Source organism: Dermacentor albipictus, chromosome 4 (assembly GCF_038994185.2).
Source record: "Dermacentor albipictus isolate Rhodes 1998 colony chromosome 4, USDA_Dalb.pri_finalv2, whole genome shotgun sequence".
NCBI classification, from domain to species: Eukaryota; Metazoa; Arthropoda; class Arachnida; order Ixodida; family Ixodidae; genus Dermacentor; species Dermacentor albipictus.
Window position 1 is genome coordinate 48273574 of NC_091824.1, and position 120807 is coordinate 48394380.

At 46.8% G+C, this 120807-nt stretch overlaps 4 protein-coding genes across 13 annotated transcripts; all 4 read right to left on the bottom strand.

Moving 5' to 3' along the window:
* Positions 1-8072: 8072 nt before the first annotated feature.
* LOC139059526 (uncharacterized) lies at positions 8073-10667 on the bottom strand. Its single transcript, XM_070537946.1, has one exon. It carries the CDS (start codon positions 10665-10667, stop codon positions 8073-8075), a length of 2595 nt encoding a protein of 864 aa, XP_070394047.1.
* A 16588-nt stretch (positions 10668-27255) lies between these two features.
* On the bottom strand, positions 27256-45551 carry LOC135915405 (uncharacterized). Of its 2 annotated transcripts, none has more exons than XM_065448459.2 (5): positions 45293-45551; positions 38354-38519; positions 35879-36074; positions 34365-34632; positions 27256-27373 (listed from the first exon to the last, which is right to left on the bottom strand). In XM_065448459.2, the coding sequence occupies exons 1-5, from the start codon at positions 45548-45550 to the stop codon at positions 27320-27322; spliced, it is 942 nt and encodes a 313-aa protein (XP_065304531.2). In that variant the 5' UTR covers position 45551; the 3' UTR covers positions 27256-27319. The 2 variants fall into 2 exon arrangements, with proteins under 2 accessions (XP_065304531.2, XP_065304529.2); XM_065448457.2 differs by having other exon boundaries at positions 38300-38519.
* A 3812-nt stretch (positions 45552-49363) lies between these two features.
* On the bottom strand, positions 49364-85151 carry LOC135915393 (uncharacterized). Of its 3 annotated transcripts, none has more exons than XM_070536926.1 (6): positions 83429-85151; positions 81203-81368; positions 77530-77737; positions 75787-76078; positions 53610-53889; positions 49364-49702 (listed from the first exon to the last, which is right to left on the bottom strand). In XM_070536926.1, exons 1-5 carry the CDS (start codon positions 83654-83656, stop codon positions 53614-53616), a joined length of 1170 nt encoding a protein of 389 aa, XP_070393027.1. In that variant the 5' UTR covers positions 83657-85151; the 3' UTR covers positions 49364-49702; positions 53610-53613. The 3 variants fall into 3 exon arrangements, with proteins under 3 accessions (XP_070393027.1, XP_065304502.2, XP_065304501.2); XM_065448429.2 differs by lacking the exons at positions 49364-49702; positions 53610-53889 and adding exons at positions 63997-64625; positions 68777-69056 and having other exon boundaries at positions 83429-84981; XM_065448430.2 differs by lacking the exons at positions 49364-49702; positions 53610-53889; positions 81203-81368; positions 83429-85151 and adding exons at positions 63989-64625; positions 68777-69056; positions 78653-78884.
* Positions 85152-90247: 5096 nt separating this feature from the next.
* Positions 90248-116152, bottom strand: LOC135915402 (uncharacterized). Of its 7 annotated transcripts, none has more exons than XM_065448433.2 (5): positions 98771-99033; positions 96722-96887; positions 94239-94446; positions 93031-93248; positions 90248-90453 (listed from the first exon to the last, which is right to left on the bottom strand). In XM_065448433.2, exons 1-4 carry the CDS (start codon positions 98996-98998, stop codon positions 93035-93037), a joined length of 816 nt encoding a protein of 271 aa, XP_065304505.2. In that variant the 5' UTR covers positions 98999-99033; the 3' UTR covers positions 90248-90453; positions 93031-93034. The 7 variants fall into 7 exon arrangements, with proteins under 7 accessions (XP_065304505.2, XP_070394159.1, XP_070394157.1 ...); XM_070538056.1 differs by lacking the exons at positions 90248-90453; positions 93031-93248; positions 94239-94446; positions 98771-99033 and adding exons at positions 109385-109641; positions 110157-110450; positions 113250-113415; positions 115880-116152 and having other exon boundaries at positions 96811-96887; XM_065448455.2 differs by lacking the exons at positions 90248-90453; positions 93031-93248; positions 94239-94446; positions 96722-96887; positions 98771-99033 and adding exons at positions 103000-103224; positions 109385-109602; positions 110157-110450; positions 113250-113415; positions 115880-116152.
* Between the last annotated feature and the right edge of the window lie 4655 nt (positions 116153-120807).

The following is a 120807-nucleotide window of genomic DNA, read 5'->3' on the forward strand; positions in this document are numbered from 1 at the left end:
CCGTGTACGATGTGGGTTGGGTGAGGGCCCTCGATATGAACTTGCAGTGACATTGCAATAACACAGAAACTAACACAGGTTTCAGCATTCTTTGTGGATTCAAACACAGCTTCACTCTACATATATTCCAATAAGGTGCGTTTGGATCTTCAGCATTTTTTTTTTCAGGTGGGAGCACCTGCACCTACATAGTCCTGCATCTACATATTTCATAAGCCAGCGCAGCTGGTGAGGCTTGGTATGCCTATCCATTATAAGAAGCGATTGAAAACCACGAACAAGTTGCACACTTTTACGACATAATCGTGAAGTTCTGACACAGGGAGGAACATTGTTGAAAATTAAGAAATAGAAACCGTGATAGATGACGTTGACAGCGGGAGCTATGCGCAGCGGTTGTTTTGACAATGTAGGTTGGAGATTTTCTTTTGTCTTGTATGAGGGTACTTCAGTCTAAACTTTGACACCTTCAAGAAGTACCAGGTCGCTACCATACACTTTGATGTATTTTGGTTAATTGAGATTTGTTTAATTGATCTGTGTATGAGACATGCTCCGAGATATGGCCTTCGACATCAGACTTCGTCGTCTATACCTCTTTTAACCTAAGCCCCCACGCATCTGCATCCTGCATTCACATGTCTCGTCATGAGGCTCACATAGTTCCGTGACTGTCTTTTTTTTTTCACAGACTAGAACGTCGCTAAGAAATTATATTGCTGCGAGAACGAAATGCGAGGAAAGCGTATACATATAGAATTCGCGCCTTCAAAGCAACATGAAGCTTCAAATTTTCGTTTCTTATTCTTTCGTCTTATTGACTTAATTGACAAGCTCTAGACTGTTTACATTAAAATCACCACCTTTGTCTCACTTGTACATACTATGATCATATATATTCTAGCCCTTTCTTAGTATCGTTTCGATTGATTAAATTGAGAAACAAGCTATATGCGCATTATTCCTGTTTTCATAGACCCTATTCCACGGAATAAACGTTAAAGGAAAGTAACAAGGTTATCTTAACGACATTGAAAAATTCATTTCGCGAGCATTCAGTCAGGTTTGCATAAATATCAGGGACTCGCACTGCGAATTCAAGCTATGCGATATATTTCTATTTTGAACATTATACCCCATGAATCAATCAAACTTAATACTGGAAGCTGAGCTAGTTGAAACTACAGACATTTGAAGCACTTGGAGCACTCACGGGAATCAAATTATGCGGGGCACATCCATGATATCGGTCCAAGTAAGCGGGCCTTTCTTAGTTCTGGAGAACGGTGCATTGAAACACAACACATGGTATCTACAACGTGCAGGTCTCTTTATTTACAGATTGCAACGGGTCCGTGGTTTTGGTACATGTTCCAAAGCGGTCTGGCTCTTCCGAGTGGGCACCATTCAGAACTGAGAGAAAGGGTCTTCTGCAGTCTCTCTTATTTACGTCTGATAACGTCAATTTCCTCTTATTGATTGGCTAGTTTATTCATAGTACCTTTCTACAGTTATTTTCGAAGCTCAACAACTACTGCCGAAAGGCTCCGCACTGCCCATTTTTGCGCGTTTAAACCACTTGCTGATATGCGCTCGTGTTGTGAATCACGTGAGTCAATTAAGAACACGTGTGGCGCACAACCTTTAATAAAACACCACAGTCGACCGGGGCTGACTGATGTTCGCGAGAGTTATGGGCGCATTAAGGGTGCGAAATGTGTTGTCCGAATTAGGCGCTATATACGTGGATACGAGACTCTTCAGACGTCAGTGTGCACCTGTGCAGTCGATAGGGAAGGTGCGATAAGGACGAAAAAAAAAAACATCGCTTCAAAAATTATACAATCTCGTGCACTGTGAGAATGGGTGTCATGCGAAGCATTTCGCAGGTAGCTGCCTATGCAATGCCGTTTTGGAAGTCTATAACGCGTTACCTTTTTATCCACGCGTTTGTCTAAGGCGCCAGGCCAATTGCGTGTGCGGTGGGAACGTCTGTGTGTGACGACAGCAGCAAGATGACGGTGGTGACGATTATCGTATGAGGGTGACGGCATGACGCTCGTTGCTTTATATACATAGTTGCTGGTATTGAAAGGATGCAAGCGAGAAAGACATATTGTGAAACCATGTGCCATGTGCGAAGCCATGTGCCACGTGTTATACAATCGCATGTACCTATGCCTATGGTCTATTGTCTATATGGCCTATATGGTCTATGTTGCAGCGACGATGGAAGTCGGACGCCGGCAAGGCAATGTTAAAACCTATTTGAACAAAGCCAGTCATGAAGGTGGTAAAATGTCACACAGCTTCTACTTAGCGCTGTGTGCTATAAGGAAAGGAATGGGGGCCTACATCGCGAGCCAGATGCAGTCTAACACAGCGTCTCAACACGGTAGCTGTATGGACGGAAATAGCGAAATTTGAACCGTGTAGCACAATGTGGGACGGCCTGGATAGAAAAAATTAGCATAAGTCTGTGGTCATTCACCTGCAATCATAAGGTTCTAGATCCTTAAATGTATCTCATCTACTTAGACGCGTGGATAAGGAGAGTTCTACAGTCTGCACGCATATTTCGAATTGCACAACACGCATTACTCTATAGAGAAAGGACGTTGGGCACATCACAAAGATTATCGATAAAGTCGAGAGACTTATTTATCTAAACAACTATTATCAAATAATTTATCATCTACATAATATTTCAATTATTGTATTGTCATAATTTTTAATTCATATAAAAACATTATTATTCTTCAACGGCCACTACGGAAACAACCCTTTGGAAGCTGACTTCTTGGCTATTCTCCTGTGGTATGTGAGCGCATTTATTTGAGGAAAGATCAGGCAACCAAACAAGATGATGGTCTTCGATGTGGGAAAATGATGCTGTCGCAGTAAGCCAGTTCAGAGGGAAAGGACTCGTTGAAGCATGCTATCTTTATTTATTGAAGAGGCCCAGAACAGAAACCTATGTACCTACATTCATACCTATCTGCCATGTAGAGTGCTTGGGATTAGCCACAGAATGCATTACATTAAAGAAACACTTAAGAAGCAGAAGGGGCAACGGGACAGGAAGGAACACTCGACCAGCCTACTGTGTGTCCATTTACATTTTCTTATAAAAACGTGCCTTTAAAACAAATTGGAATAAGACGGACCCGCACAAAAGCACAATATGAAGCACAACGGTCATTAGCATAGCTTTACTTTATGCGTAAGTTATGACATCTGCCATGCTCTTCCTATCATTTCCCAACACCCACAATGAGCCTATTAGCCCCGCGTCACAATTCACCGGTTCCGTATAACAAATTTCCGCAACACCCTATGGCCAGACGGGACGCGCGGACTAGATGCATTTCTCGCCGCGGAGACCCATTCAACACTACCATACACAACACTTACGTTAGATTAAAACACGCGTCAGATTGAGCCGCGTTTGTTACCAGACTCAAAATGTACTCCGTTCGCATTTTTTTCTTTCGCGACAGTAGAGGTACCCGTGATCGCAGAAGTGGTTATGCTATCTACACACAGTAGCCACAACGCGCGCAGTCCATTCGGCAAATACGTGAACTTTCTGATCTTTTTTTAAAATCTTGCAGTTTTGTCAGATCGGGCGAAGGCTATTCACGGTTCTTCTAACGAAGAAAGAGTTTCCGCAACCTTCCAAGCACTCGGCAATAATATTACTATAGGTGTCGATTATAGGCCCCAGAAGACACTGAAGTGGTCGGACAAGGATGCAAGTGCCCTAAGTATGTTCTTGACAGTCGCACTAGCACAAATGTGAGTAGACAATCGTGACGTTTCTGACGACGATTCTGTTTCTGGGTGAAAGTGAGCCAGCGATTATGGAATGTGGCTGACATGACTGACATGGAAGAAGAAAGTTTAACTGCGGTTAGTTTGGCGTAAACATGTCTGTCGGCATTCCATCAACGAAGTTTGGGTTGCCGTGAAATACATTATTGATGCTACGCCGTTTCGGAGTTGTTTCACATCCCACGAGGCAAATTTTGAACACGAAGTCGTCGCTGACTTCCCACTGGCTTCGTGTATCTGGGATCTGGGTATCTTGTAACCACTTCCAAAATAAACGGTTAAGCTAAGTCGAAAGAAGTATCACAATGTGGGGTCTCAACGAGAAGACAGGATAATTAGTTGCAGAGGAAATAAAATTAACGGGACGTGCGTAATTACCGTCAATATATTAGGTAGAACATGCATAACATTATACGGCTGTAAATGGTGCACTGCTGTAGATGTAGACGCTGAGACAGCCGCCGCATGGCGCACTTTTCGCAAATCGAGTGAGTTCGCTTGGGCTAAACAAGGCTCACATGAAACAGAGATGCCTGGAAGCTGGTTTCGGCGGTAACCGAAGAAGCTAAACTTAGTCGCATAGTAAGTGAAATTAACGGTACTACTGTAATACCGAATTATCTGTACTGTACTGTACTACCGAAATGAACATCACGCTACCCCCCTGTAAAGCGTGCACCGCAGTAGGTATAGACATGCTGAGGCTAAGCCACCGTATGACGCACTTTTGGAAAATTGAGAGAGTTCGCTTGGGCGAGGCAATGGTGTCTGGAAGGCGGCTTCGCCGCTGCCCGCGAGCAGCGTGAATTAATCGTACAATAGGTAAATTTGCCGCATAAATAGGACCAGTATAACTGAAAATTAACCACATTACACCATAAACTTCACTATTTCCGCGACATCGGCTCCTGGTGAAAAAAAAGAAGCATAAAAGAAATGTCGATGCTAAAGAAGACAAGGTTGACGCAATTGCTCGTGAAATACGACACTAATGAGGTACGGAATTAATGAATAATGAACGTTCAAAAGAGACACTATAAAGGTATATAATCAACATCTAATCATCGAATCTGTGGAAGCACCATGTACGTCGGCCTTGTTTTTTAAGTGTCGACACTTAATTGCTTGACGTAGCCGGTGACGGGCTAGTCGGAGAGCTATCGAGGTTGAAGTTTATTTGGACAACACAAGAAAAAAGCAGTTGCAGAGAGATTTCACATAAAACGAAATGAATGCTTGGCAATGAGTGAAGGCCCTTTGATACAAAATGACACAAGAATCACAGGGTGGCAACAAAAAGAAGAAAAATAATACATTTTTTAAAAACTAGGTGCAGGAGTACTTGCAGTAATAAATTGCCTTATAGTTAATTATCTACATATGGAACATACAAGCATAAGGTAATCGTGAAACATTCACTCAAACAAACAGTCCAGTAAAATGCAGTCGACAGGATGGCAAGTTTCGCAAAGATTCGCACGTCATGCTGTGGCGTATCCAGAAATTTCGTTCAGGAGGGGCTCACGTCACAGCTCGGCCTTCTCCTCATAAAATTTCTCGAGGTATCAAATAGATGAATAATAACTGCACTGCCATTGCCCAAAAATGCTACAAACGAGTTATCGAACGCTGCGCACTGTAAAGACCAGTAAAATATGTATTTTCTCATAAAAGAATATACCAGTATGTCGTTAAGGCTGTGCCCGAAATAAGTGATATCAATGCTTCCATGTTTTTTGTCTATATAGTAAGTAAAGAAAATATGACACGAACTTTAGAAATATGAAAGTTCGAAACCAGCAGAGGAGTGCATGCCGCTGATATGAAAAATGTGAAGGCCATCAAATGAACAAACTGAGGAGGAATATTTTATTGAAACATTCCGTCATTCAAGAACTTCGTTTACATTTTTGTACATAAGCAGCGGCCAGGGAAAAACCTCAATGACGCTGTTCTTCGTTCCAGTGTATTGCGCAGAAGAAGCTGTCACCGGTGGCGTATTGGGAGTAATTGCACCGAAATTATAGTCGGAACAGAGAGCACATATAAAAAGCAAGAGTTCTGCAAAATATACACTAGAAATGTGAAGATACATTGAAATATACAAATGCGAAGATACAACTCCTAAAGAGCAAAAAAGTGTCACTAGAAACAAAGTTCACTGCACATACACACAAAACCTCGCAGCAGGATATGTGAATATACGTATCAGTATCCAATAAATCTACGTATCTAAGAAAAAGTAATGGTATACGATGCGTCAAACAAGGCAAATAAACATGTTGCGCAACCACAGGTTCACAGGTCACAGCCCCCGCCCCTCCCTCCGCTCCCCCGATGTATCGTGTTCAACGGAAGGCTGCGCGATTTCTCAAAGCTTTTCTTCTCCCTTGCGAAAACAAGACTGAGCCACCATCGTCGGCTCACCCATGGACCCCGCACCCCTCTACACTGTCACGTGCACATACAGCCTGAGGCGCCCGTTCATGATGTTATCGCCCTTCGACTTTATACGGGACATGACGGCGATGGCGACGGCATGAATGCGCCTGGAGTGTCCATATAATTGCTATAGAAATAATATAATAGGAGTATCCGGCAACTGAAGCGTTGAGTGGCCCATTACTTTCCGCAAAAGAAGAAGTAACAAAATCGAACTTTCACCATGCGACAATTCGCTGCACAGCGACAACGTCTTTTATTCTTTTGTGGGGCGGGGGCACCGAAATGAAAAAAACGCGAAGGAGAACATGTTGGCCACAATCGAATGCTCACTTTGGGCACATAATGTGACTTTGGCACATAATGTGACTTTGGACCATACGCATACTGATCAGCCTCCTACACCGGGGATACAAGACTTTCCGGAGAGGTAACGCTTGCAACCGTCGAGTCCCCACAGTGATGGCGGCGATCGACCATTGTTTCTTTTTTATCGTCTGCTAGCCAGAAAGTGTTCAAAAATCTGCCAGGCCAAAATCCACTAGGTCAGAGAAAGACGAATGCTCACCAAAGTGCGCCGCGCGGTGATTGGGGCAACACGAGAAAAGCGCATGCGCTCTAGCTGGCTCTGGCAGCCCTCGGGTAGCGAGAAGAAAACTGAAGAGGCTCAATGTGTCCTCACGAATAAGAGTCAAAATATAAAAAATAAATAAGAACGTAGTTACCTTTGCTGGCATTAGTGTCTTGACATGGATGCTTTGGCGCAGGTGAAAGAAATCTTGGTATTCTTTCTGTTACATGACAGCACAAATGAAATGAATCACTACAATGCTTCGTCTCATCGGACCTCGCTGAGTGCTTTCACAACTTTTCTGATAATGTGTCGATTTGGCTTGTCTCGTTGTATGGTCCGACGTACGACGTTAGAACAACATTACACGACGCTACAACATTACGATGATGACAACATAAACCCACGAACTCCCGGAATAGAAAATCTAAATCACGACTTTGAAAATGTCAGTACACGTTTCGCATCAAAACTTTATGAGAACTTTATACCCACAAAGATTCTGAATTTAAATCCGTGCGCTCCGTAAATTCCGCGGCCTCCGCGAGATGCTGTTGTAAATGAATGCTCGCGCCTTTGGGCTAACTCTAATTGCTGTCGCTCTTGGACGACTCCGCTAACTTCTGCTGCGTGTTAACTAAGGTGGACGGCGTCGGCCGTGCACGCAGGAGCCTCGAAGGAAGGAACTTCACTCGTTGGGATCCGTTTCGAGACTGGTTTATTTACAAAAGATATTGAAGAAAGGAGAAGGGAAAGGGAGAAGAAACGCAAAGTCCACGTTCTCTTTTGGCCGCGCCGAGGCCTTCGTCCTTGTCGGGGTCGCCCGCGCCTCGCACTGAGAGGGCGGTTCGCCGAAAAGGCGGTGGAACGGATCAGGTTGTTGGTAGATGCGCCGGCCGGCACGTGCTGCAGTGGGGCGCCTCTCGTCCGTTCGCCGGCTCCCTCTTTCTCTTGTGTCGTCGGTCTCCCAACCACAGGTGCAACAATGTCAGCTGCTCGTTTGCGACTTTCAACATCCTCCCCCGCAATGAGCGCCGGCTCATTCCCGGCCACCATTGTTAGCACAGGCTGGCGCCTCACTGAGCTCGAGTGGGTACAAGGCTTGTACGGGTCGTCGAAGTTCGCTTTGGTTCGGGAGAAGGATCTTGCAAGCACGTATTCGGCCATCTCTTCCAGGAAAGGTCTCAAAACATGACACATTTTCCACATCTGGCGTGAAGCCCGATCATCCCCGAGAACTATGTCTCCCTCGCCGATGCCTCTCCCTCTGCCTGGCTTTGTGATAAGTGCTAAATGAAGCTGCAGTAGGTATTCGCGTCTCCAGCGTTGCCAGAATGTGTGAAGAAGCCCGGCGCGTCACCTCCATTGGCGTGTCTCTGCTGCCGATTTGACTTCGGTGGTTTCTCGGAAGGGAGGCAATCTCGTTAGCTGGCGACCGACGAGGAGATGGGCTGGAATCAAGGGCATAAGCTCCCCCGCGTCCGAAGAAACGAAAGTCAACGGGCGAAAATTTACGGTGGTCTCGGCTTGGGTTAGTGCTTGAATTTAGATCAGTTCGCAGTTCGTTCGCTTCCTCGGTGTGTCTAGCTTGCAGGTAGTTCCTGATTGCCTGATCGTAGTCTAGAATGGCTTCTTCATGTCGCAGAGGCTTCGCCGTTAGTGAGTGAAGTCTGTGCGATGCTGCGTTCTGATTGTCCGTCAAGTCTGATCCGTTCTCTTTACATGGGAGAGCTACTTGGTATCTACCGTTCTTGTGGGTGATGGTTTCTTCAAAGGCCCGCAGAACGCTGTCGTCTTTGGCGGTCAGCTGTGCATCGTCGACGATACCAAGGTGCTCCATCTCCCAGAATGATTCTAGTTGACGAGAAATTTCGTCGGGTGCTGTGGTCACACCTACCCGCATCACTCCGGTGTTCTTTAGGAAGGTTGCGACGGGCGATGTAGAATCTGTGCCCTGCAATGTCCACCCAAACGCAGTCTCCATGGCCACGAGCTTCTTACCGAGGCGCTTGACATTTCCCGTTAATATATCCCAGAAGTGATCGGCCCCGATAAGCAGCTCAACTCCAACACCAGGGCGGTAGCCGTCAGGTAAGGTGTCAGCAAGCTGGAGGCCTTGCTCACGAGCGATGCTAGCCGTGGAGTCGTCAGGTGGTGGGAGGAGGTCTCCACAGATCTCGGGCACCTCTAATGCTTCGATCCGGACTCTGGTGTTGTTGCGCCAGTTTCGCAGCCAGCATTCCACGCGACGACACCTTCTTTCTTCAGATGGTCTCTCGCTTCCGAAGGTGTAAATAGCCAGCTTCTCCCCTCCTATGACGCGAAGATTGAGGCGCCGGGAAACCTCCTGTCGTATAAATGTTCTCTGGCTGCCACCATCAAGCAGCATTCTCACCAGAGCACTCTTGTGCTGGCCTTCCGCATACGCTCGTGCAGTCTGTAGAAGCACGCGGGTCTTTCCCAGTACTGGTCCCACCTGAAGCGATGATTGTAGTGCTGTCTCTGCTGGTGCAGCATCTCCGATTGAAGGAGGGCGTGTCGGTCTTTGATTGAGCTCGCAAACGCCAGTTGCGTGTCGTCCAGAGCATTTGGCACACTTCAGCCACCTTGCAGTTCTACACTCAGCGGCACGGTGCTTCTTTTTCGCACACTTGTAACAGCGCCTCTCTCTTGACATCACCTCCTTTTTCTTGGCCATGGGCACGGGGGCGACGCAGTTCGCTGGCTGATGTCCCTCTGCACCACAAAATGCGCATTGCGCTTCGCCGTCGGTTACGCTGAGGACAGACGCCGATGGGTTTTGAGGACGAGCGTCCCCTTTGATAGGTGCTTTCTGTCTGATAGCGGCGTCCTGGTGCCCATGGCGTAGTGCACTCTGGGCTCTCTCTTTGCTCTCGACCTCCTCTCTTATGAAATCGAGGAAACTGAGAAGCTCGTCTTGGGGCGTTTCAGGTGAGGCGGCCTTCCGTCGGAAGTACGCCAAGCAAAGCTCACTTGGGATGCTTTTGCGAAGGACGGTGAGAAGCAGCGCGCCGTAGGTGTTCGACGACACTCCCAGCGCCTCTAGACTTCGGACTCCGGAGCGGATTTCGTCGTAGAGGGTCCTCAGCCTTTCGATGTCCCGCAGATCGTGCACTGGGCGGACGTCAAGCAAGCGCGACATGTGGTCCTCAATTATTACGTCCTCCTTCCCAAATCTTTCAATGAGGGTCTTCACTGCGATGTCATAATTTCTATCGCTGATCGGCAACCCCTCTATGGCAGCGGCGGCTTTTCCAGTTAAGTAACTTGTTAGGTACTGGAACTTGGCTATTGCAGGCAGGGTGCTGTTCTTGTGTATAGTCGATTCAAATTGGTTCCAAAATTTCTGCCACGAGCGCAGGTCCCCGCTGAATTTTGCGATTTCCAACTTGGGTAACTTGGTGGTTGATGATAGTGGCTGGGATGTCGCAGGTGGGACGGAACCAATGTGGTATACTTGCTGCTCTGATGCGTCGCCTGTCACTGACGGAGTTGTTGACCGGCTCTCGTTGGCTGTCTGACTCCTGAGAGCTCTCTTGATCTTTGTTTTTATGGAGCAGATCTTCTCCGTGTATGCAGCGCATGCTTCTAATTCTGCATCTAATTCTTGAAGATCTATCTTCTTTTCGATGCTCTCGTTAACAGATTTCAATTCATCTGCTTGTTCAAGGAGAAGGTCGAGGCGTTCCTCAAGCTCACCGACTTTGATGGTTGGCGATTGCAGTAGGTCGCTGGCCGCTGCGATGATTTTCTCGATTGCTTGTCGCAGGGCAGCTTGCTTCTTCTGTAGTCGTTCCATGGCGCTTTCGATGTCAGCAGGCAAAGTATTCCCGGATTTCGGCACCAAAAAATGTAAATGAATGCTCGCGCCTTTGGGCTAACTCTAATTGCTGTCGCTCTTGGACGACTCCGCTAACTCCTGCTGCGTGTTAACTAAGGTGGACGGCGTCGGCCGTGCACGCAGGAGCCTCGAAGGAAGGAACTTCACTCGTTGGGATCCGTTTCGAGACTGGTTTATTTACAAAAGATATTGAAGAAAGGAGAAGGGAAAGGGAGAAGAAACGCAAAGTCCACGTTCTCTTTTGGCCGCGCCGAGGCCTTCGTCCTTGTCGGGGTCGCCCGCGCCTCGCACTGAGAGGGCGGTTCGCCGAAAAGGCGGTGGAACGGATCAGGTTGTTGGTAGATGCGCCGGCCGGCACGTGCTGCAGTGGGGCGCCTCTCGTCCATTCGCCGGCTCCCTCTTTCTCTTGTGTCGTCGGTCTCCCAACCACAGGTGCAACAATGTTAGCTGCTCGTTTGCGACTTTCAACAGCTGTGACGTGCCCGCTCGTCTACAAAACGCCCTTGAAATTTTGTGCTTGGATGGGGCTCCGCGTGTTATGTGGCTCCAGGTGCATGGGAGTTGCTACGAACTTCAGCCCGAGTTTGCAATGTTCGCACTGAAATGTCTTTTCGATCATGAAAAAGACATTCTAGAATAGATCCAGAATGATTTCCGGCGCCTGGGGTAGTTTTGGTCGACGGTGCATGACCGCATGAAAAAATGTCAAGGGTGGTTGGGGCTGATGCCCTATAAGCGCCCCCCTGGCTAGGCCCCTGACGTCATGGAATTTATCCAAAGGTCTACATGGGCTATAGGTGCTATAATTCTGACATCACTGTGAACGTCCGCCTCCAAAAGCTTTCCCTGTTCCGCCTTCCCTGCTCTCATGAGAGGTGAGACAACTGTACTAAGGCCAGGACCACAAACGATAGTCCTCGGCTCAACCACTGTTCATACGAGAAGTAATTACAGGAGCCCAGATACTACAATGTCGGACTCCGCAACGCTTTAATGCGAAGCGTGCTTCTCCGAGTGCGGCCACTTTTTTAATGTGAAAGCATTATGTAACTCAAGAGGCAGAAAATTGGGCGTAGTTGTAGGCATTGGCGTGACCGTTGGTGGTCCAGAAAGTAATCGAATCTTCGACCTGTGGTGGGAGTCGAATTCATGACCATTGGGGGAAAGCGAGCCCATGACAGTTGGTCTTAATGAAAGTCAAATTAATTAAGACACAGTTAAGGAAGATAGAGTAAATTAAGGCACTCGAACTCATTACAATTGGTGGAGATTGAACCCACAATCTTTGGCGTTAATAAAGTGAAGACGCAGTTAATTAAGATAGAATTAAGGTACTCGAACCCACGACCTTTGGTGGGAGTCTAGCCCACGACCTTTGGCGTTAATTAAGGTCAAGGTAATTATAGCACCGTTAATCAAGATGTAGTTAATTACGGCACTAGAATCCTAGACGTTTGGTGGGCGACAAACACATGACCTTCGGTATTAATTAAGGCCAAAGTAATCGCGGCGCAGTCAGTTAAGTTAGAATTGATTAAGGCACTCGAACCCAAGAACTTCGTTGGAAATCGAACCCTCGACAGTTGGTGGGAGTCGAATCTACCAACTTGAGTTGTGGCATAATGTCTAAGCATCGGGCGGGGGTCGCAATGCTCTCGCATTCATCCACATAAGGATAACAAGGTGTCCCTTGAATTCCTTAGAGCTGACAGGTGGGCGTGGTATATTTCGACATTTTGGTGGAGTGATATCGGTAATAGTAAAGACTAAAATAATCGGCTTAGAATGATAAATTATGGGCTCACTAAAATTGGGAACCTTATGTGAACTGGGTATGTTGCACATAGCCAGTTTGGTTTTCGTTTTCTCTCAATCATATATATTGCCAATAAAAACATTCCGTCTGACTTACTATAAATATAAGCACTGCAGCATATAAGCTCTGCGTAACTGTTTGCTACACAGCAGTTACATAATTCATACAGCCGTTCTCTACAATTCACGAATGCTTTGCATTACGGATACGTCAACTACTGTTGAGTCTGCCATATTTATTTATTTTATTTATTTAAAAATACTGCAGGCCCGTTTCAGGCCCATGCAGGAGTGTTTACAAGGATTATTGTGTTCAAGACGAAAATGCAGAAAATAAAGTCAATGTTTGCACATCTAAAAAAAAGTCAGATGACTAAACAGAAAAGTCCATTTTCTGGGTGAAATTAACAAACGAATCTATGGACATACACGCTACCGCATCTTCTGGCAATTTATTGCACAAGGAAATAACACTTGGAAACAGCGAGTACTTGTGGATATTTACACGGCTGATTAATTGACGAAATATTTTACTATGGTTAGTTCTTGATGAATGATGATGAGCGAGGGTGTCAGTATCATGAATTTCTGATTTTGAAATTACCTTGAAACAGTAGGTACAAAAGCTTTAATCTTTATTGGTTCGGCGTTGTGACAGCTTTTGTAAATTAGCTCGGTTGATTAGGTTAGTAGCGCTAGTTTTCTTTACCTATCTATATCTTTACCTAACCTTGATGATGGGGATCGTACGTGACGACACACATCGGCAATACTGCATGTCCTCAACGCTGGACGAAGGGTTGCCTCCAGGCTTAGCGAATACCATTTTTGAAGCAGTGTTGGCGCTGGAATCCATCCTACTCGTCTCTTCAATGAGAAATCCGCCGGTGTTATATGGCATTCACGAAGAAATAATTTCGAGCGAATCGACCAAAAGTGCCATTTGTAATGCAGTGGAACATTTGTTGCTTTGTAGCCCGGCTACATTTATAGCCCGGCTAAACCTCTTGCCGAGAGACTCATCGATACAGCTTCGTGGCTCCCCCAGAACCCGCGTCACGAGACAAAAATCATTATCCGGATACGACGCTCGTATAAGCCCTACCACTTGACCTTTTTCCGGATGAAAGAGTCACCTAAAAGTTCCTCGAGAAATTTTTCATTTCGCGATCGAAGTCCGCATTTTGAGTTCTAATGTTCAAAAGCGGCGGGCATTAAAATACAATGTGGATCGAAAAACGACATTGTTGCTCTGTGTACGTGCTCCAGAAGAAAAAAGAGAAGGTTCCAACTTGAGTTAGATTTTAAAAATCTATGTTATCATACTCAGAGACATGTATCATTTGCGAAAGCTTAAATGCGGGTCACGCCATGTGGGAGGGCCAAGATGGTCGCGGGAAAGAGATGGCGACAATGATTGGCCAATTATTCTTATGTGTCGCGATTTATGGCAATGCAACATTTTATCGAACACCTGCCTCCAAGAGCGTAGTTGACCTCACTATGCATTTCATGGTGTTAAGACTACCCGCCGTGGTTGCTCAGTGGCTATGGTGTTGGGCTGCTGAGCACGAGGTCGTGGGATCGAATCCCAGCCACGGCGGCCGCATTTCGATGGGGGCGGAATGCAAAAACACCCGTGTACTTAGATTTAGGTGCACGTTAAAGAACCCCAGGCGGTCAAAATTTCCGGAGTCCTCCACTACGGCGTGCCTCATAATCATAAAGTGGTTTTGGCACGTAAAACCCCAAATATTATTGTTATTATTATTATTATTATTAAGACAGCATCGGTCCCAGCAAAACATGAGTAGGCAGTGATGAATTCTCGGTCTTTGTAAGCGCCACTAAATTACTCAGAAGGCAACGTAGCCTTGGCCAAGTGGATTACTGGGACACCTGCAGAGGGTACCTCGTGTTGACTACTGGTAATATATTCAAGGCAATGTTAACAAGGAAGGCAACAGAACACATTTTTTCGCCCTTAAACCCACGTAACTGGGGCGCTGCACGAAGAACAGAGAAACAACTTGCACAAGAAGAAGCACCCTTCTTTGAATATTGTCCAAAGGACCTAACGCTGCCCTACAGTGACACACCAAAAAGGCTCCGGAGAGCTCAATGATTAGCTTTTTGTGCGTCTTTAAGTAGGTCTACGCCGAAGCTTAGAATATGGCTTGTGGTAAACAATCTTTTTAAATTTCTTTTCTCTCCCCTCACCTATTGCATCCCTTTGCCCCTCCCCCGGTACAGGGTAGCCAACCGGAGATGATCCCTGGTTAACCTCCCTGTCCTTTTCTTTGCCTTTCTCTCTCTATCTCTTAGGCAGCACGCCTCAGCCACTGAATGACTGTCCGTTTCCTGCATAAAGTCAAGTCCTTGTCCTCACTGGTTGAGGACCTTGCGGAGGTTTACGAACTTGGAAAATCCATGGCGATGTATGTCTCTCTCTCTCTCTCTCTCCCACCTACTGCGTGATTTAATGTGGGTTCCTCGATGACGCCTAGGGAATTCGCACCCATTCATCAACTTTGTACGCAACTTCGATGCTCCAGGACTTATGGGCATCACAAATCAGATGATTTCCGACCTGCCCGGCGAACAAAAAGAAATGATATCCTGATGCTCCTCAATCCCGCCTGGGGAACTAGGCATGTACCAGCGTCATAGAAGCTGATTTGTCTAGTAACTGTGCCTAAGCCCACCAAGCACACAGCAGCCTTGACTTCATACCAGCAGGTTTCTCTTACTTTCAACATGGCGCAAAACGTGGAAATACTTATGCGTGTCAGATTAACATGGTGGCTTGAACACAACAGCATTGCTTGAACCCTTTTACTTTAACATGTATGACCGGGTTCGGACCATTTTGAGGACTGAAGGATACATGCTCGATTTGTTATCGTACTCGACCTGTTTGATAGACCAACGTGCTTACACTTTTCACTCGCCATCTCTCATGATGTATCAAAAGCCTACAATTGCGTTATACAGGGCTCACTTATTGGTCGCATAGAAAACGTGGACGTCAGGGAAGTTCTTTTACGTACCGTAAATTTAGATATGTTCATTAGTTACAAGCAAATGGAATTGAAATTAGCGATGGCACTGAGTGCCGCGGGAGCAATCTCCTGAGACGTCGCACAGGGAACTGTATTTTCTTCCATGGTATATATCGTTCTGGCGTAGCATATGTGCTGAAGAGTTCATGCAACAGTGCACGTGTCAATACATACAGATGTTGCCTGGATACCAGCACAAGCGCATTGCAGTGATCTCTGAACGAAGTGCTCTTTTGGAGATCTACTTTGCATTGGTAGGTTTACCCAGTTCAAGCCTCGTTTTGCGCTGCTCTTCGGGCTGCAGCGAAGAGTAATGTGGACGAAGATCCTTATCGGATTAATATCACTTCTTCAAACCAGTCGTGCGTGATTCCTTGACATTGTATACTTCACTCCTGGATGTACTGGAGACACGATGCAGACTGCCGTTTCATGCACGTCTCTACTCATGCCTGAATGCGGTGCGAAGAATAGCTGGTGCAGGCTAGGGAAGTGTGTTTTCTGACGTTAAAGCTGCACACTGCACTAGATGGGAAACACGCGCATTTCCACCGGCCATTAACATCATCGTCCGCGTCCCACTTCGATTGCCCGGGGCGCCTGCATAGTAAAGACCTCAGTGCAGCCATCGGCGTGGACCTCTGAATGATTCTGGCAATGACAAAATTCTTCAGGAGCCTCCGTCGTTCTCCTTCAGCATCCTTGATCTCGCAGATGTGCCGTCTCAGTGAGATTCTCACCATACCACTCGCATAATTGCTTCCCCAACTTCCTAGTTTTTTCCTCCATTGTGGATCAATATTTTCCTGTAGAAATATATGAACACTTTCCGACCACATTTATTTTCTATATTTATCAGTCACTCTTCATAACAAATTTTACTCTGAGCTTCCCTCACTTCAAGACTTGTTCAACCCGTATCACCTTGCACAGCTTCATTTGTAGTCTTCCCGTGAGCGCCCAATGCGAAGCGTCTCACTGACCTTTCGCTGCCATCAAATCCTGATTGTAAGTACATCTGACTTCAAGCAAATAACCCCCATTTCCATATATAGATCCTGAAACCATTAAACATTTCCACATACCCCGGAGCACTTCATACCTATTGTATCCGCATAGCTCTCTGTGTTTCATTACGACCGCATTTCTCTTCCCCTTTGCTGTTATTGTTTTTCTGTGTTTGCATATATATAAGTTGCCCTCGTTTATCCATACACCAGAGTACTTATAGTCTTTTACCCGAGGTATTTTCTTGTCCTGTATTGACACTGTCTGTTTACTTTTTTTTATTCAATACCATAACACCTGTTTTTTAACGCTAAATTTCAGACCTCGATTCTCGCCTTCCTGTCCAACGATATTAACCAGACGATGCATATCCCTTTGCTTGTTAGCTAGCAACACAATCTCGCCCGCATAAAACGAGCCTTGACGCTGCTGTTTTAGTACTATAGCCGCCTGTTTGTAAGAACGATTAAACCCAATATTACTTCCCTGAAGTAGCAGTTCCATCCTTACCATGTACATCATAAACAGCAGTGGATAGAGGGCACCCTTGTCTCAGTCCGTTGTTCATATCAACTTGCTCATCGCTGCTCACCCTCTCCCATCCAACGCAAACTCTATTTTCTAGGTAAATCTCTCTCAGAAGCTGTATACAGTCATTGCCTATGCCTTCCCCTTCCAGAATATCACACAGTATGTTGTGGTTTGCGTTGTAATATGCTCTGGTAATGTCTAATACCGCAACATTTAGCAGTTTCCTTTTATCTATGAATATATCAATACACTGAGTAAGGACAAATAATTTATCATTCAGACATCTAATGATCCTGAAGCCATTCTGAAGTTCTCCCAACATTTCACAATTTTCTGCCCAAATTTGTAGCTTGAACCTAATCGCCTGCATTGATAACCTGTATATTACTGATGTAAGGGTCAACGGTCTATATGAGTGAATTCTATCTTTTTCCCCTTACCTTTATAAATTAAATTCGTCATAGTTTGTCGCCAACTGTCTGGTATATGGCACACCTCTGGTATTCTTGAAGCACTTAGATTCAGCGAGAGCAGAGGGAAAGTCAACATGTCAGCACTATAGATTAGTGAGAGGCGTTTGGAAGATTGGTGGAAGTGGTTAAACGACAAACAGCGGAGCGGTACAAAAACAATGTTCCCAATAATGGTTCAGAAAGTTTTGTGATAGGAATTCTTCGCGTTTTTTTTTTCTCTTTTCTTTTGACACAGGTAGGACATTCGGCAATATAATAACAAGAGCTTGGTGGCGCACCCCACCACCCCTTTCCAGAGGGGATGCTTATATCGTCCATTCATCCCATACGTCTAAAACCCTTTCATTCAGGAAAGTAGCGAAACTCAAATCTTTGCCGCCGCTCACTCGCTCTCTCCACTTGTGCTCCTCTCCTTTCTCCTCGCTGTCGCCATGCCTGCGCTTCCCGCACGTTGATTGGCTGCGACGCGTGAAACCGCCCTGCTTGCTGACCCCCGCGTCAAGAAGATGTCGTGAAACTTATTTTAGATATTTCTTACTTTTTTCCGGTCGCCATTTGCGGGCCACGTGTTGATCGCGCTACCATGGCGCAAGCGCGTTTTGCAAGTTAGGTGGGCTTCGTATGCCGGTAGAATGCCTGGCTGCTGCGCTTTTCAATGCAGCAGCAGGTGGGAAAAAAGGACTAGCGCTGTTTGCGATCCCTGAGGAAAAAGCTACGTCGCGCGGCGAAAGCAATGGCTGCACAGCTGCAACTGAAACAACCGGAAGTACGCATTTCCTCGCCAGGCGAGTAGCGTACTTCTCTGAATGTAGGCAATGTTGGATGAATATTTTTTAGATTTTAGCAACAGCATTGGCATGCACGCCGCTGTTGCAACGACCTTTAGATGCTTGCACTAATGAACGTTAATGGAAACATTTATTTTGTCATTGCGTTTTTAGTTTGATGAACACGATACTCGTGACATGTATAGCTTTTCTTACTCACACGTGTTCTATGCTGTTTACTGTATGCAAACCATGTTTCGTTTTCTTGTATAGCCGATATTAGTACCACTTAGTCGTAAAGAAAAGTCGTTTTTTTGTGAAAAGAGAGCTAAAGTTCTGGACAAAAATTTGTTGGAGGGTTGTGTTAACTAGTGCAGCGCACGGTGTGAGTTCATTGGACATAGTAAATTGCACACATATTCAGTGCAAGTGAAATTTCGTGTCCATTAGAATCTTACCGGCATGCCCTTGGGAGCTGCATTTATCTGACAAGAATTTGTTCTCGAATAAGAAAAATAAAGCATTCAGGTAACAATAACTGCTCCGAGGGCAAAAACTACTCCGAAAAAGAATGCCCGAGGGCATTCATTTTCTTCTTGTGGATCGTCTACCAGTCGCCAACGCTTAATCATGCTTGCAAATCTCTGAACCATTTTTTCATTCAATAATTGGCACTCGCATCCTTACAAGATGCACAGTTCCGTATTGTTAAGTGTCGGAAATCCTGGAACACCAGCGGCGAATGGTCTGAAGAAAAAATAATTGCACAAAAGAAATGTTTTCCTGCCAAACGAAGTAATGTTAAGTTCTTATGCATGAATTGGAGAATGAGGCTTGATTTTTCAAACGCATGCTGTGCATTGGGGGCACGTAAAATAATACGGAGTCCCCCCAATACGGCGCGCCTCATAATCGAACCACAGTTTTAGTGCGTAAAAACCAAGAATTCAATTCAACTCATGCTGCAGGCGCTCACCCTTCAGTTTGTGACATTCGGAATGAAAAAGCCGCAGTTTCGCCCGAAAGGCGAAGCCTCGCTTGCGATAACAAATTAGTGAACAGCTACACGAAGTAAGGATGGTACTTCTGTCGGACGCATCAACTTTTAAACATAGGAATACTAACTAAATTAACAAGCACAGGGTCACAAGCAAATATGAACACATCTCTCACTTGCACATACACGCTTATTAACCCGCTTATTATTTAAACATTTACGCTTACTGCACCCTACTTCATACATTACATGCAACAGCTTCTGAGAAAGCACAGATGTGCCTACTGACATGTACATCCTTCCACCATTCACACTTTACATTTTCCAGACGCGCACGAAAAATCTTAGAGAACGGTCACGAGTGTCGGACACAAATGTTTTAAGTGATAGCTATGGTTAGGGTGGACCAGAATGGAAGAGTGGGTCCAGCGGACGCCTTGACAAGCGCTGAGGGTGATGGGAAAAAAATATGGAGGACGCTTAAGCTTCGCCTTTAAGAGTGGAATGTGATAGCATTCAAAGATCACTAGCTGCTTCTCATGCTTCCCGGCAAGTGCAGCTTATGTAACCTTGATGTATGCTGGAAAACACTGGCGGCGAACGCTATACACGAAGGCGAGCTTTCTCGTAGAAGTGCGGCCTCTTGCGTGGGCCGGTCCCGGAGGTTGTCCATAGCCATGCCCCATAATTACATAATTTTCAGGTGTCTCTTATTGTTTCACACTTTTAATATTTCAGTCCGTGAAGATGTAACCTAAACGGCATGCGCTGTCGGTGTTTTGCTTCATGACATTTTTTTGTGGGCTGTCATTCTCAAAATTTCGAGGAAGGACTTTGTCAAGAATGTAAGAAAGGGATGGGCAGCTTTAGTGATGGAATGGTGTGGCAATTTAACACGCATATAGTGCATGTGGAATATTAATATGCAGAAGGCAAAGATAATGCTCAATAGCCATGCGAGGGAACAGGAGTTTAAGATCGCCAGTCAGCCTCTACAGTGTGTGAAGGAGCACGTTTACCTAGGTGAATTATTCACAGGGGCCTCTGACCATGAGAAAAAAATATACAGAAGAATAAAAATGGTTTGGAGTGCATAAAGCAGACATTTTCGATCCTGACAGGGAGCTTACCGCTATCATTGAAAAGAAAGGTGTGCAGTCAGTGGGTTCTACCGGCGGTTATATATGGGGCAGGAGCTTTGCGGTTGACAAAGGAGCTAGCTCGAGAAGACACTGCAAGATCACCTACTTACCGATCGGCGGAAACAAGTTTTTAGCCGCAGCATACGTCAGATCGCCTGACGATACCATGAAGGGAGTCATACACAACGTCCCTTCGTACGATACCGCTGACGCCGCTCCGAGCAGCCTAGTCAACAAGCCAAACCCAACAATTATCCAGGTCCACCGATTGGGCACCACTAACTCGGTGTTCATTGGCTTTGATGGCTAACAATTTTAATACCATGTCTACTATCGAGACACTAAAATAAATGGTACTTGCACAAGAAGAAAGCTGAATTTGGACCCCCTGTAGCTTGATTCGTCACCGAGCAGATGTATGCCCAGCCCCACCATGCAACAGGTGCGCAACCTGCTACAAGTATGGTCTGCAACCTGACCGTAGGCGTCAGTCGTGCTGCTCTCTCTGCGACCTAGGTGACTCCACGGCAGACAAGATCTGTACAAGGCGCTATCTCACCCCATGGCTGCTTCTACAAAGACGCAGGGAACAGGCCAGCGACGTATTCTTCAAGACGCCTCGCCCGCACTCTCACAAAAGTAGCCCCAAAAATATTCTCAACATATATACACGCAGGAGATGTTCCAAGAGCCGCACTCGGAACCGCTGGAGGATCCGTTCAAGAAACAAAGCGCGAAGCCCCTCACAACCCACGAACAGCCGGGACGAGACGGCCTACGGCAGCCCTTCAGAGTGAGTCATCCCTCGCAGGTAATTAACTACAGCCTCCCATCCCTATCCGCAACCGCGTACAACACCGCAATTGCACAACCCCACAGCACCCGTGCTCACCCAAAGACCCAGTAGCGTGGAGGGACAGGCCCTTCACATGGTCATGAAAAAGTTTACGTGCACTACGACTATAGAGCTTCAGCAACTTCGGGCAAAGAATACACTACTTAAGCAGAAGCTTCAAATGCAGCATCCTCCCAAGCCCGAGGCGGAGCGGCCGATCGGGCGAGGCAGTAGGAACGACACTGCCCCCAACCCACCGAAACGTACGGCATATGCACCAGATCCCGCGATGGATGCCGTCATGCCGGCAACAAACGCGGACATTACACGAACCACGGTAGAAGAATGCTGGCAAGGGGCCATTGCCAAGGCGCCGGAAATGGCAGTTACCACAATGGTCCTATAGTTTAAAGAACAGGATAAGCAACATTCGGAAGTAGCGCATAAAGCTCTTATGGCGCTCAAGAAACTAGAGCGCCGCATGGCAGATGCACAGGAACAGTTCTTTACGCTCAAGGAAAACATAGCAAAAAAAGCAAACCCTCGCCTTGATGATACCGCCGTCTACCAACACTAGCCCTACCACTTACTGCATCTGGCAGTGGAACTGCCGAGGTTTCTCATGGAAACGCGGAATACATCAGCAAAGCTTACAAAATTTCACACCACAGAGCCCACCAGACGTCACTGCACTTCAGGAGCCCTTGACCGAGGCAAAACTAACAGGGTTTGCGGCCTATAAGCCGCACACAAACACGGCTCAGAGTATGACGGTGGTCACAGTATAGCCACAATATAATGGTAATACAACGTTACTTGCTCTCGGACAAACCCCAGCCCATTTTCATCGAAATAATTCCACGCACGCGGAAAAAGCATTGCAGACTCTTCATGTTGAATATATACAGCAGCCCCAAGCTCCAACACCAATTTTGCCGCAGCGGATAACGCTGCGAAAGGCTTCTGTCTAGTGGTCGTGTGTGACTTCACGCCTGACATCATCATGGGAGTATTCCTACGACAGAAAAAAAAGGCTGCCAATTGTGCGCGGACATCTAACAATTATAATAACCAGTGGTCACGCACCCTACCCATCCCACGCTCATTGGTAACAGCGTCAACAGCGACACCACACCGGAATCTCACACTGCTCATGCTAGCCTCTATAACAGAATGGCATAATACCGGCCAAACCTTCGGCAGCGTTCACTGCCGTTCTGCAAATGCTTCTCACAGGTGGTCCACGTAAACGGGTAGGGCGAACGCTCAGCGTCACGGACTCATGTGCTTTCCGGGCCCGCAGGGTAGCACAGACCTCCCCCCCCCCTCCACCCCTCTGAAGGGCCAGTGTCCGACCTCGAGACGTGGACCAGCGACCTCCTTTCTGACGCGGAGGCGGTGACCAAATGTGTGTCGGAAGGTGAAAGCGCCCAGCGGCTCATCAGTAAACGGATCGGGATCCCTAACAGGGACATCACGAAGTACGAGCTGCAGCTAATGAGTCAACAATGACATGCAGTATGCAGTGGCATGCAACGGCAACCCAATCTCCCCCATACCTGGAACATTCCGAGGCACCTCCTAGACGCTAAGCTAGAAAAACAGTACAATGACAAAACCTACAGAAGCCCCTACATAAAACGCGGGCTACCGACCAACAACTACTGAGGAACGGCCATATACCTCGGCGAGCGGGTGACTCAACCGCAGATGCACTACACAGGTCTGCATAACACCTCCCTGGGCTCCCCTATTACCCCGGCGGAAGTGCAAACAGTGGTACGCAACCTGCGTACTCCGCGCCGGTGGACGATTGAATCGCCAATCGGCTGCTTCTAAACGTGGACACCAACTCCCTAGCTGCCCTGCTGCAACATATCAATATCGTGTAGAAGCCGGGCCCCCTTGCCTGCGCCGTGGAAGCACACCAAGATAGGGCTCATCCCCAAACAGGGCGAACCTTTACATTTCGACAACCTCCGCCACATATCTTTATCCTCATGAGTATGTAAGGTCACGGGGCATGTCGTTCTTGCTTTGCTTACTGAATACATGAATGCTTACTGAATACGCCACAATCGGCTTCCGTCCGGCTATCCGGCTGTCCACACAGGATGTCATGCTTCAACCTCAGAATCAAGTAGTTGACGCCCTGCAGGGACCTAAACTGAACACATGGGCTATACTCAGCCTAGATAGAGCTTACTAAAGCGTTTGATAACGTCAAGTACTTTGCTATTCTCGAGGCGCTCTCGCAAGGAATCACGGATACAAAATCCTATCGCTACTATAAATACTTCCCCTCGAACCGCACTACCAGATTGACAATAGCGAGGATCCGGTCGGAGGTCATCCAACTAGGAATCAAGGGCACACCACAAGGGTCTGCCCTCTCTCTCATGCTTTTTCATATCACCCTCCTGTGGCTCCTAGCACTATTGCCAGCCATCTCACGCCTACATCACTGCCTATACACGGATGACATCACCCTCTGGACTGCTGGAGGCTGTGATGGCGAAATCCAAAAGACCCTGAAAGAAGCAATCGACACGGTGATAGGGTACGTCGAACCACGAGGACTTTCGTGTTCGCAGGCTAAATCCGAGTTACTCATCCCTGGTCCCGCTGCACCGCCAAACGACTCAAGAGAACATGCATACCGTCAAGCTGGTGGTCATGGGACATCCTATACCCAGCGTGCCTAGCCTGCGAGGCCTGGGGCTCCGTATAGAACACAACCGTAAAAACAAAGCTACTGCCCAACTCCTCATCAACCAAACTACTCAAATAGGAAGGCTCATCTCACGCATCGCCACCAAACACACGGGAATGAAAGAAGACAACCTCACACGATCCCTGCAAGCATTTTTTATCAGCCGCATCATCAACGCGGAGAAACTCAAAATTAACCTAAAAAAGGTATAGAAGCAAGCCCTGCACGTCCCTCAATCAACGGCGAATCAAACGCAGAGTTGGGCCTACATAACACCATTGAAGAGTTAATGAGTTAACTGAGGTTCAGCGCATTGCAGAATACAAGCGGCTCTGACAAAGAAATATTGGGCGGCATATTGTAACGTGGTACTGATGGTGCAGAAAGCAGCAAGAGTGTGAATAGCAAAACTAGCAGTTTATTCGGAGAACCTGTGCCCTCAAAAACAGGCTATACTGAAAGCACAACGATAGCGGCGAACATGGTCGGCGATCGTAGAAAATCTGATCTGCCGGTCAAGCGCGTTGGCTTTTATACATGAGCCATCGAACGTTCCAAACTTATCCCAGGTGCCCGCGTGTCTTCCAGAAAGTTCTACACCATTCGCGTCACGCGTGCATGCAATCAGATTACACAAGGTTCGGTGACAACGGACAGCGAACGCCTTAACAATAGAAGTGAAGAGTGCCAGTAACTTGTTATTTTCCATAAAAAGATTATATCTCTCAAAAATGAGTTAAGAATGTTGCTTTGTCTTTGTGGTGATATTTTTTCAGTAATACTATTCTATTGTTGCACTTATGTATGTTTTCTTTTTTTCGTCTTGTTTCTCATCCTGTACAATTATGTATAATCAATACGCATTTGTTCATCACTGTCCTGATCGCCGCAGCACAAACGCATGTATACCACATGGGCCCACACTAGCCTTGGCTATGGGCGCGACAGTTGTTTGCTTATGTTGATGTACAAATTTATGATGAAATAAATAATGTCTAATGTTTAAAAAAAAAGAACTTCCGATAAATACAGGCGCGTCCCGCGCAGAGTGATAACAGTTCTTAGACGGTGAAAAGGGCTCACGCCAAAAAGATAAACAAGTACAAGTGTCAATATTCTCCGCGCCCTGGACATCCAATGCCTTTTGCAGACCGGAGTCAAGGTTCCCATGCCCTCGGGCCTACGAGACACGTTCCTCATCTCTCGTACAATGCAGAACGGCGCGCTGACCACACGAGATAACTCAACAAGTGTTAGGAGGGGGCCACACATGCAGCTTACGCAGCCGCAGAGGAGCACACGCAACTACAGCCATGGCCTTAGCTGTGGTGGGGCTGAACCATACCACTACCACCACCAGCTTCATACGTAGCACACAACCCAAAGAGCACGAAGAAGCTTCCATCGCTTTAGACTACTCATTGACAACGGCCTCCTGCATCACTAGTGACTCCAAGGCAGCTGTCCGCAACTTCACTGGTGGCATCATCTCACCGCACGCAAACCGCATACTCTCAAACACATCCCCATCCGGTCGCCGCCGCGTTCAGTTAATCTAGGCCCCGGGCTACTCGGACCTCGCCGGGATGGAAGCTGCTCACGACGCTGCCCGAGGAATCGTCCACCAGGCGCGTAACCAGTCATCGGCGCAGCGAACTCCCCCTCTCTCCCCCTCCGACCCGCAGCCCAGCAGGCTGAAGACGAAGGCGAGGCGTTGGCGAAAGACACCTGCTCAGCGCCCGCCTGGAGGACCAACCCCGGGCAGTCCAGCTGGCTGACGACTCCGCCAAGACTCAAGAGCTGGCCGCCGCTTGAGGAAGGGGGCTCGGGGAGGGGGGGGGGGCTAGTCTGTCCCACTCACTCCCACCTCCTTTGACTCCAGCAAAGACATTTCATAAGCTTGTCTCTCTCTCTCTCTCTCTCTCTCTCTGCGTAATGCCTAGGTGTAATGCTAGTTCTTTCGATTCGCACTACGCAACAACCGGCGCTTAACTTCCGTCTTGTCAAACAGCGCAAAACTGGACGAAGAACGGCAAACGAAAAATTGGGACGAAGACAGCGCTTGCCTTCTTCCCGCCTTTTTCTTTTTGATCAGATTGAACACCAGGTAGCCTAGTCTTATACCATACTGCAGCCTGACTTCCATCCAATGGGGATTACAGCGGCCGATAGAGTCCGTAATGGCGATGCAGACAGTGCAACCAATTCGCAGTAATAACGTTGTCATTATTCATTGGCCCGGCAATGGCCCGACATAGCTTTTATGTCGCAGATCGCGATAACACTTCGAGGATAGTTCATCATTCCCGCCTATAAGCAAGGCCACAGAATGCGTTCGCTGCAAGAGAAAAGCTTTCAAGCGCTTTTGGATGAATTTTTTCGCGTTTTATTTCCATATGTTATGCATTGCATCCAGTTTGTATAAGTCATCTTGAGAAATGCCAGAATCTCTGGTACTAGTTGGTTCTTGATACGAGCACGGTATTACACACTGCTAATCAACTAGTCAAACTGAACAATTTATATTCCCTGAAAGTTCGCTCGTACGAATTAAGAGCAGCTTGCTGAATACTAACTCTAAGAAGTGCCTGATACTACGGAAAAAAATTAGGGGTAGAATTCACAAAACTTCTCACACTTAAGTTTTCTTTGTCGTTGGCCTATCGCCTTCGCTAGTATTATGTCCAGCCTCTGTATTGGCGGCCATTCGCTTGCAAACAATTTTGGCGCGAGAACTTTCTTGTGAATAGGTGCCCAGGCGCGTAATCCCAGTATATTTTATATCCGCTCCTTTACGTGTCGGCTGCCACTAGTGGAGGTGATGGAATGAACAATGCTGTGACAACCAGATGCGTGTTGGCCTAGGTGGGTGAAAATTTATTCACCTAGAGGAATGTCTGTGAGGGGAATCATTATAAATAAGACTACACTGCTGTTTGCAACAACTAATGCATTCTGTAGATAAAGAACACGCGGGGAAACGTAGATGTGCTAATATTAAAAATGAATAATTAGCAAATATTAAAGTACGATATTCTGAACATAGATCACAGACTTCTTGGTCACGCTTATCTTGTTTCTTCGTTTCTCGAAATAAACATATGTACATGACCCGGCCGTCGTCTGGCGGTGTACCTCGCCGACAAGTTCAAGTCCTTTGCTCGAACTTGCTCGGGAAAGGAGAGGAAAGACAAAAACAAACATTGTACACTTTCAAACGAAACAAAGATTAATTTATCACGTTATTTATTCACACTTAAACTACTATTAGTGGACCCACAATGGCGTCGTATGCAGCGTAGACCTGGACGCATTCTCCTCCTGCAAAGGAAATTTATTCGCGTTATACTTAATATACTGTCTAAACGAATAACCTTCCATTGCATTAATGAAAGTGGAATTATTAACGCCTCTTGCTTGTGTGATCGTAAATATATATATGTAAACATAAATTAGGGTAAGTAATACAATACGTAATTTGACCGAGGTACGGGAAAAAGAACATCATGTTTAACGAAGTGTGGTGAACCGTGATAAACACCCACTCCCTGTTTATAAATAGACAAATTACGGTTACAGCACACACATTCATCAATGCGGAACATGTACGAAAAAGGTTCACTTCGTCCTGTTTACCCGCACATGCCATGAAGTTTGCAGAAGGATATAAAATTAGTACAGAAATTGTTTTGAAACTATGCACTAGTACTGTAAAGTCGGGGAAATGTCTGAGATCAAAGTGCCAGGTGAGCGGCGAAAATTTCGATTATTCCTTTGCAATCTGGAATCTTCTCAAAACATTACGTTGATCGAACAGGCGCACGTAAGCTGTAGCACTTGATTTCAGCACTTGTATGCCTGTGAAGAAAAAAAAATGTTTCTCTGCACATGTGGTGTCTAGACTTTGGTCGTGACTGCACATCTTCCCTACACCGCGCGCAACTGCGCACGAATTCGGAACTTTAGTGCTTATAATTATTTTATGAAAAGTTACTGTAAACTGCAGTCCCGACCACTTGACGAAATTTCAAGTTTGCATATTTTCTCGAAAATCGCTGCCAGTACTCTTTCTTTTCACAGGCGAAGTATAATTGTTTTTGCATACTCTCTCTTTCTCTTTACTTTTGTTTGTTTTTTGGGGGGAGGGGAGGTTTAAAAGCGAATTTCGGCAAATATTGTAATGATGTTTATCGACATATTATACGAAAAGGCTGAAACGCACATGAGTGCTATTCAACCAATCGCTTCGCTGTTATGTTCCGTGAGCTACTCCTTATCGTTAGACTCGATAAAATTGCGCACGCAAAGAGAACACGACAGTAAGTAGGCGAAAAAAAAAACGCTATTTATGAGTAATGTTCCCAGCCAAAAGTTGACAGACTAGTTATGCTGCGCACCAGTAATGTACTGCGGAAAAGCAAAGAGAAAGGCGACAGATAGACAAAACAGAATAAGAGATCGGTTCTGCGCCTGTCCTGTGCACTTTCTCCGCCTTGTGTTGCCGTTCCTATCGCGCAGCTCTTAACATGAAGATCAATCAACTCGGACATTTTATTGCACATAAAACAGAGCGTGCGTTTTTTATGGCGAATCTTCCCTTCCCTCTTCCCTCTCCCCCCCCCCCCCAAGTTTTCATATTGTTGGCGTTACCCGTTAGATGCTGTCTTGCTGAGTACACTACAACTCGAGGCCTCAGGGTATGTTCTCAAATAGACCGCTTGTACCACTGAGTTTGCGGATATACCTCTAAACGCTCCAGGCTGAACGCTCTAAAATAGAGGAGGAGGAGGAGGAGAAAAGAGCGAAGGTATGGATGTAGACCAGAAATGCATCTGGTTGTCCACCCCTCTAAAACGGATGCGTGCCTCTTGGAAGGCGCCCAGATATACAAGTAGAACAAGAGAAAAGAACTGAAGTAGTCGTCAGCAGAAGCAGCCGAGGATGAAGAAGGAAATGGGATCATAACGTGCATTGAACGATGCCTAAGCGCGGAGCAACATTTCGTTTTTTATCTTGGGCCCTGCGTTCTGTTGTAGCTTTTTCTCGCCTTCCTTGTTGCATTTCGCACCGTACGTACCCCCTATGAATAAACTGGCCCACAACAGGGCATCTTCTAATACTACCGCCTTTGTTTTACAGGACCTATATAACTAGCATAAACAAAGGGCCAGGGAACACTTAAAAATCTCTGCCCGCCGTGGTGCCTTAGTTGCTATGGCATTGCGCCGTTAAGCCCGAGGTCGCGCGGTCAAATTCTAGCCGTGGCGGCCGTATTTCGATGGGGGAGAAATGCAAAAAAATAAAAAATAAAACGACCATGTGCCGTGTACCAGTCGCACGTTAAAGAACCCCAGGGGGTTGAAATTAATCCAGAGTCCCTCCTCTACGGGCATCATAGTCAGATCGTGGTTTCGGCACGTAAAATGCCAGCATGAAATGAAATGAAATTCAGACGGGAGAGAACACAGAGTACACTAACTAGTATGTTCTTTTCCCCAGTCTGATATTGTATCGATTCCTTGCTACGTGACAGTAAATGAAACAGTATTGCGTTCTTTTCTTTTTTTTTGTTTCTTTTCTTTCTGACTGGTGCAGCCAACGCTACGCAATATGGAGCCCAGGGGCTATATAGTCAAGCTGCGCCTTTCTTTTCTTTCCTGGAGTCCGCTGCTGCATGGAGCGGACGATTAAACTTGGCCTAGGTTATTGAGCTGTTCCACGGAAGGCAAATGTGTTTCGGGCGGAAATATAAGTCCGAAATGAAGATTAGGCCCAGCGTGTTTACACTAAACTATACGTATTAAAATGAAAAGGTCGTTTAACTTATGCTATTGGTTATAGTTGAGAAAACGGCGCAGCTTCTCTTCTTATTCTTTTTTTTTTATTTTGCTATTTCTCCGTGGCTTCTCGAAAGCGTGTTTTACAGCAGTGCTTCCGGAACTATCCAACCGTGCAGCCCGCTATACTAGGTGCATCTTTTGTTGTTTTCTCTTTTTAGCTGCGCCAAATTCCTTAATATTGCCTGTGGGAGATAACACAATTTTAATCCTTGAGGTCAACTACTCGATGAGGCGACCATTACTTCCATGAGAGTTAAAAATGCTTAATTGAACAATTAGTATAATTAACCCAATTACTTTTTATTTATTTTCACAGGTCCGACAAAATGCATTGGCGTTCCAGTTACTTGTGCTTCCATGCATAAAGCAGGGTTTTAAAGAGTAAGTGCAACAACAATGCATTTTTAACGCAGCTTTGAGGCATCCTCTGAATACGTTTCAAGTGGCTATGCCTTGCAACTCATTAGCTACAATACATAGATTGGTATACGTGTCGTAATGCAACTAATTAAAATGTTAATTATATATTGACATTATTTATTTATTTAAACATTTCGGATTCTCGTAGTAGTAATGGCCGCCTCATCGAGTTATTTAGCTCAAGGGTTAAAATTGTGCTACATGACAACGCAATCTTTATATTTGGTGCAGCTTAAAAAAAGAACCCTATACATGACATACAAAGGTCGCGGCAACAGACTCATTTCTTACAGCATTTGTCTGTCACAAGCTAACCACTTTCAGTACGTAGATAACGAGACACAAGACCTCATCGAATTCGCTACATAAGTTACATGCTATTAAAGGTAATGCATGCCTCCATCAGACACTGCCTAGTTAACTGTTCCTTGTAGCCTCTTTGCTGGAGAACAATTTGTCGAAATGAGAGCGCAGTTTGGACACCTCAAATCCATCTTGGGGCCCGCTATGTCCTACTAAGATTTGTATATGCAGCTAGATTCTTCGCATGAGCCACTTATTGCATGCAGGGTGATTCATTTTTAAGTTTTACAGAATTCTTAAAGATGGCCTGCGGCAGGGCTCCAGTAACTCTTGTCGCTGAGCTGCTATATTCGAAGAGACGGACATTACTAGCATGAGAAATCGGAAACATTTTCAACTAATTAACGAAAATGCACTAATTAAAATAATAAAATAACTATATCGAATAATGATTTCCCAAAGAGTGGCCAAATACATGTGTGTTCCAGTTAATTTTGCGCAATAACGCATAAAAGAGTGTCTTGTTAAAAAAGTAAACGGACCAACAGCGCATTATTTAGGCGAGTCTGATGGTACATATCTCAGTACTGGTGTCATTCTGCAAATTCATTCCAATTATATGCTTCTTCAGAACTTACCGGATACAATTCGTACATTGTAATATGTGCCGCAAATTCTCTAATCAAAAGATTAATTTGTGGATTTTTGTTAATTGAATATATTTCTGGTGCAAGTAATGTCCGCCTCTATGAATATTCCAGCTCAAGGACTGGAATTGTGTTATTTGGAGCAGGCGGGCTATCAAAATAACGTATAACTTAAGATTCATCATCCTGTACAGCACTTAGCATCCAATGTTCGCACTTCGGCAGACAAGTTCCCCATTGTGATCGCGATCCTGACTCCCCCACACCACAGTGTAGCTTCCAAGCCTCACTTCTCGTTTGAGAAACACTGCTCTGCGGAGGACATGTGATGATGGCCTGCGCATACTTCTTCAGTCGTGCAGCTCGATAAGCAACAATATGAGCTTCGAGTCGCCAGATGTCGGTCCAGTGCAGACTTCCATGACAAGTTCTCAGGATATGAAGGGCCCTGAATCAGCCTCTCACATTAGTGGAAGTGAAGTTCAGCGATCTCTGAATTCTGTTTCATCATTGCACTTATTTCGTGGTGAAACTGTCGGCACGACAGAAGACTGCGAGATGAAACAGTCTGGTGTGAACGAGACATCGTCAATTGCTTGTCTCAAAACACTGATGTAGCAGCTGAAACCCTGTGGTTGGCTGGTTAGCCCAAATCACCAAGTGATATGCTCCCCATGAAAAGAGCCGATGCGATCCTGACTCCCCCACACCACAGTGTAGCTTCCAAGCCTCACTTCTCGTTTGAGAAACACTGCTCTGCGGAGAAGGACATATGATGATGGCCTGCGCATACTTCTTCAGTCGTGCAGCTCGATAAGCAACAATATGAGCTTCGAGTGGCCAATGGGCGCGAACTGATCTTGCACGTTGAATTCCGTGGCTTGATTGGCCAGGGCCGGCACTGTCGGAAAGCTGCGCTCGAAGGCCTCGAGCTCGAGTCGCGCCTCGTCCGGGTTGCGCGGGAATGCCACCGCGATCGCGTCGGTCGTGGTGGCGAAACTCTCGCCTAGGCTGCGCATGAACGGATCCAGCCGGCTGATCTGCATGGTGCTGAAGGTTGCCACCGACGTCAGCTGTAGCGCGAGGACCCTCCGGAGCTCTTGAGCATGCCGCCCATAAAGCATTCCCCCTTCAATTTTGAACCTATAACTTTGCGCATAAATTTTTTCCCCAACTTCGCACGCCGGACGTGTCTTTCCTGGGTTTCGAGTGGAGAGGAGACGGAGAATGAAATAAAGTTGGGCACAGCCAGGCATGTAGGAGAGCCCAGATTTGTTGATGCAAGCAAGGTACGGCATGGTAAAACTTTATTCTGTTCCTTCGGAACGCGCGTCAGCACGTAGCGGGCTGCTCCCAAGTCGGTACAGAAAGGCCGAGCCTCTCTGCTGCGTCGCGGGCCCGATGGAATGCCCATAGCTGTGCTTCAAGATCGGGGCTGCTTAGGGCCGCCTCCCATTTGGACGACGTGACGCCATCGCCGTCGCGTATTGGTGGGCACTGCCGGAGTATGCGTTCTAAGAACGCAGGGTGTCGGAACGAAATGTGTCTAGCTCTGGTTTTAGTTTCCTCCCACAGAAAAAAATTCCGCCCCGGTTCTACTCCGGAACAATGAAAAAAAAAATATGCGTAAGGGTTAACGTCAGGGTCTTGGTTCCCATGTATACTTTTCTAAGCACTGTCACGATTGGAACATAATATTTCCTTTTTTCAAGAAGTGAATTATGAATTCTGAGATCATGCTAGTGCCTTCAGTCAAGGCACTGAGCATGATCTCGGAAGCCGCACGTCATAGACTGTACTCGCCGAAATGCAAGGACGCTGTTGCGATAAAACAAAATTAAACAAGCATAAACGTATCACAAGACTACGATAACAACGCGTTGTACATGTAGGAAAGAATACGATAAGCTTTCCAGCGCGCAAGGCCGGCAGGTTTCTCTACGCTGCCGATCGGCTAATTCGCCGAGCGGCCAGCTTAGATTAGTGGAGCACTCGACCGGCTATCGCTCGCACTATCCCTGCCTGAGATACGCGCTCATGCTGACGTTGCCTGACGTCGGTTGTTTCGGATTGCCGACTTTATCCTTGAACCGCAAAACGATGAGTATTCCGGCTTCACTCCGGCACCGAGTTCCGGTCAAAAATATAGCTTTTCTTGGTTTGTTTTCGTTCCGTTTCAACACATTCGGTGCAAGGGCTAAACTCACGCTCTGTCTAGGCGACAAGTATAGTGTACTAGATTAGGGGTAGTGGACCGTGAGAAGGCTGCGCGGTGAAGCAGTTTTCCCAGAAACGCACAGGTGGCGCTGCTGCGCCTTTCACCTCGGCCCTTCACGCACGCATGCATATGCGTCGGATGTCGGCTCGCCCGGCTAGAAAAACGCGTTTGGATACTCTCCACCGTGTTCTCTAATATACAGGAAAGAGTTAGAGGGGAAAGAAACCGAGTTGCCCGGTTTTGTTTCCTTTTTCTTTTTTTCTTGCGAGGACACAAGTGCAAAAAGTTTCATTGTTACATGCCAGCCCAAGCACGCACCGGCGGAGACTGCTTATCTGAACCTGCACTGAAAACATTAAGCGTACACGCAGGCTTAGTTCTACAGAGAGCGCTTTATTTACACATAAAAAAAATGGGCTCCAATGCATGCTTTAAAAGTGGTTGGACAACGAAGCTGTAAACGACCACTAGAACTAGTAATCATTTTGCGGCGTACGTTGAAATTATTCACGTGGCGACATTCGCATGCACTTTACCTAGCTATTCGGTGAGACCTATGACTGCCACTCTGTGGACCGGAATTCCCATTGACGCTGAACACCGCGTATTTTTTCTGCTTTTCTTCTTCATTTTTTATAAACATATCGAAAAGCTGTTTGGAAGAACTGCAGCGAATACCGGTGGTCATCAAAACTACTAGAAGATAAAGCCCATAAATGCCATTGTTGCAAAAAGGTGGCCGTACTAGATGAGGTCAAGAAGATCGGACACCAAAGCGGCGGCAGCCAACAATCTAGCCGAGTAAAGAGACGTAACGCGGTCTAAGGGCACTGTTCTTCGGTTATAGAAGGCTGTCTCCTAAGCATGTGGCACACATTTAGCACCTGTATGATCCTGCCGGTGGCCTCTTCCGGGAAGTAGGAGTTGGCGACGTCCTCCTCCAGGCTGCCTTCAGTCACGTGCAAACCCTGGTACAGGAGCCCGCCGGGCAGCACGTTGTGGAAGACGGCGCCGCGGCCTCGGACCGTCGATGGAACGCGGGGACGTGGCTGGACCGCAGGCAACGCCGGCAGCGATCCACCGGCTGGGGCAGCGGCCGCAGCAACCGGAACGGCTGGCGGCTCGCCTTCGGAACGACGCCCCAGCGCCTGGCTAGACCGAGAGGACGATTGCTATGTCAGTTGTAATTAAGGATAGATGTACAGGGCACGCATGGAAGCTCGCGAAGGTTTCTTACAGGCGACATGCGGTGACTTGTACCACAGTGCTGTCCCCGTCATCACCCATCTGCTTCCTGTCCACAAAAAGATGTCGTTTGGCAGCCGCAAATCGATACCTTCACTACACGCCTCTTCTCTACTTCTTCCTCTAGGGTATCCTCCTCTAAGTCCTGCTAGCGAGGCACTGTGGGCCTCGACATTCAACCCACTTTTTGCTCCAGCTAAGCGTTTTCTCCCTTTCTCTCTCTCTCTTGAGTGACCACACTATCCTTCCCTCTTGCATGTGTTCTGACAAAGCAAGATGATTCCATCTTATCTACAGACTAAAGTACTAGTTCAGAGATATCAGACCTTAAGGGGACACTAAAGTGAAAAAGGATTTCTTCTGCATCAGTAAATTACCGTCCTGCAGCACCAAAAACACCACTCTTACAACGATAAGACGTTTGGTAAGCCAGAAAAAGTGCAAGAACGAAATACGGGTGGCGACGCCTACTTAAAGTTCCCGCACTTGGGGACTGTGACGTCTTGGATTTTGATGGCATCTTCTAGAGCCTACTAACTATACGTAGCGGTACAGATTGACTACATTGTGCTCTAAATGAACGAAATATTAAACATGGCAAGTTTCGGGAACCTTTATTCAGCCAACGCGGCCCAACTGCGAAAGCATACTTTGGAGTCCCTGACGTCACGCTGACGTACGGGCGCTGGGATTTCAGCGCGAAATTCGAATACCGATACTTGGACCTTCATTTTCTCATCTAATAATCAAACTATCTTTTTTAAAATGACCGCCTGCAGGGTTCTCAAACAATGCTTCATTAGTCTAAACTGATTTATTGTTTTGCTTTAGTGCCCCTTTAAAGACATAGTGGTCACACATATATGAATACTTAATGTGGCCTATTGCATCCGAACACTGGGGGCCAGCTTCCAACAAGGGGATTTGCCTTTGTCCCCAGTTGAGACGACTACAAATACCCTTTAAACCATGTTCTTGGGCTAAACTCAACCTTAGCATTTGTTGCACCGTTCTAGCGATGCAAAAGTGCAGTGCATTAGTGTGACACCGTGGGACCCAGAGAGCCGGATGGAGCGCTGTCGGAGCAGCACGTCATTCGTCCCAGTGGCTAGTATCGCGCTCTCCGCAGCAGCCAGAATGGTCGGATGCTTACCCTGGGACAGAGCTGTCCAGCTGCAGGTCGTCGTCGGTAGGCGCAGGTCGCACGGCTGGCTCGGCGTGGAAAAGAAACTCGCCGAAGATGCCTTCGTGCGTGCTGTCATCGGAGCCGTTGGCCGGTCGGATGAACTCCAGCTGGAAACGCACGATGACAGAGTCCGGGGGCAGCAGCTCACGCACGCAGTCCAACCCTGGGCGCGTGGAGACATGCGCACACGCATAATGTGGTTGCAAGCGCTGAATCGTAACTTACAGCGTCATAATATAATCGGTACACCGACCCACCACTCCCACCGGATGGGACACAATACATGCATTCACCAATGTTAACGTTTGTGCTCGCAGAGGGAATATGCAGGAACACTACACTGTTCTGAAAAGCGTCAGTATTCCCTACAGCATGCAGGCCATTGTGCAACAAAAGGCCCATTAAAGAGACAAAGTGCCATCAGCTCTTACTGCGCACGAGCAGTCGCATATACGTGCCTTCGTAGTTCCTTCTTTTAAATTTAGGTCTTTAAATATTACTTACAGAAAATTTCAAACCCAAAATCTTCCCGTTCGATTTCCCTGCGTACTTAGGTACTTCTGATAACGTAGGCACCCCATGGATGACGACGCCATTAACATATTTCAATATGGTTTCACTGTCAGCGCGGATGGCTGATATAAAAGTGCAGCACGTCAAGACATCATCATCAATATGAAGTGTTGAGTGGCTCCTCCGGCTCTCGGCAAAGTTTTGCCCAGTCCGCGTGTATTTTTGACGTCATACATCTGGATGCGGGGGTACCGGCGACACTTGCTCGAAGCATGAAGGGATAAATGTTGCTTCCTCTTTTCCATGTCGTACTGGCTTTCAGAATGTGTCTGAACAGACAAACGGCACAACCTGTCTCCCTACTTGTACCAACTACCGTGCGAAACTGATTTCCATGGAGTTCAGGCAGGATGTGGCATTGGATGGGGCACAGTAAGGACAACCACCCCACGCAGATTGTGCCAGGGCCAGCAAAGGCAGCGGCAGTGTTCTTTCTTGGCCGGTTCCATGGCCACAGCCGAGGCGCTCGCGTATATCGCCGCTCACGGGCGCCAATGCGCACGTTTTCATATCCGCCTTCGTGGGTGCTGGCCGCGCTGTTAATTTCTGAACCACTCCTCTGTAGGGAATAAACTGAAAATGGTTCGCTATATCCGCTATGGCAGCTACTGCGACTTGCACAGCCACCGACTTCACTTGGGGATGATGACAACGACGATTCTGACCCCAACTACGCAGCGTAACAAGTTCACGCATAGCAGACGAATTCTGCAACAGGAACCTCAACAAGCTCGTTCCACAACGTCTCCGGTTTGTGAGCACACGTGATCGCGTCTCTGGGCAGTTTCTGGACCGCTGTGTTTGGGCCGGTGCACGTTTAGCATCGGTTCTTGACGTAGGTTTTGGAAGTTGCTTGAGAAATGATAATAATTTACCTTGTTATCATTCAACATTCGTCACATATTTAGATTTACATCACTTTCATTTCGTGATTAATAGGAACATATCAACCCATGAAAGCATAAAAGTCCAAAACAAATATGTTGCTGCCAGTAGTCCTTTAAACATGACGTTTGAGACACAGAACAAATTATTATTGAGAGGGTGTCATAGTTGGGCTAAAGGGCAGCCACTCACTTTCGGATCCACCTTAAAGGGACACTTAAGAGGTATATTTAGTTAAGCTGTTTAGTACATTAGGTTTCTGGGATAGCAATGTGGTCACTCTTTCCCTAAGCTGATGCATGGTAATAAACAGAAATAATTATGACAGGTGTCAACGCCGGCTTTAAATTCTCGCATCATCCCACCCTGACTTGGATTTTGAAAGCGTCTGTTCTCTGGTTTTGTTCTTGTTTATAGGATAAGGAGGATCACGTTAGTACATTGTAAAGATGGCCCAAAGCCATTCCCTCATATGCTGGAACGTCCGACTTTTTGCTTTCACCTTGGCTAAAGAAAGTGGAAGGAAGCGTGAAATCCCTCGACAGAAGTTGTCATTGCTCTTCTGTCAGAGACCGCAGCAATTCCTAAAATGCGTAGCGTCTTCTTTAGTCTAGGCACGGCATTGTCCTAAACTCTCGGTAGAATGGAGGAGCGTCCAGTCAAGGATCATTTGAAAATGCGCACGTTAACCTAGCAAGTTGATACAACTTCTACTGTGCCATAAAACGTCCGAAACATACGAGCATAGATTGAATTTTTGAAATACGTAACATTGACTTAGCGGTGCTCAGGTTCGAGCGCGAAATTCAAGGAAGAAGGTGTCATTCGATTCATAAACGTGATTGATAAACAATACTTTAGGAGTTTGTAAAATAATTCATTGATCCTTTAATGTCCCTTCAGTAAGCCATGAACGAGATGCTGCGTTACTTTCATGTTGGCTTTTCCCGGAGACCTCCTGGCCTGTGCACAGCCCGAGTTTACCCCTCCCGTCCTCGTTCAGGTCGGCGTGATAGGACAGGAACACAAGGGATGGACGCATGCCGGCCAAGCGCGCGATGTTGCGGTAGCGAGCGAGCTTCGGACGCAGGATCTCTGCGCATGCGTGATGCCTGTCCAGCAGTGGCTGCGGACTCGGCTGCTCCGACTCCTGCGCGCGCGAATGCACACTCAAAGAAATGGCGGGCCCTGCAGCAACGAGTGACTCCTGAGAGTCGGTGCAAAGTGGTAGAGGGACAAGTTTTAAAGGCAACAGTTTTTGTCGTAAATGCAACGGTTTTCCGCAACCTATCGCGATGACAAATAGGCGAGGAAGCCGTCGGTCAGCAGGCTCACTTGTCGTGTCGCTGCGTTTGGGTAAAAGGAAAAGAAAAACGTCGGCGCAGAGAACGCTTTCGCGTCTCATAATGCAGCCCTTGGTCTTGTCTCTGCTGCCTTTCTTTTTGCTAGCGTTCAAAGAAGTCTTGCTGTTATACCTTTAGTCAGGCATAAAGGGCGCCCACTGACCAAGGCTTCAATTTTGCAATCTAAAAACGTGCGTTCAAGGGAACAGTTACAGCAAAATTAACTTCTGAATATTTTAAATGGTGCCAGATGAAGAAACTTCGATTTTCTGTGGCGGCAAGCTGTCTTTTCATGATTTTGGGGGCAGATAATGTCAGCCCTGCCGGGTAATCCACCTGAAAAGCCTGAATAGGTCTGCATAGGTTGCATGCGATATTTTTTTCAATCTCTTCGAAATACAAAAGAGAACACCTGACATACATGCAAATACGCTATATAGGCTTCACTAAAGCAGTGAAATTAGTACCAAATAGTCAAATTCGGACTGCGCTAACGCATTTCAGCCCCTAGTGCCTACGCAAGTGCATGCCCTTAACAGTCCAGCGGTGAAAGTCACGCCAGTCACAGCTTTTTTCTTGTTTTGTTCTTTCCTTATAAGACTTGTACAAAATGCAACAGTAAGAAAATATAACAATGACCATCGTTATAAATTACTTGCCTTTGGGTTCTATTCCATAGTCGTTTTTTTTTTATACTCCCACTCGTCTGGACCGTATTGCTACCACTTTTGACGCACGAAATCCCTTCGCTCGGTATTAAATCAGGGATAATGCACATTCAATTCAGAGAGCTTCCCTATATGCGAATGCTCATCGTTCGCTCATTTCTTTTTCCCTTTACACCTATCGAAGATATTAGAACACTTTCAGAGCAAAACTGCCGGTGCCTGGAGCACCTGTAGTCATAATAATCTTGGCAAAATATTGTTACGCCCACGAAAGGCATTTTTTTTCTACAAGCCGGGTAGAATTAGACGCGAGGGCCTTGATCAGCTGAGCGCCTATCGAGATTCAGCTAACCAGCCACACGTCGTCTTTTTCCTTCACCTGTCTTCGATGCCCCACATGCTGTTGAGGCGTAAACCCACTACGCACGTAAGAGTGCCACGTTTCCCCGAGGCCCGCCGGATAAGTCAAACAGGCTGTCGAGAAATACAGGGCTTTAGACGGGCGACATGCGAAAGTTCAGTCTTTGCTGACCGTCGGCCAGTTTGATGTGAGGCGTGCTATGCGGTATGTTACTTTGCTTATACGGTCAGTAACAACATAGGGCCCACCATAGTGGGCCAGCAGTTTTTTACACAATCCACGTTTTGTTGTTGGTTTCCAGAGCCACACTAAGTCACCAGGGATCATATATCATGTGTCGGTGTCGGCGGCCATAGCGTGCCTTCGATAATTGTGGAATATTCGCGAAATTTGAGGGAAAAAGCACCGGTGTCTGGATCACCTGCAGTCATAATCATCTTCGCAAAATATCGTTACGCCCACGAAAGACGTTTACTGACAAGCCAAGTAAAGTTAGACGTGATGGCACAAATAAGCAAGTCGTCGGGCCTCTTCAACAAGAGAGACGGTCTCGGAAATACCAAAGTTATTATGGCTTGAAAACAGGAAGATAGTCTCTAGTGTATAACGAGGCGGACGAGCATAAAGGAGAAAGAAGGGACTGTTAGCCCATGATTTCCTGCTGTGAGGCGTTAAATGTGTAAGTATTCAAAGGTAGCACGCTGTCCCAGTTCTTATGAACTGACGCGACATACATGGACAGCGTGTTAGTAACCGTTCTGTTCGTTCGTTACGTAAGATCATTTGTTTGTGGATGATACGAGGTGGAATGAAGAAAACTAGAAGCACATAGACGAAGCATCTCTTCCACCATGTCTGCTGAGAACTGCCGCCCACGATCGCTGATGATAACTTTGGGAGGTTCATGTCGGTGAATGACAAAACTAAGCAGGCAAATAGACACTTCGGTTGCAGTAGCCGATGTCATCGTAACTGTCTCACAGTAGCATGTCAAGTGATCGGCACACACGACAATCCAGCGATACTCATCAGATGACCGTGGGAAAGGACCGAGAAGATCGGTGCGGACTGGCTCAGGCGGAGTGCTGGGGGGTGGCACTTGATGTAGGCGACCAGGAGGAGCACTCGTCGGACGCTTGTGACGTTGACACACGCTGCAGCTGGACACGTACTGGTTGGTCGTCTGGCGCATTTTAGGCCAGTAGAGCCTTTCTTGAATGCTGTAGAGCGTTCGTGCAGATATCAAATCACCAGATGTTGGATCGTCATGCGTAGTGCGCAAGATGGAGAGATCAAGACTCTCCTGGACCACCATGATATCGTGGGCCTGTAGCAGAATAGTGGTTTTTGCACAGAACCCCATCAAGAACGCAGAAACGAGTGAATGGTGCTGACTTGCTCGCAGTAATGAGCAGTGGCTCTAAAGTTGTGTCTTTCTGCTGCTCGACCTTGAAGGTATCTATATCAAGAGATACTGGCTCCAGTCATGCGATATAGCGGCCGAAGTTGTCCGCGTCGAAGTCCGTAGTTCGAAAAGGCATGCGCGAGAGGCAGCCAGTGTCGGCGTGCTGTCGGCCTCTTTTATAAGAAGCGGTAAAATCATATTCTTGTAAACGAAGTGTCCAACGTGCAAGCCGGCCTGACGGATCACGCAGATTAAACAACCAGCAGAGAGAATGACGGTCTGTCACAGTGAAGGGGCGCCCATACAGGTATGACCGGAAGCGCCATACTGCGAAAATCACTGCAAAAGATTCTTGCTCTGTGACCATGTAATTGCGCTCGGACTTACTTAAAGAGTGACCCGCATAGGCGACGTGTAATTTGGTGCCAACGCGTTGAATGAGGACCACGCCGATGCCAATACTGCTAGCGTCCGTGTGAACTTCTGTGGGAGCCGCATGGCCGAAGTGTCGGAGAATGGGATAGGACGTCAGAAGAAACTTCAGCTTACTAAAAATAGCCTCACCTTCAGGAGTTCATTCAAGGGGAACGCCCTTCTGGAAAAGGTATTTCAGCGGATACGCGATGTTGGCAAATACACGAATAAACCGGCGGAAGTATGAGCAAAGCCCCAGGAAACTACCTAGCTCTGTTACACGGCGATGTTGCTTGAAGGCTTCCACGGTAGCAGTCTTCGCTGTATCGGGTCATATGCCGTCCTTATCCACTAGATATCTCAGAATCACTGTTTAGCGGTCTCCAAAATGACATTTGTTCGAGTTGAGCACGAATACCGCTATTCCCAAACAGTCTAGCACAAGATCGAGACGCGCGTTGTGCTCACTGAACGTACGCCCGAAAATCACTACATCGTCGAGATAGCACATGCATACTACCCACTCAAACCACGTAGGATGTTGTTCATAAAGCGCTCGAAAGTTGCAGGCGCATTACGGAGCCCGAACCGGATCACATTAAATTAAAAAAAGTCCATATGGGTTTAGAAATGATGTTTTAACCTTGTGCGTGCCTTGTGCAAAAGAATTTGCCAGTACCCCGACCTCAAGTCAACAGACGAAAAGTAAGACGCTGATGAAAGGCAGTCGATAGCATCATCAATACACGGAAAAAGATATACGTCCTTTTTAGCGATGGTGTTGAGGTGATGGTAGTCAACACAAAATCGTCATGTACCATCTTTCTTTTTAACCAGAATCACTGGCGCTGCCAATGAACTACAGCATTCTTGGATTACATTCTTATTTAGCATTTCGCGGACTTGGTCTTTGATCAACTTGCGTTCCGATATTGAAACTATGTGCGGCTTCTGTCGCAAAGGTTGGGCAGATCCCGTATCAATGCGATGCTGTGTACGAGAAAGGAGGAAGCGATGGTGGCCCCTCATGCTGCGAAGAGTCTAACAGTCCGGAATGTTTTAGCAGAATATTCGCCACTTCATGACACTGGTTAGTGGTGAGTGATTTGTTTACGACAGTTAGAATGGAGGAGTGCGCAGCAAGGTCATGCATTAACGAAACATCGCTCATCCGCAGAATCAGGGGCCTCTAAGAACGGCAAGCGGCAGCATTTGATCTTCATGGTAGGCGGCAACTTTCAGACCCTGTGGTAGTATTGCAGCTTCACGTGAACAGTTTACGGCCCATAAGCTAGAGCGTCCATGAACAACTGACAGTGTGCACTAGGGTATCCACACATTCTTCTTGGTGCAACTTAGATAAACGGGCTGAACGGTAGCGCCAAACGTTGCGTTGGTGGTAGGGAAACAGGTGACAAACACACGTTGCGGATAACGGAGGCACAACTGTATCCCGGGATACACAAAGCACATTTTCGTGATACGGCGGGCCTTCCATAAACGCACCAGAAAAGCTCGTACCTACACTGATTTCTCCCGTTCTGCAGTCGACAGTGGCACCGCACAGTTTCGAAAAGCCAAGTCATGGGATTACGTCATGTGTAGAATGAGGTAGAACAGAGAACACTGCGTTAAATATTTCACGACCTAGGATAACGACTATATTGTACGCCACGACAACCTGCAACAACTCCCCACTCACTCCGCGAAACGTATCGACATGGTCCCAGCGAAAATAGTTTTTCGTCCTAGGAGGCTTTTAAACACAAAACTCTTCAATGAAACGGTTGTTCCCGTTTCCATTAAGGTCATTGATGAAACTCCGTCAATAGGCACAGGCACCTTATTCTTAAACACACAAATTGATGGAGGAATTTCTGCGACATCGAAGATTGTCCAGCGACCTCCCCTCCAGCGGCCGCGCTGACTAGTTTTCCGGAGGTGGCGACGGGTAGCGACGCCGCGGAGACGGTGACCGGTTTGCGCGAGCAGCGGGTAGTAGTGTCAAGCTGAGACCGGACGCTGTAGAACGGTTTTGCAGCGACTCCGGTTGCTGGTGAGGCAAGCTTCCTGGATATGCCAAGTGGAGCGCGGTACCGCCTAGACATCGTCGATCGGTCGAACCTCGGTGATCGGCGGCGATTGCAGCACCTGGCAATTTGACCCAAGTCGCCACGGCTATAGCTGACAGGAAAACGACGATCAATGAACTGCTCCTCGAAGCGCTCAGATGTGGAGGTCGCGCAGCAGAGTGAAGTTGCTGAGCCTCCTGAACATGAGGAACGATCGGTCTGCGTGCAAACCTCCTGGGGCGAGGTGTTCTGCAAGTCGGTGCTCGGGTGTACACGTGCCCTCACGTGGCCATGGAGCTCATCTGTGGTTGACGTCTGTGACACATATCGACGGTTCCCATGGCGCTCCTCTGGTGTTGGTGTCCGTGAAACATACCTTCGGTAGCCACGAAGCGCAGGGTGCTGCAGGCGCTATGTGTTGCGGAGCATAAGCATCAGGTTGTTGCACAAAGTTGCGCGCTAGTATCTGGTGTCGCAGCAGTTCTTCACGCATGATCTGCCGTATAGCAGACGAAAGATCGGCGGGCGGGCTCCCATCGTCGCTGGCAACGGTTGTCGCATTCATCGGGCATGTCTCCTACAGGCGCTGACCTTTGAGCAGGTACAACTAGAGCTGGCTTTTGTCCGCCTCCATCCTCAGCCATGGGCAATGTCGTTGGCAAGAGACCGGAAACACGACGGCGCCGGCGAAGTTCTAGGTATCGCGACTCCGTGGTACGTTGTGTCGTACCCAGCACGCTCCACCTCTCTTTCACGCCCACGAAAGGCATTTATTGACAAACTAGGTACAGTTTGCCGTGACAGCCTTGATCAGCTGCGCGCCTATCGAGATTCAGCTAGCCAGCTTCACGTCGTCTTCCTCCTTGACCTCTCTTGGATGCCCCACATGCTGTTGAGGCGTAAACCCACTACGCACGTAAGAATGTCACAATATTGTTATTTACTGCACAAAATTCAACCCAAAACCAACAGTCTGCCTTCAGCCACCAGAGAGCGGACACTCCAACCACCAATTGATAAAATATTACTGTTCAGGTCACCAAGTCTGCAGCTAAGAAGCGTCCTACCATTTTTCGCATCAACCCAAGCGCTAGCCGGCTCTATGCCGACGGAAAAGCAGAGCGTGAAAATGCGCGTGCGTGCGCTCAATGCGTGCTTGCGTGCATGCGTGCTGGGCAATGCTGTTGCGATTGCACCTCATTGAAGAGTCTTCACAGACTAACGCTCCACAGCAATTTTCTTTGAAATGCTTAGTCAGAACAGACATTTTCGCCTGCGCGTCTTTTATGGTCTAAGCATGTCCAAAGCTTCGAAACCATGGCCCTCATATGCACTTCTCGGTCCCTGCACAACTTTTGCCGCTTCATAGGCCAAGAGGTTGCACGGGACCGGCGCGTTTCTCATTCACATATGCTTTCGATCATCACACGTTCCACGGGAACCCAGAAACGCGGCATCGTGACAAAGCTTGTTTCGAGAACTACTGTAGCCTCGAAACGTTTGACAACGACTATATGCGTAACCGAAGCGTCATCTTATCTGTACTGCTCCAAGATTATCGAGTAAAGCTTTAGGCAGGAATTTATCTTAAGCAGTCTGGCCATCGTTGCTACTCTAAATGAGTTAGCGGCCCAAAGTAGAACAGCATGCATTAACTGACCGGTGAACAGCAGAACGAGATGGAGATCAGTTTCTTCCTCAGCAGAGCCAGTGCGACCAACTGCCACAGCCGGTTCACCTCGGCGCACGCGAAGAGCTCCTCGATGCCAAGGTAGTCGAACACGCTCTCCACCGCGAACTCGTTGCCGAAAAAGTCGCTCACGTCCACCACAGAATCAGGCTGTTGGTCGCAAGCGGACATCGCTTTGATGGCTGGGGACGCAGTCATCCGCGGAGCACGGGAAGGATGCGCGCACATTCGGCACGTTCTTCTTCTCTTCTTATTCTTCTTCGAGAGTGCAGCCCCACGAGACGCACAGCGGAAGCTTCGATCAAATGTTTCTCTTGGATTGGATTTTCTTCTACGATAGCGCTTGCCCACTGCACAGGATTGACCATGATTTGACTGATATTCAGAACACGATAGAAAAAATAAAATGGGTTCTAGAAAAAAGAACTGTTGGTACTTCGTCGTTCACGCCGATGTCGGCGATAATAGGTGCGGGACTTGGTAGGTACCGCTGTTCGATAAAAAACCTTGACGCCGACATGGAGCACTATGTATGTGTCACTCCGTCTGTGCAGGTCGTCAATGAACCTCTTTGACATAATGTCTAACCGTTTTTAACTCGTTAAGATGCTTATATAGGGTACTCTGCGCACTTTCCCGGGGCTATATCTACGCTTGTATTAATCTAGGTGTGTATCTAACCGTGTTCCAGTCTATTTGGGTCACTCGGCATGCCATGGTCGAATGGGTAGCGCATCGTGCTGAGGGACCAACCAACCAACCAACCAACCAACCAACCATCGGACCAACTTTGTTCATTGAGTATATGGCAATATGTACATACGTGCCGCTCCTCAACGAAACTCTTTCACGACAACATAGGTCACTGTATGCGGCAGTGGGTAGGCACCACTGTTCGATGAAACTCTTTGACGTCGACTTGGATTATTGAGCATGTGGCGCTGTGTTTTTGCTGGTCTTTAGTCGACCTCTTCAATGCCAACTTAGGTCACTGGGTATGGACCAGTCGAGTGCCCCTCTTCATTGAATGTCTTTGACGCTAACTTGGACAGCTAAGTATGTACCACTGGGAATATCCCGCTCTACAATGACGAAAAAGATCCTTGAAAAGAATAAGTATTTTAATGATTGGAAAATGTAGAGAGGTCGTCCGGATAATGGAGCATCTGGCCTACTACTCTACGTAAGGTAAGAGGGGAGGATAAAGGGTCACAATGGGGGATGATAATGGGAGGAACGAGGTGAAGGACACATCACACAACTGGTATCCAGGCGTGAGTCCAGACCCGTGTCACCTAGGAAACGTGAAAGTGCCCACATTGTCTCTGTCGTCTGCCAACTCTGTGGTCATGCGCCTAGCAAGAGGTCCTCCGACAGTGGTCCATTGTGTTAATGTCTCAATGTATCTGTCAATGTCAGTCTTTCGCGCGCATACTCAGGGCACACCACGAGCACATGTTCTATAGTCTCTACAGCGCCACACACTGAACATTCCGGGGAGTCTGTCCGTCCAATAATGTGCAAATATTTCGCGTGAAGGCGACGCCTAATCGCAGTCTGTGTATCAGGCATGTATGAGGGCGTGGAATTCCACGCAGAATAGGAAATTTTATATCGGGATCCAGCCTTTTAAAGCAGACGTGACGAGTGTCTGGCTGGGCCCAGTATCTTCTCGTCGCACTCCTCATTAATTCCGACAGGAGGCATGTGATGTCCGGTCTGGAGAATGGCACTACAGTTCGCAGGCCATTGCTGAGGGCGCGCCTTGCTGCAGCATCGGCCATCTCATTACCGTTGAGCCCACAGTGTCCCGGGATCCATTGGAACACTATGCGGTGGTGTTTTTCTTGAGCGCATGAAAGTAGCTCGGTGATCTGCCGTGCCAGAACCTGATATGCGGTGTGGCGCAGGAAGCATCCCAAAATTTGCAGCGCGGGTTTTGAGCCCATAAAAATTCACCACTCTTGAGGTCTTTCCCCGCAGATGTGGCGAATCGCTTCCCGAATAGCCACAAGCTCTGCAGCGGTTGATGTAGAATTATGGTCTAGTATGAAACCTCGAGTCATCTGTCGGGCTGGTATCACCACAGCTTCTGTTGATGCCTTTCGTGACGCGGAGCCGTCCTTGTAAACATGAACATATGCCTGGTATTCTGACCAGAAGAAGATCCTTGAAATTCCTTCAGTGCTCAACGGAATCGAATTTACATGACAAGGGTTGCTGAAGGACAGCGACCCGACGCTCTAGCAGGCTTTGCACAAATGCACTGTGTATGCACTGTGTCCGACATAGTGCGGCAAGCGATGGAACGATTCCCAGCGTTCGCAGGCACTGCCGTGCTACGCTCGGAATTCTCGACAGAGCCACTAGCCGTGACAGCGTAGGAGTTTGTGCGTGCATAGAGTTTCCTACTGTGTACTATAGGGAACTCTGGCGCTGCAATCGTTGAGCCACCTCTGGATTGATGGGAAGTACATGGATTTGTCTTATCTTCGTGGGTGGGGCTTGAGACGACCTTGTGGATTCGTTTATTACACTTTGTATGCCTCCATTGTTGTAAATTTTGGTGCAATATATGCTTTTAGAAGTAGAGAAGACGCTGCGAACACGCACAATCGCTATTATTTGCAACGGTTCAGCCTGTCGAAGTGGCCAAACGTAAACGCACCAGGCGTCTCAAGGCACTGGCTTGCCCGCGATAACTACGCAAGGGCGTTAGATGTCGCTTGCCGATGCATGGGTTCGTGGCGTAATAGCTTCAATATCGGTCGTCCGTGCTAGAGGTCCTGTGCTCGAATCCTGCTGTCGGACAACTTTAGTACTGGTTATTTAAACATTTGCTACGCAGTACATTGTTTGAAATGACGAGTTTACAAAGTCACGAAGCCGTTTGGAGGACGAAGTTTAGGCAAATCCATGTACTTCCCATAACTCCCAAGCTAGCCCAACTGTTCCCATTGCAGCTCCCGTAGACACTGACGCCAAAGTTCCCTCTACTAATCATTGTATGAAACTCTCTAGGTGGGTGGCAGCTCGTGGCTGCCTTGGCTTCTGGCATGGTGAGGTATTTCTGTCCATCTTGCACTCTCACCCTTTCAAGATGCAATTGGTGGGCTGCACGCGCTGTTTTGTTTCGCATTCGTATTCTCGTTAATTCAAACACGGAATTGGCTGCACTATTTCTGCTTGTCGGAGGCACTGGTACGTAATAAAATAGTTGTTCCTTCATTCATCGCATAATTCTTTGACCACATAATTCTGAATGCCTCGAATCATAAGGCTCATCATCATCTTGCGATCTTCTATGAATTGCCACAGTCGGCTTACTGCCGAGCAGAAACAATTCGTATGGTGTGAGGCCGATCACCTTCGCCAATTATATCCATCCTCGGGATTGACGGACATTCGCTTGCACAAATAATTTTCGCCCAATATCTCGCGTGGAATACGCGCCCAGGCGCGTAATACCGATATATTTTATACCCACTCCTTTGCGTGTCGTTTGCCGTTGGTGAAGGAGATGTATTAAACATTGTAGACAACCAGATGCCTGCTGCCCTAGGTGGGTGAAAATGTATTCACCTAGAGGGATGAGTGTGAGGGCAATACTTGTAAATAGGAGCACAACGAAGTTTCCAACAGCTAACGCATTCTGTAAATAAGGAACACCTACGGAAGCGTAGATGCTTTAACCACCCCGCACGAAATGCTACAAGAAGGCGCAGTTTCGGCCGAACGGCGAAGCATTGATCGCGATAGCGAAAGTATTACACAACTACCTTGAATAACGTTCGTAGTTTTAGTCACTGTTTAAATCACTGTAATCATTTGCTTGCTAGTAGAATTATCAAGCATGGCGTCACTCGTAGAAAGACAAACACGACGGTGCATGCTTGCGGAACCCTATGAAATTGTTTTAATCCCATACTTGCCGTCAGCTTCCCGAGCGAACTGATGCTGATTTCGTCTCAATGGTTGTGCCGTCAACAACGAAAACTAATTGCGAAGTATCTTTCGATTAATGTGAGATGACATGGGGTGGATGTCGTGTCACCATGGCAATTAATCATAGAATATTACGCAGTTCACCCTTAAAAAATAGCCCGGCAGCACGTTGCATACGGTCATCTCTGTGTCTATCTATACGTGTAGCGCTGTATACGTGCTGTAATGGAATCGTGTATTTGTGCGTCGAAATTACCCAGTAGCTCTAACACTAAAAAAAAGAAAAGAATAATTAGGAAATATTCAAGCACGATATCCTGAATATATATCACAGACTTCTTGGTCACGCTTTCCATTTTTTCTTGTTTCTCGACATAAACGTGGCCGTTGTCAAACGGTGTGTCTCGCCGCCAAGCTCAAAGCCGTTGCTCGCACCTTGGGGAGAGGAGGAAAGGCAGAAAGAAGCAAATGTTGTACGCCTTCAAAGCAAACGAATTTTACTTTATCGCGTTATTTATTCACACTACTACCAATAGTGTGCACAACGGTGTCGTATGCAGTTGCGTCCCGGATGCACTCACCTCCTAGACATGAAAGTTATTCGTTGTATTTAATTTAGTATTCAAGCCAATAACTTTCTAATTCTTCAATTAAATTCGAATTATTAACGTCCATAGCTTTTGCGACACGAAACATCGCCGTATAAACCTAAAAGAATGTAAGTAACACACCACGTAATCTGACCAAGGCACGGGAAAAGAACATAATGTTTAACAAAGTTTGGCGAACCGTTATAAACAGCTGTTCCCCATTTAAATACAGGCATAAATAACGGTTACAACACACACATTCACCAATTAAGAATATGCACGAAAAAAGTTCGCTTTGATCTATTTACCAGGACATACCATGAAATTCGCAGAAGCATGTAAAATTACTCCAGAAATTATTGTTTTGTGAGCATACAGTAATACTGTGCTGTAAAGTCGGCAAAATGTCCGGAGACCATGGCATCAGCTTAGCGAAAATTTAGATTACGTCAGTGCAATCTGGAGTATTCAAAATAAATAACATTTCAGCTATCATGCCTAGGTTGTGAAGAAAAAAATTGTGGCAACTGTGGTCTTCAGACTTTTGTCGTGACTGTACATTTTAACTTGACCAAGCGCAACTGTGCCCGAGTATGGAACTTAGATGCCTATAATGCTTTAATTCAAAGCTATTCTAAACTGAAGTCCTTCCCGCTTGCTGAAATTTCAAATTTGAATAATCTCGTGAAAATCATTGCCAGTTCTTCTGTTTGTCCATGCTATGTATTGCGCTTGCATACTCTCCCTTTTTCCCTCATTTTGGGGGGAGAGGGGCCGAGAATCGATGGAAAGAACAAAATAAGGTTTATCTAAATTTTACATGAAAATACCGATCATACAGGAGCGCTGTTCAACCAATCGTTTCCCTGTTTCGTTCTGTCTGCTAATGCACAGTGTGTTCGTCCTTAGACTTGATAAAATAATAAAGAGAACATAACATCAAGTGTACGGGGAAAAATTTATTTATTTGCAGTGTTCAAAGATAAAGGTTGACAGACTAGTTATACTACGAACTAGCAACGTACGGTGGAAATTCAATAAAAAGAAGACAAAATTACTAAACAGATTAGTTCAGCGCCTGTCGTGAGTATTTCTCTGCATTGTGTTGCCATTCTTCTTGCGCGGATTTTACGCGAAGATCAACCAACTTGCCCAGTTATTTTGCAGATAAAACAAAGCGTGCCTTTTGTATGGCGAATCCTTCCTTGCCTCTAATTCCGGAGTACCCCACTATGGCGTGCCTCATAATTCATCGTGGTTTCGGCACGTGAAACCCCAGAATGAAGCGAAATGACATCTCCGAAATGACGTCTTATCTTGTACCGATTTCCGGCTTCGTGCCATTACAATGAAATAGTGTTGCTTTCCTCTTTTTCTCCCTGATGCAGCCCATTCTACACATTATGTGGCTCAAGAGCTAGTCTAGTTGCGGCTTTCTTTTCTTTCTTGTAGCCCGCTGCTTGATGGAGTGGATGATTAAATTTTGCGCAAGTTATAGCAGTTCCACAGAACGCAAATGTGTTTCGAACGGAAATATTTGTGTAAACTGAAGATAAGGCCCTGTGAGTTTACATTAAACTGTGACCCTTAAAATGAAAAGTTCATTTAACGTATGCTGTTAGCTATAGTTAAACAAACTGCAGAAGAAAAAAAAGGTGGTATTCTTTCCTTGGCTAATTCTCCGTGATCTCACGAAAGCATGTTTCAAGGCAGTGGTTGTCAAACTTTACAACCGGGAAACCCCGCTATTCTGATTGCGTTTTTTGTTGATTTCTATTTTTTTAGCTGCACTCGAATTTTTTAGAGTTACCTGTGGCGAATAGCATAATTTTACCCCTTGAGCTAACTTACTCGATGATGGGCCATTTCCTCCAAAAGAGATCAAAATACTTATTTAGCAGTTAGTATACATGAACTAATTACCTTTTATTTATTATCTTATTCCCCTAATTTGCGATATGTAGCCGGTGACTTCGCAAGGCTTATCCACTCAGAACGAATTCTAAAAACTGCAACAGGTTCAAGATATTAAGTTTCAATGTGTCCGATGAAATGCAGTTGCGTTCCAGTTACCTTTGTGCTTCAGTGCATAAAACAGCGTTTTCTTTAGAAAGTGCAACAACAGTGCATTTTTAACGCAACTTTGACTGCGCATATGTTGAAAACGATGCCATTGCCCGAATACGTTTCAAGTGTCCATGCCTTGCAAGCTTATACGCTACAGTACATAGATTGGAATATCTTCCGTAAGGTATTTAATTGAAACGTTAATTAGTGCATTTGCATTACTTATTCAATTAAACATTCTTATTTCCCGTAGAAGTAATGGCCGCCTCATCGAGTAATTTACCTCAATGGTTAGAATTGTGCTATATGCCACAAGTGATACATAAATTTGGTGCAGCCTAAAAGAAAACCCTTTTACCTGACATACGATGCAGCGACTCCCCTTTCCTTTTCCTGAGCTCTTGTTTATCACAGGATAACCACTTTCAAACGTAAGGAACGAGGCACAAGCGCTCATCAAATTCGCTGCATACACTCTAAGAACAGTTTACGCCCTTTGGCTTGCCCCTTCTGCCACACAAAAATAATCGCCATCTGCCTTGATGCGTTTCCTTTCTTTATCGCTGCGAGCCCGGAACTTTCCAGTAACGAACGGCACGCGCGTTATCAGCATAGAACAGTTTACACCCTTTGGAGTGCCTCTTCTGATAACGCGCGTGCCGTTCGTCACCGGAAAGTTCCGGGCTTGCAGCGATAAAGAAAGGAAACGCATCAAGGCAGATGACGATTATTTTTGTGTGGCAGAAGGGGCAAGCCAAAGGGTGTAAACTGTTCTTAGAGTGTAGGTTATAGGATAAAGTTGCCTCTTTGCTAGAGCAAAGTTTGTCCAAACAAGAGTGCAGTTCGGACACCTCAAATCTAAGTTCGGGCCCACTATTTCCTAGAGAGACCTGTAGGATGCAGCTTAATTCTTGGCGCCAGGCACTCACGGCATACGGTGCGATTCCTTTTGAACTTTTGCAGAATTTTTAAAAATCGCCTGTGGCTGTTAGCATAAAGCTTGTCACTGAGCTGGCTTATGCACATTACTGGCACGAGAAATCGAAACCCATATTCGGCTAATTAAGAAAATTCACTAATTAAATTTTTATTTACAATTCCGAGATTTCATTTCGCAAGAGCTCGATGAAATGCATGGGTATTCTGTTACCCTTGCGCTTCAATGCATAAAAGAGCGTTTTGGTAAAAACAAGAAAGTGGAACACCAGTGAATCATTTACGGTGAGTTTGATGGTTCATATCTCCGAACTGCTGTCCTTCTGGAAGTTCATTTCTATTGGATATGCCTTGCGAACTCACCAACTACAATTCGCAAATTGCAATATGTGCCGTAATGTTATAAGCAAGAAGTCGATTTCTGGAATTTTGGTACTTGGTTACATGTGTTTCAATTTCTCGTGGAAGTAATCTCCGCCTCTGAATAATCCAGCTCAAGGACTAGAATTACTTGACCTGCAGCAGGCGGTATTTAAGAGAAGTAAATTTAAAACTGATCGTCCCGTACAAATCTCAGCATCGAATGTTCGCACTTGCATTCTGAGCGCTTAGTCATGGCGGCGGGAATGCTCCCCATTCTAATTGCGACACTGATTCCTCCACCCCCAAGTACAGCTTCCAAGCCCCACTACCCGTTTGAGAAACGCTTGCTCTACGGCGAAAGAAATGCGATGATGGCCTGCGCATACCTCTTCAATCGAGCAGCTTGATAAGCAGCAATATGAGCTTCAGGCGGCCAATAGGCACGAACTGATCGTGCACGTTGAATACCGTGGCTTGATTGGCCAGCACCGGCACTCCCGGAAAGTTGTGCTCGAAGGCCTCGAGCTCGCGTCGCGCCTCGTCCTGGTTGCGCGGAAATGCCACCGCGATGGTGTCGGTCGTGGAACCAAAGCTCTCGCCTAGGCTGAGCATGAACGGGTCGAGCCCGCTGCTCTGCATCGCGCTGAAGATGGCCACCGAAGTCACCTGCAGAGCGAGAATCCACCGAGACCCTTCAGCATGCCGCCCACAAAGCATCCTCCTTTCAATATTAGCTTCGATAGCTTTGACTACGTTCCCACCAACTTCGCACGCAGGACGTGTCTGCCCTGAGTTTCGAGCGGGGAGGAGACGGAGTACGAAAGACGCGTTGGATGGCCAAGTGCATGGGAGCGCCCATATTGGCTGGTGCAAGCAGGGTGTCGGAACGAATTTTTTTTCGTTTTGGTTTTAGTTTAGTCCCACACAAAAAAGTTCCATTCCGTTTCTAATCCGGAACGAGAAAAAACAAGATGATCAGTAAGGGTTAACGCCAGGTATTGGTTCGCATGCAAAATTTTTGAAGCAATGTTATAATTAGAACATAATATTTCTTTTTCTCAAGAAGTGAATCATGAATTATGAGATCATGCTCAGTGCCTTGACTAAAGGCCGCATGTAATCAGAAGCCGCACGTCATTGACTGTACTCGCCGAAATTCGAGGCAGCTGTTCGGATAAAACGAGATTAAACCAACGTAAAGGAACGATAAAATTTCCGTAACAAAGCGTTATACCCGCAGAAAACAAAACGATAAGCTCTTCAGCGCGCAAGTCAGGTAGATTTTGTTACGCTGCCCATCTGCTAATTCACTGAGCGGCCGGCTTAGATTAGGGGAGCACACGACCGGCTATCGCTCGCACTATCCCTGCCTGACATACGCGATAATGCTCACATTGTCTGACGTCGGTTGTTTAGGATTTCCGAACCGAACCACTGGTCCACTGAACCGAAAAACGATTAAGAAATATTTCTGTTTCACTCCGAAACAACAAATAATAAATAACGTTTCGGTTCCGTTTACATTCTGGTCAAAAAATATAGTATTTTTTCGTTTTTGTTTTCGTTGCGTTTCGACACATAGGTGCAAGGGCTGAAGTCACGCTCTGTCTGGGTGACGAGGCATGGACGTTGTATGGAGCGCGAGTGCCACCAGTGGAAGCACTTGTGCTGCTTTCGTTTTTGTGTCGATTGTTGGATCACGTGACACTGCTTCGCTTTAATGGAGGAAAGAAAAAAGACAGGGGGGAGCATCGCGCAATGCGATTGAAGCCAAGAAGATCGTCCCAGCTCGTGACCAAAGATACAGGCAAAATAAGACCAGGTATACAGGTTCAGCAGCCGAGCAGCTAACGGCAGAACGCGCATCGGTTAAAAACTACCCATAGAATAAAGAAGCAACTATGGGGCACCAAACGCCTCGGCAAATCTCGATTCTTGTTCCGTGATCTCGACGCAAGAGGTCACGTGTTGTGCAGACACAAAGCAATAGACTGAGCAAAAGGACTGGCGCCACGTAGCGTTCGCTTGTCAAGGCTGGCTGCGCGACGTAATATTCTCCCCATCTTTTTCCTTCCTCCATATTCGTCTGGGTAGCGCATGCAGAGCTTGCAGCGAGCCGTCTTTTCTCGCAGTTTGGAGGCGTTATTTTGTATTTCTGTCCAGGTACGTTGTTCCTTGTCGTCGACAATTACTGATCACTTCAGCAGCGAAAATAGTGGTTCGGTATCCTCCAAACGCTACACTTTAGAATATTTAATGGCTCATATATACAGGAACTTCTGGAGTACGCAGTCGATCCCGAGATACGCGCTTGTTTCAGTCGGTATTTGCGTACTTATTACGAAAATACACTGCGCTGTGCTAATGATAACTGGCCCAATTTCTATAATTGCCATCCTGGATGTACAATGCTATATCCGTAACCGCGGATTTTAGTTTGACATCTGCGCGCCGACGGCAGGGCATAGTCGCGGCGTCACACGTTTTTTTTTCTATAAGAGTTTTATAAGGATAGCAACTCTTATATTTCTTAATTTTATTATTGGCGAATCTAATAATGAATGCTCACGATGGCATGGTACAATTACTACATAAAATTAGGACATTTCTGTGGAATTGTGCAAAAAAAAGAATTACCACTGCATAACCATCGCAGTTCCGTCATATTTTACTTCGGTTGTTAACGTTCGGCGCACTAGAAGCCGAAAACTACATTGAATCTTGTCATCTGTGTCATTCAGTGCTCATAAACAGCAGCGCATGATTTCCCGGCGCTGTCCATTTACAAGAAATTAATGAGACACTCACGCTGAAGCTAAGAGAAGTTCGCACTGTGAGACCTGACCAAAGAGTTTTAAAAAATATGAGCACTATTGCCCGTTACGATAGTTTCCGACTAACCACGTTCCGGCTAAGGGTCAAATAGGAAGATGCTAGATGCTTACATCGAAGGGTTTAGAATATATGCAACAGCATGCGAAAATAAACGGGTGGTAGTGTGCTGAACTGGGCTGACTCCTGCATGTCCAACGAGGGCAAACAGCGCAAAAGACGGGAAGAAAGGGGAGATGATAGACTCTGCCTATTGTCTCACCCTGTGGTACGTCCCACCCCGTCTTTGGCGCCCTTTCATCTCCTTCGAGTAAATGGGCAAATACGATGACCTGAATAGACAAACGGAGTAACATTTCTGTGACCATGTGGCCAAAGAAGAAAATCACACCGGCAAGGAGCTATTGAACATCGTCGGGAGGATTATCTTTCGCGGTTCAAACAAGCAAAGCATTGAATATTTAAACGATGCGTCGCGGTAGTGCGCGAAGTACTTGGCGCACGTGACAGTTGCGTGACTGCTTCCCATAGGGCAGAAAGTGAAACTATCCGCGCCTGTCCTGTGTGTTCCTTCTTTGTCCCTTGTTTTTGTGCGGTTACATGATGCATTCCAATAGTGAAACTATAGTTGGAAGGGGCTCATACTTTAATTCTGCAAAGAAAACTATGGCTACACGAGAAGGGCACAAATAGCACTGTGTTCACATCACAGCACTCGTTGTGCAGCCTCTCCGTGTGGCTGTCGTTTTCAATGCAACTCTCTTAAGTCTCAATTCATTCCAGAATCCGAATTCGCCATTTCTAGGAACCATGCCACGTGGTTGCACAGGCCACCAGGTTTCTTAATGAGCACTCGCGTTCCGGAGGAGCTGTCGCGTCCGTCAATTTCCGCAGAGCATGTGGGGCCAATATAAACATTTCCATTTGTTGGGCGTGTTGGTAAATTGAAAGCATATTTAGCGCCAGCAAACAAGGACGGAAGGGAGACGACAACGCAATGCGCTAACTTCAACAACTTGATTTTCAGGAAATGCACCTATATAAACCATGCACAGTGGCGCCACCTTATCCAAATCTTATCCATCATTGAATCATTGAAGCGCAGGCTATCTGGCGGAATAGAGACACGTGTGTCAGTGCCCCTTCAATCGACCTGTTAGATAAGGAGACGGCTTTTTTGGATGGATAAGATTTGGATAAGGTGGCGCCACTGTGCATGGTTTATATAGGTGTACTTCCCGAAAATCAAGTTGAAGTTAGCGCATTGTGTTGTTGTCTCCCTTCCGTCCTTGTTTGCTGGCACTAAATAAGCTTTCAATATAAACAGCACGTTTTGGCAAAATGACTCAGAAAAGCAAGGATTTCCTCATACACTCTACAACACAAATGAATCAAAACAAAATGTCCTCTTGCACAAGAATGTTCGCTAAAGTTGGCCAAAATTTTGCGCCCATACGACGCGAAACGTAGCTGCTGGCTTCTAGAAGCCCAAGCTCCATACGTGGTCACACTTTCACGTCACAGCGGATTGGAGACAGCACCCGCTGAACGCGCGCGCATGCACAAAGGAGAAAAGTGGTTAAGTCACAGAGTGTAATTACTATATCGCAAGATGCAGAGCAAACAGAAATGATACAATGCACAAAAAAAATAGAATTTCGCGATACCTATGGATATACCTACACGTTTACTCCAGGAAGCTATCGCTTGATTTTAGACAATCATTCCTTGATCGTTCGTGCCGTCCACCCCCTTTTTTTCTCTCTCTCTTTCACTGCCGCTTGTCTTAGATACATTTAGACAAAGTTTCGTGATAGTTGTGCCACCTGCCCGGTCCGAAACTGGTGTAGGCAGGTTCTAAGAATTCTTTTTTTTGCCAAGAACCCTTTTCAGCCAAACGAGATTTCTAAAGAATACCTTACGGGTTTGTGAAAGGATTTATTGGTGTTTTTAATGCCCCTTTAGTAAGGCATGAACGAGATGCTGCGTTGCTTCCTAGTGGCTTTTCGCGGAAACCTGCTGGCCTCTACATAACGCGCGCTTACCGCTCCCGTCCTCGTTCAGGTCGGCGTGATAGGACAGGAACACAAGTGAGTGACATAGGCCGGCCAGGCGCGCGATGTTGCGGCAGCGAGCGAACTTCGAGCGCAGGATCTCCGCGCATGCGTGAGGCCTGTCCGGCACTGGCTCGGGGGTCGGCTGCTCCAATTTCTGCGCGCGGGAATGCACACTCAAGGCGGGCCCTGAAGAAACGAATGACTCCTTAGGCACCCTGTGAAGTGGTAAAGGCAACAGTCTTAAAGACAACTGTTTTCGTCGTAAAGACATCAGTTTTCGGCAACGCTTCTCGGTAACATCTATAATCGATGAAGCCATCGGTGAGCAGGTTCACTTGTCGCGTCGCTGCGTTTAGGTAAAAGGCAAACAGAAACGCCGGCGCACAGAACGCTTGTGTGACTCAGAAGGCAACCTTCTGCTCTTTCTTTGTTTTTTTTTCTCGTTCAAAGAAGTCACGCAGTTATACCTTTGTTAAGGCATAGAGGGGCGCTCACCAATCAAGGCTTCAATTTCGCAATCTCAACACGTGCATTAAAGGGAGCAGAGACAGAAACGTAATTTGTGAATATTTTGAGTTGTTCCAGATGAGGAAATTGCGATTTTCGGTGGCGGCAAGCTGCCTTTTCATGATTTTTGGGGCAGGTAATGTCTGCCTTGTCGGGTAATCAACCTGAAAAAGGTAAATAGCCGTGCATAGGTCGCATGCAATATTTTTTTAACATCTCTTTGGAATACAAAAAAAGGACACCTGACATACGTGCAAATACGTTATATAGACTTCACTAAGCAGGTTATTCAGTACGAAGCAGTCAATTTTGGGCTACACCAACGCACTTGAGTCCCTGGTACCTACAGAAGTGCACGCCGTTAACATTTTGGTCGCTAGCGTGGTGACAGTCACCCCTTTCCTTTTTTTTCTTTTATTATAAGATCGGTATGAAAGGCATCAGTAAGAAAATATAATGATGACCATCGTTATGAATTACTTGCCTTTGGGTTCTCCTCCATAGGTTTCTATTCGTACGCCCGCTCATCTGGACAGAATTGCGACCACTGCTTTGAGACGCTAAATTGCTCCGCTCGGTATTAACTCACTGATAATAGGTATTCGATTCAGCGAGCTTCTCTACATATGAATGCTCATCGTTCACTCATTTCTTTTTCCCTTCACGCAAATCCAAAATATTCGCATAATTTTACTCAGTGAGCGCCTGTGCGCGGACTAGCTGCAGTCACGATCATCTTGGCAAAATATTGTTAATTACTACAGAAAATTCAGCCACAAGCCAGCGCTCGGTCTTTAGCCACCATAGAGCCTGCACTCCAACCGCCAATTGACAAAACATCGCCGGTGACGTCACCAAGTCTGCATTGGAGAAGCGCCCTACTATTTTTCGCACGAAGCCAAGTGCGAGCCAACTATTTTGTCGGCGGAGAGGCAGATCGCGAACATTGCTGCCGGTTGTGTCAAAAAAAGAAAAAGAAAAGAAACTAAAAGATCGCGAATATGATGCTAAACTCAGACGAAGGCCTTATTCAAAGGCCTTATGTCAAGGTGCGCATTGGTGCGGTAGATCACGTGGGAGAAGGACCAGTGCACGCATGCGCGTGCGCGTCTGCCCGTGTGCATGTGTGCGTGTGTGGGTGCGTACGTGCTTGCGCGTGTGCTGTGCAATTGTGCTGCGATTGCAACTTTTTTTCAAAAAGCCTTAGAGAGCAAACTTCCTCAGCGATCTTCTTTGCACTGCTTAGACAAAACAGAAGTTTTCGCCTGCGCGTCTTTTCTGGTCTAAGACTGTCTAAAGCTCTTTACCCATATTGTCCTTCCCTGCATAATTTTCGCCGCTTTTAAGGATTAAAGAATAAGAGGGGCCGGCGCGTTTCTCATTCACGTGAGCTTTTGATCAACACACGTTCTACGGCAACCCCGCCGCACGGCACCATGCCAAAGCTCGTTTCGAGGACTACTATAGCCTGGAAACGTTTGACAAAGACCATATAAGCGTCACTGAAGCGTCATCTTATCTGTACAGCTCTAAGATCATCGATGGATGGATGGATGCGAAACTTTAATAAGGTCCTGAGGTACGCGACTCAGCGCGCTGCGGGCCGCTCCCACGTTGGGACAGCCAGGCCTTGCCCGACCGCCGCATCGTGGGCCCTCTGGACAGCCCATAGTTGCACCCCGGCATCAGGGCTCTTGATAGCGGAGAGCCACTTGCCTTCATTGATTTCTTCTATGCCTCGTAACGAGGGGCAACGCCAGAGCATATGATCTAGGCTAGCGATGTCATTGCAATGCCTGCAAGAACTAGTGGCATAGGTGTCGCGATAAATTTTGTGGAATAAAGCCGGGCTGGGATATGAGCCTGTTTGCAGTAATCTGAGGGTCAATGCCTGCGCTCTATTTAACTTCTTGTGTGGAAGGGGAAACTCTCTCCTGCCGAGATAAAAGTGCTGCGCAATTTCGTTATATGTGGTCGGTTGATCTCTATTCTCCACCGCTGCGGGCCGGCGTTGGAGTTCTCCATGGTCGCGGAAAGTGAGACCTCGCGCCTTGGAGTGGGCCAGCTCGTTGAGGTTTCTGGGGCCTCCCGTGATGGATCCCATGTGAGCGGGGAACCACGTGAGAATGTGGGTAGTGATGGTTTTGCCGTCGAGGATGCGACAGGCTTCCTTACACACGGCGCCAACGATGAAGGCGCGGATGGCTGCCCTGGAGTCGCTGAAGATATTGGCATGTCTCAGATCATCGAGCAATATTTTTTGGCAGGAATTTACATAAAGAAGCCTGGCCATGGTTGCAGCTCTGAATAATGAGTTAGGGGTCTCAAGCACAAGAACGATGACTCACCGGTGAACAACAGATGGAGACGGAGATCAGTTTCTTCCTCAGCAGAGCCAGGGCAGCCGGCTGCCACAGCCGGTTCACCTCGGCGCACGCGAAGAGCTCCTCGATGCCCATGTAGTCGAGCACGCTCTCCACCACGAACTCATCGCCAAACATGTCGCTCAGGTCCACCACGGAACCCGGCTGTTGGTACCAAGAGGACATCGCTTTCCCGGCTGGAGACGTAGTCATCCACGGAGCCCCTGAAAGGATGCCCGCCCCTTCGGCACCTTCTTCTTCTCTTCTTCTTATTCTTCTTCGAGAGTGCAACTCCACGAGACGCAAAGCGGAAGCTTCGACTGAGCGTTTCTCTTGGATTGGATTGGATTTCCTTCTAAGATGGCGCATGCCCACTGCGGATGAATGGGCATGGTTTGGACGATGTTACTTGTATCAATGTAGGCTTGTATCTAACCGTTTTCCCTCCTGTTTGGGTCATTCGGCCTGTCATGGTCGAATGGGCAGTGCATCGCGTTGCTGTGCTGAGGTAACAGGGTTTGAAACCGACCATCACGCCAACTTTGGCCATTGAGTGTGTGGCAGTGTGTACATACGTGCCACTCGTCAATGAACCTCTTTTACGACAACATAGGTCACTGTATATAAAACTGGGTAGGCACCAATGTTCGATGAAACTCTTTGACGTTGACATGGAGCATTGGGCATGTGCCGCTCTGTCTGTGCTGGTCTTCAGTGAACCTCTTTGATGCCAACTTGTGTCACTGGGTCAATAAAAGTCTTTGGCGTCAACTTGGGTAACTAGGTGTGTACTAACTGGAATGTGCCAGTCTGCAATGACCAAAAAAGATCCTTGAAATTCCTCTAATGCTCAGGGGAATCGAGCCCATGGCACGAGGGACAGCGACCCCACGCATTAGCAAACTGTGCCACAAATGCAAATGCCACCGTTCAATGGAACTCTTTCCAACTCGGGTCACTGCTTACGTGCCAAAGAGTGCGCCAAGCCAGGGAACCGTACCCAGCGTTGGCAGGCACCGGCGCGCCATGCGCGGAATTTCCGACAGAGCCACTAGTGCTTCAGCGTGGGAGTTGTTGCGTGGGAGCTCGTGGCTGCTATGGCTTCTAACATGTTGACGCATTTCCGGCCTCCTCGCACTTGTACCACTTCACGGTGTAGCTGGCAGGGTGCACGCGCTGTCTCGTTGCCCATTCGCACTCGTGTTCAATTCAAACAGGGAAATGACGGCACTATTTGTGCTCGTCAGATCGCACTGGTACGTAATCAAATAGTCGTTCTCTGGTTCGCCACATAATTCTTTGACCACATAATTCTGAATGCCTCGAATGAATAGGCTTTCTGTGTTCCTACAATCTGCTACGGATTATTGCAGCGGGCTTACCTCGGAGGTGAAATAATTCATGTGGTGCGAGGCCGATCACCTTCGGAAATATTATATCTAGCCTCGGGATCGGCGGGAATTCGCTTGTATTAACAAGTTTGGCCTAAGAGCCTTCTTGTAGTACACGCCTGGACGCGTGATATCGATGGATTTTATACTCACTGCTTTACGCGTCGGCCACCATGGGTAGAGGTGATGGAATAAACATCATTGTAAGAAATACAAGCGTGTTTCCCCATTACTGCGGGAAAACGTATTCATTTATAGCGAGGAGTGCGAGCTGAATACCTGTATATAGGACCACAACGTGCTTTCGCATTCTGTAACGCATTCTATATATAAAATATGCAAAGAAGCGTAGATATTTTAATCCCCCCCCAAGGAAATTAAAAATAAGTTATGCAGACCGCACGCACTGTGGAAATCGATGTAAGCGAAGCTTTCTGTGGTCTTTGCTTTGACAATTACGGCGAATGCTTAATTTCTTCAACGTTTGGTCCAACACGAGATTGGTGAGTTGAGGTTAAGCACTGCGTGCACCACTACTGTTTGTCTGCGTAGTACTCAAAACACATAGAGGCAGGTGTTTGCTTGAGGTGGTGTTGTGCACCATACTTCATAACCTCTGAGAGGCTTGAGCATATTCATTGCCTCACTTGGCACATCACATCAGGGCACAAGTATTAAACTTGAATTGTGGGTATGTATGTGCCGAAACCACAATCAGATTATGAGGCACGCCGTAGTGGTGGGCTGCAGATTAATTTTGCCACCATAACGTTTTCTTTTTTCGTCCCTGTCAGAATGCGGCTGCCACGGTCGGGATCAAACCCAAAACATCGAGCAATACCATAGCCGCAAAGCTACCACGCAGGGCACAGAAGTGTTGATTTGACATGTGACCACTTCCGCAATGTCCCCTAGATACTACGGTGCGCTTCAATGCGGCTTTGCTTCTGCATGCAATGCGCAAGTTGTCCGCTTGACAAATATGCATGCTGGGTATTTTGCTGAAATAGAAGAAACGTACCGTGCCGTATCGCAACCACTGTCGGGTCTATTCCATTAGCGTTTCCTAGTCTTCTCATGTCACCTTTTTCCTGTCCCTAACCCCCTCCCCCCCCCCCTTGTATGGGAAGTGGGAAAAAATAGTGGCAAGGTTTCTATAAATTCGTTTCATGACTGTGTCGATTCTACCTATTTCCTGGCTCCTCTCTGCCCATCCCTCTTCGATTCTATCTAGCTTCCCTCTGCACTTGCACGTTTATAGAAAAGTGTTTGCAAGGAGTCACTGATAACTACAGCTGTCATAGAGCTAATGCAGCGACTCCAGGCGAACTCCAGAGGGCACTGTGCTCATTCGGCGCGGTGCGCTCCAAAGGAGTTTCTCGCGTCGCCTTTCCTCCCCGACTCGCTCCTATTATGTATACACATGTTCTGAATCACCTCCCGACATGGTGTGCCAGACATCATCAGCAGCAGCAGTGGAAAAGTCGAAGGAAGAGGCAAAGGAAAGCTTCGTTTTGAAAGGAGCAGTTTCGGCCAAAAGGCGAAGCATTGACAGCTATAGCAAATTATTCGACAACTATATGGAGAAATGTTCGCAGTTTTATTCGCAGTTTAAATTACAGTAGTCATCCACTTTGTAATAAAATTATCGAACGTGGTGTCACGCGTAAAAAGAAAACCACAAATTTGGATGCTCGCGGAACTCTGTGAAAGTGATTTCATCGTACACTTGCCATCAGCTTCCCGAAAGGTTGAGGCTGACTTCACCTAGAGAGTTGCGCCGTCAACAAAGAAAATTAACTGCCAAGTGTCCTAAGAATAATGCGACATGACATGAGAACTAAGGATGTCGCATCACCATGGCAATGAATCACAAAATACTATGCAGTTCATGCTGAAAGAATAGCCCGGCAGCACGTTTGATACGTTCATCTCTGTGTTTAACAAATAAAAGTGCTCGCTTGTGATCTTCGGGTCTCGGGATTGTCTATACGTGTAGCGCTGAATTCTTGTCACGCGCTGCATACATGCTGTGATGGGACCGTGTAATTGTGCGGCGAGACTACGCAGTAGCTCTCATATTAAAAAAAGAATAATGAGAAAACATTAAAGTACGATATGCCAAAAATAGATCACAGACTTTCTGGTCGCGTTTTTCCGTTTTTCTTGCTTCTCTACATAAACGTCTATACATGAGCCGGCTGTCATCTGACGGTCTTCCTCTCCGCCAAGCTCAAATCCCTTGCTCGAACCTTGGAGAAAGGAGGATGAAAGAGAAAAAAGCAAGAACTGTACACTTTCAACAGAAACAAAGTTTAACTTATAGCGCTATTTATTTGCTCTTAAACTACTAGTAGTGTGCACAGCGCCGTCGTATGCAGTGGACTACTGGACACATTCACCTCGTAAACATCAAATTTATTCAATTAATGCACTTTCCAAACTACTAACTTTTGAATTCTTCAGTAAAAGTAGAATTTTGAACGTCCATAGCTTGTACAATGGAAAATATCAATACATAAACCTAAAATAACGTTGCACAATACATAATTTGACCGAGGTATGGGAGAAAGAACATTATGTTTAATAAGGCGTGGTGAACCATGATAAATACCGCTTCCCCGTATAAGTAGAGGCAAATAACGGTTACAACAGACACATTCGTCAATGCTGAATATGTACGAAAAAAGGTGACTTTGGCCAATTCAAGAGAAGCTTGTATTTGCCTCCCTTGTGTCGGCGTCGGTGTTGGTGTTGCTGTAGCAAGCAGCGCGAAAATAAGAATTTCTTGTCGGGCTGCGGATTCGAACTACCCGACTTCCGCATTGCAAGCCCACTATAGGCTAACCGATTCAGCCACTGTCGGCTCAGTGCAGGTGCCCTTAAAAGCGGGGCTTTAAATGCATGAAGAAGTAGACGCAGCACATGGCGGGAGCTTATCACAGGCGTCTCCTCCCTCCGGAAAAGGAGGAGGAGGAGGAGGAGGAGGAGGAGGAGGAGGAGGAGGAGGGGGGGGGGGAAAGGGTGTGATCGCGCGTTATCTGGCCTCGCGTCCCTCGTTTCACGTTTGTTCAGGCTCCGCAGTCAGATGGGGAGGCAGCGTTTGGTTTGTTCTGCCGAAGAGCAGGTTGCGTTGAAGGAACAGCAGCGGACCACGTGCCTTGCGTTCGGCCGAAGGACAGACAGCCTTTTATGAAAGCCGCCGGGAACTCGCTCGAGAGAGGGCTCGCCGTCGACGTGCCGACCTCGCCGTGAGGGAGCGCGAAGCCGGGGCATTACAACGAAGGGCGACGGACCCCGAGCTTCGCTTGCGCCCCTCTTCACGGTAATAGAATACATTATCATGTTTCCGTACTATACAGTAGCACTGTACTGTAATGTCGAAAAAAATGGCTAGAGAACATGGCACCAGCATAGCGAAAACTTAAATTACTTTTGGGCAAGGTGGAATATTCACAATAGATTGCATTGGCTGAACAGGCACGTGTATGCTATACAACTTGATTTCAACCAGCACGCCCAGGCTGCGAAGGAGAATAATGTTTCGTGGCACCTGTGGTCTCTCGACTTTGGTTGAGACTGTACATTTTTTCTAGACGGAGCGTAAGTCTGCACGAGTATTGAACTTTGATGCTGCTAAAGCTTTCATGCAAAACTATCGTAAACTGCAGTCCTCCGCGCTTATTGAAGTTTCAAATTTGAACAATTCGTCTGAAATCGTTGCCAGTTGTCTTTTTTTTTTTCATGCGACGTAATGCTTTTGTATACTGTCCTTTCGTTCTTTAATGGGGAAGGGAGGGGGAGGTGAGAGGCGGCAAAAGCGAATTGGCTAAAACAATAAAGCAATGTTTATCTAAATTTTACACGAATACACCGAACGCGCGTGAGCGCTGTTCAACCAGGCGCTCCCTGTTTCGTTGTGTATCGTTACGTTCACAAAATAATGAATAGAATGCGAGAGCAAGTAGACGGAAAAAGTATAATTTTTTGCAGTGTTCCAAGCTAAAGTAATTATACTACGAACAAGCAACGTACGGTGGAAATTAAAAAAAAAGACAAACGGACTAAACAGGTAAACAGGTTAGTTCAGCGCCTGTCGTGAGTATTTCTCTGCATTGTGTTGCCGTTCTTCTTATGCTAATTATGCTGATCTTCTTACGCGAAGATCAACCAACTTGCCCAGTTATTTTGCAGATAAAACAAAGGGAACCTTTTTTATAGTGAATCTTTCCTTGCCTCTTAATCCGAAGTCCCTCACTACGGCGTGCCTCATAATCAGATCGTGCTTTCGGCACGTAAAACCCCAGCATGAAGTTAGATGAAATTCAGAAAAAAAAAGCGCGAGGTTCATATAACTGGTGTGTTCATTTGCCCCGTCTGATCTTGTATCGATTGCCGACGTCGTGCCATTAAAATTAAATAGTATTGCTTTCTTTTCTCACTGATGCAGACAATGCAACACAACATGTCACTCGGAGGCCCAGTCTAAATGCGGCTTTCTTTTTTTCCAGCAGCCCGCTGCAGAATGGATCGGACTATTAAATTTGGTGCAGGTTAATAAGCTGTTCCACAGAAGGGAAATATCATAAGAAGCAAACAAACCCTGACACCAAGGACAACATAGGGGAAGTTACTTGTGCTTAATAAATGAAATAAAGAAACAATATCGTTTCTATATTTCATTCATTAAGCACAAGTAATTTACCCTTTGTTGTCCTTGGTGTCAGTGTTTGTTGGCTTCTTATGATATGACTAATAAAAATCGGGCCTCTCGGATAAACCCCTTTCTTCTCGTTTATTGAAGAATGGAGATGTGTTTCGAGCGGAAATATTTGTCTAAAAGGATGATTAGGCCCAGCGTGTTTACACTAACTACACGCATTAAAATGAAAAGTTCGTTCAACGTTGTTATCGGTTATAGCTAAACCAAACGAAGCAGAAAAATATGGTGTAATTCACGAAAGCGTGTTTCACGGCAGTGCTTCTTAATGCATCCAACCCCGCTATACCAGGTGCGATTTCTGTTTATATTTTTTTAGCTGCACCACATTTTCAAAAACTGCCTCAGGCAGATAGCACAATTTCACCCCTTATTTAAATTACTCGATGAGGGGCCCATAACTTCCAGGACAGACGAAAAGGCTTAATTGAACAATGAATACGTTCGCACTAATTACCTTTTATTTATTTACCTTTATCCAGTTGCTTCAATTTACGAACTGTAGCCGGCGAGTCGGCAAGGTGTATCAATTTAGAACAAATTCTCAGGACTGCCCCGTTTTCAAGATATTAATTTTCGAAGTGTCCGACAAAGTGCATTGGCGTTCCGGTTGACTTTGTGCTTGAATGCATAAAACAGCGTTTTCTTCAACAAAAAAAACATCACCGCCCAATCACTCCGTACAAATGGCTAGCCAGCGAAGATGAAACGTACGGCCCCGTCGTTTATCACTGGGTTAATCCCAACGGTTCATTAAACGACGGCTTGGAAGGCTGCCGGATCCTCGGTATTCAGTTGCTGCTTGCGCTCGGCTGCACGAGCCTGTTTTTGTGCCCGGCCTGCAGAATCGGCATGGTGTAGACTAACTCATCCTCGCTTCTGCTCACGGCGTTGCTGATCGAAAGCTGCCTGCTCCTCAGGAGTGCGTATGAATCGTGTCCTACCCATTTCGGAGTGGGAGAGAAACTGCTGTGCGCGCGCTTGGCTGCGACGGAGAGTAACGCCGTCACCACTGGCGCAGCCAAACGAGCGCCTCTCCTCTTTCTTTCGCGCATGCGCATGGGGTTGTGTCGGAGGAATTTCCCGTGTACAGGCGACCGACAGGCGGGTGGACGGACGAATCGGCTAGCCATATACACCTTCGCTGTAAAAGTGCAACCACAGTGCATTACTTACAGAGAGTTTGATCGTGTATATCTCCGAACTGGTGTCATTCCGGAAATTAATTCCAATTACACAGTCTTGCGAACTTATAGACTACAGTTCTTTTATTCCAATATGTGTCGTAAAGTCGTTAATGAAGAAGTTGATGTGTGGATTTTTGTTATTCGGTTATTTATTTTGATTTCCTTTTATTATTCTTGTATTTTTTATTTATTTTTTATTATTCGTGCAGTAATGTCCGCCTCTCTGAGTCATCCAACACAGAGACTAGAAATCTGTTTTCATCCGCAAGAGGCGATTTCTAAAAATGGCGTAAAATGAAAAACTGATCACCCTGTACAGCTATCAGCATCGAATGGTCGCACTAACGCTCTGAGCGTTAGTGCGAAGCCTTGGCTGACCAGCTCCCCATTATCATCGCGACACTGACTCCACCGCCCCGCAGTACAGCTTCCAAGCCTCACTTCCCGTTGAAAAACACTGCGCTACGGAGGACATGGGATGAAGGCCTGTGCATACCTTTTCAGTCGAGCAGCTTGATAAGCAGCAGTATGAGCTTCAGGCGGCCAATGGGCGCGAACTGATCTTGCACGTTGAATTCCGTGGCTTGATTGGCCAGGGCCGGCACTGTCGGAAAGCTCCGCTCGAAGGCCTCGAGCTCGAGTCGCGCCTCGTCCTGGTTGCGCGGGAATGCCACCGCGATGGTGTCGGTCGTGGGGCCGAAACTCTCGCATAGGCTGCGCATGAACGGATCCAGCCGGCTGCTCTGCATCGCACTGAAGATGGCCACCGAAGTCACCTGCAGCGCGAGACCCAGCCGGGCCTTTTAAGCATACCGCCCACATAGCATCTTGCTTTAAATTTTTTAGCTTCGATCATCATCATCATCATCATTATCAACAACAACCTATTTTTATGTCCGCTGCAGGACGAAGGCCTCTCGATGCGATCGCCAATTACCCTTGTACTTTGGCTGATCTGCAGGTTTGGAGTGACGCCTCACACCGGCGAAAGATGCCGAGAGCGACTGGGGCTATACTAATCCAGGTACAACCAAATTACGAAGGCCCACTAAGCTTGAACAAAGACACTCCCTCACCAGAACAGAAATTGGCCTCCCTGGTGTAGTATTCGGTCGCAACCTCCCTGATGATATCTACAATTAACCCGCGGCAGTCCCCAGCAGTTTCGGAGCACCTCACCAAGGCGGCTTTGATAGCTTTGCCTAACATCCCCCGAACTTCACACGCAGGACCTGTCTGTCATAGGTTTCTAGCTGAGAGGAGACACAATACGAAAGATGCGGGATTTAGCGCCCAGACTTGTTGCTGGAAGTGCTGAAGTCGCGCATTCTAAGGCAAGGCATATGTACACATGCTAGCGAAGGTGCAATAGAAGCCCGTACATGCTGCAATGGCGGCTGGTGGAGGCATGGCAGTGCCATCTACATTTCGTAGGGCCAACTTCTTAGTAAAAAAAAAAATCTGCTTGCCGTTCAAGGCTCGTCGCGCCAAGTTGTCTAGTGTGCCTTTTGGCAGTATCAGAGAACTAGTCGTCTACTGCGACCTCCTTTCAGTATAAACCAACTAGCCCTCGCGAATGTCGTAATTTCGTATTTCTGTCCAGGAACGTTGTCACTTGTAGAAAATTACTGATAATCGCTATAGTAGTGAAAATATTGCCATAGGATCCTCCAAACGCTACCTTTTATGATACTCCGAGGCTCAGCCAGGAACTTCTGGAGTACGCAGATGATCCCGAGATGCAACCTTGTTTTAAAAGACAGTTTTAAAAAGACACTTCGGTGCGGTACTGTTAAGTCGCCTAATTTCTGCATTTGTCCTCCTGAATTTCCTATGTTATCTGCACAGTCGCGGCTTTTTGTTGTTTAATAACTGCACATCGACGGGAGGGCGTAGTCCCGGAGTCGCACGTTAACTTCCTGTGAAAGATGCGCGTTCACGACACGTGGGTTGCGATGTCCTTGGTGGTGGTTGCCGTTTTAAATGATTAACAACCTGCAACAAGCCTTATATCTTTTAATTTTATTGGTGAATCTGATAAAAAATTCTTACGATGGCACGGTACCAGCACTAAATAAAATTAGGGCATTTCTAAGGCATTATCAGAAAACATGAACATTTCCTAACCATTCCAGTTCAGCGATATTTTACTTCCATTCTTGACGTTCGCTGTACTAGAAGCCCATAGCTGCATTGAGTGTTGTCCTCTGTGTCACTGAGTGCTCAGAACCAGCCACGCACGATTGTCCGAAGTGGTACATTTACAAGAATTGAATGAGACACTCACGCTGAAGCTAAAAGAATTTTGCACTGCGTAGACCTAACCAAAGATTGTAAAAACTGTTTACACTATTGCCCGTTACAATATCTCCCGATTAACCATGTTCCGGCTAAGGGTTAAATAGGAAGACGCTAGATGCTTACATCGTAGACTTATACAGATATGAAACAGCATGCACAAGTAATCGGGCGGAAGTGTGCTGAATTGGGCTGATTTGTTCATATCCAAGGAGGTCAACCAGCGCGAAAAACAGGGTGAAAGAGGAGCCGACAGAATGTGCCTATTGTCTCTCCTTGTGGCCCCGCTCCATTTCTGACGCTGTTTCATCCCCTTCGAGTAAACGGGCAAATAAGATGACCTGACTAGACGAACAGAGTAACATATGTGTTCTCATGTGGACGAAGAAATATAGCGGCAAACAGCAATTGAACATCGGCGGGAGGATTATATTTTGTGTTCAAGCAAATAAAGCACTGAAGATTTGTGCGATACGTTGCAATAGCGCAAGCAGTACTTGGCGCACGTGACACTTGCGTGGCTGCTTTCTACAAGGCAGAAAGTGAAACAATAATTGGAAGGGAAATGTACTTTAAATGTTCGCAGAAAACCGATGGCTAAAGGAGAACGGCACAAACTGAGCTGTGTTCATACACCGTAACTCGTTCCGCGTCATCTTCGTGTTGTCGTTGTTTTAAATGCGTATGCCTCAAGTATTAATCCATTCCGGAATACGAATTCGCCACATCTAGGGACCATGTCTCGTGGTCGCGCAAGCCACCCATGTTTCTTAACGAACACTAGCGTTGCGGAGAAGCTACCGCGTCTATCGATTTCCGCAGATTCGATGGGGCTAATATGCATAGCAACATTTGGCAAAAATAGTCGGAAGAGCCACACGATTTCCGCATACACGGTACAATACAACCGAATCAAAACAAAATACATTCTAGCGTAAAAATAATCGCTACAGTCGGCACAAATTCTGCGCCCATACGACACGAAACATAGCGACTGGCGTCTAGAAGAGCACGCTTCGAACATGGTCCGGCTTTCCACGTCACAGCTGAGTAAAGACAGCGCCCTCTCAATGAGTGCGCCTCTGCGCTTATATGTTCAAACGAGAACAGCGATCAAAGGTACACTAAAGACAAATGCAAACGACATGGGCTGTTAAAATGCCTTTCTGGAAACCTTGCAGTACTTGTTTTGTGACAAGGAAATGCTTAGATTATGATACAAATTGAGCTTCAAGGGTACGCATACCTTTAGAGCAATTCAAATCGCCTGCGCCTGAGCGGGGGAGTGGTGACGTTGCATAAGCCATCACCACCATTTACTTCCGTCGGTGAGTGAAACGCCATCCGAAAGACAGTGGATTTCTGCGCAAAACTCGAACGCGCGACCATGGAAAAATCGAGCCAAGAAACAACGTTGGGTTCGCCGCTGTAGCTGCTCTGGATCATGTGGCGTAGACCGTTCGGAATCCCGAAACATACCATGGACGTGGAATTCTCTTGTACCTGCGTTGTGAGTTTGTACCTGTGGTTTGTGAGTTTCGCGAGCCAGCAAAACCAGTGCAACACTACGTGATAACGAAACTACTGAGACGTGAAAGCACGGACGGCGGATAGTGGAGAAAAAGAAACTTTTCGTCCGTCCGCGTCGTTGTGAAGGGTATCGTCGACGAGATCTTTTTTTCTAATAATTGGAGAAGTAACATTTTCTTTCGCGTCCTAATGCAAAACGATTACGTTTTTATTACAAGTCGTTGAGTACTGGTGAGAGAAGTATAATGAGGGCTGCCTTCGCCATCGGACTAGTACTTCAATATCCAGGGAGAGTCTGTATATATAACGTTGAATTCCAATGGCGGAGCCGGAGAAGCCGACGGACTCCGCGAGCTAGCACTCGACTCTGGCGTAGAGCAACGCCTCCAAATCCTCGACTGGAACACAACCTGCGCCGCCGGAGCAACGTGGAAGCGGAACATCTATCTCCGAGTTACCCAGGATGTCTTGCGTGTTGTCATTTCCTTCCGCTGTTTGCCCCCAGCACCGCCGCACCGGTCACTTGTCTCTTCAGCACCGTTCACCTGTTGTTTCTTTAAAAGTGCGGAATGGATATCTCGCCAAGCGTGCAGCAGCTTTTGCTTCCTCGCGAGTCGGGACCGGCGGCGCCTCCCAGCAGACAAACGTGGTAAACGATTATGGCGGAGCATCTTTTTCTGCTCCATGGACTGACTCCCGCTCTGAATCCCCTCTGACTCTCTCATTGAAACACCTTACTCCCGCCCTCACTCTGTCATTTGAACAAACTTGCTGCGAAACGAGCAGAAAAACTTGCTCCGACTCCGCCATCGGAATTCCACATAATCGTGTCCTGCATTTACCTCAATTTCTCGATAACTAACGCTCTCTCCGCGATAATATTGACGCCTTAGACGTTGTCGAGCACTAATCACTTCATCTTGACTTGATACTCGACTTTAGTGCACATTTAAGTCACAGGTTGTAATTACTACACCGCAAGATACAGAGCAAACAAATGGCACCTTGCACAAAACAAAACAGTATTTCCCGGTACCCATGGACATCTCGATATGTTTATTACAGAAGGCTGTCGCTTGACGTGAGGCAATCATCCTCAGATCCTTCGTGTCTGGTTTTTCTCTCTGTGTAGCTGTGTATAGATACAGTTGGATAAAGTTTCGAGAGAGCTGTGCAACCTGCCCGGTCGGAAACCGGTGGAAGCAGGGTCTAAGAATTCTGCACTCACTCCTCGCAAAGCTTGTAAAACGTCGACATCAGAGAAATGGACCGAAGGTTGTTGATTGTGTTGGGCTTGAAGTAGTGCCCGTTTCTCCGACTCGTGGAGGTCGCGACTCACCTATTCATACCACCCTTGCCTGGAGCGCTTCGCGTATTGACAGCTTCCGATGAAAGGGTGAGCCCATTGATTGTGAATCGCTATTCTTGGCCATTGACGCTTAGAGGGAGCATGGATGTGTAGAGATTCGGATTTGCCGGAGTTGTTAGCTGAGCAAAGAATTCCGCAGCCGACAGAGTCTTCGAACTGACATTGGGTTAGGTCAGCGCCAAGCTGTATGGTGGCTGCGGTACAAGCAGCTTTAATTTGCCGCCGGGTGATTTGTCAGCCTGCCAAAGCTTGCTAAAGCCGGAATGTCAGTCGAAGACCCGCAGTGTTCAAAACGAATGTAAACGGTCAGGTTGATTCGCATGTCGCGGCAAGTTTGCGTGGTTTGTTGCGCATCCCGGAAAGTCCTGTATCGGCGGTCGCGTTGTGTTACAGCCTCACGTTTTTTTTTTCTTTTGCCTCTAGTCGATGTTTTAACCACAGCGCATTAGGTTGAGATAAATTGGCTATTGTATTACAATATTAAAGTCTGACTTAGAGCTTGCCGTCACACTTGAGAATAGATACAGTTGGATGAAGTTTCGAGAGAGCTGTGCAACCTGCCCGGTCGGAAACCGGTGGGAGCAGGGTCTAAGTGTTCTGTTTCTCAGCTCCTGTTCCAGCTCGAAAAGTTAAAGCGTTGACAGCTAAAATATACAAGGGCCCACTGCAGCTTCTTATAAGGGAGAGGAGGGCAAGAACGAAGCCGTTGCAGCCATACTGCGAAGCAATGGCATTATAGCTGGCGCCGTATGATGCACAGCAAGCCTTGCACAGTTCTGTTTTATGCAAGATCAGTGTTTGTCGTTAGCACCTACGACGAATGGTAAATACTCGCAGATGCTTCCAAGCAATCAGCTTACGGGAGAATAAAACTTTTTTCACCGTGGACTCTGCTCCAAGTCGTCATAGTTTGTGGAGGTAGAGTTCCATGGCGATGAGAAAGTGGAATGACACGTGCGGTTTGTTCTTCCTGATTTTTTTCTATCCTACCTTTCAATTTTTACCGCTGGCTTCGTCATTTCGCTGCTGGTTTATAGATTAGCTGCAGAGCGTAGCGTCCGCCGCTCATAGTTCTCCAGGTGCGTATTCGTTTCTGCTAAATCATGGGCAGTAGCCGCACTATTAGGCGTAGTGCTGTACTCTTTCCAGCGGTATCGGTCAGAGCAAATGTTCGCATGTGCGCCGGAGCAATGCACTGTCCAGATGAAGTAAACTTCGTTCTTGATGAAATGAGCGCTACGAAGACGCGGACGAAAGAACAAGTACGACAAACAAGGCGCTACTTCCAACTAAATGTTTTTTGAAGAAACAGAACTTTAAATAGATGCAACCAAGAATGGCCCATCGTGACATCACGACCTCCCTATCGCTTCAGAAAAGCTATCTCTTTTTTCAGTAAGCGTCACTGAAGGGCAACTAATGCACGTGCCCTCGTGCATTAGTTCGTTCAACTTCGTTCATTGTAGAGGTAGCGCTAACCGATGGTGACGCTGGGAACTACTTCGTCCTTCCTCTCTCATGCAGTGTTTCAGCCTTTACTCTTAGCTTTATTGAGATCATTTCATCTAGTTGATGGTCCAGGAATAAGCTGCAGAAAACGGCATCAGGCAATCAGAGTAGATAGCCCCGCGTCTGCTGTAGCAACGGCAGAGTGGTTGAAAGGCTTTTTGCCAGTCTAAAATGAATGTGGTATTTAATCTCGCCGAATTATGCTCCTGGGCTTCCAAGTTTTCTGGTGATCTAAGATGGCAGATCGGAACGCTGACATAGACTTGAAGCCGATACGGATATATTTTTTTTGCCAAGAATAAGTAGATATGTGGCAGTGTACCAGTTGCAAAACCCCGATCCCGAATGACTTCCTAGAGCGGAGGTATTATTTAGCGTATGCTAATTTCTAGTGGTTTTGAGGATAACGTTCATAGAGGTTGGTGCCCCAGAAAGCGCGTTTTCGGGAGCTCGAATTTTTCACTTTGGTAAGAAGAAAGTGACTCAAAGGTAAAAGCTATGAATCCCAATCTGCAGACCACATTTGTCATCGACTTTTTTTCATTTGCCTATAAACGTCTCCCAAAGCAATTGGAAAATACTGTAACCCGCACCGGTCGACATCCAAATGACTAGCAAAGTGAGCCCATAATTGGCATCGCTGTAAAGAAATGGCCTTCCCAGATGAGATAGAAAACGTGGGGTGGAAATATCGGCGGAAACTAACCAGCTAGCCCCGTAAAAAGACGCAAACTGGTCTAAGGGCACTGTTATTCGGTGATGGAAGGCTGTTTCCTGTGCACGCGGCACACATTTAGCACCTGGATGATCCTGCCGGTGGCCTCCTCCGTGAAGCGGGAGTTGGCGACATCGGCTTCCAGGGTACCTTCGGTCACGTGCAGTGCTTCGAACACGAGCACGCCGGGCAGCGCATTGCGGAAGACTGCGCCGCTACCTCGGACCGTCGATGGAACGTGCTGACGTCGCTGGACGGCAGGCAACGCCAGCAGCGATCCACCGGCTGGGGCAGCAGCCGCAGCAACCGGATGGGCTTGCGACTCGCCTTCGGCACGATGCGTCTGCGCCTGGCTCGGTCCTGAGGACGACGATGGGCTGTGCCGATTGTAATTGAGTATAGGTATGTACAGGGCACGCACGGAAGGTCGCGAAAGTTTTTTTTTACTGGCGACAGCCGGTGACTTGCACCACGGCGCTGTCCGCGTCCTCACCCATCTGCTTCTCGCCGACAAGCAGCTGTCTTTCGGCAGATATACAACCGACACCTTTACTACTCGTCTCTTTTCTATTCTTACCTCCAGGCCTCCTCCTCTCTTTCTTGCACGTGGTCTAACAATGCAGGCTCATTCCCTCCAATCTACAGACTATAGAATTACTTTAGAGATGTCAGTCCTTAAAGACATCGTGGTAACAGAAATCTGGACACTTTATGCGATCTATCGTGGTCGAACACCAGGGAAGCATCAGCACGGGACCAACTTTCCACAAGGGGACTTGCCTTTGTTCCCAACTGAGACGACTACGAATGTCTTTAAGCCATGGTCTTCGCAACCTTCGCATTCGTGGCACAGTTCTACATATGCGAATATGCTGTGCAGTACTGTATACAGGGTGACCCAGAGACTGGGATACATAGCGCAAAAAAATTACACAGGGACAAGCAGAACACAGGACGAGCGCTGCTTGTCCCTGTGTAATTTTTTGCGCTATGTATCCCAGTCTGAATGCATCCCACCAACACGCCCAAAGTTCTTCCCTGCTAAAGTGCTGACCCAGAGAGTACGATGAAATGAGAACCATCTTGAAATAACGCGCCACGGGAAGGCACAGCAGATAGGAAGACGAACACAACCGCAAACTAACGAGTGATCTTATTGAAGACAGACCCACAGATATATATATCCACAAGCTGCGCAGTCGCACCGTTACAAGGTAAAATGCCAACAACGTCGTGTACGAGATCCCCGATCCCCGTAGACGGGGCGATGTATCAATGACCGACTCCGGGATAGGGCAAGAAATCTAGCTGATAAGGAAAATATGCACCTTGCTGACCATTGCAGTAGCTGCCCCACTTGGCAACCACGCTTCCGTCACGTGAAAATCCTAGGCAAGAGAAAGCAAAAAACCGCTAGTGAAACATTCGAAGCGTTTTTTATCACAAAAGGAGGCCAGAATTGTGTAAGCGAAACATCGATTGTACTGCACAATGCAGAAATGCAATTCCTTTCGTGCCTGGTTTAATCAGTTCCTGTTTGACGGGTTCCATTTTTCCTTGTATCCGTGCACCTGCTCAGCTTGCGAATACATGTACTTGTGGCGCTGGATTCTATAAAATCGATTGTTAGTTTGCGGCTGTGTTCTTCTCCCTTTCTGTTGTGCCGTCCCCTTGCGCGCTATATCAAGAGGGTCGTCATGTCAAAATACCAACTATCCCTACGTCCAACTCGTTTAAAACACGATGGATCTCTGTCGGGGTAACGCGTCATTCGTCCCACTGGCTAATATCGCTCTCTCTACAGCAGCCAAGCTGGCAGGATGCTCACCCGGCGACAGAGCTGTCCAGCGGCGGTGGTTGCTGCTGGTCGTCGTACGTTGGCGCAGGTCGCAGGGCTGGCTCGGCGTGGAATAGAAACTCGCCGAAGACACCCTCGTGTGACCTGTCATTGGAGTCGTCACCCGGTCGGATGAGCTCCAGCTTGAAGTACACAATGACAGAGTCCGGGGGCAGCAGGTCGCGCACACAGTCCACCACTGGGCAGGCAGAGACAGACACGCACGCATAGTGTGATTGCACGCGCTTCTTCGTAACTTACAGCCTCATAATATAATTGGTAGGCCGACCAAGTGCCCCCACCGGGTGGGACACAATACCTGCATGCACCCATGTTCCCGTGTGTACTCGCAGACATCATGTGCAGGAACACTATCTAGTTCTGAAAAGCATCAGTATAACCTACAGCACGTAGTTCATTGTGCAACAAGAGACCCTTTAAAGAGCTAAAGCGCCATCAACTGTTACTGCGCGGGAGCAGTCACCAATACGTGTCGTCATTTTTTTTTAAATTTTTGGTCTGAAAAGATCGCTTACACAAAATTTCAAACTCGAGATGTTTACGTTCAACGCCCATGCATGCATAGGTTGCTCTGATAGAATACTAATGGATAACGTTGCCATGAACGTATTTCGATATAGTTTTACTGTCAGCGCGGGTGGCTGATCTAAACCTGCAGCACTTGAAGAAATCGTCATCAAAAATAACGTGTTCAGTGGTTCCTCAGGCTCACGGCAATGCTCTGCCCACTCCACGAGTATTGCTAACCTCATACATCTGGATACTAGGGATGACAGTGATACCTGCGCGAAGTACGACGGGCTAGACGCTGCTTGCTGGCTTCCATGTCCTAATGGCCGTCTGCAGGCGTCTGGACAAACGGCACGCTCTTACGCCCTTTGTTTACGAACTACCATATCAAGCTGATTTCCGAGAAGTTGAGATAGGATGTGGCATTTGCTCGAGCGCAATACCGAGAACAAGCTCAAGCCGTTCGTGCCAGAGCCGGTGAAGTCAGCGGCAAGGTTCTTTCTTTGCAGGTGCCATGGCCACAGCCGATGCGCTCGCGTCTATCGCCGTTCACGGACAGCAATGCGCACGTTTTCATATTCACCTTCATGGCTGCTTCCAGCGTTGTCAATTTCCGACCCGCTGCTCTCCAGGGAATAAAGTGAAAATGGTTTGCTATGTACACTATGGCAGCTGCTGCGAATTGTACATCCGTCGACCTCACTTAGCGATGACGACGACCACGATTCTGACGGGGAACGACGTATACAGTGCATCACGTTCGCGAAAAGCAGACGAATTCTGCGACTGGAACTTCAACAAGCTCGCTCCTCAACGCCACTGGATTGTGAGAGCATGTGATCGCGTTTCCGCCTAGTTTTTGGAGTGCAGTGGTGCGGTCGGCGCTAGGCTGGCTATGGTTCTTGGCGCGCGTGCTGAATTTGCGTGGAAAATCATCATAATTAGTGCTGTTATCACTCAATATTTGTCACGAATTTACATTCACCGCTCTTTCATATTGTGGTTAATAGAAACATATCAATGCATCAACCCATAAAAACCAGAAGAGTCTTTCGTGCTGCCAAATGTCTTTTGAACAAGACCTAAGAGATAGAAAACAAATTACTATTGCCGGGGGGGGGGGGGGGGGGGACACACCCTACTCGGGCTTGATGGTACCAGCTCGCTTTCAGCATCGATTTAAAGGGACGCTTCAGCGATATCTTTAGTTAAGCTTTATTAGTACATTTGATTTGAAAATTGTTACAGCGCTAACACATGCATCCACAAAGTAACAAGGACGAGACACAGGCGCTGACTGTCAACTGAATTTTATTAACAGAAGACGAATACCTTATATAAGGGGAAAGGCAGAAACGAAGTGGAAGGGAGTGATACAATCGGGAAAAAAATGACATTGCAAATCGATGAACGTACGTGCCAATAATCAATGGAAACAGACACAGAAAGAACAAAAAACTGGAAGAAAGGCAAAAGATACAAACAGATAATCAAATCAGTAAGTGGTCGCTTCCAAAAATTAAAGCTCTGCAGCAAAAAGCGATACAGAGGGGGTGATTACGCACTTGCCGCCATATTTCTTTATGTGGAACGCTTCCAAACTGACACGCGCCGTCATGTCGGTAATCTTACCGAGAATCTTAGTCTCTCCCAATCGAGCCTCGCAGCCTCTGCATTTAATTACCTGCGCGACCAAATGTGCGTACTGGTCCTTTAAATCACCTAAAAAATTTCGGGCATGTTCGCCGAAGCGTTCATTAAAGCAGCGGCCGGTTTGGCCGACATAACCTTTCCACACTTCAAGGTAATGGCGTAGACCACTCCTGTGGAACACGTGATGAACGGCTTGTCATGTATCATCATCATCATCATCATCATCATCATCATCAGCCTGGTCACACCCACTGCAGGGCAAAGGCCTCTCCCATATTTCTCCAACAACCCCGGTCACGTACTAATTGTGGCCATGCCGTCCCTGCAAACTTCTTAATCTCATCCGCCCACCTAACTTTCTGCCGCCCCCTGCTACGCTTCCCTTCCCTTGGAATCCAGTCCGTAACCCTTAATGACCATCGGTTATCTTCCCTCCTCATTACATGCCCTGCCCATGCCCATTTCTTCTTCTTGATTTCAACTAAGATGTCATTAACTCGCGTTTGTTCTCTCACCCAATCTGCTCTTTTCTTATCCCTTAACGTTACACCTAACATTCTTCTTTCCATAGCTCGTTGCGTCGTCCTCAATTTGAGTAGAACCCTTTTCGTAAGCCTCCAGGTTTCTGCCCCGTAGGTGAGTACTGGTAAGACACAGCTATACAGCTTGTCATGTATGCACCAAATCAAGTATGCACCAACTCGCCCAGAAAGAAGTTGTAATGAATTAGCACATTAGTTTTCTGCGATAGCAATACGGCCAGCCTTTCTCCAAGATGACGTGCGGTAAGAACAGAAACAGCGCAACAACAATAACGACACGTGGCAACGCAGGCCTTAACATTGTCGCATCATCCCACCGTGACTCGCATTTTGAAAGCGTCTGCTCTCCGGTTTAGCCTCTTGTTTATTGAAAATGGATGATCACGTTAATGCATCGAAAAAACGACCCACATCCCTACACACACAGGCTAGACTGTTCCTCGACTCTGCGCATCCACCTCGGCTAAAGAAACTGAAGACAGCACCACCCCTCGACACTAGTGCTGCTGCTCACTGCTCTTCTGTCAAAGTCCACAGCAATTCTTACAAACCATAGTGTAATCTTTAGTAGAAGCGCGGAATTCTGCTAAACTGCTTGTGGAATGGAAGAGCGTCCAGTCAAGGACCGTTTGAGAGGTTAGCCTAGCAAGCTGGTATAACTTTTACTGTGCCATCAAACGGCCTAAAGACGTGAAGATACATTGAAATCCGTACCGCTGACTTAGTGGCGCTCAAGTTTCAGCGCGACGTTCGAGAAAGGATTGTTTAACTTCCAACCCTTCTCAGCCAAACGAGATTTGTAAAGAGTAGCTCACGAGTTTATAAATTATGTATTGTTGCTTTTTGATGACCCTTCAGTAAGGCATCAACGAGATGCTGTGTGGCTTTCTTATGGCTATCCGCGGGAACCTGCTGGCCTGTTCACTGTGCACGCTTACCACTCCCATCCTCATCCAGGTCGGAGTGATAGGACAGGAACACAAGCGACGGACGCATGCCGGCCAGGCGCGCGATGTTGCGGTAGCGGGCGAACTTTGAGCGCAGGATCTCCGCGCATGCGTGGGGCCTGTCCAGCACTGGCTCCGGCCTCGGCTGATCCGATTCCTGCGCGCGCGAATGCACACTCGCAGAAATGGCGGACCCTGCAGCAACGAGTCACTTCACAGGAGAGTCTGTGTAAAGTGATAAAGGCCGCAGTCTTAATGACAACAGTTTTCGCCGTAAAGGCAACAGTTTCCCGCGAACTTTCGCGATGACATCTAAGCTCAATGAAGCCATCGTTGAGCAGGTTCACTTGTCGCATCGCAGTTAAAGAACCCCAGGTGGTCAAAATTTCCGGAGTCCTCCACTACGGCGTGCCTCATAATCAGAAAGTGGTTTTGGCACGTAAAACTCCAAATATTATTACTTGTCGCATCGCTGCGGTTGGGTAACAGGCAAACAGACACGCCGGCGCCGAGAACGCGCGTGCGACTCAAAAAGCAACCGTTGACCTTATGTCAGCTCCTCTTTTTTTCTTGTCCTTGTTCAAAAAAAGTCACGTTGTTAAACCTCTAGTCAGGCACAGAAGGGTGTTGACTGACCAAGGATTCAATTTCGCAACGTCAGCATGTGCGTTAATGTCAACTGTTAAAGAAAAGAATCTGTGAATATTTTAAATGGTGCCAGCTCAGAAAAAAAGCTATTTTCGGTGGCGGAAATATCCGTCTTTTCATGATTTTTGGGGCAGAGAAGGCCTGTCTTGTCGGGTAATAACCTGAAAAGGCTTAACTGCTCTGCTTATGTAGCATACCTGACATGCGTGCAAATATGTTACACAGGCTTCATTAATGCAGTGAAATTAGTACTAAATGGTGAATTTTGGATTGCGCCAACGCGCTTAATTCCCTGGTACCTGCAGAAGTGCATGCCATTAACATTCTAGTAGAAAGCGTGGTGGCAGTCACAGCTTTTCTTTCTTTTTCTTCTCTTAAAAGAGCTGTATAAAAGGCAACAGTAATAAAATATAACAATGACCATCGTCATGAATTACTTGTATTTGCGTTCTCCTCCATACGCTTCTATTCATGCGCGTGCTCATCTGGACACAATTGCTGCCACTGATTTGACACATTAGATTGTTTAGCTCGGTATTAAATCACGGATAATGGACATTCAATTCAGAGAGCTTCGCTACAGAAGAATGCGCATCGTTCACTCATTTATCACTTCACGCCTATACAAAATATTCGCACAATTTGAGCGAAAAGTGGCTGTGCGTGGGCAAACTGTAGTCATGAACATCTTGGCAAAATATTGTTAGTTACTACGGAAAATTCAACCAAAAGCCGGCGCTCAGTCTTTAGCCACAATAGAGCCTGCAGTCTAACCACTAACTGATAAAACATTACTGGTGACGTCGCAAAGTCTGCAGTGAGGAAGTGCCCTGCTATTTTTCGCACGAAGCCAAGCGTGAGCCGGCTATATGTCGGCGCAGAGGCACTGCGCAAACATTGTGGCGGGTAGTGTGAAAAAAGAAAAAAAGAACGCTAATGTAATGCGAAACTCACACAAAGGCAATATTCTCCATTGAAAACGGTAGGTCAAGATGCTCATTGGTGCCGAAGAGCACGTGGGAGACGGATCAGTGCGCGCATGCGCGTGCGCGTCGGCACTTGTGCGCGTGCGTGCGTGTGTGCTGTGAAATTCTGTTGCGACTGCACCTTTTTCAAGAATCCTTAGACTAACGTTCCTCAGCGATCTTCTTCGAACTGTTTAAACCAAACAAATTTTCGCCTGCGCGTCATTTCTGGTCTAAGCATGTCCAAAGCTTCGAAGCCACTGCCCTTATTTACCGTACTTGTCCATCCCCGCACAACTTTCGCCGCTTTCAAGGCCCACAGAATGAAAGGGACCGGCAAGTTTCTCGTGGACATGAGCGTTTGACCACTACACGCTCTACGAGAACCCCGTAACACGGCATCGTGCAAAAGCTCGTTACAAGAACCACTATAGCTTCGAAACGTTTGGCAAAGACTACATGCTTCACTGAAACGTCATCTTTTCTGTACGGCTCCAAGATGGTCGAGTAAAGCTTTTGGCAGGAATGTATCTTATGCACCCTCACCATGGTTGATACGCTAAAGAATGAGTTAGCCACCGCAAGTACAAAAGCATTAACTGACCGGTGAACAGCAGATGGAAACGGAGATCAGTTTCCTCCTCAGCAGAGCGAGTGCGACCGACTGCCACAGCCGGTTCACCTCGGCGCACGCGAAGAGCTCCTCGATTTCCAGGTAGTCGAACACGCTCTCCACCACGAAGTCGTTGCCGAAGAAGTCGCTTCCGTCCACCGCAGAATCAGGCTGTTGGTCGCAAGCGGACATTGCTTTGCTGGCTGGGGACACAGCCATCCACGGTGCCCAGGAAAGGATGCGCGCGCCTTCGGCACGTTCTTCTTCTCTTCTTCTTCTTCTTCTTCGAGAGAGAGAGAGAGAGAGTGCAACTACACGAGAAGCACAGATATGGTGGCTAGCCACCACAGCACAGAGGAAGCTTCGATCAAGCGCTTTTCTTGGATTCAGTTGGATCTCGTTGTACGATGGCCCAAGCCCAGTGCGGGGGATTGGCTTTGATTTGAGGGATATTAGGAAGACGCTGGTAATATTTAAATTGGTTTTAGAAAAAAAATTGCTACTTCGTCGTTACCGCCGACATGGGCGATTGTAGATGCGGGACTTGGTAGGTGCCGCTGTTCGATGAAGCACGTTGACTCCGAGATGGAGCACTATCTACGTATCACTTCGTCGGTGCACGTCTTCAATGAACCTCTCTGACATAATGTCTAACCATCTTTAGCACGTTAACATGCTTATACAGGGTACTCCGCGCACTTTCCGGATGCTACCTACACTTTTATCAAGCGGATTTGTATCGAACCGTTTTCCCACCTATTTGGGTCCCTCGACAGGCAGTGGTCGAATGGTGGGCTCATTGTGCTTCTGTGCTCAGGGAGCAGGATTCGAAACCAACCATCAGGCCAACTTGGGTGATTGAGTACGTGGCAATGTGTGCGTACGTGAGGCTCTTCAACGAAGTTCTTTTCCGACAACATAGGTCGCCGTATACGAGGCTGGGTAGTTACCGCTCTTCGATAAAACTCCTTGAGGCCGATTAGGAGCATTGGGCATGTGCGACTTTGTGCTGGCCTTCAGTGAACCTCTTTGATGCCAACTTGTGTCCCTGGGCATGTGCCAGGCGTGTGCCGCAGTTCAATGAATGTCTTTGACGCTCACTTGAGTCGCTAGGTATGTACCACTGGGAATGTCCCACTCCACAATGGCGACAAATGTGATTTAACCTAATTCAATGCTCAGTGGACTCGAGCCCGCGTCACAAATGTTCTTCAAGGACAGCGACTCGACGCATTAGCGGGCAGCGCTATGAATGCATTGGGCACATGCCGCTCATTATTGGAATTCTTGCCAAGTTGGGTAACGGGGTATGTGTCACCGAGTGAGGCAAATGAGGGAGCAGTTATCATCATTATCCTCAAAATATTTATTGGTCTCTGCACGATCTTTTGTTGTAGTCCGTCAGGGTCCTCTATGACGCCCTGGGCTAGGTTTAGCAAGGGACCTTTGTCCAGGGCTCCAACGGCCTTAGCTGCCCTGCGTGCTCGCTGCACGAGACCAAGTTGGCCCTCGGAGCGGTCGCTGCCCAGCAGCGCCTCGCATTGCTCCGCACTTGTATTTATTATTTTTGTGGACTGCTATCGCTCGCAGGCACCGGTGCGCCACGATCGGAATTCTCGACAGAGCCACTGGCGCTCCAGCCTGGGAGTTTGTGCGTGGAATCTCGTGTGTGCTATGGTTTTTGACATGGTGTCGCTATTTTGTTTCGCATACTCACACTTCTTCAATTGAACCCGCCGTGGTTGCTCTGTGGCTATGGTGTTTGGCTGCTGAGCACGAGGTCGCGGGATCGAATCCCGGCCACGGCGGCCGCATTTCGATGGGGGCGAAATGCAAGAACACCCGTGTACTTCGATTTAGGAGCACGTTAAAGAACCCCAGGTGGTCAAAATTTCCGGAGTCCTCCACTACGGCGTGCCTCATAATCAGAAAGTGGTTTTGGCACGCAAAACCCCATAATTTTTTTCTTCAATTGAAATAGGGAAATGACTGCACTACTTCTGCTTCTCAGACGCGTTGATGAGTTATCAAGTAATCGTTGTTTGATTGGTCACATAATTATTTGACCACACAATGCTGAATGCATCGAATCGTAAGCCTCTCTTTCCTCCTACGATCTGCTATAAATTACTAAAAAAGACAAACATACCATGGCTCAAGACAAACATGCCGCGGAGCTGAAACAATTCGTGTGCTGTGAGACCGGTTGCATTCGGCTATATTGTAACGTAGTAGTGACGGTGAATAATACAGCGGGAACACTGTGAATTACGAAACTAACTTTTTGTTGGGCGAACTTGCACCCACAAAAGCAAGTTACACTCAAAGCACAGCGATAGCGGTGAACACGTTCAGCGATGGTCGAAATCTGATGTGCCAGTCAAGCAATTCGGCTTTTGTACATGAGCCATCGAAGGTTCCAGAGTAATAAATAGCTGGTGTCCATGTGTCTTTCAGAAAGTTCTACACAGTTCGCGTCGCACATGCAGTCAGATTACGCAAGCTTCGGTCACAACATATAGCAGAAAGAACCATCGATAAACTTCGAGGAACTTAAATTATGAGGTTTTACGTGTCAAAACCACTTTCTGATTATGAGGCACGCCGTAGTGGAGGACTCCGGAAATTTCGACCACCTGGGTTTCTTTAATGTGCACCTAAATCTAAGTACACGGGTGTTTTCGCATTTCGCGCCCATCGAAATGTGGCCGCCGTGGCAGGGATTCAATCCCGCGACATCGTGCACAGCAGCCCAACACCATAGCCACTGAGCAACCACGGCGGGTCATCGAGGAACTTCTGATACATACGCGCGCGTTCGGCATTGAACGAGAACATTTGTTAGACAGTGAAAAGCGGTCACCCGAAAAAGATAAACAAGTACACGTGTCAGTACTATATCCAGCCTCAGGATTGGCGGGCATTCGCTTAGGCAAACACTTTTGGCTTAAGAGCTTTGCTGCAATATGCGCACAGACGCCGTAATACCTACATATTTTATACCCATTCTTTTTCGTGTCGGTTGCCATTGGTGGAGGTGATGGAATAAACATCCTTGCGACAAACAGATGCGTGCTGCTCTAGGTGTGTGGAAACGTATTCATCTAGAGGGATCAGGGTAAGAGGAATACTTGTATATAGTACCAAAACGTTGTTTGTACCAGCTTATGCTCGTGCACGTAGACTTACGGACACGTTGAAGAACACCACAGTGTCAAAATTAATCCAGAGTCCACCACTATAGCGTGCCTCATAATTCGATTGTGGTTTTGGCACATACAGTCCGATAATTTAATTCAAGTTCAATACTTCTGCCAGGATGCGATGTGCCTTGTGAAACAAACGCATACGCTCAACTCTCACCGAGGTTATGAAGTATGACGGAAAACTCTACCTTAAACAAACCCCCTGTGCGTTGTGTACTATACGCAGAGAAGCAGCAGTGGTGCACGCAAGATAACGTTTAACATCGACTCACCGCTCTCGTGTTAGTCTAAACGCTCAAAAAATCCAACATTTGAGGAGGGTTTTTTTTTTCGAAATGAGTCAAATCTACAAGCCAAAACTAAGTAAGATAAAACTCTAGTGACAAGGAAAGCTCAGAACTTGCCTCTAGAAAAGCGGTTGCAACTAAATAGGTCAGATAACGCCCGGCGAACATGTACTCAGATCGTATTTCGCATCGAAAATGAGCCAGATTCTGTTGAGGCACGGATCAAAATGAGCCAAATCGATTTGCCCAATCGGAGTGGGCTTTTGGCGTGACGTCCTATTCCCAACATGATAACCTCCTCGCGAGTTCCCGCCTGACAGCTCGGCCTGTTTCGTGGGTGTTTTCGCAAGTTTTTTTTTTCCTTTTCGGAACTGGCTTATGTATTCGGACGGCAATGAACAGATCGACGAAAGATTTGTCCCTAGACGTTGACGCCACCGTGAACAGAAGCAAAGTCGCCACCCGAAAAGCAAAAATACGCCACTGCCTAAATGTAAACGCGGGAAAGAGACTCAGGTGCGTGCTTGTGAGAGAAGCATCCGTTAAACTTTTCAAGGAGTTCAACGAATTGTGGAGGGCGGAACAAAAGGCGTTCGTTTTGTTTTACTGCACACCAGGAGAAGTAAAACGTAGGAGAGGAAAAGAAGAGGAACTTCGTCGGAGCCTTGCTGCTGCTGTTTACAATGTACAACTGGAAAACAAATATTCGTGTTTGTCGCGACATGTTTTGCGCGGTGCTTGCTGTTAGTCACAACACAGTTACTCGCTATGTAAAGCACAAGCATGAAAATGGCGAATTGAAACGCAACAGCCGGGGAGATGACCAGAAGCTCAAGCACTACGCTCGAAAGCGATCAGCTGTTGTGAGGGTTTCTTAAGCGACTTCTCGCAAGAGAGTCGCACTACAACTGAAAGAAGACAAAATATTATACTTTACTGTTGAGTTGAAGAGCATCCAAAACCGGTGACAGCTTTATAACCAACAAGCACTAGAAGATCTGCTGGTTACTATGGCTTTTTTCACCGCATTTTTCGAACGAAATTCAATCTTTCGTTCAGAACACCGAGGACAGACGTTTGCTCTGCGCGCCTGAAAAATGCCTATGGAATGATAACTTGTCAAGATGCTTCACAGAAGCAGCGTGTCGTTACAGAGCAACGTATGCAGAGGTTGAAGTATAAGGCTTTTTATTCCCTGCTGCGTGAGAAGAGGACAGACTTGAAAACTTTTTCGTTTGACTGCCAACGAAATCCAGTGCTCCCCAAATTTCCCAACCAGGAAGCGTACTACAGCTGCCAGCTTAACCAATACTACCTCTGCGTGGTGGAAAACCAGACGAATTGAACAATGCTCAAAGAATCCGTCGGTTCCTACACGTAGGGCGAAGATGAAAGCTCCAAAGGATGCAACAAAGTTGCCAGTGTGGTGCATAATAAACTTCAGAGCGCTCAATTCGAAGGAATGAAAGAGGTGCGGGTAATAACGGATGGCTGTGGTGGACAAAACAAGAACAGTACTGTGCTTTGCATGCTACTTTGACGACTCCAGAATGAGGCTCCATCAGAAGTCTCAGTAGTTTCTCTTGTGTTTCCTGTATCAGGGCACAGTTTCTACCCCCCTACAGGGTATTTGGCCAAATTGGAAAAGATGTCAGATGACACGAAGAAATCCTGAATCTGCAAAACTACCATTCTTTTCCAAATCACGGCATTGTGTTAGAGCTTGGTAAAATGTTGGAATGTGTATGACTAGAAGTCCTACGATACGACAGTGATGAAGTCGACGTCAAGCTTCCCGTTTAAGATAACAAAAACGAACGTCTTCTACATTCAAAGAAATGCAGCTGGTAGGAGTCTTAAAGTTAGAGCAGAACCCCACTATAAGGTTTTATAAATCAAATTTCGAGTCAGTCCTAAAAAGGTGAAGGGCCCTTGCACAAACACCTGTGCAATGTGCATTCTACACCCACCACGTGAACGAAATGAAACAGAGATGTGACCAGCCCTCTTGTGAAGCATTTTCGGGAGTTCCTGGCAAGACGATGAAGAGCTCGCTTACTTTGGGAATGTCTTCAGGCGTGCCCAAGAACAATTTCATAACCCTGCGGAAGGATTTGAAGAGAGCTGCTTATGCTGCCAAGAAGACTCACCTGCTCTTCATGTATAGTTCTAGCGTTCTTGAAGCTCTCTTGTCTATATTTATTGGCTTTTCCGCCAAAACTACGTCGTACCATTCTTGAAAGTCAATTTCAATAAAGTTTTCGTAAAAATACCGCATCAAATTCAGTGTTTCAATTCAATGCGAGCCAAATTCAAAGTTGTCATCCCAATATTGGTCGAATCCGCCGCTTAAATTTTAATTACTTGTGGCCGTAAACTTCTCCTGGCTAACATGTACAACATATATAATAGCTTGGACAGCGTTGCATTTAGGTGGGGTAACAAATTAGCGCTTTTTTTTCCAAATACCATTTAGGTGGATTTGATTCATTTCGAAAAAAAACTCATATGTCGTCAACATCAGCGCTAATTATCGTCAAGCAAAAAAAAAACAGCACACAAAGCTTTGCTTCCATCGATTCACACAGTCCGTGGTATTCGAATAAGATTAAACCCATTCCTTTACATGTCGGCTGCCAGGGGTGGAAACGAATAAACATCACTGTGGCAACTAGATGAGTGTTGCCCTAGCTGGGTGAAAACGTATTCATTTAGAGGGGGCACGTGTGATGCGAGTAAATAGGACCTCAGCAGCGGTTCGCAACTGCTAACCCATTCTGTACATGTTTTAAGCACACCTCAGGAAACTCTGAAAAAAAGGCACAGTTTCGGCCGAAAGCCGAAGCATTGATAGCGATAGCACAATATTGGACACCTTCGCCGTTCTATTCGCAGTATAAATTGCAGTAATCCTTCGCTTACTATTACAATCGTCAAGCCTGATGTCACACGTAGAAAGACAAACACGAGGGTGGATGCTCGTGGAACATTGTGAAAGTGATGTAATCCCCTACTTGCCGTCAGCTTCCCAAGAAAGTTTATGCTGATTTCACCTAGACGGTTGTGCCTCCAACGACGAAAATTAACTGCAAGCATCTTCGAATAATGCAAGATGACCTAAGAATCAAGGATGCCACATCATCACGGCAACATATCCTAGAATATTACCAGCTCATGCTTAAAGAATAGCCCGGCAGCACGTTTCATACGTTCATCTAGGTGTTTAGACAAATAAAGCCCTCAGCTGTTTTCTTCATGCCTAGTGATGAACTGTATGTGTAGTGCTGAATTTTTGAGACGCGCTGCATACGTGCTGGGCTAGAACCGTTTATTTGTGCGGCGAGGCTACGCAGTAGCTTAATCAATAAAATAATAATAATTATAACATATTTAAATACGATAGGCTGAAGTTATGTCACAGACTTGTTGGTCGCGCTTTTCTTTTTTCTTTGTTCCTTGACATAAACGTGGGCGTCATCTGACGCTGTCCTTCGCTGCCAAGCTCAACTGCTTTGATCGAACCCTGGGGAAAAGAGGAAAGACGAAAAAGCAAACATTGCACACTTTCAAATGAAACGAAGGTTATATTATCGCAATATTTATTCCCAATTAACTACTAGTAGTGAGAACAACGGCGACGAATGCAACTGAGTCCCCATTCTTCTCCTACACGGGAAGTTTATTGAATTTATATTCAATGCCCTCTCCAAAGCATCCACTTTTGAAATGTCTAGTAAAAGTGGGATTATTACCTCAATGGCTTGTGTGATTATAAACATCAATACATAAACCTAAAATAATACGTAATCTGACCGAGGTACGGGAAAAGGAAGATTATGTTGAACAAAGTGGGGTGAACCGTGATAAACACCCATTGCCTGGTTAAATATAGGCAAACAACCGTTACAACTGTACACATTCATCCATGCTGAATATGTACGAAAAAAAAAAGTTCACTTCGACCTATTTACCAGCACATGCCATGAAATTCGCAGAAGCATCTATAGTTACTGCGGAAATTATAAGGCTTCGGGACTGTACAGAAATAGGGCACTGTAAAGTCGAGAAAATGTCTAGAGAGGAAGGCGTCATCTCAGCGAAAGTTTCGGTTACTTGTGTGCAATGTGGAATATTCACAATACGTTGCATTGACCGAAGGGCACACGTAAGCTATACCACTTGATTTCAAACTGTGCCTACGCTGTAAAAAAGAAAAAAAGCTTTTCGTGGCACCTGTAGTCTACAGACTTTGGTCAGAGCTGGACGTTTTCTCGTTATTAAGCGCAACTGTGCACGAGTATAGAACTTTAACTATTATAATGCTTTAATTCAAAGTTATAGTAAACTGCAGTTCAGCGCCTGTCGTGAGTACTTCTCTACCTTGTGATGCCGTTCCTCTTGTGCAGCTTTTACCATGAAGATCAACTCCCTTGCCCAGTCTATTGCAGATAAAACAAAGCGCGCCTTTTTTATGGCGAACCTTTCTTGCTTACTAACCCGGAGTGCCCCACTATGGCGTGCCTCATAATTAGATCGTTGTTTCGGCTCGTAAAATCCCAGAATCAAGGGAAATGAAATTCAGACGGAAAAAAAGCACGATGTACATATAACTAGTGCGTTGTTCTGCCCCGCTTGATCTTGTATGGATTCCTTACTTGGTGGCAGTAAATGAAACAGTATGGCTTTCTTTTTTTTTTCTCACTGCTGCAGCCAATGCTACACAATATGGGGCTCAGGGGCAAGTCTAGCTGCAGCTTTCTTTTCTTTCTTGTAGCCCGCTGTTGGATGGAGCGGACGACTAAATTTGGCGCAGGTTAATCAGCCGTTCCACCGAAAGGAAACGTATTTCGAACTGAAATATTTGTTTAAAATGAAGATTAGCTCAAGGGTGTTTACACTAAACCATATGCATTGAAATGAAAAGTTCATTTAACATATTCTATTGATTAGATTTAAACTAAATGAAAAGAAACGGTGTAGCTTTTTTTTTTTTCTTGGCTATTTCTCAGTGGCTTTACGAAAGCGTTTTTACGGCAGTGCTTCTCAAACTATCCAACCGTGCAACCCCGCTATTCCAGGCGCATTTTTTGTTGTTTTATTCTTTTTCAGCTGCACCAATTTTTCAAGATTGCCTGTGGCAGATAACAAAATTTTAACCCTTGAGCTAAACTACTCGTTGAGGCGCCTATTACTTCCAGGAGAGATCGAAATACTATATTCAACAATTAGTACATTACACTACTTACCTTTATTTGTTACGTTAATCTACTTATTTCAATGTACGAACTGCACCCAGCGAGTTCGCAGGGCTTATCCACTTGGAAAGAATTCTCAGGAATGCACCAGTTTTAAGACATTAATTTTTAACGTGTCCGACGAAATGCATTGGCGTTGCAGTTACGTTTGTGATTCAGTGCAGAAAACTGTGTTTTCTTTACAATTAAATCCAACAACAATGCACGTATAACGCAACCTTGACAGCTCACATCTCGAACCCGATGAATCTTCCGAATACGTTTAAACTGGCGATGCCTTGCAAGCTCACTGGCCACAATACATATGTTGGAATACGTGCAGTAAATCAATAATTAAAGCGTTAATTAGCATATTTACATCATTTAATAAATTAAGAGTTTTGATTTCTCGTATAAGTAATGGCCGCCTCATCGAGTACTTTAGCTGAGGGTTATAATTTTGTATCTGCCACAAGGAATCTTTTTTTTTGTAATTTGGTACAGCCTAAAGAAACTATATATGACATACCAGGCAGCGGCGCCCCTTTCCGTTCTTAGAGCTTTTGTTCGTCAAAAGATAGCCCCTTTCAGTACGTAATTAACGAGGCACAAGACCTCGTCGAATTCGCTACAGAAGTTACAAGTTATTAAAGATAAAGCATGCCTGCATGAGAGACTGTGCCTAGTCGCCACTTCGCTAGAGCATAGTTTGTTGAAAAGAGGCAGCAGTTCGGATACCTCAAGTCTAAGTTGGGCCCGCGATGCCCTAGTCTGACCTGCGCACTGCACCTCGAAGCTTCCAAGCCTCACTTCCCGTTTGAGAAACACTGCTCGACAGAGAAATACATGCGACATTGGGCGCATACCTATTCAGTTGGGCAGCTTGATAAGCAGCAGTATGAGCTTCAGGCGGCCAATGGGCGCGAACTGATCTTGCAAGTGGAATTCCGTGGCTTGTTTGGCCAGGGCCGGCACTCGCGGAAATTTGCGCTCGAAGGCCTCGAGCTCGCGTCGCGCCTCGTCCTGGTTGCGCGGGAATGCCACCGCGATGGTGTCGGTCGTGGGACCGAAATTCTCGCCCAGGCTGCGCATACACGAATCCAGCCGGCTGCTGTGCATCGCATTGAAGATGGCGACTGACGTCATCGGCAGTGGCAGACCCCGTGGAGGCTCTTGAGCATGCCGCCCCAAAGCATGCTCCTCTCAATTTTAAACCGATAGCTTTGCCTATATACTTTATACCCAACTTCGCACGCAGGACGTGTCTGTCATGGGTTTCGAGCGAAGAGGAGACGGAGAAGGAAAGACGGGGGGCATGGGGCTCAGACTTGTTGGCGCAAGATTAGAAGTCACACTTCCTAGGACAAGGCATATGTACACACGGTAGTAAAGGTGCCCACAGGTCCTGCAATGGGGGCTTGTGGAGGCATGGCAGCACCATCCACATATCGCGGGGCCAACTTCTAGGTGGCCAAAAAAAAATGTTAGTGATTCGAGGGTTGTTGCTCCGTCGACTGCACCACCTCATGACATCGCATATACAAAGCACAAAGATATACAAAATGAAGGGGGAGAATATTCGCCACAACATCGCGTCACAATGTAATCCGAATGTGTATTTATAGGCCGCATCATTCTATAGTGCAGGCATTACACTGATGGCATTCACCCCGTTATCGTAGTGCGAAAATTTTTTGCGAAACTTTAAAGGCATTTTTTAACAAAATCGGGTCAAGGTTGTGCAAGCGAAACATGCATTCCACTGTAAAATGCAGAAATGAAATTCCTTTCGCGCCTGGTTTAATCACTTCATGTTTGGCAAATTCCATTTTCCTTGTAACGGTGCGCCTGCGCAGCTTGCGGACCTCTGGGTCTGGCTTCCATAAAATTAGTTGTTAGTTTGCGGCTGTGTTCGTCTTCTTACCTGTTGTGCCGTCCCATGGCGCGCTACATCAAGATGATTCCCATGTCAAAATACAAACTAGCGCAACATACTCTTTTAAAGCACGGTGAAGATCCACGCTACCGGCTGGTATCGCCCCCTTTACAGCAGCCAAGCTGGTCGGATGCTCACCCGGGGACAGAGCTGTCCAGTGGCGTCGGTTGCCGCAGGTCGTCGGTGGTTGGCGCAGGTCGCACGACTGGTTCGGCGTGGAAAAGAAACTCGCCGAAGATGCATTCATGTGCGCTGTCATCGGATTCGTCGGCCAGTCGGATGGGCTTCAGATTGAAGTACCCGATCACAGAGTTCGGAGGCAACAGCTCGCGTACGCAGTCCACCACTGGGCAAGCAGAGAGATACAAGCACGCCTTCTTTTATTGCATGCGCTGCTTCGTAAGTTACAGAGTCATAATATAATTGTATGCTGACTTAACACCCCTGCCAGATGGCACACAATGTCTGCATGCACCAACGTTCCCGCGTGTGCTCGCAGAGGGCATCTACAGGAACACTATCATGGTCTGAAAAGCGTCAGTATTGCCTACAGCACATAGTTCATTGTGCAGCAGGAGGTCCACAAACGAGCTAAAACACCATCAACTGTTACTGCGCTGCGTACGAGCAGTCACCAATACATGCCTTCGTAGCTTTTTTTTTATTTGGTACTAAAATACTCCTTACACAAAATTTCAAACTCAGGATGATCCGGTTCGATTTCCCTACGTACGTAGGTACCTCTGACAGAATAACAATAGATAACGTCGCCATGAACATATATTAATATGGTTTTAATGTCAGCGCGAGTGGCTGATCTTAAATAGCACCACTTCAAGACATCGTCCTCGATATGACATGTATAGTGGCCCCTAGGGCTCCACGAGTATTGCTAACGTCATAAATCTGGATACTGGGGTATCGGTGGTACTTGCGGGAAATATGATGGGATAGGCGCAGCTTCGTGGCTTCTAAGTCGTACTAGCCGTCTGCACGGGTCCGAACAGACGAAAAGGACGATCTGGCTACCTACTTGTACCAACTACCACACCAAACTGATTTCCTAGAAGTTCAGACAGGATGTGGCATTGAATGGGGCATAGTGCGGACAACCACCCCACGCAGGTTGCGTCAGAGCCGGCGAAGTCAGCGGGAATGTTCTTTCTTGGCCGGTGTCATGGCCACAGCCGAAGCTCTCGCGTCTGTCACCGCTCATGGACACCAATGCGTACGTTTTCACATTCACTTTCATGGCTGCTTGCAGTGCTGTCAATTTCCGAGCCGCTGCTTTGCAGGGAATAAACTGAAAATGATTCGCTATATCCTCTATGGCAGCTACTGCGACCTGCACAGCCATCGACCTCACTTGGCGATGATGACGATCATGATTCCGACTGGAACAACTTAGTGTAACACGTTCCGAATAGCAGACTAATTCTGTCACTGGAAATTCAACAAGCTCGCTCTTCAGCGTCACTGGTTTCTGAGCGTCCATGATCGCTTTTCCTGCCGGTTTCTGGATTGCTGTGGTACGGCCGGTGATCGGATAGCTACGGTTCTTGACGCAGATTTTGAATTGGCGTGGGAAAGGATCATAATTAATGCTCTTATCACTCACCATTAGTCACATAACTACACTTACAGCACTTTCATTTCGTGGTTATTAGAAAGACATCAAATCATCAATGCATCTAAGTTAAAAGAGTCTTTCGTGCTGCCAGTGGTCTTTCAAACGCGACCTTCGAGATAGAAAACACATTACTATTGAGGGAAGGTGTAATCGGGCTTGATGGTATCCACTCACTTTTGGCATCGCTTTTAAGGGACACTTAGTTAAGTTAAGGGGCATTTAGTTAAGCTGCACAAGTACATTAGCTTTCTCCGATATAAATGCGGTCAGTGTTTCTCTAAGATGAAGCATGGCAAGAAAAGAAATGGCGTAGAAACAATTGCGACAGGTGGCAACGCCAACCTTAAAATTCTCGCATCAGCCCACCGTGATTCATATCTTGAAAGCGACTGCTCCCCGGTTTTTTCTTGCTTACTGAATAAGGATGGTCACGTGAATGCATCGTAAGGACGCCCCAAAGCCCTATCCACGCATGCTAGAACGTTCCTCGACTCCACGAATCCACCTCGTCAAAAGAAAGTGCATGGCAGCGCACCATAACTTGACACAACTGGTCACTGCTGTTCAGTGACAATCCCCAACAATTCTTACAAACCACACTGTCTTCTTTAGTAGAGGCGCGGCATTGTGCCAAACTGTCTGTGGAATGGAGGAGCATCCAGTCAAGGATGGTTTGACAATACGTAGGGTTAAACTAGCAAGCTGATATAACCTGTACTGTGTCATCAAACAGCCGAAGAACGCGAAGATACATTGAAATCCGTAACGTTGACTTAATGACGCTCAGGTTTGAGCACGCATTTCGAGAAAGGATGGTTTAACATCCAACCCTTTTTAGCCAAACGAGATTTGTAAAGAATACTTTACAAGTTTGTGAAGCGATTTACTGGTGGTTTTTATTGTCCATTCAGTCAGTCATCAACGAGATGCTGCGTTACTTTCTTGTGGCTTTTGGCGGAAACCTGCCGGCATGGGCACGGCGCGCGCTTACCCTTCCCGTCCTCGTCCAGGTCGGCGTGATAGGACAGGAACACAAGCGATGGACGTATGCCGGCCATGCGCGCGATGTTGCGGTAGCGGGCGAGCTTCGGACGCAGGATCTCCCCGCATGCGTGAGGCCTGTCCAGCACTGGCTCCGGCCTCCGCTGCTCCGATTCCTGCGCGCGCGCATGCACACTCGCAGAAATGGCGAAGACTGCAGCAACGAGTCACTTCTCAGAGTCAGTGTAAAGTGGTAATGGCAACTGTCTGAACGGCAACAGTTTTCTGCAACCTTTCACGATGACATCTAAAGCAGAGGAAGCCTTCGGTAACCAGGTTCACTTGTCACGTCACTGCGGCTGGGTAACAGGCAAGCAGAAACGCGAGCGCAGAGAGCATGTGTACGACTCAGAAAGCAGCCTTTGTCCTTGTATCTGCTCTCCGGTTCTCTTTTTTTGTTGTTGTTCTCGTTCAAAAAAGCCAGGCTGTCACATATTTAATGAGGCATTGAAGGGCCCTGACTGACCAAGGCTTCAATTACGCAATGTCAGCTCATGCGTTAAACTGATACAGAAAATTACTTTGTGAATATTTTAAATGATGCCAGCTGAGAAAAATACGCGATTTTCGGTGGCGGAAATCTGTCCTTTCATGATTTTTAGGCAGAGAATGTCTGTATCGCCGGGTAATCCACTTGAAGAAGCTAAACAGCTCTGAATATGTAGCATACCCGACCTACGTGCAAATATGTACATAGGCTTCACTAGACCAGTACGCTGAGTACTAAGTAGTCAATTTCTGACTGCGCCGATGCATTTGATCCCCTGGTACATTCAAAAATGCACGCCGTTACCATTCCAGTCGCGAGCATGGTTCTAGTCACAGCCTTTGTCTTTATTTTTTGTTCTCCTAAAAGAGCTCTATAAAAGGCAACTGTAAGAAAATATAATAATTACCATCGTTATGAATTACTTGCCTTTGGTTTCTCCTCCATACGCTTCTACTCATGTACCTGCTCATCTGGACAGAATTGAAACCACTGCTTTGACACACTAAATTGTTTAGCTCGGTATTAAATCACGGATAAGAGATATTCAATTCTAAGTGCTTCGCTACAAATGAATGTGCATCGTGGACTCATTTATTTTTCACTTGATGCAGATGCAAAATACTCGCAAAATTTGAGCGAACAAGCGGCTGTGCGTGGACTATAGTTGTAGGCATGATAATCTTGACAAAATATTTTTAGTTACAACAGAAAATTCTACCAAAAGCCAGCGCTTGGTCTTTAGCCATCATAGATCCTGAACTCCAACCGCCAATTGATGAAGCATCCCTGGTGGCGTTGCCAAGTCTGTAGCGTAGAAGCGCCCTACTATTCTTGCACAAAGCCAAGCGCGAGCCGGCTGTATGCCGGCAGAGAGGCAGAGCGAACATTGTGGCCGGTAGTGTCAAAAAAAGGAAAGAAACAAAAAGAACGCAAATGTGATGCTGAACTCAAAGGCATTATGCTGCATCAGATGCGCATTGGTAGAGCACATGGGAGGAGGATCAGTGTCTGCATGCGCGCGCGTCTTCCCCTGGGCATGTGTGCGTGCCTGTGTGCTGTGCAATTCTGCTGCTATTGCACCTTTTCGGAGAATCTTTAGAAACTAACTTTCCACAGCGATCTTCTTTGAACTGCTTAGAAATTTTCGCCTGTGCGTCTTTTCTGGTCTAAGTCTGTCCAAAGATTGTTACCCTTATTCACCTTTCCTGCATAACTTTCGCCCCATAGGATGAGAGGCACCAGCGCGTTTCCCATTCACATGAGCTCTTGATCATCACACGTTCTACGGGAACCCATCGACACGGCACTGCGCCAAAGCTTGTTTCGAGGACTACTATAGGTTAGAAACGTTTGACAAAGGCTACATGTGTCACTGAAGCGTCGTCTTATCCTTATCGCTCCAAGGTGGTGGAGTAAAGTTTTTGGCAGGAATTTATCTCAAGCGGGCTTACCATGGTTTATTCGCTAAATAATCTGTTAGCCACCGCAAGTACAAAAGTATTAACTGACCGGTGAACAGCAGATGGAGACGGAGATCAGTCTCTTCCTCAGCAGAGCCAGGGCAACCGACTGCCACAACCGATTCACCTCGGCGCACGCGAAGAGCTCCTCGATGCGAAGGTAGTCTAACACGCTCTCCACAACGAACTGCTTGCCGAAGATGTCGCTCACGTCCACTATATAACCCGGCTGATGGTCGCAAGCGGACATCTTTTTGCTGGCTCGGGACACAGTCATCCGCTGGGCCCGAGAAAGGATGCGCGCGCCTTCGGCACGTTCTTCTTCTCTTCTTCTTCTTTTTATTCTTCTTCGAGAGTGCAACTCCACGAGACGCACAGCGGGAGCTTCGATCAAGCATTTCTCTTGGATTGGATTTCCTTCTACGATGGCGCATGCCCACTGCGGAGGATAGGCCATGAATTGGGTTATATTCACAACACGCTGGAAATCACGAAATTTGTTCTAGAAAAAAGAATTGTTGGCACTTCGTCGTTCAGGCCGACATAGACCAATGTAGAGGCGGGACTTGGTGGGTACTTTGACGACGACATAGAGCATTACGCATGTCTGATTCGGTCTTGGTAGGTCTTCAAGGAGAAGAGTGGCGATATGGGCTTGTTGGTCGGTCATTATTGAAGGTATATAGCGCAACAAAACAAAGACACAAGAAGAAATGAGGACGAAGACAAGAGCTATTTTGTTCTGCTATACATATACCTTTCAATAGGCTTCAATGAACATAACGTCGAACCATTTTTAACCCCTCATCATGCTTAGATGGAGCACTCCACGAACTTTTCCGAGGGCTGTCTCTGCTTGTATTAATCTAGGTTTGTATCTAACCATTTTGCATTCGTTTCGCAGCCCATTTGGGTCACTCGGCAGGCAATGACTGAATGGGTGGCTCATCGTGCTGCTGTGCTCAGGGAACAGGTTTGGAAACCAACCATCGGGCCAACTTTGGTCATCGAGTATGTAGCAATGCGTACGTACCTGAGGCTCTTCAACGAACCTCTTTCAGGACAACATAAGTGACTCTATACAGGACTATGGTATAAAATTTTTTAAACAGGGTTGAAGTACCTCAGACAGGCTGGCCAACGTTTCGATAGGTGGACCTATCTTCGTCAAAGGCGGCCTCGTCATCCTCGGCGTGTTAGTTTTAAAGGGTTAGTGCAGTGACGTCACGTGCGGGTGTTGTCGCTGGCGGCTGGTTTTAAAGAGAGAGATTACAAGAGGGAACAGGCGCTGTCGTCCGACGTCTGTGAGCCTCATTCTCAAGACGAAGGAACAAGAGCGTGAGAGTGGGCACGCGGGGAGGAAAGAAAAGAAATAGAAGCAGAAAAAAGGGAAAAAAAGAAAAAAAAAGGAGGGGGGAGCCAGGGCCGTACCAAGACACAACAAAGGGGGGGGTGAAAGAAAAAGAAAGAGAAAAATGAAATCTTTAAGAAATACGGGGGCTTGGGAGCGTGTTGGGGATGCGAAAGGTTAGGAGGTGTTCAGGGGGAGTCGTTGGCGGCATGTTTTTAAGGCATTAGAACGGCCGGTCAAGCAATAGGTCGAGTAATTTTGAAATAGTTAAGGTGGCGACGAGGAGTCTGCGGTGCAATGTGTGGGGTGACTGAAAGGCAGCGGCATGGTCTTTCAAGGGGCACTGCCCCACGCGCTTAACGTAGGTGTCGTTACGGCGGCATCCAGAAGGCGATACTCTGGGTTGAGGCGCCGAAAAAGGCATATTGACTTCGGAATGTGTTGTCGAGGGGGTTTCAAAAAAAAAGACTAAAAAAGGGGGGCAGGGGGAAGGGGGGGGGCGAAATCGGTATAGCAAACAGGAGGGTGACGCGTGCAGAAGCGGGCGCGGGCAAGTGTACATGGAAGGGGATCGTACAGTTGGTATAGACGGAAAATCCTGAAAGAGTACATTAAATTGAGTAGTAGGCAGGAAATTTTTTTCCCTTCCCCCTTTCTTCCCTTTCCCTTTCCTCCGAAATGAAAGAGTAGGTGAGGTTAAGAATTAAAGTTGGCTGGTGGCCTAATGTGTTTTGTGTATTGGTTGGTGATATGAGAGTTTCAGATTTAAGTTACAGCTTTTAAAGATTCTAAGTTGCCGCGTGCCAAATTAATTCCTGTCGGGTGTAGGCAATTAAACTTGTGTATGAGGTATGATTCCGTGTACTTCCTTTCGCGAGGGGAACGGAAATTTGTTTGTAGTATATAGAGCCTTGCTTTGTCAAACATATGTCCATGTTCATTAAAGTGGCTGGCTACTGCTTTGGGTAAATTGTGTTGTGTCCGCGCGGTGACCATTGAGTCTTGTATTGATTTGTTGTCCGGTCTCACCTATGTATTGTTTGCTACAAGCGGTGCCTTCTAGACAGTAGACTACATTGCTTGATGTGCAGGTGAAAGCCGAAGTTACCTTGTGTGTGTAATTCGACGCTGTACTTTTTGCTGTAGTAGTGGATTGAATGTGTTTGCATGTAGAGCACCTGGGGCGACCACAGGGATTGGTTCCCAACTTCTTCTTTTTCTGTAGTTTGGCGTGCACAAGAACATCTTTAAAATTAGTGTTGCGTCTGTAGGCCACTCTGGACTAGGTAGGCACCGCTGTTCAAGGAAAAGTATTGACGCAGAAAATAAGTGTTCCATTCTGTCTGTGCTGGCCTTCGGTGAACTGCTGTGATGCCATCTTGGGTCACTAGGTATGTGCCAGTAGTGTGCCGCTCTTCAATAAGCGTCTTTGACGCTAACTTGACCTAGGTATGTGCCACTTTGCACTGACGAAAAAGATCCTGTAACTTAATCCGATGCACAACGCAATCGAACCCACGTCCGAAGGGTTCGTCATCGACAGCGACCCAACGCATTAGCAGGCTGTACCGAAAATGCACTAGGTATGTGCTGCTCTTTAATGAAACTCTTGCCTACTTAGGTCACTGGATATGTCCCAGTGAGTGCGGCAAGCGAGGGAACAATTCCCAGCGTTTGTCGGCACCGCCGTGCCACGCGCGGAATTCTCGACAGAGTCACTCGCACTCAAGCGTGGGAGTTGGTGCGTGGGAGCTCGTGGCTGTTATGGCTTCCGGCATGGTGACGTATTTTAGGCCATCTTGCACTTTCTCCCTGTGAAAGTCCAGTTCGCGGGCTGCACGCACTGTTTGGTTTTGCATTCGCACTCTTGTTTCACGCGGAACTGGGAATTGACCTCACTATTTCTGCTTGTCAGACGCTCTGGTACGTAATCAAATAGTCGTTTTTTGGTTGGCAATTCACTGACCACAGAATTCTGAATGCCTCGAATCATAAGGCCGTCCATCCTCCTGTGGTCTGCTGTGCATTACTACAGTCGGCACACCACGGAGCACGGAAAAATTCGTGCGCTGCAAGGCCCGTCGCCTTCGGTAATATTGTATCCGACCTCGAGACTGGCAGGCATTCGTTTACACAAACGCGTTTGCCCTAAGAGCTTTCTTGTAATGTGCGCACATTCTCGTAATACCGGTATATTTTATACCAACTGCTTTAAGTGTCGGTTGCAAATGGCGATGATAGAATAAACATCATTGTGACAACCAGACGCGTCTTGCCCTTTAGGTGGCTGAGAACGTATTCATTGAGGGACGAGTGTGAGGGGAATACTTCTAGATAGGAGCACAACGTGGTGTACAACAGCTAGCGAATTCTGTAAATAAAGAATACCCATGGAAGCGTAGATCTTTTAACTTCCGCATGAAATTTAAAATGCGCAGTTTCTGTCGAACCGCGAAGCATTGAGAGCCAGAGCAAAGTATTGGACAACTACATGGAGTAATCTTCGTTTTATTCGCCGTATAAATTGCTGTAATCATTCGTTTACCAATATGGTTATCTAGCATGGTGCCACTCGTAAAGAGACAACCACAAGGATGGCTGCTCGCTGAGTGATGTAATCGTATACTTGCCGTCACCTTCCCGAGAATGTTGATGCCGATTTCACCTCGGCGGTTGTGCCGTCAACAAAGAAAATTAACTGCGAAATATCTTTTGAATAATGCCAGATGACATGCTAATCAAGGATGCCGTATCATCTTGGCAATGACTCAGAGAATATTACGCAGTTCATGCTTAAAGGATAACCCGGCAGCACATTTCATATGTTCATCTCGGTGTTGAGGCAAATGAGAGTGCTCGGCTGTTCTCTTCGCGTCTCGGGATTATCTATTCGCGTAGCGCTGAATTCTTTCCGCGCGCTGCATACGTGCTGTGCTTGAATTGTGTATTTGTGCATCGAGACTACGCAGTAGCTCTAACATAAAAAAGAGAATAATTAGTAAATATTAAAGTACGTTATCCTGAAAATAGATCACAGACTTCTTGTCCGCGCTTTTCATTTTATCCTTGTTTCGCGAGACAAACTTCTATACGTGACACGGCCGTCGTCTCACGGTGTGCCTCGCCGCCAAGCTCAAATCCTTTGCTCGAACCTTGGAGAAACGAGAAAAGACAAAAAAGCAAACATTGCACACTTTAAACGGAAACGAAGTTTAATTTATAGCGCTATTCATTCGCTCTTAAACTACTAGTAATGTGCAAGACGCCATCGTATGCAGTTCAGTACTGGACGCATTGCCCTCGCAGACATGAAATTTATTTAAGTTATAGTTAATGCACTCACTAAACGACAAACTTTTGAATTTTCTAGTAATAGTGCAATTATTAACATCCATAGCTTGTGTGATCATGAATATCAACATTTAAACGAAAAAGAACGTAAGTTACACAATCGGTAATCTGACCGAGGTACGGGAATAAGTACATAATAGCCGCGTTTACATGACTACGGTAGAAGCGTATCGTATTATCTTGCCGTATCGCATTCCGCTGATGCACCTCCGTTTACATGTATGCGCATCTCACTGGCTGGCCAGCTAGCACCATCTGGAGTCGTACTCCAAAATCAGCCTCCTACTTCCGGTAAACATGCTTCCGCTACCATACGGCCGCACCGCTGGTTGGGTCGGTGGCTGTAATCCCGCAGCGAATGCTTTCCCATAATTCCTATTGCGATACGCTTCTGTATACATGCGCCGCTGAAATGCGCATTCTCCATCTCAAACTACGCTTGTTTGGCGTATTGGATACGATACACCTTCCTGGTGAATTACCTCGTTTACATAAGATGCGATACGCTTGAAAGTTGATACGATACGCTTCTGTCGTATTCATGACATGAAACGCCGCTCATGTTTAACAAAGTGGGTGAAGCATGATGAATACATATTCCGCGTTTAAATAAAGGCAAACAACGGTTACAACAGAGACATTCGTCAATGCTGAATATGTACGAAAGAAAGTTCACTTGGACCTATTTGCCGACACATACCATGAAATTTGCAGCACACCACATTGGTGCAGAATTATGTTTTGGCACTATACAGCAACACTGTACTGTGGTGTCGAGAAACAGTCTGCAGACCAAGGCATCAGCTAAGAGAAAATTTAAATTACTTCTATGCAATATCGAATATTCACAATTCATTGCTTTCACTGAACAGGCGCATGTAAGCTATGCCACTTGATTTCAAACTGCACGCACAGGCTGCCATGGAAAATTATGTTTCGTGGCCCCTGTGGCCTCCAGAATTTGGTCGTGACAGCACATTTCCGTTGATACCAAGCGCAACTCTGCGCGAGTATGCAACTTTGACACTTATAATGCTTGCAAGGAAAAGCTATCGTAAACTGCAGCACTATCCGCTTACTGAAATTTCAAAGTTGAGTAATTTCTGAAAAATCTTTTCCAGCTCTCTCTATTTCAAATGCGAAGCATTTCTTGGCGAACATTTGCCACTTTGAGAGCATCTATCTAGCCGCCTACATCTTGGCGCTCTCGTGGTCGTTTCGTTAACTTGGTATGTACCGAAATTGTCAGAGTATGACAATAGTGTATGACGAAAATAAATGATCCAATGTATGTTGTCGCGGAAGCTTGTGTAATCTAATTGTACGAGTAATGCGAACTCTGTCGCGCTTTCTTGAAGACACGGGAGCACCAGCGATTACTCCGGAGACTTCGATGACTCATGTATAAAAGCCGACGCGCTTGACCCACAGGTCATATTTTCGACGATCGCCGACTATGTTTGCCGTTTTCATTGAGGCTTGAGTGCCTCGTCGACGTGCTAGCAATGAACGTCGACGTCGAATACAAGACATGCGATGCCATCCTGCCGTACGTAACCTTCGCTTATATCACGGCAGTGCAAGAAACAACTCAAATCCCCCCCGTTCAAGTTGGATTACGGAAGGAACGACGATTATCGACGTCATGCTGCCGCACGTCGAGGACGAATAAAATGTCGACGTCACCGCCTATCTTCAGCGCGCCGAAGATGCCCGACAGCTCGCCCACCTGCGCATCAAGAACCAGCAGAGGACCGACAGCCGGCACTACAATCTTCGACGGTGCTACGTGGAATGCCAGCCCGGCAACCGTGTTTGGGTCTGCATGGACTTCTAAACTCCGACGAGGACTTGGCGATACACTGTCGTGACGCAATTTCGGACCCTACAAGAACGTCCGACGTATTGGCGCCAGACAGCATTTCGCTATCACAGCGGCGCAGCGCACGACCTTAAGGGGACCACGTGGTACGTCTTAAGCCTTTTACGCCCTCTGACGAACTGAATTATATTGTTGTTTGTTTACAATACGGGTGTTCTTGTTTTTGAATTTTGTGTTTGCAGCATCGGGGCGATACTTTTTTAAGAGGGAGGTATTAAAACGTGTGCTTGTTTCTTTCACCGGTGACAAACAGATACACATCCGAACCCGGTGGCCTACCACCACTACTACCCGGACTTTTACACGGATAGATGTAGATTCTGTGAAGAAAGGGCGGACTTACAACATATGGTTTGGGCTTGTCCTCGTGCGCCCATACAGAATAAAATAAGACCAGAGAGCAGTGGGAGGCCGCGTTGCTTAGCTGTGCACCGGAAGACCAACTTAAGGCAATCCAGCAGGCCGAAGATGCCACCAGGGCCCAAGGGCTCGAGGCCGTCATTTAGGTAGAGGCCTAGGTCTCAAATCTGCTCTGCACAAATAAAGTTCATTCCTCCTCCGATGACCGGTTTTCAGCGACCAACAAATGTTAAATGTTATCGCACAGCGCAAAACGCGCCTATATTCATCGGAAGTTTCTCGAATGTTATCAATGGTTCTATCCTTTGTCTGTTGTCACCGAAGCTTGTGTAATCTGATTGTACGAATGACACGAATTGTGTAGTGCTGTTTGGAAGACACGCGCGCACCAGCGATTACTACGGAATCTTCGATGGATTATCTATAAAATCCGACGCGCCTGACCCGCAGATGAAATTTTTGACGATCGCCGACTATGTTCGCCGCTTTCATTGAGGCTTCAGTGCAGCCTGTGTTTCTAGGCACAAGTTAGTATAAAAAAGTTTGCTTCGCCCGTGACAGTATTGTTACTGTGTCCTTGGCCGTCACTACCACGTGAACGTATGTACCGAAATTGTCATATTATGACAAAAGCGTTTGACGAAAATGAATCCTCAGTCATGTGATGAAGGTCATGACGTGTGTCACGCAGGTCATGCAACAGCCGCCTACGTCTTGGCGTTCTCATGGTCCATTCGTTAACTTGGTGTCTACCAATGTCGTCATAGTATGACAATCGTGTGTAACGAACATCAATGATACGTCATGAGATGAATGTCAGGACATGCGTGCCATGTAGGTCATGAAAAAGCCGTCTACGTCTTGGTGCTCGCATGTCGTTTCGTTACCTTGATAAGCTTTCCGCAGACTGCTTCGCACAACATCGATTCCTACAAGGCGTGGGATCTGCTGGTTTTTTTTTTCGATGCGACGTATTGCGTTTGCATATTGTCCCTTTTTATTTTTTATTCTTTTTTGGAAAGAGAATTGAGAGAAACAGTATAATAACGTTCATCTAAATTTTACACGAGAACACTAAACGTGCATGAGCGCTGTTTAACTAATCGCTTACCTGTTTTGTCCTGTATGCTAATGTGCAGTCTGCTCATCCTTAGATTTGATAAAATAATAAGCCGAATACGACACCAAGTAGACGGGAAAAAATTCGCTTTTTAGCAGTGTTCCAAGGTGAAAGTTGACAGAGTAGTTGTACTAGGGGCAAGCAATATACTGTGGAAATTCAATAAAAAGGAAGGCAGACCGACAAAACAGATAGATTAGTTCAGTGCCTGTCATGAGTACTTCTCTACCTTATGATGCCGTCCCTCTTGCACGGCTTTTACCATGAAAATCAGCCATCTCTCCCAGTCTATTGCAGATAAAACAAAGCGTGCCTTTTTTATGGCGAATCTTCTCTTTTCTCTTCATCCGGGGTCCCCAATAACGACATGCCTCATAATCAGATCCCCAGAATGAAATGAAATTCAAACGGGAAAAAAGCAGAATCTACGCATAACTTGTATTTGTTTTGCCCCCGTCTGTTCTTGTATCGATTCCTTGCTTGGTGACAGTAAATGAACAGTATTGCTTTCCTTTTTTTCTTTCTCACTAGTGCAGCCAATGATACACAGTATGTGGCTCAGAGGCTAGCCTAGTTGACGCTTTCTTTTCTTTCCTGTATCCCGTTGATCAATAAAGCGGATGATTAAATTTGGCGCAGGTTAATCAGCTGTTCCCCGAAGGGAACTATGTTTCAAACGGAAATATTTGTCTAAAATGAATATTGGGCACGGCGTGCACATGTTCACACTAAAGTATACGCACTAAAATGAGAAGCTCGAACAAAATGAAGAAGAACGGCGTAGATATTTTTTTTATTTTCGTTCGCTATTTCTCACTGACTTCACGAAAGCGTGCTTTACGGCAGTGTTTCTCAAACTATCCAATCGTCGTACAACCCCGTTATACCAGGTCCGTTTTCTTTCTATCTTTTCTTTTTTTTTGGCTGAAACAAATTTTTGAAGACTGACTGTGGCAGCCTGCACAATATGAACCCTTGAGCTAGATTACATGGTGAGGCGGCCATTACTTCCAGGAAAAATCCAGACGGTGAATTGAACAAAATTTAGTATAATTACACTAACTATATGTGATTTAATTACTTTCAGTCACTGATTTAAAACTGCGAACTTGTAGCCGGTGTGTTCGTACGACTTATCCACTTGGAACGAATTCTCTGGACTGCGCTACTTTGAATATATGAATTCTCAAAGTGTCAGACGAAATGCAGCGACGTTTCGGTTACTTCTGTGCTTCAACGCATAAAACAGGATTCACTTTAAAAGTGAGTGCCACCACAGTGCATCTTTAACGCAACTTTGACGGCGGATATCTCGAAACCCATGCCATCCTCAGAATACGTATCAAGTGGCTATGCCTTGCAAGCTCACTATATACAATAAATTGATTGGAATATGTGCCTAAAGCAATTAATTTAAACGTAATTTAGTGTAATTATATCATTTATACGATTGGATATTTTGTTTTCTTGTAGAAGTAATGGCCACCTCATCAAGTGATTTAGCTCAAGGTTTAGAATTGTGCCATCTGAAACAAGGAATTTTTTTTGTAATTTGTTGCAGCTTAAAAAAAAAACCTACGTATGACATACCACACAGCGGCCCCCCTTTTTTTCTTGCAGCTTTTGTCTGTCACAAGCTAACCACTTTCATTACCTGAGTAACGAGACAAAAGACCTCGTTGAATTCGCTACATAAGTTGCAAACTATTAAAGAAAATGCATGCCTACATGAGAGACTGTTCCTAGTGGCACGTCTGCTAGAGCACAGTTTGTCGAAAAGGGAGTGCAGTTCGGACACCTCAGATCAAAGTAGGGGCCCGCGATGTCCTACTGAGGCCCATTGGATACGGGGTGATTCATCTTTCAGGAGGAGGAGGAGGAAAGAACTTTATTGTGTGCCCTGCGAGTTGGTGGGGAGGGCCAAAGGCCCCGCCTAGGTGACGGCCAGGAGTTCTTGGGTCCTGGCGGCATCCTCGGCCCACCGTAACTCTTGTCGTTGAGCTGCATTATTCGAAGAGGCGGACATTACTAGAACGAGAAATCGTGCTAGTAATGATAATAATACAGGGTTGTTCCAGTTACTCTTGCTCTGCAAAGCATACAAGAGCGTTTTCTTGAAGAAAGCAAGTGAAACAACAGTGCATTATTTACGGTGAGTTTGATGGTACGTATCTTCGACCTGGTGTCATTCTGTAAATTCATTCCAATTCGATACGCCTTGCAAGCTTACCGGATACAATTCGTACACTCGTATGTGCCGTAAAGTCATTAATGAAGATGTTAATTTGTTGATATATTTGTTAATTCATATTTTTTTGACTTCTCGTGCATGTAATGTCCGCCTCTATGAATAATCCAGCTCAAGGACTAGAACGGTGTTATCTGCACAAGGCGAGTTATAGTGATGATGTATAATTTAAAATTCATCATGCCGTACAACTCTTAGCATCGAATGTTCGCACTTGGGCAAACAAGTTCCCCATTCTCATTGCGACATTGAATTCCCCCCCACCCCCGAAGTGTAGCTTCCAACCCCCACTTACTGTTTGAAAAAACGCTGCTCTACGGAAAAAGACATATGATGATGGCCTCCGCGTACCTATTCAGTTGAGCAGCTTGATAAGCAGCAGTATGAGCTTCAAGCGCCCGATTGGGGCGAACTGATCGTCCACGTTGAATTCCGGGGCTTGATTGGCCAGGGCCAGCACTGTCGGAAAGTTGCGCTCGAAGGCCTCGAGCTCGAGTCGGGCCTCGTCCCAGTTGCGCGGGAATGCCACCGCGATGGTGTCGGTCGTGGGACCGAAATTCTCGCCCAGGCTGCGCATAAACGAATCCAGCCGGCTGCTCTGCATCGCGCTGAAGATGGCGACCGACGTCATCTGCTGTGGCAGGCTACGCGGAAGCTCTTGAGCATGCCACCCACAAAGCATCCTCCTTTAAATTTTAGCTTTAGTAGCTTTGCGTAATTTCCCCCCAACTTCGCACGCAGGACCTGTCTGTCATGGGTTTCTAGCTGAGAGGAGACATAGTATGAAAGAGGTTGGGATATAGCGCCCGGACTTGTTGGTGCAAGTACCGAAGCCACGCTGCCTAGGTCAAGGCATAAGATTTTTTTAAAATTAGACATGGAATCGAAGGTGCCAAAGAAGCCCACACGTCCTACATTGGCGACTTTCGGAGGCACGGCAGCACCATCTACATTTCGCGGAGTCAGCTTCTCAGTGAAAAAAGATATGTTTGCCATTGGAGGCTTGTCGCGCCAAGTCGACTACGGCGACTTGGCGCCGAGTAAAAAGACGCAAAGTGGTCGAAGGGTACTGTTCCTTAGTAATGGAAGGCTGTTTCCTGTGCACGCGGCACAAGTTTAACACCTGTATGATCTTGCCGGTGGCCTCCTCCGTGAATCGGGCGCTGGCGACGTCCGCCTCCGGGGCGCCTTCGGTCACGTGCAGTGCTTCGAATACGAGCGCGCCGGACAGCACGTTGTGGGAGGCGGCGCCGATGCCTCGGACCGTCGATGGAATGCGGTGGCGTGGCTGGACGGCAGGCAGCGCCGGCAGCGATCCACCGGTTGAGGCAGCAGCCGCAGCAACCGGAATGGCTGGCGGCTCGCCTTCGGAACAACGCGCCTGCGCCTGGCTCGGCAGCCAGAGGACGACGATGGGCTGTGTCGATGGGAATTAAGGACTCATGTACAGGGCACGCACGGAAGCTCGCGAAGGTTTTTTTTACAGGTGACAGCCAGTGACTTGCACCACAGCGCTCTCCCCGTCATTATCCATCTGCCTCTCGTTGACAAGCAGTTGTCTATCAGCAGTTACAAACCGACACATTCGGTACACGCCTCTTCTCTACTCTTTCCTCCATGTCTCCTCCTCGCAGTCCTGCGAGCGAGGCACTGTGGGCCTCGACATTCGACCCACCTTTCCTACCATTGAAGCGACTTCTCCTTTGCACTCCTGAGCGATCACGCCTTTGAGACTATCCTTCCTTCTTGCACGTGGTCTGACAATGTAGGGTAATTCCCTCCTGCCTACAGACTATAGTACTAGATTAGAGATATCGGTCCTTAAAGACATAGTGATCACAGAAGTATGGATACTTGATGCAACGTACAGTGTCCGAACATCATGGAACCGTCAGTCCGAGACCAACTTTCGACTCGAGGATTTGCTCAAGCGCGCAATCCACCACTGGGAACGTGGAGACATACACGCACGCATAGTGTGATTGCACGCGTTGCATCCTAACATACAGCGTAATAGTACAATTGCAATTCCGAGCGACCACCCCCACCAGATGGGATACAATACCTGCATGGACTAATTGTCGGTTGTGTGCTCGCAGAGGGCATACACAGCAACACTACCATGTTCTGAAAAGCGTCAGTATAGCCTACAGTGCGTAGTTCATTTTTGCAGCAGGAGGCCCATTTAGGAGCTAAAGCGCCATCAACTGTTACTGCGCACGAGCAGTCACCAACCCGTGCCTTCGTTTTTTTATGTTTTGGTAATAAATTTTCAGCTGTTTCAAACACGAAATGTTTGCGTTCGATTTGCTTGCATACGTAGGCACCTCTTACAGAATATAAGGGATAACTTATTTGAAGTAGTAGCTTAGGGATAACGTTGCAATGAACATATTTCAATATGGTTAATTGTCAGCCCAAGTGGCTGAGCTATAACTGCAGCACTTCAAGACATCAATACGACGCGTTTAGTGGCTCCTCGTGCTCTGTGCAAAGTTTTGCCGGTTCCGCGAGTATTGCTGACCTCATACATCAAGCTTCTGGTGTACCAGCGATACTTTCACTCACTGAGCACAACAAGGTAGGTGCTGATCCCTGCCTTCCATGTCGTACTGCCCTCTGCACGGGTTTGAACAGACAAATGGCGCGATCTTACGCCCTACGTGTACAACTACCGTACCAAACCGATTACCAAGAAGTTCAGAAAGGATGTCACATTGGCTCGGGCGCAATACCAACAACAAGCTCGCGCCGCTTGTGTCAGAGCCGGCGAAGGCAGCGACAAATTTCTTTCTTGGCCAGTGCCATGGCCACAACCGAGGCACTCTCGTCTAACGCCGCTCACGGCGACGAATTTTTTCATATTCACCTTCATGGTTGTTTCCAGCGCCGTCAATTTCTGACCCGCTGCTCTACAGGGAATAAAGTGAAAATGGTTCGCTCTATCCACTATGGCAGCCTACTCATACTTGCACATCTATCGACTTCACTAAGCAATGACGATGACCGTGATTCTGGCGGCAACGATGTAGTGTAACGCATTCGCGGATAGCAGACTAATTCTGCGACTGGCAAATTGACAAGCATGCTCCTCAACGTCTCTGGTTTGTGAGTATACGCGATCGCGTTTCCGGCCAGTTTCCGAACTGCGCTGGTGCGACCGGCGCTAGGCTAGCCACGGTTCTTGGCGCGAGTTTTAAATTTGCGTGGGAAATTATAAATAATGCTGTTACCATTGAAGATCTGTCGCATATTTACATTTACAGCGCTTTCATTTCGTGAATAATAAAAACGGATCAACTAATCAAAACAAGAATGTTAAAAAAATTTACTGCCAGTGGTTTTTGATCGCGACGTTGGAGGCAGAACATATTACTATTGAGGGTGGTATTGTAGCATTGATGGTAGCCACTCACTTTCGGCATCGCTTTAGAGGGACAATTAAGAGGCATATTTAGTTAAGCTGCATGAGTACATTCAGTTTTTGCGATACCAATTCGGTCTCTCTTTCCCTAAGATGATGCATGGTAAGAACAGAAATGGCGCCGAAACAATTCCGACAGGTGGCATCGCCAGCCTTCAAATTCTCGCATCATCCCACCGTGACTCACATTATGAAAGCGTCTGCTCTAGGGTTTAGTTCTTGTTTATTGGATAAAGAGGATCACGTTAGATCATCGTAAGGATGCCCCAAAACTACCCCCATATTCAAGAACGTCCCTCGACACTGCGGCTCGAGTTCGTCTAAAGAAAGTGCAGGGCACCACACCAATGCTCGACGCAGTGGTCACTTCTCTTCAGTGACGGTCCACGGTAATTCTTAAAAAGTGTGCCTTTTTCAGTCGAGGCGTGGCTTTGCGCTAAACTCTCTGTGGAATGCAAGAGCGTCCAGTGGAGGATCATTTGACAATACGGAGGTTAACCTAGCAAGCTGATATAACTTTTACTGTGCCACAAAACGGCCTAAACATCAGAACATACATTGAAATCCATAGTGTTGACTTAGCGGTGCTGTGGTTCGAGCGCGAAATTGAAGAAAGGGTTGTTTAACTTCCAACCCTTTTCAGCTAAACGATATTTGTGAAAAATACTTTGCGAGTTTGTAAAATGATTTACTGCTGCTTTTTAATGTCCCTTCATTAAACCGTGAATGAGACGCAGCGTTACTTGTGGCTTTTGACGGAAACCTGCTGGCCTGTACGCAACGCATGCTTACCGCACCCGTCCTCGTTCCGGTCGGCGTGATAGGACAGGAACAGAAGTGATGGGCGCATGCCGGCCAGGCTCACGATGTTGCGACAGCGAGTGAACTTGGAGCGCAGGATCTCTGCGCATGCGTGAGGCCTGTCCAGCACTGGCTCCTGACTCGGCTGCTCCGATTCCTGCACGCGCGAATGCACACTCCCCGAAATTCCGGGTCCGGCAGCAACGAGTGACTCTTCAGAGTCGGTGTAAAGTGATAAAGGCCGCAGTCTTAATGGCAACAGTTTCCCGCAACCTTCTGTGATGACATCTACAGCAGAAGTCACGGTTCAACAGGCCACTTGTCGCGTCGCAGGGCTTGGGACTCAGAAAGCAAACCTTGTCCTTGTCTCTGCTCTTTGGTCTTTCTCTTTTTCTTTTTGTCCACATTCGATAAAGTCACGCTGTTACGCTTTGGATCAGGTATAGAAGCGCTCTGACTGTTCAAGGCTTCAATTTTACCATCTCAACACGTGGTTAAGGTTAACAGTTACAAAGAGATAAGAAAACTTACATATAATTTTTTTAGACGTAATGTCTGGCTTATGGGGTGATCCACCTGAAAATGTTATATAGCTCTATGTATGTTGCATGTTATGTGTTTTTAAATATCTGTTCGAAGAATAAGAAAGGAAACCTGACATGCATGCAACTAAGTTAATAAGTTATATAATACGTTAAATGCGTTAAATACGTTATAAAGCAGGGTATTTAGTACGAAATACTCAATTTCGGACTGCGCCAACACACTTGAGCCCCTAGTGCCTCCACAAATGCGTGCCCTTAACATTCCATTCTCGAGCGTGGTGCCAGTCACAACTTTTTGCTTTCTTTCTTTTCTTATAAGAGCTAAGTAAAAGGCAACAGTAAGAAAATATATTAATGACGATCGTTAGGAATTGCCTTAGAGTTCTCTTTCATAGGATTATATCCATGCTCCCGCTCATCTAGACGGGAACTGATACCACTGCTTTGACACAATAAATTGCTTCGCTCGGATTTAAATCGGAGATCATTCGTGTTGAATAAGAGAGCTTCGCTATATATGAATGCGCATCGTTTAATGCACCTGAAAATGCGCCTGTGCGTGCACTAGCTGTACTCATGATCATCTCGGCAAAATATTGTTAATTACTACAAAAAATTCAACCAAAAGCCATCGCTCTGCCTTTAGCCACCATAGAGCCTACACTACAACCGCCAATGATAAAATATCAGTGGTGAGGTCGCCAGGTCTGCAGTGGAGAAGCGCCCTACTATTTTTCGCACGAAGCCTAGCCGAGCCGACATTGTGGCCGGTAGTGTACAAACAAACACACACAAAAAAAAAGAAAAAAGGAAGAAAAAAATGGCTGTGGCTTAGCTAAGGTTAAGCCCAGGATGCGAAGCATACTAGCCTTTATTTTAGTTGTTGAACCACTGTTTAGCCTGGTGAACTGCTGTTGCTTGGCTATATTGTTTTCGGCTAGACGAAGAAACAGCTCAGGCGTTACTCTGCATCGCCTTCAAGAGTGGAACGCGACAGCGTTCCCGTCGACCCGCCAAGGGGTGTAAGACAATGGGCTACGGCGCAGCGACTATGCGCCCCGCATTGGACGCGGTGAGCGTCGAGCAAGGCAGCGTTCGGCGCGGCAACGAAATGTGCGCCTGAGCAAGCGACGCACGAGAACAGCTCGTTTCTAAGGCAACACCGCATTCACTAGAGGCGCTTTTGTACCGCTTTGAAGCATCGTACTCGTGGCTCAGTGGTAGCGTCTCCGTCTCGCACTCCGGAGACCCTGGTTCGATTCCCACCCAGCCCATCTTGCAAAAGTTGAGCCAAAGCCACCTAGAAATTTCGTTGTCGCGCCGAACGCTGCGTTGCTCGACGCTCACCGCGTCCGATCAAAGCCACCTAGAAAATGTCTAGCAGAGGCAAGCGCAGCTGCTTATATACCGCCGCGACGCCGCGAGCGACGGCGCGAGTTGGAGCCCCGTTTCTCCGCTGTCGTGACGTCACGGTGTCACGTGGTATGGCATGGGGTCAAAGGTCATTGAAGGTAACACCGCCGCGCATGAGGAGCTGGGTTGTGCTCTCGTAATATGCTTCGCATAAAAGAAAAATAATGCCAATGTGATGCTATACTCCGACAACGGCACTATTCTCCATATAAAACTATAGGTCAAGATGCGCGTTGGTTCAATGCGGCACGAGCGAGAAGGGTCAGCGTGCATGCGTGCGTGCGCGCGCGACGGTGTGGTCCGAGAGCATGTGTGTGTGTTCGCGCGTGTGACTGTACCTGTCGTCCGTCCCCGCAGTACATTCGCCGTTTCATGGGCTCAGAGAATGAGAGGGACAGGCGCGTTTCTCATTCACATGAGCTTTTTTGGTCATCGCCCGTCCTTCATGAATCCCGCAGCACGACACCGCGTAAAGCCGGTTTCGATAACTACTATAGCCTCGAAACGTTTGACAAAGACCTTACGCCTCGCTGAAGCGCCATTTTATCTGTACAGCTCCCAGATTATAAAGTTTTCTGGCTGGAATTTATATGCAGCAGCCTGGCCATGGTTGCAACTCTGGATAATGAGTTAGGGGTCTCAAGCACAAGAGCACTGACTCACCGGTGAGCAGTAGATGGAGACGGAGATCAGTTTCTTCCTCAGCAGAGACAGAGCGACCGACTGCCACAGCCGGTTCACCTCGGCGCCCGCGAAGAGCTCCTCGATGCCCAGGTACTCCAGGACGCTCTCCACCCCGAACTCCTTGCCAAACATGTCGCTCACGCCCACCACGGAACCTGGCTGTCGGTTGCAAGCGGACATCGCTTTCAAGGCTGGAGACTCAGTCATCCACGGAGCCCATGCAGCGACGCGCATGATCTTCGGCACGTTCTTCTTTTGTTCTTCTTCTTGTTCTTCTTCGTGAGCAGAACTCCACGAGACGCACAGCGCAAGCTTCGATCGAGCACTTCTCTTAATAATGAGTTTCTCCGTACCTCAACCTTGTTCTGCTTATGAGGTACGTGGTAGTGGGGGACTCCAGAAATATGGACCACCTGGGGTTGTTTAACGTACAGTTGCGAGCGAGAACTCAGAGAGCCGCCACACAAACTGCTATCTACCTCCGTAATCGAGGCCTGGAAATTTCCTCCGAGAAATGCGTACTAGTGCCATTTACACGCGAACCCACGGCAAACTACAGTGTAATGATAAATGGCCAAATAATACGACGGGTCCGATCGTACAAGTTTCTAGGTGTCATAATCAACAGGGACTTGTCATGGTGCCCACACATATCATACGTCAAAAAACGGTGGACAGGCATCCGCCACCTGGTCAAGTTTTTCGCTGGCAAGACCTGGGGAATGTCACGAAGTGCCATGTTACAACTGTACAGGGTGCTTTTTCTAGGATTTCTGCGATACAGCTTGCCAGCAATAAACAACACAGGCAAAACGAATCTACGCACAATACAAAGTCTTCAGGGTCAAGTGCTCCGGATCTGTCTAGGCCTGCCTCAGAGTGCTTCAACAGTGGCTACGATAGCAATCGCCAGAGACCGCCTTGTCAAGACCTACATTGAAATTGAAGTACTCAGCACCCACATAAGGCATCTAGCCAGGACTCCTCGTCACCATTTAGCCTCTCTACCAGTGAACAGACCACACACATCTTTCAGCCAAACGATAACTGCATATGATGAATCATTGCCAGCTTGTTTCACTCCGGCTGCGAGACCTTCGATCCCTCCATGGTGCCTCGCTCAGCCAAAAATCAACCTCGCAATACCTGGTATCTCGAAAAAAGCTGATCTGTCATCGCCAGCCCTTAGACAGCTAACGCTACTATATTTGTACGAGAACTACCGTGCCTCTACGCATATTTACACTGATGGATCTGTCCTTCCAAGCAGCTCCGCGGCGGCAATCGTTATACCAGCGAAAGCTACAACAATCAAATTTAAGACGACCCACACGACAACATCGATGGCAGCAGAGCTCGCAGCGCTCTTTACTACCCTTCATCGCATTGGTGAAGAACCGTCACACAAGTGGACGATATTCTGCGATTCGAAGACGGCACTGCAGTCTCTACTGTCACCTTTACGACGCGGACCGCACGAACAACTAATATTCCATATTACAGAGACGTTAGAACATATAGGTGATGCTGGCCATGCAATAACATTCCAATGGCTTCCAAGTCACTGCGGGATTATCGGCAATGAACGGGCGGATCACGCTGCTCGCACAGCCCATACTGAGGAGTGCCACGTCCCAATTCCTCTTTCTAGAACTGACGCGGCACGGAAGCTCCACCTACTTGCTCGGCAGTGCACCGCGTCGCAATGGAATGAGCCACATTTAAGAAATCCGCGACTGTACTCACTTGATCCAACAGTAAGTCTTCGAGCGCCATCGCAGCTTCGCCGTAGAGACGCCACGCTTTTATATCGACTTTGGTTGGGCGTTGCCTTTACCAAAGCCGCATTCCGCATAGGGATGACCGATACGCGAACCTGTGACCACCGCGGCCGTGAAGAATCAATTGGCCATATTTTGTGCGCCTGCCCGCAGTACATTCTACAGAGGGCGTGCCTTCGCCATGAACTTGACCAACTGGACGACCAACCGCTATCCGAAAAAAGAATTCTACAACATCGAAAGGACCTACCGTCACAGAAGAAGGCCGTGCAAGCGCTTTTGCGCTTTTTTCAGTCTACCGGCCTGTGTGAACGACTTTAACTGGAACGCCTTTTGCGTGTGTGTCTCCATGTGTGCGCGTTCCTTTTTCTTTCCTTTTTTTAGCGTTTTCCTCTCTGTCATCTTTCTAACCCCCATCCCCAGTGTAGGGCAGCAAACCGGAAACTTATATCTGGTTATCCTCCCTGCCTTTCCTCCTCATTCTCTCCCCTAAATCTAAGTACACGGGTGTTTTCGCATTTCGCCCCCATTGAAATGCGGCCACCATGGCTGGAATTCGAACCCGCTCCCTCATGCTTAGCAGCCCAAGAGCGTATCCACTAAGTAACCGCGGTGGGTAACGCTTCTCTTGGATTGGAGTGGATTTTCTTTTACGATGCCGCATGCGCACTGTGGGGGATTGGTTAAGATTTGAATGATATTAGGAAGATGCTGTTAATACTAAAATTGGTTCGAGAAAGAAGTATTCTTGCTACTTCCTCGTTCATGCCAACATGGGTCATTGTAGATTTGGGACAAGCTTCGATCGAGCGCTTCTCTTAATAATGAGGTTCTCCGTACCTCGTTCTGATATTGAGGCACGTGGTAGTGGGGGACTCCGGAAATATGGCCCACCTGGGGTCCATATTTCACAGCGGCATCCTTGATTCTCGTGTCACGTCGCATTACTCGAATGATACTTCGCAGTTAATTTTCCGTTGTTCACGGCGCAACCGTTGAGGCGAAATCAGCATAACCTTTCTCAGGAAGCTGACCGCAAGTATGGAATAAATCACTTTCACAGAGTTCCGCTAGCATTCACTGTCTTGTTTGTCTTTCTACGAGCGGCACCGTGCTTGATAATTTTATTAGTAATCCAATGATTACTGCAATATATCGGTATTGCGCGTCTGTACGCGTATTACGAGAAAGCTATTGGGCCACAATTCTTTGTACAACCAAACGCATGACCAGTCTTGAGGCTGGATGTAATATTGCCGAAGGCGACAGGCCTCACACCACACGAATAGTTTCCGCTTCGCGGAGTGCCGACTGTAGTAATTCATAGCAGATCGCAGGATCCTTAAGATTCGAGGCATTTCGAATTGTGTGACTAATTTATTTCTTATGCTGATGATATAGCAGTGTTTATCACTGCTACGTCAGAAACTGAACTACAGCTTCAGGGGAACAGAGCGTTTAGAGAATTTAAAGATTGGGCTGATGGAAACTGTTTGCGAATAAATGCCAGCAAGACAAAACTTGTTGTCTCTTTGCAAAGAGGCAAAAAGTTACGAAGTACAATAAACATGAAAACAGATACGGATCAATTAGAAATTGCTAACACGGTCCCTGTCTTAGGTGTAACATTCGCTAAAGACTTAAGTTGGAATGATCACGTGGAACACGTAAGCAAAAAGCTATCTTCTGTTGGTATAATAGGTCGATTGAAATCCTTTCTTCCTGTTAAAATTAATATTTTGCTTTATAATACCTTAGTATTGTCAGTTCTTCAATATTGTAACCTCGTTTGGGGCACTACTAGCTAGGTAAACCTTACGAAATTGCATTTGCTCCAGAAAAGAGAAGGGCGATACGTTGCCAATGTCCCTCATTTATTTTCTACGACAAATCTGTTCTCACAGTTTGAGATCTTGCCTGTATTTTCTTTATACAACTATCGTTTAATTTTGAACTGCAGGTCATACTTGAAGTCTAATAACTCTATTGTGTTTACCATGGCTGATTTAAAAGCTAACCGTAACATCCGGGATATTAGGCATAGAGGATGGCACGTACGCACACCTTGGACCCATTGCGATAAACAATCATTAACACTTACCACTTAATCAACTCACACAGGAAGACTTTGATTCTTTATGCAACTCCAATAATGAAATAAGACTGTTTTGTCAGTTATGCCAAATAGACTAGAACCTCATAATATTTTTATTCACATATTACAGTCGTGAGTGCATGGTAGCGCACCTGTCCATACGTGTATATAGATCTGTGTGCATTGCTTGTGCATATAGTATATATCTGCATGTTTGTATATATGCATAAATGCGAAATTGTATGCGTATATAAGTATGTATGTATTTTGTGTAATTTTTATACTAAATTTTTCTTTTGTTCTAAGTGCATTTGTTTCCAATATTACTTTGTTGCAAGTGTTGCATTTTTCGTGATGTTTCTGCAGTGGTCTGCTGTCAAACGTATAAGGGGGCGGGACCCTCGTCAAGCTGTACCCCAGCTTTTAGTCCTGTCTCCTCTTTTTCAATGCAAAAAGAAATAAAAAAACCATTCATTCAGTCAAAGAGCTACTATTAGATTATGTATAAGTAAGTCCGACAAGCAGTAATAGGACAGTAATTTTCCTGTTCCACGAGATACAAGAGTGCGAATGCGAAACCACACAGCACGAGCACCCCGCAAACTGCGCCTTGAAAGGGTGCGAACGAAAGGAAGCCGGAAATACCTCACCATGCCGGAAGCTATAGCAGCCACGGCACACGCCTGGCACCTACCCAGAGACCCAAGTCGGCGTCAGTAAGTTTCTTGTAAATGCCGTACGTACCCAGTTCCGTCCACAGTGACCTATCTTGCCGTGAAAGAGGTTCGTTGAACAGCGGCTTGTATGTACACATTGCCACATACTCAATGGCCAAACTTGGCCGGATGGCTGGCTTCGAGCCTTGTTTCGTCAGCACAGCAGCGCGATGCGCTACCCAATCGACCACGGCATGCCGAGTGACCCAAATAGGCGGTAAAACGGTTAGATACAAACCTAGGTTGATACAAGCTTCACGCACTTACCGGGCTATGCCCGGGAAGTGCCTAATTTTTTAATTCCCTTAACGCTCT

Coding starts and splice junctions, on each gene's coding strand:
- LOC139059526 (XM_070537946.1), bottom strand. CDS start 10,667: ATGGAACGACTACAGAAGAAGCAAGCTGCCCTGCGACAAGCAATCGAG.
- LOC135915402 (XM_070538056.1), bottom strand. CDS start 116,134: ATGCGCGTCGCTGCATGGGCTCCGTGGATGACTGAGTCTCCAGCCTTG. Junction 110,451..113,249: donor CCGGAACGAGGACGGGTGCG/GTAAGCATGCGT, acceptor CCATCGACACAG/CCCATCGTCGTCCTCTGGCT. Junction 109,642..110,156: donor CCACCGGCAAGATCATACAG/GTGTTAAACTTG, acceptor CGCCATCTTCAG/CGCGATGCAGAGCAGCCGGC.
- LOC135915393 (XM_070536926.1), bottom strand. CDS start 83,656: ATGGCTGTGTCCCCAGCCAGCAAAGCAATGTCCGCTTGCGACCAACAG. Junction 81,369..83,428: donor TTTCCATCTGCTGTTCACCG/GTCAGTTAATGC, acceptor TCGCGCGCGCAG/GAATCGGATCAGCCGAGGCC. Junction 76,079..77,529: donor CTGGACAGCTCTGTCGCCGG/GTGAGCATCCTG, acceptor CAATCGGCACAG/CCCATCGTCGTCCTCAGGAC.
- LOC135915405 (XM_065448457.2), bottom strand. CDS start 45,550: ATGTGCGCGCATCCTTCCCGTGCTCCGCGGATGACTGCGTCCCCAGCC. Junction 34,633..35,878: donor CTGGACAGCTCTGTCCCAGG/GTAAGCATCCGA, acceptor CTCTCGGTCTAG/CCAGGCGCTGGGGCGTCGTT. Junction 27,374..34,364: donor CCACCGGCAGGATCATACAG/GTGCTAAATGTG, acceptor TTTCCTTTGCAG/GAGGAGAATGCGTCCAGGTC.